The sequence below is a fragment of the Cherax quadricarinatus genome, chromosome 18 (genome assembly GCF_038502225.1).
Source record: "Cherax quadricarinatus isolate ZL_2023a chromosome 18, ASM3850222v1, whole genome shotgun sequence".
NCBI lineage: Eukaryota > Metazoa > Arthropoda > Malacostraca > Decapoda > Parastacidae > Cherax > Cherax quadricarinatus.
This window is the reverse complement of record NC_091309.1, coordinates 37,495,459-37,639,637: the sequence shown is the minus strand read 5'-3', so window position 1 is coordinate 37,639,637 and position 144,179 is coordinate 37,495,459. Positions and strand designations below refer to the sequence as shown.

General features: G+C 40.9%; 4 protein-coding genes across 7 annotated transcripts in view; all 4 read right to left on the bottom strand.

Annotated features, from left to right (window-relative positions):
• The window catches only part of LOC128689493 (microfibril-associated glycoprotein 4), a 32,492-nt gene extending 14,170 nt beyond the window's left edge, over positions 1 to 18,322 (bottom strand). The window contains exons 1-6 of the mRNA XM_053777852.2: positions 18,168 to 18,322; positions 12,190 to 12,321; positions 10,021 to 10,144; positions 8,229 to 8,331; positions 6,746 to 6,856; positions 116 to 187 (exon numbers count right to left, since the gene is read on the bottom strand). Coding sequence (XP_053633827.1) covers positions 116 to 187; positions 6,746 to 6,856; positions 8,229 to 8,331; positions 10,021 to 10,144; positions 12,190 to 12,306 — 527 coding nt within the window. The 5' untranslated portion in view covers positions 12,307 to 12,321; positions 18,168 to 18,322. The remainder of the gene's footprint in view (positions 1 to 115; positions 188 to 6,745; positions 6,857 to 8,228; positions 8,332 to 10,020; positions 10,145 to 12,189; positions 12,322 to 18,167) is intronic.
• A 14,389-nt stretch (positions 18,323 to 32,711) lies between these two features.
• LOC128689492 (fibrinogen-like protein A) lies at positions 32,712 to 47,481 on the bottom strand. Of its 2 annotated transcripts, none has more exons than XM_053777848.2 (9): positions 47,347 to 47,481; positions 43,199 to 43,316; positions 42,823 to 43,019; positions 39,874 to 39,930; positions 39,252 to 39,323; positions 38,747 to 38,913; positions 38,464 to 38,590; positions 36,058 to 36,167; positions 32,712 to 33,636 (listed from the first exon to the last, which is right to left on the bottom strand). In XM_053777848.2, exons 2-9 carry the CDS (start codon positions 43,286 to 43,288, stop codon positions 33,410 to 33,412), a joined length of 1,047 nt encoding a protein of 348 aa, XP_053633823.1. In that variant the 5' UTR covers positions 43,289 to 43,316; positions 47,347 to 47,481; the 3' UTR covers positions 32,712 to 33,409. The 2 variants fall into 2 exon arrangements, with proteins under 2 accessions (XP_053633823.1, XP_053633824.1); XM_053777849.2 differs by having other exon boundaries at positions 42,823 to 43,016.
• A 19,982-nt stretch (positions 47,482 to 67,463) lies between these two features.
• LOC128689279 (techylectin-5A-like) lies at positions 67,464 to 92,351 on the bottom strand. Of its 2 annotated transcripts, none has more exons than XM_053777410.2 (9): positions 92,226 to 92,351; positions 84,419 to 84,529; positions 84,142 to 84,272; positions 74,260 to 74,316; positions 73,606 to 73,677; positions 73,028 to 73,194; positions 72,738 to 72,864; positions 69,368 to 69,474; positions 67,464 to 68,513 (listed from the first exon to the last, which is right to left on the bottom strand). In XM_053777410.2, the coding sequence occupies exons 2-9, from the start codon at positions 84,506 to 84,508 to the stop codon at positions 68,299 to 68,301; spliced, it is 966 nt and encodes a 321-aa protein (XP_053633385.2). In that variant the 5' UTR covers positions 84,509 to 84,529; positions 92,226 to 92,351; the 3' UTR covers positions 67,464 to 68,298. The 2 variants fall into 2 exon arrangements, with proteins under 2 accessions (XP_053633385.2, XP_069942525.1); XM_070086424.1 differs by having other exon boundaries at positions 84,142 to 84,269.
• A 15,506-nt stretch (positions 92,352 to 107,857) lies between these two features.
• LOC128689490 (techylectin-5A-like) lies at positions 107,858 to 130,754 on the bottom strand. 2 transcript variants are annotated; one of them, XM_070086495.1, is made up of 9 exons: positions 130,686 to 130,754; positions 116,316 to 116,426; positions 116,038 to 116,168; positions 114,692 to 114,748; positions 114,022 to 114,093; positions 113,540 to 113,706; positions 113,250 to 113,376; positions 111,017 to 111,123; positions 107,858 to 108,861 (listed from the first exon to the last, which is right to left on the bottom strand). In XM_070086495.1, exons 2-9 carry the CDS (start codon positions 116,403 to 116,405, stop codon positions 108,617 to 108,619), a joined length of 996 nt encoding a protein of 331 aa, XP_069942596.1. In that variant the 5' UTR covers positions 116,406 to 116,426; positions 130,686 to 130,754; the 3' UTR covers positions 107,858 to 108,616. The 2 variants fall into 2 exon arrangements, with proteins under 2 accessions (XP_069942596.1, XP_053633822.1); XM_053777847.2 differs by having other exon boundaries at positions 108,472 to 108,861; positions 116,038 to 116,165.
• Between the last annotated feature and the right edge of the window lie 13,425 nt (positions 130,755 to 144,179).

The window sequence follows — 144,179 nt, the reverse complement described above, 5'->3', positions numbered from 1 at the left end:
CAAAAGGCATTGTCAGTTACTTACAAGTACATTTGCATAATGAATAATAATTTGTGCAACATGTGTATAGTTCTGTTATGTGATGAATTCAACTAAACATGAAGGAAGGACCTACTTGAAGGGGTAGATTTTGTAGACTCCGCTTGTAATGTAGCCGAGAAGCAAGTAGTCAGAGCAGTCTGTTGGCCTGAGGTAAACATTACTGATCAGAACATTGATAAGTGTGTGTGTGTGTGTGTGTGTGTGTGTGTGTGTGTGTGTGTGTGTGTGTAATACCTATTTGTGGTTGCAGGGGTCGAATCACAGCTCCTGGGCTCTGTATTTGTGTTAAAACATCATGTAATGCACACAAGGCAGCATTATGTTTAATTATTTATTTACCATCAGAATAAACTGTCGGTTCCCGGACATATTTAGTATCTCCTAAGAAGTCGTATAACTAGAAAAAATAATGATTTTTTTTAGTAGTTCTTCCAATTGTTTCTAAACTATTTTTTTCTTTTCAAGGGGGGGGGGAGTGTCCCCCTTGGTGTGGTGAAGGATTCTCGACACGAGGAATTAAAATTATTGTTCTTTTCCCCAGATCGAATGTAAAAACCCCTTCCCCCCCTCCAAATATTAAATACTAACACTGCCCATTCAGTGAATCCGAACCCATTTCCCGATTTGACAACAAATATGTGTTAACTTACCCCAGCTGATATTTCCCTCATTATTTGGGGATCTGTCAGACTTGTGAATTTCAACTACTCGGCAGAGGAAAAAGAGATTATCTGTCCCATTCTATTGAGGACCTCGGTGGTGGTGCTGTTGGCCGTGGGAATTTAATTATCTGGTGATGTACTGGTCATTTCTCTGGGGCCCCGGTGGGCAGCCACCTGTGTCCTTGGATGACGGAAGTATCCCTGGAGGCTGCCTGTCAGTTTCAGGAAGTGACTGTGTTTCTGGCTGCCCGCCTTTCTTGGTAGCTGAGCCTGGCTTGTTTGATTCGAGAGGTTCCTTCTTGGTGTACTGGTTTACTGGTATACCAGGTAAGGTAGTGGGTGGTTTCTACGCAGCACCAACGGAGGGAGATATACGGTTTCTTTTTATGTTTCTCTGAACTGTCATATTCTAACCCCCCCCTCCTTTCATAATAATAAAAAAAAGATAACCTAATCATGGACAGTCATAGTCATGTTTTGCCTCCCAGGTCCTTCACCCCAGCAGGCCCTGGACTTTCCTTTGAACCCGGTACGGCTTTAGGGCAACAGTTCATTGCCTGACTCCAGCGCCGCCATTCCGGCTGAGCTTTTTTATGCGTTTGACCTTCGCTCTATTTTGACCATGCTCCCGGCTTCTATCCCCCACAGCTACTCGTCAGTTTTCGGATAGTTCACACGTCACTGGATGGATTGGTTCTAGGCCATCGTCCGAACGACCTCAAGCATTTGATAATCCTAACGCCATTACTGACACTCTTCCTTTCTCCTTCCTTAAGTTAGACATATGCTATCTAGAAACGTCTTCTCCTCCAAACTGCATTTCAAAGACAATCTTAGAGGATATTCTTTTCTATTCAGCCATCGACGTCTACTGATTGCCTCACTGACCATGGCTTTAGCAAAGTTCTCATGCGGCATGTTAGTCAAAAATATCCTTCAATGCCCTCACGAGTGGGATGCGCATTATCTTGGTGAAGGATGCTGAGCAAGCTGACATGTTTCCTCTTTCCCTCTATTGACGATACCATTATCATAATATAAAAATATTCTTTTCTTACTTCTTGTAGTGGTACTATCCTTATTCCGCGTACTGTAGCCCAGCAGTTTATGCAGTGTGACCCAAACATTTAGAAGCAACTTGAGCTCCTTGGATGACGGAACTTATGTCCACCCTGCCCGAGGTCGGAGGCATTATCCAAGCATTATTGTCAAGCTAACCTTTGACTGCCGGGAGCTTTCAACCTCAGTTTATATAGCATATAGTAACACAGCACTTGCAAGTGCGGGAACTGCTCTACTCTTCTCCACAGTGCAGACAGTGCTGGCGCTTTGGCCATCCGGCTAAATATAGTAGATCCCCAACAGAATGCTCGGTCTATGGTGCAGGTGACCATAATCAATCTTGCTTCATATGTGGAAAGGCTCACCCTGCCCATTCCCGCCATTGTCGCTTTTCTTTACGAGAACACGAAATCCGTTGTCTCAAGGAAAAGGAGGGCATTTTTTTTATGCTATGGCAGTAATTTCGACCACGTATCCAAGAAAGACTTCAATGGCTCCCTACTCCTGCACCCTCAGGTTCCTGTTGTACTATTGCCACAGTTATCGCCTCTGTCATTCCTGACAATAATCCAAGGTCAGTTACTAGGATCGGCAAGTGTTTACTCAGCAAAGTTGCATTCGGTTCTCTCACATTACGTCAATGTCTGCCTAATCCTTAACATCTGTTTCGCACTCCCACTGTGTATTAGAGGCTATCAAAAATTCGACTCTCCTCATCCCATCGTTCTTCGTAAACAACTTTAGCTTTGCCACATTTCTAAAGAAAAATACGTCGTTTTTTTGCTGGAACACTAGACACATCGATGTTCGGGGCAACGAACAGTTAGACTCAGCCACTTGGCCAGCGTTTCATGACCTTTCAATTTTACATTGGGATATTCCTTTCTTGAACTGATCTCTCGATGCCTTCGATAACTCTGGCAGCAACTTGGACCACAGTAAATTATTTTTTTTGAAACCACTTTGAAGATTCTGGTTATCTTCTCACACCACTGTCATATTTGGGAGACTGCACCACTCAGGTTACATTGTCAGTTCACCATATCTTAATAGATTATCTAGTCTGTCAGCGAGCACGCAGAATTCTTTTCCGACTTTTCCACCACCTCAACAAACTCGAACTGACCTCCTCACCGAAAGTCTCACCTTCGATGTACACTCTCTTTGACTTTGTAACGGAAAGGAAATATAAACACATATGCAGTATAATGTGATCCTTTATTGACTACGTTTTGCCCACACAGTGGGCTTTTTCAAGACACAAACGTAGTCAATAAAGGATCACATTATACTGCATATGTGTTTATATTTCCATTGTGTCGGTATTTTATACCATTTATTTCCATTGACTTTGTAACGAAAACTAACCTATTGTTGCAACTTTGATATAGATTTTACTCTTGCACTGTTTACTATACCCACTAACTTCTACCCTTACTACTTCTTACACATTTCTCCTCTTGCTCATCACTGCCAAAAGCTTTGTATGACCATATCAGGTGAGCACTTACTTAAATTATTATTATTATTATTATTATTATTATTATTATTATTAAAGTATTCTTTAATAATAAATTGTATGTGCCTTAATATTCTACATTCAAGCAATTCAGGATCGACTTTATGCTAAAATTTTGCATTGAAAGTGATCAGGTTAGGTTGAAAATCTAAATATTTTCGAAATCATAAACAGAGTTTTAAAATAATGTCAATCAACATTGTGCAACCAAAAAAAATGCTCTCTGTTCTCAAATAAAATATTTGAATGCCGTGTGGCCCAAAACCTGCGGTTATTTGTAATGGCTTTTATGGTAAATGAGTTACAGAAAAATTAAACGAACCAACATTGATATATATTTATGGAATCAGAGCTTTCCGGATGCTGGCATTAAAACATCTGACACTGACAACACAACACAAGCGAAGAATATATTTTTCTTAAGGTTTATTCTAAAAGTATAGACATTCTGATAGTATTTTAATAATCGATTTCTCTCTCTCTCTCTCTCTCTCTCTCTCTCTCTCTCTCTCTCTCTCTCTCTCTCTCTCTCGCTCTCTCACACCATTGGGAGGACAGAGCATTTTCCATATGACAGTAAAAGCGATACTGTGACACTTTGGGCAGGACTTCCTGTGAGGCCGCTGACAGACTTTGATTTGACACCTGCACAACTTTTCGACATCTGACTGACAGCCAACAGCCGGATATTAAACGAGTGGTGGTACGAGTCTGCACAAATATTAATAGGAGGTATCTTGGTATTCCTGCCACAGTGGTGACTTACAAGCATCACCAGCACTGCTATATTTCCTCCACTAGTGACATCACTGCAACCACCACTATCACCACAACCATTAATACCATTACCATCACCACTACTATAAAAACTGTTACCACTAATACTGCTACCACCACCGCGTACACCAATACAATTACTACCGCTACTGGGTACGTGTCTATTATATGGTTACTGATGAATTAAGTTCCATCAGTAATCTTTTCACTTCGTTATTCGTCTTTCAGTTTAATAATTCCATCCTGCTTCTCCTCCCTTCAGTATCTGGTACTGGTTCTTGAACATTAATAAACACACTGTTGAATCTTCCACAGAGCTCACTGCATACCTTTCTCATTTCCCGAGCGTCCACTTAATTTTCTTAGTATCACCACATGTTACAAAAATGCGTCATATACTAAGTGAAGGTACCTCGAGAGAATACCAAAAAAGCCAACTTATTGATCCACCTGGAGTATCTCGCCTGATTTTGGTTTCGTAACAGTTTGTAAGATTATTTCTGTTCATTTATCCTGTAAATTATGTGGCCTCTCAATAGCGTTTTTTTTTGGATTTCAATTGGATGAATACCAACTAAATGATAGTTGAGATCTTTAATGGCAGAGATGTCTAGGTGTTAAATAAGGAGATAAACTCCTACACACATTTTGGAGTATGACTTGGTATACTTATATATCATAGTTATTCCGTACACAATAAGATACTGTATTACTCTTAACATGTACCGTATGGAACGTTGCTATGATGAGATGTACTCAAGTACAAGAGTAATGATGTGCATGTGTGTGTGTGTGTGTGTGTGTGTGTGTGTGTTTCTGTAAGTAATAATATATGCTCAGATTGACTTTACTTCGATTTAAAATGTGACTGACAACAACAAGCCCCTAAATTATCTAACTTCTCAACCATCAAGGCAAGCAAACAGCTTGCCTGAACAATATGACGACCCATTCGCCAAAGAGCAATAATGTTCGAAGCAGCAGTTAACAGCACAGCATCAGGCGAGGAATCAAGGAGACCAAAACGATCCTAAGTGTGGACCTTCAACAGATCCTTCACAAACGCGATGTAACTCCCATAATACTGAAACTAAGTTCAGCCATTCCAATTTCCAGACTATGCCAGTGCGTAGATGCCAGAACGAATGTAGATCGAGAGCTGAACTCGGGATCAAACTTAGAGTGACTCCACGACACACAAACTCTGAAAACGTCAAATATCACTAAGTCTAATGTTCTATGAACAAAGTTGCACAGAGCAACGAGATGTATGTCCCGGCTCACCAACAGAGACATAATCTACCAAAAAACAGTCTAAATGACACAAGCTGAGAAGAATACCAATTTCCCAGACAAAGCAACAGAAAGGATGTTGCCTCCATGAGCAACAGCTAGAGAGGGAAAGGCAAGGCTTGCAGATACGATGTCAGGTGACTTGTAGCAGCTTACCCCTGACACCAAGTGTGAAACAAGCTGGCAGATAGCAGCATTGGCAGCCAATCAAAACTCTTCAACAGCGAGCATAATGAGAGGTGTAGTTGTTACATCCTACCTATGTACATAGCTAATATAATAAATCAAATAATATAAAGCATGAAATTTTCATTTTAGTTATTAATATAAACAGCAATATAAAATTATATGAATAAACAGTATATACAATATTTACTGAGTTCTTTCTCTGAGGTCACAGTACCACATTATCCATTATTATTCTGATGTAACTGTGAAGTACCTGTGGCTGTCTACCCTTTGATCATTTTATTAATTTCAATTTTTTTTTTCAGTTTCTCACACGAGGGTAATAATTATGGATACATCTACAGGCTTCACTGTTCTCTTGCATAAATTTCAGTTATTTAATATTTTCCTGCGTTTATATTTATGGATTTTGTCTCCTTACATTAATGGTTGAATTATTATCGATTCTCGTACTGTTTCTTTGCTATTTTGTGCTTTTTTTTTTGTCATTTCCTTATATTTTAAAGCTCATTTGTCCAAAAAAAAAAATCCTACATTTTAGAACTGTATATGAGAACTGATGTTTGTCCAGAGTTGATTCGTAAGTTAAAAGGTGAGTGGTAGAGATAAATGCCTGAAAACAGGTATGTATGTGTCATAGTTGTAGATACAGTGTATCTTTAAACTAACACTAAGCCAGTGTTAGAGATGGTCTATATTGTGCCGCAGAACTGGTCTGTGAGTGCGGACTGGAGAGATTTTGTACCTTTTGACCTGTGGGAGGAAGTGTTGGAAAGATATTGTGCCTTATAACCGATTTTTGACTGAGAGATAGTGTCTTAAAACCTGTTTCTTTATGCACTCTTGGAAATATATTTCTCCTATAAATCGATTCCTTACCTTGCGTTGAGAGACACTGCCTTTAAAATGGTCATTGAGTTGTTCAGATGTGGAAGATTGAGACACTTATGCAACATATGAGGATCTTTATTAAGGAAACGTTTCGCCACACAGTGGCTTCTTTAGTCCAGTACAAAGCAGAGAGGGGTAAGGAGAGGAGGAGTTTTAGGTAATCAGTCCCTCAGCCTGGAAACTTTTCACCACTGTGTGGCGAAACGTTTCCTTAATAAAGATTCCCATATGTCGCATAAGTGTCCCAATCTTCAACTTGTCGGTTGTTAAACCATTTATCACTCGTTCAGATGTACAGATCTCTACTGACCTCGCAACAACAGCGTGATGGTATGACCTCTCGTATGAAGAGATTCCTCTGGCTGCCGGCTCTCTTAAGTATCCCAGGTGAATGGACGATGACTCCGGGGTGTGTATCACCCTGAAGAAGGTGGACACAAGTCAGGGTAATTGAACACACGATATGCTGTACTGCTGGTCCAGATGGAAGGTATCACAGGTCCAGTAGAAGAGAGAGAGAGAGAGAGAGAGAGAGAGCACATTTAACATACACTGAGATGAATCAAGCCCTTAGAGCCTTGAAAGTGAGTTAGTTAACCTTAAATTAACAGCCAGTTAATGTTTATATAAACTTACCGGCAACAGTTAGACTACATTAACAATCAAGGAAATTTTTAGATGTAGAGAAGAGAGATTGTGTATACGCTCGCTATCAGATACTCAATTAGGAGATACGCACATCTCTGTGTATATTTAATGGGATAAAGATTTCTATGTATATACACTGAGATATGTACACAGCTCTGTGTATATATACTGAGATATGTACACATACCTGTGGGTATACTGTGAGAAATACACACCGTTATGCATATACACTGATACACCACACACTTCTGTGTGTGGTGTATTAGTGTATATGCACATACCTCTGTGTATATACTGATACACACCTCTATAACTATACTGAGACACACACCTCGGTGCATATACTCCAACAGAAACATAAAAATGTGTATAACTGTATATACCTTGAGGTATATAAGCGCCTCTACGTACAAACACAGACGGATACATACATCTCTGCGTGTATACAATGAGATATCCACATAAATTTATGCTCACAAAGTGAGATGCTCACAATACACCGAGAAACATACCTCATTGTATATATACACTGAGTCAATTATTCCTGACACTACTAGTAAACTAGTAAAATACTAACCTGCTACAGACCCCACAAAGCGCTATTATACACTAGTATTTACTTTGAAATTGAAGTTTTTTTATAACTTCATAAAAAACATTTTTAGCTGTGAAATATTTTATATATTTATTTTAACTATAATTTTTTTTTGTGGATTTATTTGGCCTGAAGATGGCAACTGAAGTTAGTCGAGACATCTCAAAAAATACTCGTAACTATCCCACTGTTTGGAGAGGTATGTTCAGTGGACGCTTGGTTAAGTATTGTACTGTTATGAAACAGAGGGTTGAAACATTACCCGAAGACTCTTTTCCTGTGGGTTGTTTATTGTTCCAGCGACGATACTGTAGCTTTTGTTCATAATAAATTGTTGCAGTCACGATATTGTGACTTCCTCAGAATTGTTCCAATGTAAAATGAATACCTACTGTACTGAAAGGCTGATGTAGGAGACCTACTGTATTGAAGAGCTGGTGTTGGAGACCTACTGTATTGAAGAGCTTGTGTTGGAGACCTACTGTATTGAAGAGCTGGTGTTGGAGACCTACTGTATTAACCAGCTGGTGCTTGTGAGTTATCCACATACCCGCCCAGGCTGTGGATGTCCAGCTGGTGTAGGTCACGCTGCAGATGGTTGTTCCCCAGCAGCGTGTCCTGCTGTGCCCCCTGGCTGGCCTTCCTCTCCATCTCTGTTAGACCAGACAACAACAACTCTCGTTAACTGCGCTTCACTTCCTCAGAACTCTCAAGTGGTCCCATTTCTCCTTACAAAGAAAGCATTATTCTTTCATTATATTTATACAAGGGGCTAAACACGTATGGGTCATTTAACGCAACTGATGATGCAGGCTCGATCCTCCTGTCGGCAGTTACTATACGGAAATACTACCAGATGATGTCCCACATCAGAGTTTTGTTTTACAAGTGATATGAGAGGCATTCAGGTTTGAACCAGGGAAGGGGAAAATGTATCCAGTCCCTTGGTTGAAGAGCTTCTCATCCCTGGCGGGTCTCACTGGTAGAGCACAGGGCTCACAAGTGAAGGGATCTGGGTATGATTTCTCGGTGGAGTGACGTGTGGGGGGGGGAGTGTCACCTGACATCTGTTGCCAATGTTCACCTGGGAGTAGTCAGCAAGCCATCAGTCGACTGAGTGCTGCGTCCAAAGGGATACCAGTATACTTTAGGTAGGGCATCATCTTAGAGCGCGGACCGTAAGCCAAAGGGATGACAGTTTACTTTAAGTCGGACTGTATCCCAAAGAGATGGTAGTTTACGTAGGACTGTATCCCAAAGGGATGGCAGTTTACCTTAGACAGCGCCTCCTGACTCACGCACTCGGTAACACACGAAAGTTTTTAATTACGTAGAAGACAGTTCTCAACAGACAGCCTCAGTGTGGCCTTTCAAGTCAACTATTAATTTCCCCCATGTACATCCATTGTACAAAACTGAAAGACATGGTGATATACCTGAATCAGGGGTTGGATCCTTAAGGCTGATAGTTAACATTGGATAGCTGTGGGCATGTATGGTTACTGTGTATGGTAGCTGTGGGCATGTATGGTTACTGTGTATGGTAGCTGTGGGCATGTATGGTTACTGTGTATGGTAGCTGTGGGCATGTATGGTTGCTGTGTATGGTAGCTTTGGGCATGTATGGTTACTGTGTATGGTAGCTGTGGGCATGTATGGTTACTGTGTATGGTAGCTGTGGGCATGTATGGTTACTGTGTATGGTAGCTGTGGGCACGTATGGTTACTGTGTACGGTAGCTTTGGGCGTGTATGGTTACTGTGTATGGTAGCTGTGGGCACGTATGGTTACTGTGTATGGTAGCTGTGTATGGTTGCTGTGTATGGTAGCCTTGGGCATGTATGGTTACTGTGTATGGTAGCTGTGGGCATGTATGGTTACTGTGTATGGTAGCTGTGGGCATGTATGGTTACTGTGTATGGTAGCTGTGGGCACGTATGGTTACTGTGTACGGTAGCTGTGGGCGTGTATGGTTACTGTGTATGGTAGCTGTGGGCACGTATGGTTACTGTGTATGGTAGCTGTGGGCATGTATGTTTACTCTGTATAGTAGCTGTGGGCATTCATGGTTACTGTGGTCGTGTATGGTAGCTAGGTATGGTAGCTGGGCATGGTAGATGTGTATAGTAGCTAGGTATGATAGCTGAGTATGGTAGCTGTGGTCGAGTATGGTTGCTGTGTACAGAAGCCATGCATGGTAGCTGTGGTATATAAAACAGGTGTGTATAGTTGCTATGTTTACTCTATATGGAGGAGTGTATGATGTGTGTGGTAGCCGTAGGAGAGTATGATAGCCGTGTGTGGTAGATGTGTATGGCTGCTGTGGTTGACGGTGACCATACCTTCCAGCAGTGTAACATTGAGAGCCTGACAGGGTGGTAACTCAGGTTTGGGTTCACACAACGACCTGGCCACCTCTGTTAGCTGTCTCAGCAGCAGCACCTCAGTTCCAGCGCTCGATGGCACCTGCAAAGCCCAAGAGTTGGAATATAACATTCGCCAGGATAGCTAAGTGATTCTCTCTCTCTCTCTCTCTTTCTCTTTCTCTCTTTTTTCTTTCTTTTTCTCTTTCTTTCACACACACACACACACACACACACACACACACACATGTGGACATGTGGTCCAGTAACTGGCTTCTCGAATTCAATCCAGCCAAATGCAAAGTCATGAAGATTGGGGAGGGGCAAAGAAGACCGCAGACAGAGTATAGGCTAGGTGGACAAAGACTACAGACCTCACTCAGGGAGAAAGACCTTGGGGTGACCATAACACCGAACACATCACCGGAGGCACACATCAACCAAATAACCGCTGCAGCATACGGGCGCCTGGCAAACCTGAGAATAGCGTTCCGATACCTTAATAAGGAATCGTTCAAGACACTGTACACTGTGTATGTTAGGCCCATACTGGAGTATGCAGCACCAGTCTGGAACCCACACCTGGTCAAGCACGTCAAGAAGTTAGAGAAAGTACAAAGGTTTGCAACAAGGCTAGTCCCAGAGCTCAAGGGAATGTCGTACGAGGAAAGGTTAAGGGAAATCGGACTGACGACACTGGAGGACAGAAGGGTCAGGGGAGACATGATAACGACATACAAGATACTGCGGGGAATAGACAAGGTGGACAGAGATAGGATGTTCCAGAGAGGGGACACAGGGACAAGGGGTCACAACTGGAAGCTGAAGACTCAGACGATTCACAGGGACGTTAGGAAGTATTTCTTCAGTCATAGAGTTGTCAGCAAGTGGAATAGCCTAGCAAGTGAAGTAGTGGAGGCAGGAACCATACATAGTTTTAAGAAGAGGTATGACAAAGCTCAGGAAGCAGAGAGAGAGAGGATCCAGTAGCGATCAGTGAAGAGGCGGGGCCAGGAGCTGAGTCTCGACCCCTGCAACCACAATTAGGTGAGTACAATTAGGTGAGTACAATTAGGTGAGTACAATTAGGTGAGTACACACACACACACACACCGAGCACATCAACCAAATAACTGCTGAAGTATAGGGGCGCCTGGCAAACCTAAGAATAGCGTTTTGAATCTTAAGAATCGTTCAAGACACTGTACACTGTGTACGTCAGGCCCACATTGGAGTATGCAGTACCAGTATGAAACCCGCACCAGATTATCCACATCAAGAAATTAGAGAAAATGCAAAGGGGTGTCACTAGCACGTTAAGAGACCATACAATAAGTGTCAGGGGCCCGAGACTGTTCAACTGCCTCCCAGCACACATAAGGGGGATTACCAACAGACCCCTGGCAGTCTTCAAGCTGGCACTGGACAAGCACCTAAAGTCAGTTCCTGATCAGCCGGGCTGTGGCTCGTACGTTGGTTTGCGTGCAGCCAGCAGCAACAGCCTGGTTGATCAGGCGCTGATCCACCAGGAGGCCTGGTCACAGACCGGGCCGCGGGGGCGTTGACCCCCGAAACTCTCTCCAGGTAAACTCCAGGTAAACAAGACTAGTCCCGAAGCTAATGGGTATGAATTGACAGAGTGGCTAGGGATAGGATGTTTAAGAGGTGGGACACAGCAACAAGGAGTCACAGCCTGAAGTTGAAAAATCAGATGAGTCACAGGGATGTTAGGAAGTATTACTTCAGTCATAGAGTTGTCAAGAAGTGGAACAATCTGGAGAGTGATGTAGTGGAGACAGGATCAATATATTCCTTGAAGAAGAGGTGCGATGAAGCTCATGGAGCAGGGAAAGAGTGGACCTACCAACGACCAGCGAAGAGGCGGGGCCAGGAGCTATGAATCGACCCCTGCAACCACAAATAGGTGAGCGCGCGCGCACACACGCACACACACACGCACACACACACAGGAGCTTGGAGCCAGGAGCTTGGACTCGACCCCTGCAACCTCAACTAGGTGAGTACACACACACGCACACACACTTCCATATGTGTTACTAATTATCTGTATTTAGCTAAGTGAGTAAAGCTAATAAATTACGATATGAATTAATACTTGTTTATGGGCCCATAAGAGTGTATCCTTACTTCAGTGTCACCACGAATGAGAAGTGGGCGAGAGATGGGTTGTACTGCAGCAGTATCAGCAGTCACTGTTATCACCGCCAGCACCACAGTGTACACACACCCACGCTGCCTCCACATCCTCTCTCTGCTTGTCTGTCAGTGTCAACAAGAGGATTAATAGTTTACCAAGTGCTTGAGTGCGTTGGAAGGAACTTAACCGTGTTTTAGTGTGTGTTGGAAGGGTGTTAACCACAGCTGGAAAATGGGGATTATTGGTTTACATGTGATAACCGGGGAATATCTGTCAAATCGGCTTCAAACTATCATTGGTGGTGTATTTTGCTCAGTGTTGGATATGCAATACTATTAAGCTTTCAAAGTTCTATTTTCCTAATTCTACCAGACAACCTGGGACATTCGTTTCTATGTGATACCTTGTGAATGCCTCTTCTGATCGACATCAAACCTTCAATACTGATGTGTCTTACCTAGCAGTGGTGTTAATTTTATCATTTTTCTTCAACTCTCTTAGAAGAGTTGCTCCAGCAGACATCCTGCTGACAGTTTCTTAAACAGTAACGAAGAAATTCTTACTGTATGAGAATGTAAAACTTAATAAATGACTCGTTGTAAATGTTTATAGTAGACAAGTTTATTCTGGTGCTCCCAGTAAACAATTAAAAACATTTACACTACGAATTTTATGAGAAACAATTCTCCTTTAACAATTTTCTTCGTGAATTTGATTTGTTTAAAAGTTTTGTTTTATAAATGATCTAATTTAGGTTTTGTGTGTGTGAAAAATGGTGTGAGACACTTGTGTAGCATTTGGGAATCTTTATTTTGGAAACGTTTCGCCATGCAGTGGCTTCTTCAGTCTAATGCAGAGAAAGGTGGAAGATAAGTTTGAGGTAATCACTCCCTCAACCTGGAGCCGATGTGTTTAGTCTATCAGTCTTGACAAAAGTGCTCCATATTCTCGTAGGTATTTTTTTTGTTAACACATCGGCCGATTCCCACCAAGGCAGGGTGGCCGGGAAAAGAAAAACTTTCACCATCATTCACTCCATCACTGTCTTGCCAGAAGGGTACTTTACACTACAGTTATAAAACTGCAATATTAACACCCTTCCTTCAGAGTGCAGACACTGTACTTCCCATCTCTAGGACTCAAGTCCGGTCTGCCGGTTTCCCTGAATCCCTTCATGAATGTTACTTTCCTCACACTCCAACAGCACGTCAAGTATTAAAAACCATTTGTCTCCATTCACTCCTACCAAATACGCCCACGCATGCTTGCTGGAAGTCCAAACCCCTCGCACACAAAACCTCCTTTATCCCCTCCCTCCACCCTTTCCTAGGCCGATCTCTACCCCGCCTTCCCTCCGCTACAGATTTATACACTCTCGAAGTCATTCTGCTTCGTTCCTCTTTACATGTCCGAACCACCTCAACAACCCTTCCTCAGCCCTCTGGACAACAGTTTTGGGAATCCCACACATCCTTCTAATTTCCAAACTATGAATTCCCTGCATTATATTCACACCACACATTGCCCTCAGACATGACATCTCCACTGCCTCCAACCTTCTCCTCGCTGCAACATTCATCACCCATGCTTCACACCCATATAGGAGCATTGGTAAAACTATACTCTCATACATCCCCCTCTTTGCTTCCAAGGACAAAGTTCTTTGTCTCCACAGACTCCTAAGTGCACCGCTCACCCTTTTCCCCTCATCAATTCTATGATTCACCTCGTCTTTCATCGACCCATCTGCTGACACGTCCACTCCCAAATATCTGAATACATTCACCTCCTCCATACTCTCTCCCTCCAATCTGATATCCAATCTTTCATCACCTAATCTTTTTGTTATCCTCATAACCTTACTCGTTCCTGTATTCACTTTTAATTTTCTTCTTTTACACACCCTACCAAAGTCATCCACCAACCTCTTCTTCTCTTCTTCTCGTAGATGTCGCTTATATAGTGCTGACAGATGAGGTGGATCATTGGTAGGCTGAGTCACCAGCACAAGCATCTCATTTATTAACGTGTCTTTTTTTTTTTTTTTTTTTTTTTGCAACTATTTATACACATCCTGTCAAACATAGCAACATCTTGGCTTCTTGATGCAAGGATCTCTCAAAACTTGTCTAACCTATAGACACGACCTACGTTCACGAGTGGTCTCCACTGGTGACTCCTCCTATCACTGCTAAACCTCATCTGGTATCAGTATATAAGCCCCATCTACCCAAATGTTATACTTGTATCAAGATTGATGGACTGGACACATCGACTCTAGGCTAAGGGACTGATTTCCTCTTACGTCTCATCTTTCAACTTTCTCTTCATTAGACTGATGAAGCCACTGTGTGGCGAAACGTTTCCAGAATAAAGATTCCCATATGTTGCACTAGTGTCTCGTTTATCAACTTGTCGGTTTTCTAAATGATTTATGCACATATGTACGGTGTACTGTGTTATGTATATATGTTCTCAGTGTTAGACTGGGTTGGGCTCTGTTTCCTGGCCGTCTTAAGGGTGCTGTCCGACAGCTTCTGGGCCTTATGAGGGAGTTAAACCACAGGTGTTAGACTCCTTGAGTGAGTTAATCTAAAGTTCCTCCCCATCTTGAGAGGGTTAAGTTATTCATCCTAAGTTTCCTTAGTGTCTTGAGGTATTGTTCATGTACTATGAGGTTTTTGCCTATACTGAAGTAAAGAAGGCTAAAGAAATGGAATACAAGGGTGTCCCGTAGCTCGATCGCTAGCGCACTCACCTTACACACCGAGGTCCGGAGTTCGAATCTCCGGTACGGCTGGAAAACATTAGGGACGTGTTTCCATAAGACACCTGCTGTTCCTGTTCAACCATCAGTATAAAATGGGTACCTGGGTGTTAGTCGACTAGTGTGGGTCGCATCCTGGGACAAAACTGACCTAATTTGCTCGAAATACTCAGTATAGCAAGTAACTTTCTATATAGTATGTCACTGATGTCAGCTAGGCCTGCATACCTTGTACATGTACTTGTAGAAATAAAGATATTATATTATATTATTATAATATACAAGGATACCTTACTCTGATCACGCAGCAACTGAAACATCTCTAATTTAATTAACACTTGCAGTGTTAAAGTAAGATAGAGTAATGGGATACAAGGGATACCTTTCTCTGATCGCGCAGTGACTGAAACACCTCTACGTTAACTCTTGTAGTATTCTTCTGGTACAAGCATCTCATGAAAGTAGTTTGGTGGGTTGGGCATTAGAGATACAGTGAGATAAAACTCCAGCTGTGAAGGGTTCATGCACCCAAGCTGGTAGGTTCATTGGGTTTAAATTGTATCAGCTGCTCGAGGGGTATAAGGATGCATGTAATCTTTACACCATCTGTCAAAACTAATCCCTAAAACAGGAGATTAGACCCACCTCAGTGTATACACACTGGGAATTTTCTTTTATTCTTAATTTAGGTATTAAAGTATAATTGATTGGTGGCGTACATGTGGAAAAGGTTATTCACATAATGAATTTATTGCAAATTATATATTACAGAAGCCAGACACAGGTATGGCAGAATTGTAGATAGTGGAGTCAGAGTACACCTGTGGATTCCTTCACTCACTGGTCATCGGGTGCATGACAGAACAGCTAAAGTGACAAATGCATATGCCTTCAAGGAGGAATTGAATCACAATTTTGGTCTTTCAACTATTACGAGAACTTCAGATGGACTCCATTGACTAGAGACTGAGGAAGACTGGCGCTAGTAAGTCCATCTGTCATAGTTCTGTCATGCAGGAGGAGCCGCTTGGCTATGGTGTAGCCAAGAAGTAAGGCAGACTCTTGGATGTCACTACTGCTTGGCTTTGAATGGGTTACAGGCACCTCTGGGAGTTTGCACTACCAGCTGGTATAGATAAGGCTAAATATAAACTTTGTCACTACCTGCGTCATCAAGTGCTGGAATGCGTAAGAATTTATAATTTAGGAGACAACTCATTCACACATGTTCAAGAAATATGGTAATATTATATAGGCAGTGACGTATTACCAGGCATTCGACAAAAATACCCTGACTCTATCGTTTATAAATAACTCACAACTACTCCAACTCGCCTAAATTCAACCATACTGTGCTAAAATACTGGGTATTATAAACAGCTCGTAACCACATGTAAACAACATTCGAATTTTTCTTGTGGTTGAATTCATATCTGCATAAGCAAGTCATTACGATTGTAACTAGATCATAAACTTGTAAATAGTTCATTACCACTGTAAGTAAAAAAATCTGCAATTTTGCTAATTACATGCAATTTACTCACGTATCTCCTGCAGTTTAAACTGTTTTCTGCTTCTCTCTATCCATGGAATCAAACTCTTCCATCCATCCATCATGTTTAAGCAGCTCATTTACGTTACCTTCCTGCATAGCGTCATATACCTTACCTACCAATTTCAAAATTTCCTGCACCTGACTAGTGTGGGACAGCGTATAACATAATTCATCACACCAGACCATAATCTTTCTCAGCCTTCATTAACTGTTGATTGGTGCGCTTCATCCAGTAACAGTTTTACAAGTGTTAGTGAATCAGCAGTGTTAATAATAGTATGTCAGAACTCGGGCACACAAGTGTCCCAGTTCTCATCCATTGTTATGTAAAGTTTGTTCATTACCGTGCATGTAATATTTAAATGTATTGGTAACACCTCAAACCAATGGCTGTATCAGTGGTTTTGTATTCCTTGGATGACGTTCAACTGCATTTTTGGATTCAGAGACTTAGGGATAACAAGTTAGCTCTGGGGATCACCAAGAACCAGGAAACATTGAATTCAAGGATCTTTCTGGACAAGTATACACATCTTCTCTGCAAGAATAAATTTGTACTGGTACTGATTAACAAATTTGGCTTCACTCATCCATGGTGTCATGTTAGAATTCCAACTGACACTCAAAGCAGTTTTGAATTGTGACTTTAAACCATGAGGAGTGTAAACTAATAAGTCCCAGTGGCTTGCACCTAAGTCCACTGATGTTTAAGCATACAGACGCAGGCTGAAGGAATCCTTGGTTGCCTTGAACCCGGATGCAAATTTTTATTGCTTTCTTTTATAGGTTCTTGATGGTATTGTCTACCAAAACAACCTTGTCTCATGAGCATTAAATACTTGATTGCCGGTTTTACCCTTCCCTAAAATAATTTCCCCAAACATGGCGGGGAAATTCTCACTGGCCACGAGATCTGTTGATACACTCTTGCCACTGAATTTAATAATGTGCAGCCGATTACGCATGCATAGGGAAAGTGTGACCGCTGCTTGGATAAATACAATCACATGTTGCCGAATTAGGGCTATCGCATCTCATTATCCAAGGATCTACTGTAGTTCATTACTGTAATGTACTTGCTGTCATCACACCGAAGAGGGGGAATCACTCCCTATATTAATTATGTACCTCTGTGAGCTTTTGACTACTCCCACAGGATGGGTATGGGGTGCATAATTAACTACTTCTCATTGATATACTGAACTTACAGTAAACTCCCCAAGTGTTATGAGATAATTATTTCTGGAGTTAGAATGAAATGAAGTGCAGATGTTTACCTCGGAGGTACAGCTGTAGGACGCAGCTGTAGTGTAGGACACAGCTGTAGCAGTCACCGTAAGATTTTTCACGTTGAAGATGATAGGCAGGTCACAGTAACCCTCGAGTAGTCGAAATGATTTAAATCTGATAAAGCAACCAATCGCTGCCAACCAATTCACTTCCATTTCACTAAAAACACGAACCTAGACGAGGAACCCTGTGACGACGTTTCCGTCCGTCTTGAACCATTGTCAAGTCGTAACTTGTGACCTGACAGTGGTCCCAGGAAGGACCGAAAGGTTGTCACGAAGTTCCTCTCCCAAGTGCGGATTTTTGATGAATCGTTCCAACCATGTTATTGTGACTTTAAATTCTTTTCAACTCACCTGTGGCTAATAAATAGCTAAGAGCCGCGTTCAGGATGGTGGTGGTGATACACAGTGCGGGAGCGAGCGCAGTGATGTGCGGTAATGCACTGTGTGGAAGTAAGAACAGTAATGTGTGAATTTGTACTGTGTGTGTGTGTGTGTGTGTGTGTGTGGGAGGGGACAGATAGGGCCTCACAGGGTCATATTCTCTCTAGGCTGTTGGGATTCCCAATAGATAGTTACTGGCAATGATGCGACCTTGACGGACTGGGTTTTCCGCTTGTGTGTACGAAGAACGAGTGCTGCCGCATGACCTCAGTGATTGTACGTGACACTAGTGCATGTACGTGACATTACTGCATGTACGTGATACTAGGGCCTGCATATGACACTGGTGCATGTACGTGACATCACTGCATGAACGTGAGACTAGGGCCTGCACGTGACACTAGTGCCTGTACGTGACACTAATGTCTGTACGTGACACTAGTGCCTCTACGTGACACTAGGGCCTGCACGTGACACTAATGCCTTTTCATGACACTAATGCCTGTACATGATACTTGGCTCCTCATGACACTAGTGCCTCTACATATCACTAGTACCTGTGCATGACACTAGTACCTGTGCATGACACTAGTACCTGTGCATGACACTAGTACCTGTGCAATGCATATCTGTGAATTATTTACCGCTTTATATCTAGTAATGTTTAATGTTAGAAATATTATATACCCACGTCAAACCCGTCATAGTTGAGATGCTATCCTGACTTTCTCTTGTAATAACCAGCACATTTCTCTGTATTTAAATATTTTTAGATATATCTTTAAAATGTTGCCTGGATTTTTTTTTTAGGTATTCCCAAAGTGGGACCTTTTAGAGTTTACCTGATTTTTTTCTTTCTTTCTTCATTCTATTTTTGGATTTTATTTTGCTCTTAACTCGACGATCTCTCATCCAATAGGCTTCCATTTTTTAACATTTGTGTACGGTAACAGGACTTGTAGATGAATGGTTCAGAGAACCGACATGTTGATAAATTAGACACATGTGCAACTCTTGGGTATCTTGGGTATTCTATTCAAGATTGATGGACTGAACACATCGACTCAAGGTTGAGGGACTCATTACCTCATTCTCCTCCTGTTCTTCAAGTTTCTCCTACGTATGGACTGATGAAGCCACTGTGTGGCGAAACGTTTCCTCAATAAAGATACCCAAGAGTTGCACATGTGTCTAATTTATCAACGGTAACAGGACGAAATTCTAGGAATAATTAACATGTTCACGTGCCCTGTGAACACTGTTATTGAACACATTTGGATCACATTCAAAAATCCTCGGTGATGGAGCTTAATCGTTCATGTAAGATGCTAAAACATACGATGGTGGAGGCCGAGATCCCAGTGTGTTGGTGCAGAATTAATATTTTTCGCATTCAGTTTGAGATCTACACAACGTACTTTTGTTATTTTCTTTCCCCAAGGTTAGATCGTTGCATTTGTCTACCTTAAAGTGCGTCTGCCACTTCTCCGACTAACAGCATCAGCTTATCCAGGTCATCCTGTAGCTCTATAGTGTCCTCATCAGAATTTGTATGACGGGAAACTTGCTTATATTGCTGCTTATTCCCTTTGTTAATAGTGTATATTGTGACCCCTAGAGCACCCCTGCAACGCGTCCCCAGTATGATTTCTCCTCTTGTTTGCGAACACATCAACGCAGGGGAATAACACCCCATTGTAAAACCATACTGAGATTCACTGATCAACTTATAACTTCCAACGTGACTTTGGTCTGTGTCTGCAGTTATTAATTCCATTAACTTTTCTATCATAAATTTTTTTTGAAAGGGTTCTAAGAAGCAAGATCGCCAACCACCTAGATACCCATCAGTTACATAATCCAGGGTAACCTGGATTTAGAGCAGGTCGCTGCTGCCTGTCCCAGCTACTGGGAGATGCAACATTCTCCCAATGTAAAGCAGCGGCCCCACATGTACACAAAGAGACAACACAGTAAGTATCAGGGGCCCAAGACTGTTCAACTGCCTCCCAGCATACATAAGGGAAATTACCAATAGGCCCCTGGTTGTCTTCAAGAAGGCGCTGGACAGGCACTTAAAGTCAGCAGCTGACCAGCCTGGCTGTGATTTGTCAGTTTGCGTGCGGCTAGCAGTAACAGCCTGGTCGATCAGACCCTGATCCACCATGGGGCCTGATCTCAGACCGGGCCACGGGAGCGTTGACCCCCGAAACCCTCTCCAGTATACTCCAAGTATAATGTTAGGCTAATTCGTCTATAACTTGAAGCTAAGGATCGATCACCGGCTTTGTAAATGGGTATAACCTCCTGTGAGATACCCATTATTTGCGATTTGTTGAAGAGATTAGCTAATAGTTTGCTATATTCTTTTTTTCATTCCCTTAGAACCCTTGAAAACAGTTCAAAGTCCCTTGTTTTATAAGAACCCTCGTTTTATAAGAACCCTCGTTTTATAAGAACCCTCGTTTTATAAGAACCCTCGTTTTATAAGAACCCTCGTTTTATAAGAACCCTCGTTTTATAAAAACCCTCATTTTATAAGAACCCTTGTTTTATAAGAACCCTCATTTTATAAGAACCCTCGTTTTATAAGAACCCTCGTTTTATAAGAACCCTCGTTTTATAAGAACCCTCGTTTTATAAGAACCCTCGTTTTATAAGAACCCTCGTTTTATAAAAACCCTCATTTTATAAGAACCCTCATTTTATAAGAACCCTCATTTTATAAGAACCCTCATTTTATAAGAACCCTCGTTTTATAAGAACCCTCATTTTATAAGAACCCTCATTTTATAAGAACCCTCATTTTATAAGAACCCTCGTTTTATGAGAACCCTCGTTTTATAAGAACCCTCGTTTTATAAGAACCCTCGTTTTATAAAAACCCTCATTTTATAAGAACCCTCATTTTATAAGAACCCTCATTTTATAAGAACCCTCATTTTATAAGCACTCTCGTTTTATAAGAACCCTCATTTTATAAGAACCCTCGTTTTATAAGAACCCTCATTTTATAAGAACCCTCGTTTTATAAGAACCCTTGTTTTATAAGAACCCTCGTTTTATAAGAACCCTCGTTTTATAAGAACATTCGTTTTATAAGAACCCTCGTTTTATAAGAACATTCGTTTTATAAGAACCCTCGTTTTATAAGAACATTCGTTTTATAAGAACCCTCATTTTATAAGAACCCTCGTTTTATAAGAACCCTCGTTTTATAAGAACATTCGTTTTATAAGAACCCTCGTTTTATAAGAACCCTCGTTTTATAAGAACCCTCGTTTTATAAGAACCCTCGTTTTATAAGAACATTCGTTTTATAAGAACCCTCGTTTTATAAGAACCATATCACTAATTTCTCAGATCCTGCACAAAATATTTCTTCCCAGACTTATATAAATGTTAATGATTTCTGAGATTTCGGTTTTGTTCTCTTGTGTAAAAACAGAAACAGAAAGTGTTAATATTCATACTTCTTTGTCACAGTGACTTGACCTCAGCTACAGTGACTTGACCTCAGCTACAGTGACTTGACCTCAGCTACAGTGACTTGACCTCAGCTACAGTGACTTGACCTCAGCTACAGTGACTTGAGCTCAGCTACAGTGACTTGAGCTCAGCTACAGTGACTTGACCTCAGCCACAGTGACTTGACCTCAGCTACAGTGACTTGACCTCAGCTACAGTGACTTGACCTCAGCTACAGTGACTTGACCTCAGCCACAGTGACTTGACCTCAGCTACAGTGACTTGACCTCAGCTACAGTGACTTGACCTCAGCCACAGTGACTTGACCTCAGCTACAGTGACTTGACCTCAGCTACAGTGACTTGACCTCAGCTACAGTGACTTGAGCTCAGCTACAGTGACTTGACCTCAGCCACAGTGACTTGACCTCAGCTACAGTGACTTGACCTCAGCTACAGTGACTTGACCTCAGCTACAGTGACTTGACCTCAGCCACAGTGACTTGACCTCAGCTACAGTGACTTGACCTCAGCTACAGTGACTTGACCTCAGCCACAGTGACTTGACCTCAGCTACAGTGACTTGACCTCAGCCACAGTGACTTGACCTCAGCTACAGTGACTTGACCTCAGCTACAGTGACTTGACCTCAGCTACAGTGACTTGACCTCAGCTACAGTGACTTGACCTAAGCCACAGTGACTTGACCTCAGCTACAGTGACTTGACCTCAGCTACAGTGACTTGACCTCAGCTACAGTGACGACCTCAGCTACAGTGACTTAACCTCAGCCACAGTGACTTGACCTCAGCTACAGTGACTTGACCTCAGCCACAGTGACTTGACCTCAGCTACAGTGACTTGACCTCAGCTACAGTGACTTGACCTCAGCTACAGTGACGACCTCAGCTACAGTGACTTGACCTCAGCTACAGTGACTTGACCTCAGCTACAGTGACTTGACCTCAGCTACAGTGGCTTGACCTCATCTACAGTGACTTGACCTCAGCTACAGTGACTTGACCTCAGCTACAGTGACTTGACCTCAGCTACAGTGACTTGACCTCAGCTACACTTAAGTGGGCCTATTTTTTCGTGATCTTGTTTCTATATACAGGAGGGCCAGGTATATACAGGAGGGCCAGGTATATACAGGAGGGCCAGGTATATACAGGAGGGCCAGGTATATATAGGAAGGCCAGGTATATATAGAAGCGTCAGGTATATACAGCAGGGCCAGGTATATATAGAAGGGTCAGGTATATACAGGAGGGCCAGGTATATACAGGAGGGCCAGGTATATACAGGAGGGCCAGGTATATACAGGAGGGCCAGGTATATATAGGAGGGCCAGATATATACAGGAGGGCCAGGTATATACAGGAGGGCCAGGTATATACAGAAGGGCCAGGTATATATAGGAGGGCCAGGTATATACAGGAGGGCCAGGTATATACAGGAGGGCCAGGTATATACAGGAGGGCCAGGTATATACAGGAGGGCCAGGTATATATAGGAGGGCCAGGTATATATAGGAGGACCAGGTATATACAGGAGGGCCAGGTATGTACAGGAGGGTCAGGTATATACAGGAGGGCCAGGTATATATAGGAGGGCCAGGTATATACAGGAGGGCCAGGTATATACAGGAGGGCCAGGTATATACAGGAGGGCCAGGTATATACAGGAGGGCCAGGTATATACAGGAGGGCTAGGTATATACAGGAGGGCCAGGTATATACAGGAGGGCCAGGTATATACAGGAGGGCCAGATATATACAGGAGGGCCACGCATATACAGGAGGGCCACATACATACAGGAGAGCCCCTCACATACAGAAGGGCCCCTCATACAGGAGGGCCACACATATACAGGAGAGCCCCTCACATACAGAAGGGCCCCTCATACAGGAGGGCCACACACATATACAACATATATTTTCAGGTGCTCTACGTTTTCGTTGGCTACAAACTGAGACATTGATCATTATGTTCCACCTGGTTAATATAGTATTAATTGACAGCCAACAACAACGAGGAACACCGAAAATATTATGTTGTGTCGTCAGGTTACGACACTATGTTGTGTCGTCAGGTTACCACACTCCACACTATGTTGTGTCGTCAGGTTACCACACTCCACACTATGTTGTGTCGTCAGGTTACCACACTCCACACTATGTTGTGTCGTCAGGTTACCACACTTCACACTATGTTGTGTCGTCAGGTTACCACACTCCACACTATGTTGTGTCGTCAGGTTACCACACTCCACACTATGTTGTGTCGTCAGGTTACCACACTTCACACTATGTTGTGTCGTCAGGTTACCACACTATGTTGTGTCGTCAGGTTACCACACTCCACACTATGTTATGTCGTCAGGTTACCACACTTCACACTATGTTATGTCGTCAGGTTACCACACTTCACACTATGTTGTGTCGTCAGGTTACCACACTCCACACTATGTTGTGTCGTCAGGTTACCACACTCCACACCATGTTGTGTCGTCAGGTTACCACACTTCACACTATGTTATGTCGCCAGGTTACCACACTTCACACTATGTTATGTCGTCAGGTTACCACACTTCACACTATGTTATGTCGTCAGGTTACCACACTTCACACTATGTTGTGTCGTCAGGTTACCACACTCCACACTATGTTACGTCGTCAGGTTACCACACTCCACACTATGTTACGTCGTCAGGTTACCACACTTCACACCATGTTGTGTCGTCAGCTTACCACACTTCACACTATGTTGTGTCGTCAGGTTACCACACTCCACACTATGTTACGTCGTCAGGTTACCACACTCCACACCATGTTACGTCGTCAGGTTACCACACTCCACACCATGTTGTGTCGTCAGGTTACCACACTCCACACCATGTTGTGTCGTCAGGTTACCACACTATGTTGTGTCGTCAGGTTACCACACTTCACACTATGTTGTGTCGTCAGGTTACCACACTCCACACCATGTTGTGTCGTCAGGTTACCACACTCCACACCATGTTGTGTCGTCAGGTTACCACACTTCACACTATGTTGTGTCGTCAGGTTACCACACTTCACACTATGTTGTGTCGTCAGGTTACCACACTCCACACCATGTTGTGTCGTCATGTTACCACACTCCACACCATGTTGTGTCGTCAGGTTACCACACTTCACACTATGTTGTGTCGTCAGGTTACCACACTTCACACTATGTTGTGTCGTCAGGTTACCACACTCCACACCATGTTGTGTCGTCAGGTTACCACACTCCACACTATGTTGTGTCGTCAGGTTACCACACTCCACACCATGTTGTGTCGTCAGGTTACCACACTCCACACTATGTTGTGTCGTCATGTTACCACACTCCACACTATGTTGTGTCGTCAGGTTACCACACTTCACACTATGTTATGTCGTCAGGTTACCACACTCCACACCATGTTGTGTCGTCAGGTTACCACACTTCACACTATGTTATGTCGTCAGGTTACCACACTCCACACTATGTTGTGTCGTCAGGTTACCACACTCCACACCATGTTGTGTCGTCAGGTTACCACACTCCACACCATGTTATGTCGTCAGGTTACCACACTTCACACTATGTTGTGTCGTCAGGTTACCACACTTCACACTATGTTGTGTCGTCAGGTTACCACACTCCACACTATGTTGTGTCGTCAGGTTACCACACTTCACACTATGTTATGTCGTCAGGTTACCACACTCCACACTATGTTATGTCGTCAGGTTACCACACTCCACACTATGTTATGTCGTCAAGTTACCTCAGCTGATTTTAAAGTCCTGCCCTGTCTAAGGTACCTACTACACACCAAAATACCTCCCACAAGAGTCGACTAACACGCAGGTGCCTATTTACTACTAGGAGAACAGGAACAGCAGGTGCAAGGAAACATGCAAAACGTTTTCACCCATGCCGGGGATCAAACCACGAACACTAAGTGTGTGAGGTGAGTGTGCTGCCAACCGAGCCACGGTACTTCCATGTTGTGTGACTGCTGCCTCCGATCTTTTTATTAATACCTTGATTTTTTTATCATAGATTCGTGGCTTGCCAGAACGAAGTCAGGCAGGTTTTTTCTCTTGTGCGATTTATCACACTTAAAAATTAGCCATGAACTATTCTGTGAAGGATGGTGGGAGGTGGGTGTGAGGGAGGCTGGAGGTGAGTGATGGGCGTGAGTGAGGCTGGAGGTGGGTGGTGGGTGTGAGGGAGGCCGGAGGTGGGTGGTGGGTGTGAAGGAGGCTGGAGGTGGGTGGTGGGTGTTAGGGAGGCCGGAGGTGGGTGGTGGGTGTGAAGGAGGCTGGAGGTGGGTGGTGGGTGTTAGGGAGGCCGGAGGTGGGTGGTGGGTGTGAGGGAGGCTGGAGGTAGGTTTGAGGGAGGCTGGAGGTGAGTGATGGGAGTGAGGGAGGCCGGAGGTGGGTGGTGGGTGTGAGGGAGGCTGCTGGTAGGTGTGAGGGAGGCTGGAGGTGAGTGATGGGTGTGAAGGAGGCTGGAAGTAGGTGTGAGGGAGGCTGGAGGTGAGTGATGGGTGTGAGAGAGGCTGGAGGTGGGTGGTGGGTGTGAGGGAGGCTGGAGGTGGGTGGTGGGTGTGAGGGAGGCTGGAGGTGGGTGGTGGGTGTGAGGGAGGCTGGAGGTGAGTGGTGGACTGGTGTTGTCATAGCAATATTAGGGGATGAGGTTTTCAGGGGTGTGTGTTTGGTGGGCAGGGGCGGGTGAGCGGGCAGGGGCGGGTGAGTGGGCAGGGCGGGTGAGTGGGCAGGGGTGGGTGAGTGGGCAGGGGTGGTGAGCGGGCAGGGGTTTTTCGGTGGGTGTAGGGTGGGTTCAGCAGCACTCACCCACCACAGTACATGATACACTCACCACCATGTGAGATCATCTGGTGCACTGATTCTGGTGAAGGACTCTTGGTCCAAGGAATTTGAGCTACTTGCCTCTTCCTTGGATCAAACCTGATTACCTGCTATTCCCCAGGCACTGTTTGGCTTGCGTGGATTTAGTGTTCTCATAAATATATTTATATATAATTGATTCCTTTGACGTTTAGTGCTTTGTATAATGATAATTATAATAATAATCGATGTATCTATCAGTTGATGTAATTATCATATTCCTTAACTATTAATTAATATAAATTATTGATAAAAATTATCTAACACTTTTTGTATCGAGTGTCCTCACCTCACCTATTTGTGGTTGCTGGGGTCGAGTCACAGTTCCTAGCCCCTCCTCTTCACTGGTCACTATTAGGTTCGCTCTCTCTCCCTGCTCAGTGAGCTTTATCGCACCTCTTCTTAAAGCTGTGCATTGATCCTTCGTCCACTACATCACTCTCCAGATTTTTCCACTTCCTGACAACTCTATGACTATAGTAATACTTCCTAACATCCCTGTGACCCGTCTGAGTCTTCAGCTTCCAGTTGTGACCCCTTGTTGCTGTGTCAATTTCTCTCGGTATTTTATATGTCGTTATCATGTCTTCCCTATCCCTCCTGTCCTCCAGGTTGATCTCCCTTAACCTCTCCTCGTAGAACATACCTCTTAGCTCCGTGACTAGTATTGCTGCAAACCTCTGTACTTTGGTGTATATTGTCTTGATTGATTCCTTACTCAGGTGTCGAAACGCTATTCTTAGGTTTACCAGGCGCTCATGTGCTGTAGTAGTTATTTGGTTGATGTGAACTTCAGGAGGTGTGCTCGGTATGATACTCACCCCAAGATCATTTTCCTTGAGTGAGGTTTGCAGCCTTTGGCCTCCATCTCCGGTCTTCTTTCGCCTTCCCCAATCTTCCTGACTTTGCAATTGGTGGGGTTATACTCCTGGAGACAGTTGTTTGACCAGGCTTGCAGCCTGTCCAGATTCCTTTGTAGTCCTACCTCAGCCTTATCCGTTTGAATTCTCCACATTTGTTTCACATTGTCTGAATCTATTCATTCCGTCATGTCAATCACTTATACCAGAAACAGCACGGCCCTAGGACTGACCCATGTGGAACCCCGCCCGTCACATGCACTCACTCTGACACCTCCTCACATAACATCACTCCTTGTTTCCTTCCTGTGTGGACATATGGACTAGTGATGTACATTAATGATTATGGATTAAGTCACACCCACGTCAGTTTTAACTTCATGGAGGATGACATCAACTGTAGCAACAGTGTTACCCAGGGAAGAACACATTCGGCGATTTCGGTGTTGTTGGGGGATTTCATAGGCACGTTGTGTCTTCACTGTGCAATGTACAAAAGGAAGTAAGATCCACGCTGAGCGAAGCTTTGATACATTAAAAGCTTAAACTTTTTATGTGGATTTTCCCTGAGAACTGATACAGAGGTTTATTTAGTACTCTGAGTCAGAAATAATTGTTCTTGACTGAAGATCAAAGCCAAAGTGTTGAAGTTGCAGCAATTGTTTATTTCATAGCGATAACTGTTTTAGAGAAATGTGATATTGATGTGATACTACTTCATCAACAGTCTATGATTTGGGTCAAATTTTAAATAAAGTTTACTTTAGGTTTATGTGTAGAAATACCTCGATTAATAACTACATATCCCCAAAAATATATTTCATCCTAAAAAAAAAATCACGTATGTGTATTATTTAACTTTGCGTTTAATTTAAGCTAATTTATGTAGAATGTTATCTGCATTATTAAGGTGAGTTGATTATATATATATATATATATATATATATATATATATATATATATATATATATATATATATATATATATATATATATATATATATATATGTATCTATATATATATATATATATATATATATATATATATATATATATATATATATATATATATATATATATATATATATATATATATATATATCAATCTTAAAATAAGTGGGTACTTCGAAAAATTTCTAGTCGGTACAGCTGGGCTTTTTTTCAGCAATCTTCATACACAGTTATCATCCAAACATCTTAAGTGGAAAAATCTATTATTATTATTATTCTCAATTATGTGTAGCAGAACCTTGAAGGGAAAGTGCACATGAGCCAACTTAAAACGTCTATAGGGAACATTTCGCCTATACGACCCTGATCACTCTTATGGGACTGATTCAAGCTCCAATTTCATCCCGTTTCCCATTAAATATTTTAATTATTAGATCACGTATCATTTACTAAATTTTCATCGTAGAACTAGCAGTAGAATTTGGCAACACTCTACGGTGTGCTAGGTGCAGTCTTTCTTAGGCACAGGAAACACTCTAGACAAAACACTTATGATAATTTGCTTTATCTGCGAGCATAACTTGTACAGGTTCCTCTGTAATATCTCTCCGAGAATGAGTTAATCTGTATGCAGGGATGTAAATTAACTATTTCCTGGTTCTGGGGGAGTTCTGGGGCTAGCCAACTCTCTGGTACTGTGCATGATAGTGCTCAGTGACACAGTGCATGATGTTGCTCATTAACACGTTGGTTCATGGTGTTTACTGACACTGTACATGATGGAACTCTGACACTATGTCTGCTTGTGTTCATATCGTTTTGGAAGAGTGGGGGTGATTAAATCATGTGGGATATTGTAATACATTATATTCAGTAAAACAAATAGACCTCTTCCTGGTGAATGCATTTCTTTAGCGTATAATCGAAGAGTAACTTCGATCCTGTGCGCTCAGGTACGTCATTTATAGTGTACTGTGGTGGGGTGGGATATCTATTGTTGTGGCTGAAATGTCGGCTGCTAAATAAACCAGACGTGTGTTACCTCGGCGTTCTGAGTCTTCTTCAGCCACAATAGGGAATGGCTCGTTAAAGATTAAGAAGAGGTCTCGGACAAGAGTTTTGTGGAGGAACAGAGTTACTGCTATTAGAACTTACATTTCTAGGCGTCGTGATGGCGCTACCAAGGGATAGGATGGAACATTTCATTCCTTCAATGATTTCTTTAGTGCTTTAACTGAGTTTTGTGGGAGCTATTTTCTCTCTTGGTATTACAGAGCAGGAAGTGAAGAAAATTTTCTTGCTGCTGTCACTTGGCTCAGAAATATAAAACATGCTGGGTAATTTATGTGCACCAGATTTACCTCACACCAAGAATTATGACGGCTTGGTACTCATTAAAGGGTCATTACACTGTTAGGTCATCCTATTATCGCAGTCTCTTGGCTTTTCAACGAAACAGAAACAGTCTTTACATGAGTTGTACGCAGAGTTTCGCCAAAAGACTGTAATTTTGGTAACCAGTTGACCCTAGACTTAGAGATGAAGTTTTACAGATTTTGTAGGATCATAATGTAGTCAGTTATATGAATAAATAAGTGTTGAAGACTCGTGCCATCGGCTATCTTCGATATCAAATTTCTAGGGAACGTACTAGGCCTCTTAATAAGGTGGAATCAATTTTGAATTTTCCGTCTCCTAAGTCGGCAGGGAAGGGTCACAGACCTTTATAGGCATAGTTACATGTAACTAAATTTGGTTATCATTTCTCTAATATTATCACCATTGTATGATTTGCTGAAAAAAGTAGCAAGTTTAAACGGTGTTCCGTAGAAGAGAATGCTGTTCAGAGAACATATCATTTAATTGTTGCAATCAATCCTGTTGAGAAATTTTACAGGAAAGTGTCCTCTGAAATTTGAGGTTTATGATTTCCCCGTAGGCGTTGATGTGTACTTTTGGAGGAAGTTAATGGTCAAGAGAACTAAATTATTCACAGTAGGAAGCAGTAATAATTCTTATTAGAGAGAAAGTGTGTTGTTTGAACAGATCAGAAACAATATTCCACTGGATGCAAAGACCAGGTTGTAGAGTTTGGTTTTATTATTATCCCAATATCAGTATGATTTAATTTACAGATCTGACAAAGAAAATGTTATTACATATTCTTAAAGTAGATTTCTTGTTCGAGATAAACTGGTTTGAAGTACACCTCTGGAGTACATAACATTCGTGGAGTACTTGCTCTTCATGGGCATTTCTTTTCAAACCATCAGGCTGGTGACTAGTTAGGAGTCTTTTTTGACACGGTTATTGAATAATCTTAAATTTGGATGGTGTGGAAATAATGCAGCATTAGAGTTAAGTATCCATAATGATGTAATTTTGTACAGAAACAGAGTTGTAGTTTGTGCGGAGCTAAGTTCTAGAGTATTGAAACAGTTACATGTAGACGATAGTGGTATCAGTGCTATGAAAAAAGTCACGGAACTCGCTTTGGTACCCTAAAATGGACCAAGATATTAGTGAAGGCAGTAAGAATTGTCAAATTTATTTCAAGAATTGAAAACAACCTTCAGTGGAAATAAATGGTATAAAATACTGACACGATGGAAAAATAGACAGAAATGCAATAAAATTCGATCCTTTATTGACAACGTTTCGCCCACACAGTGGGCTTTATCAAATCACAGACAGATCTACCTGGGCAGAGTACATGAGAATTAAAACAAGGCACAATACCATGACTCGAACATAGAAGAGAGGAGATACGACGACGTTTCGGTCCGATTTGGACCGTTTACAAAGTCACACTAACGAAAAGGAGAGAAGGAAGGGGGTATATATAGGCAGGAGGTGGTAGTAGTAGTAGTAGTAGTAGACGGCGACTGTTAAAGTTGGAAGTAGGGAAGACAGTTTTAGCAGAAACTAAACTGTCTTCCTTACTTTCAACTTTAACAGTCGCCGTCTGGTTGAATTCTCCCTAATACACAACTTTCCTTGTATGAATCTTAGTCGTGGCTTCGTCTCTGTAGATGCCTTCCTTTCCCACTACATTGTAAAATCCTCCAAACTTCAGAACACCCGTGACTTAACCTGATTCCTCCTTTTTCTCCCTCTTCCCCTTACCTCCTTTTTTTTCTCCTTTTGGATGTCTTCTGCCTTGTGTATTTGTTCCTTCATTATTTATTTATTCCCCCCCCCCTCTGTGTTCTTGCTCTTGCCCTGCGTGAGCACCTAGCTCCCTTGCAGTGCTCCTCTTTCTCAGTATTTGACTGGCTCCTCCTCCTTCTTACTACCTTCCTCACTACTACTTCCTTCTACCTCCACTACTACTACTACTACTACTACTACTACTACTACTACTACTACTACTACTATTACTACTACTACTACCACTACTACCTTCTGCCTATATACACCTCTCCTTCTCTCCTTTTCGTTAGTGTGACTGTAAATGGTCCAAGTCGGACCGAAACGTCGTCGTAGCTCCTCTCTTCTACGTGCGGGTTATGTGTGTGCATGAGAATATATAGGATGGAGAGTCAAGTGGAGAATGCATTCTCCACGTGACTGTGTGGGTGTAGCGTAGTCAATAAGGAGTCGCATTATACTGCCTTTGTGTCTATTTTTACAACAACCTTCAGTACTGTCTTGGCTATTGTTGCATGCAAAGAGTACGAAACTTTTAATTGGCGCATGTACACACCCTCATTGAAAGGCTATCTCCCAACCAGCGAACCAGTACTAGGGTCGAACGATGGGGCCCCATCGTTCGATCACTACCAAGGTTCAGCCAATGAGAAGATGGTTCTGGCAATCGCAGAGATGTTGTGGGCACCAACCCGCCTGTCCACCCTTGTCATTTCCATACTAGAGCTGGTTGAGCACGGTTGTCCATTCTGTCTCCAGGCTGTGTCTTGTCCTTGCCTAAACCGTGTTGTACACATACATTTTCCAACTGTATATAGTGTACATATCTGTAAATATCCACATTACTCTTGGTGAGGGAAAATATATTTCAAAGTCATTCAACTGTGTTTGTTCTGCTCCTTGCTCCCCTTTACACCCAGGATAACAGGCCTTATTGTCCCTGGGTTGTAATAGCTATGGACAAGAAAACAGCGGTCTAGATTACATATCTATTATGCTCTTTCTGTTGGCAATAAATACCTTCTTGTTAGTGCAGATTCTCGGAATTTTTGGATTCTCATGTAACTACTATTATGATTACCGCAGAGTTGTTATGACCTCTGCATACTCGTGTTCATTCTAACTTAAAAGAATGAGGGGGGAATTAAAAACCAAGTAGGATGCTGCAAATACAATATATTCAGTAAAACAAATAGGTTGGCTTCAATACAACAGCTGCAGTAACCTTGATTTATAATTATTGAAAGTAAAACTGACAGTGAGAGAAACTGTTCTCTCTCAGCCGGGTTGTCCAGGTGTTGTGGGACCTAATGGATCGTGTTCCTTCTTCTGATTTGTTCTTTCACGTGCTGAAACTGGAACAAATCTTTGGTTCATACTCGAACAGTTATTTCGTGTTCATTTACCAGTTGTGAGTTAAAATGGAAAGATATTCCACACTTCTTCCCAGGAGAGAAAGATGTAGTGGTACTGCAGTTTGTGCTTCATAACTGTCACTCGTGGTCGTGCGTCACACTTGTGGTCATGCGTTACATTATTATGTTCAATATATACAAGTACATGTACAAGGTAAACAAATACATGAACAAGGTAAACAAATATATGAACAAGGTAAACAAATACATGAACAAGGTAAACAAATATATGAACAAGGTAAACAAATACATGAACAAGGTAAACAAATACATGAACAAGGTAAACAAATACATGAACAAGGTATACAGGCCTAGCTGACATCAATGACTCGTGGTCGTGCGTTACACACATGGTCGTGCATAAGTCACTCATGGTTGTGCATCACGCTCGTTGCTTGTGGTCACGTTTCACATGGTCATGTTTCACACTGCTCTCGTATCAGTTATAAGACGACTGACAGCTGTTGCAGTTCTTGGAGTTGATGTAGACAGTCTTGGAGGCAGTGTCGCAGACGGAGGGTCTGATCTTCACCTGCAGCTTGGTGACAATTGAAGTGGAGTAATAGCAAGTGTAGTTGAGGCCCTGGTTGTAAGATGACGTAGGGTTACCGTAGAGGCAGCCGCTATAGTACCACCAGCCGCCACCTATAGCTGATGAGCAGTTCCCTATGGATGAGATAGACAAATTCACAAGATTTTCCTACAAAATACAAAATATAAATAAAATGGGCCACTGTCTCAAAAAAAGTCATCCGAAGCACTCACAGAGGTCATTACTGCTGAATTAGGTATATTTTCTGGGCACAGTAAGAAGACGTATAACTGAGAGGAATGGAATTCTGTTAAACAGTCGACAGTGCAGTTTTAAATGAGGTCTTTGCTGAACAAATCACTGAGATTATTATTGCTAGATTATATATTACTAAATTTGAAAGGAGAAACTTTGGTTTTTTCTTTTGGGCCACCCCGCCTCGGTGGGATACGGCCGGTGTGTTGAAAGAAAGAAAGAAAGATTATATATATATATATATATATATATATATATATATATATATATATATATATATATATATATATCTATATATATATATATATATATATGTAATAGGTTGGTAGACAGCAACCACCCAGGGAGGTACTACCGTCCTGCCAAGTGAGTGTAAAACGAAAGCCTGTAATTGTTTAACATGATGGTAGGATTCCTGGTGTCTTTTGTCTGTTTCATAAACATGCAAGATTTCAGGTACGTCTTGCTACTTCTACTTACACTTAGGTCACACTACACATACATGTACAAACATATATATACACACTACTCTGGGTTTTCTTCTATTTTCTTTCAAGTTCTTATTCTTGTTTATTTCCTCTTATCTCCATGGGGAAGTGGAACAGAATTCTTCCTCCGTAAGCTATGCGTGTTGTAAGAGGCGACTAAAATGCCGGGAGCAAGGGGCTAGTAACCCCTTCTCCTGTATATTACTAAATATAAGAAGAGAAACTTTTGTTTTCCTTTTTGGGCCACCCTGCCTTGGTGGGATACGGCCGGTTTGTTGAAAAAAATATACATATATACAAATGTCGTGCTGAATAAATAAAGCTTGCAATTTGAGCTTAAATATCAACGCTCTTCTTGCCGAATAAGGCAAGCGAAAATTTGTGTATGCAATAATTTCGCAAAAATCATTGTGAACCTAACTAAAAAAATATATTTCATTGTGTTTGTTTATTATTAAATTATTGTAAACGTATCTAAAATATATTTAGCTGAATTAGGCTAAATTAAATTGCGCTTGTTATGAAAAGGTTGAGTTTTCTAAGGTTCTTTTGATCCAAAATTATTAATATTTTTACATTAACATATTTGAAAAAAATGTCTAAACGTATAAGAGAAAATTTTAGAAAGAACTACATTTTAAACGAGTTCTTGCTAACTGACCAATTTTACCTATTCGACACGACATATACACACACAACATGAGAGCAGAGGAATTGTTTTAGTTGTTATAAAATCGTTAACCACACTTCATTTTACATAAGTTGTACTTAACAGCGCAGAGAATATATTGAACGATTTCTAGGAGAGATCTGCAGAGGACAGCGACACTAGGAAACTGCTGCTCAGAACATGATGTATCTGTATATGTGTCTGTGTGTCTGCTGTTTCTCCATTCTTATGTTCTGTATGTTGTTATTACTGATAATACTACCAATATTTTATGAATCTGTAATGAATGATTCTAGTCTTCCTGGTCCTTCCGTTTTAACTCTGATCAACCCCAGATCTTATTCGTCTTATAAATACTGATTAGCATTGAACATCATGAAATGGTATCGTCAAGATTCTTTATTTTCTACCCTAAAGCTATATAAGAAATATGTTCTTGCTTAACTTTTTTCTGAAAAACGCTACCAATGCACTTCTTTTAACTATGATCAAATTATCTCTTCTGTCTCTACAAAAATCTCAGTCCCTTTTTAATACAAAAACTGAAGTACCTTAAACATTTAGTTTTTTCTCAGATTATCAGCAACAGATTTTGTCAGGCTGGTTCTTCTGGTGATCTTTCTTATCCCATTCAAGTTAATGGTAAATATTTTAGCATAAGTCTAGGGATTTCAACAGCTTTTGGCGTGCTATAGGACAAATATTCTACCTGTTGGTTACGCATTTAGTCTACAAACTCATTTCAAACTTCTCTATACAGTATTCATCTCTGTTTTTTTTTTATTGTAAATGGCTGAGGTTCCACTTATTTCTGTATTAACTGTGTTATGCGAGAACCTGCGCCGTACTCTGATCATTTCTCATTGTTTATTGTAAATGGCTGAGGTTCTACTTATTTCTGTATTAACTGTGTTATGCGAGAACCTGCGCCGTACTCTGATCATTTCTCATTGTTTGTTAATCATCTAAGCATTAGTGTATAACAACCTGCGCCGTACTCTGATCATTTCTCATTGTTTGTTAATCATCTAAGCATTAGTGTATAACAACCTGCGCCGTACTCTGATCATTTCTCATTGTTAATCATCTTAGCATTAGTGTATAACAAACGTTGTCTTCAGAAGCAAAGTTGATAATCTTACCAATGCTATTGACGTTATAATTGTCATAAGTAGTGAAGCCGTAATAGCCTAAGTGGAAACAGTTGCTGGACACAGTACCAGACGAGTGTCCATGTGAAGTCAACCTGTATCTGTAGTGAAGAAACAGTTAATATTGTAACTCCTGGAAGTAAATGGTATAAAATACCGACAAAATGGAAAAATAAGCACATAAGCAGTATAATGTGATCCTTTATTGACAATAGTTTCGCCCACGTTGTCAATAAAGGTTCATATTATGCTGCTTATGTGTTTATTTTTGCATTGTAACTCCTGTTAGTCAAAGTTTTGTCTTCACCAATGAATCATCGAAATCTGTATTAGTGATTATCTCTATTAATCGGGAAAGGCAAAACCCTGTGAACGTCATTCTGCGTCTAGGAAATGCGAGGTAATTAGGTTTCATCCATGCAAGGTAAACGTAGTTCCAATTCCTTGGATCAAGAATCTTGTCTGTATCAGTGAATTGGGTAAATTTATGCTTTTAGCAGACATTCACTTACCAAATAGTATACAATACCCACAATTATGAAGAATTAGACACGTGTGCAACATTTGGGTATCTTCATTGTAGATGTTTCGCCATCCAGTGGTTTTATCAGTACAATACAAGGACATAATGTGAAGCCTGGTAATCAGTCCCTCAGCCTAAGAGCAGGTGATGAGCACTGTGGTCTTGAAGACTCTTAAGTACAGGCAGGAAGATTGGTGCTTATATATTGGCAGTATATATTGGCAGTATATACTGCCAGTATATACACAAATAACTCTAACTTAGGACATTGAAACTTATGATAACGTTTCGGTCAGATTTAGACGATTAACAAATTACACAGTGACTGGATTATGCAGTTCATTTCTGATCTCCATACTAGTGAATGGATATAAATTCATTGGACAACAAAGAGAGAACAATGATAAAATTAATCCATTGCACAGTAATTCTTTCATACGAAGATAGACTGAGATCAAACCATACCACGAGTGGGGTTTGAACCAGCGGTCAGAGAGTCTCAAAACTCCAGACCGTCCCGTTAGCCACTGGAGTTCTGAGACTCTCTGACCGCGGGTTCAAACCGCACCCGTGGTATGGTTTGTTTGCAACCGTGTCATTACGATTTCGTGAGTCATACATTGAGATCCCTTAACATACATTCTCCTGCAGGACGTAGAATTGTGAGGAGACATGACTCAAGTATATAAGTGGAAGATACCTGGAGAATACCTGGAAGAGTGTCTCAGGTGTCAACGCCCCCGCGGTCCCGTCCATGACCAGGCCTCGGGCATAAGTAAGGGAGACATGAACAAGGTTTTAGAGATATCCTTCCAAGAAAGAACTCGAGATAATGAATTCAGATTGGATAACAGGGCTGTATGACCCTTGTGGGTTTAGCGCTTAGTTATGATTATAATAATGATCAAATTGGATAAGTTCAGGTTCAGTTAGTCAGTTCCAGTATATCTCTGACAGCTTCCTGCTCTTCCTTCTTCACTTCCTGGTGAAGCTGCTCCAGAGAAGACAGTGTTGGTTCCGTTCACAGAAAGCTAACAAGGAGTATCCTCACACCATACAGGTCAACTTGCTCCTCATACAAGTCAGCTCGCTGCTGATACAAGTCAGCTCGCTACTGATACAAGTCAGCTCGCTGCTGATACAAGTCAGTTCGCTGCTGATACAAGTCAGCTCGCTGCTGATACAAGTCAGCTCGCTACCGATACAAGTCAGCTCGCTACTGATACAAGTCAGCTCGCTATTGATACAAGTCAGCTCGCTGCTGATACAAGTCAGCTCGCTACTGATACAAGTCAGCTCGCTACTGATACAAGTCAGCTCGCTACTGATACAAGTCAGCTCGCTGCTGATACAAGTCAGCTCGCTACTGATACAGGTCAGCTCGCTACTGATACAGGTCAGAGCTCTACTGACACATATCACACAGCATCCATGTAAAAGGAAAACCATGGGCAGGATGACCTGCCAACTATGTGGCAGGATGACCTGCCAACCATGTGCCAGGTTGACCTGCCAACCATGTGCCAGGTTGACCTGCCAACCATGTGGCAGGTTGACCTGCCAACCATGTGCCAGGTTGACCTGCCAACCATGTGCCAGGTTGACCTGCCAACCACGTATCAGAATGGTGTGTCGTTCACCATGGTGGAAAAAGATGCTTCAGTTGCTGAAAATTTGATTCCTTTTCTTCTTGCCAGTTTCGTGATCCAAGGAACTAGAACTATCATTTTTTTCAGTCTGATCAAACCTGATTACCTGCCGTTCCTAAGGTGCTAAATCCCCCCTGTTGGTCTAGCATTTCCCCTTAAGATATATTACTACTAATTATTCAGATGTAAAGATTCCCAGCTGATGTAGTTTACTTTCCAGCTCACCTGCTTGCTTCGTTGTCAACTCTGACATTCGAGTAAGTGTAGTATTTATTTCCGCTAGTCTGGTATTCCAAGTCAAGACGGAAGGCGAAGTCTTGTCTCGCCGTCAGTTTGTACAGGAATTCGTTACCTGCAGTGTGAAGGACAACTCTTAAATAGTGATAAAGTTTACATTAAAAGTGTGTTTAGATATGTCTTTACTAGCATAATAGCGTGTAGTGTTTAAGGTATTAAACTATGTATTAACACGTTCACATCAGTCAGCATAGTATGAATACAATTTTACCTAGATAGTATTCCCCGCTGAGGTTACCAAAGCCCTCTTTGTACTCGGCCCACGTTCTGTTAAAGTTCTCCTGGGTAGTTTGCTTCTGGCGGTTCAAGAAGACGGTCCAGCCGCCTCCGTCTGTCTCCATGTCACACCACACTTTCACCGGCTGGCTGCAAGTGCATCTGTAGGAAAGGGGAATGTGAAAGATCACGTACATTATAGACTCGTATTATTATAGTGTTCAACTGGACTAACTCAAATGTTGAGGCTTAATTTAACAAGATCTAAGGAAAGGAACAACTAACTGTAATTAGTAGACACGAGTGAATGTGTGGTTTCTGGAGCTGGTGTTGCTGTCGAGTCGTCATCTAGCGAACATTAACGCTGAGTGTAGTGGTGTTGCTATTCCCAATACAAAGTTGCTACTGGTACTCGACTGATTGTTAACAGGAAATACTCTTACTGAATAACAGTTAATAATTCCTAGCAGAGAGAGTGGGAGTCTGGTGTGGCTACTCACGTGAAGGGGTAGACCTCATAGATGCCGCTTGTGGTGGAGCCACGAATCAGATGGTCAGCACAGTCTCTGGGCCTGCAACATATCATTTAGCTTAACGCATTTCAGTATACATACAATGTACACTCGTGTCATTATGTGGCCCGAGAAGGACCGGTGAACGGTGTTTAGTATGTTAGACACGAAGACAGGAGAAAGCCGGACGTCCAACGGGCAAGCCTAACAGCTCTTAATGTGGTGTGTGTGTGGGAGGAGGAGGGGGGAATTCTCACTTCGCTGCTTCATTCTCAGAGACGAGTGTGCAACAAAGGGTATCCTCGACACCATCATTCGTAACGGTTCTCGCACAAATGATATCAAATTTTCAAAACTCTAAGCCAAGTGTGTTGTGTCAGTTTGTGAGAAGCCATAATGTCCTAAACCGAGTATGAGAGAAGTTACTTGGGCCTTGAATATTACAGATTAGCAATGAAAAAATGCATTCTTAGGATTTTATTGTCTGTAAATATCATTCAGCACTTTGTCAGTTGCACTGAAAAATAGCAGAAGTATATATGTAAGTTATACCAAAAGTTCGTTAGAAATTAAATTGAACATTTTCTTCAGTTGTTTGTAACACACTAACCTAGCGGCGGAGGTTCCTGGCGAGGGTCTGACAGCACCTCCCTCCGTCTGATTTTTTCTGTGGAAACAAAAAAAAATTGATACCAGTGTATCTGCTTCTTTCCTGACTTACAACTTCGGGGTTTTGTTAGCTAAATTTAAAGTTAAACCAAAGCAGGAAAGTCATTAAGGCCGCATTTCACATATGTGCCAATAATCAAGAATACTTTAATCCTTGTGATAGGAATTAATGTAAATTCCTTGAGTATAATGAAGCTGGTATAGTGACACTGACAGGTTGTAGGTAAAATACAGGAACTGATCAAAAATTAACTAAGAGAAGGTTTTCTATGAGTGGCGGCTTCAGGCCTAATGTAGAGTAACTAGAATTAATGTAGGAATAATAATAATAGTCTATATTTTTACAAGTACATGTACATGGTATACAAACCCCTTGTTATGCAGAGCATTTTGGGCAAAGTAGGTAAATTTTGCACTCAGGATGCGACCCACACCATGGTGTCGTGAACATGGACAGAAGGTGTCTTAAGGAAACACACTGTGTTTCCTTAAGACACCTTATGGTAGGAGAGGTCAGATGAATATAGGTTAAAAGTGAGGTAACGTAAGAGAAGTGTTGATGGTAGCGTCTGCCCAGGGTGGCCGCAACACCTACAGTGTATAACTCCAAGTCTTGAATGTTTAAATAGTTTATTATCTTATATTCTGTAAGTATTTATGTTTATCTGATCCTTGATAAACTAGAGTGTTTGAAACTTAAACATTTTACTGATATGATGAGGCAAATATAAACTAGGTGTTAGGAATTAATTTATTATAAGTTTAGAGTTATATATATATATATATATATATATATATATATATATATATATATATATATATATATATATATATATTATAATATTTTATTAACACATCGGCCGTTTCCCACCAAGGCAGGGTGACCCGAAAAAGAAAAACTTTTATCATTCACTCCATCACTGTCTTGCCAGAGGCGCGCTTACACTACAGTTTATAAAACTGCAACATAAACACTCCTCCTTCAGAGTGCAGACACTGTACTTCCCACCTCCAGAACTCAAGTCCGGTCTGCCGGTTTCCCCGGAATCCCTTTATAAATGTTACCTTACTCACATTCCAACAGCACGTCAAGGTCTAAAAACCATTTGTCTCCATTCACTCCTATATAACACGCTCACGCATGCTTGCTGGAAGTCCAAGCCCCTCGCACATAAAACCTCATTTACCCCCTCCCTCCGACCTTTCCTAGGTCGACCCCTACCCCGCCTTCCCTCCACTACAGATTTATACACTCTCCAAATCCTTCTGTTGTGTTCCATACTCATTACATGTCCGAACCACCTCAGTAACCCCTCCTCAGCCCTCTGGAAAATAGTTTTGGTAATCCCGCACCTCTTCCTAATCTCCAAATCTTCCTAATCTCGTTACATTATATTTACACAACACATTGCCTTCAGACGTGACATCCTTCTCCTTGTTCCATCATTCATAACCTATGCTTCATACATTCACCTCAGAGCACCACTCACCTTTTTCCCCTCGTCATTTCTATGGCTCACCTCATCTTTCATAAACCCATCTGCTGACACGTCCACTCCCAAATATCTGACTACATTCACCTCCTCCATACTCCTTTCAATCTGATATCCAATCTTTCGCTACCTATTTTTTTTTTTTTTTGTTATTCTCATCACCTTTTTCCTACATTCACTTTTAATTTCCTTCTTTTACATACCCTATCAAACTCATCCACCAACCTCTGCAACTTCTCTTCAGAATCTACCAATAGCACAGTGTCATCAGCAAAAAGCAACTGTGACAACTCTCACTTTGTGTTAGATTCTTTATCTTTAAACCCCAGACCTCTTGCAAACACCCGAGTATTCACTTCTCTTTCAACCCCATCTATAAATATACTGAACAACCATTCTTAGGACTCTACTTGAGGTCGTATATGATCTTTAGCCCTGCTTTCCTCCAGGAAGAATACAGCTACGTACCCCAACACACATCAGTAACGATTCTAGACAAAAGGACGCTGTATTAATGTTGGTAGAAATGCCGGCAATATGTTAGAAAAGGACACAAGTGCAACTAATGTGACATTTCACTCTGGCAACGTTTCGCTCTCCGGGAGCTTTGTCAAGCCGTAACAACTTGACAAAGCTTAGGTGCATTTTATTGAGAAGACATTCTGTCCACTAGGAACATGAACTAATAACGTCCCTAGTGGACAAAATTTGTTATCAATACAATGCCATAAACTGCATATTGTACTTGAAAGCATATCCTACCATCGATATACTAGGAAAGGTGAGAAAGTTATCCATACAACCAGAAAAGGGACAGTCGCCAGAAACATTCTTAGTGTTGCTGGCCAGCCATGTTTCATTCATCTCTGTTTTGCCAAGAGTAAAGCCGGTATAGCCAACATCACACACGAGTACTTGGAAAACAAAGAGATACACACAAGAGAATTACACTGATGTATACACCTGTCATCCCATGTGGTGAAGTGCGTCAAACTTGACGTGGAGAAGACGTCTAGGTAACACACGTACGCATGTCAAAGGCGTGAGTCGAGCAACACCTGCATTATAAATGGAAACTCCCACAACCATCTTCTGAACTGCAAACCTCAAAAATGTAAAAATTAGCCGTCAAAGAAACTGACCAGCACAATAGATGTTGTTTAGAATCTGCTCTTATTGCAACTACCAATAACATCATAGCATTTTTATGATCTCAGTTCTCGCCAGACTCCTCTCCAGACCAGACACAGCCAGCACTTAACTCTACACCTACACGCTATACAAGACCTATGATCCACGGTATACACTCCATATACTTTGGTTCTCTGTATTGAATTGAAAAAGCCCTTGGCTAGCAGACATCACCTTCAGTGTCTTAATTCCTCCTTTTGACTTACTCATTATCCTTGGCCAGTTGGGCGTCCTGCTGGAAGGGTTGGGCGTCCTGCTGGAAGGATTGGACGTCTTGCTGGAAGGGCTGGGCGTCCTGCTGGAAGGGTTGGGCGTCCTGCTGGAAGGGTTGGGAGTCCTGCTGGAAGGGTTGGGCGTCCTGCTGGAAGGGTTGGGCGTCTTGCTGGAAGGGTTGGGCGTCCTGCTGGTAAGGTAAATCAACTTTAGTTGGGCGACCTGCTAGAAAATAACTTCATTTGGGCGACCTACTAAACCTGCAAGTAATCTCAGATGTTATCAGTTGGATTCTGGCATAATAACAAAAAATCACGACAATGTATTTCACGGCATAAATGCAGACAGTCTACATCTGCATGTACTTACCGCGGCTGCTTCGCCTGGCAAGTTGTTCAGATTAGTGGCGGTGGAGACGCCCAACACGCCCATCCACAAGCACGCCCACGTAATTCTCATCTCACTCTCCTAAGTCTCCGATATATTACTGAAGGAAAAGTGCATGTTTAGCATATTTTAAGTATGTATTTTTAAATATTTTTATTTAATCCCCTGGCTAATTTCTGCCTCATGGTGCTTGTCACATCTGCCGTCTCCCTGTGTTCAGAGACACTGGATTCATTTTTTGTGTGTGTGTAAATTGTATTGTCATTCAGAAATTATTTTGGAAAATAAATTCTCCATCAGTTACCTTTAATAATAGGTCTTTAAGATGTAACATTTCGCCATGGTGGCTGTTTTGCAACTATTTAAGATGTTCGCTACATTAAACTTCCATTTTGTGCATATCTGAATTACATTAGGAAGCAATGAACGAACAAAAACTCACAATACCGTTACTGGGACAATAGATAACTCTCACCAGAACGTCGTCATAAGTTTCTGTCTCCTATGTGCGAATTACTGGTATATAAGAAGCAATGCTCAAAATTACTAAACGCTGGTCACACACAAATTAAATTTCAATTCATTTTTGTTAACTTACATACTAGTGGATCCTGTTGCTGCCCGTTACTGCTCAAGACTAGTGCATCAATTTACTTGTTCCAGTCGTAATATTAGATATGTAGAAATATTTCCTAAATTTTAAAGCAAGAGTTTGTAAACACAGGGAATTATCAAACAGGAGCAATATTCCTCTGTCCAAACCACCTCAGTCAGCTATCAGAATTCATTCTGAATCTCATAATCATATACTGAGTCTATATTGTTAAACCACATATTTTTTTATATATTTAAGCATAATAGAGAGCATATTTATCCAACAACTTAATCCTAGACTCATAGATAATGATTCCTCAAGTAACTTATTGACTCTGAAGTAATTATACACTGGTCAACAACCAAAATACTTCCGAGACCAGAGTAGCAATTTCCAACTAATTTTAGGTCACTGATAATAAATATCATGGTTAAAATTGTTTGTTAGTTTTACTTTTCAATATAGACCTACGTGTCACAACAGGTTCCAACAGGCTTGTGGCAGTGTGTTTCTTACCACACTCACAGTCTCACTGACCTTCATTATTGTTCCAGCAGTCATAGAAGGTGGTTAGTGATGTACAAGTTTATATTTTGAGGTGAAAGGTTGGTAATTTTTTTAGCCAAACACATTTTAAACTTGTATACTGCCGCTACTGCTGCTTTTTATGTAAATGGGACAGCCGTGCAAGAGGTTCCCACTACATCAGGAGAGACTGGCCACCTCGTCAGTCATTGGAGCCTCGGATGAAAAATGTTCAACATCCACCTCATTGAACCAAAGAAGATTTTGCTACCACCACTACACATAAAACTGAGGCTTGTGAAAAATTTTGTAAAAGCTACGGACAAATCCGGTCAGAGATTTACGAATTTAACATCAAAATTCCCCTCACTGAGCGACACTAAGAGAGGGAGTCTTCAATGGTCCTCAGATTCGAGAGCTTCTTAATGATGGTGACTTAGAATCAGACCTTCATGGGGAGGAGAAAGCTGCTTGGGAAGCATTCAGGTTAGTGGCGAAGGAATTTCTCGGAAACAGAAAGGAAGGTAACTATGAAGAATTGGTGGAAAATCTCATCAAGGCTTACAAGAACATGGCATGTAACATGTCACTTAAAATCCACTTTTTGGACTCACATTTAGACTTTTTTCCAGCGAACTGTGAGGCAGTTAGTGACGAACATGGTGAAAAGTTTCACCAAGATATTTCAACCATGGAAAAATGGTACCTGGGCAAATTGGGCACAAGAATGCTTGCAGACTATTGCTGGACATCAAATATTACATGTCTCGTACCTTTAAAACTATAGCCAATAAGCATTTTTCAAGGTGATATTTGGATTTAAGACATGAAAACACATAAGAATTAAGTATCATTTAAGAAGCACACAACAATTGTTGGCTAGTGTTATAGTTTACCCTCTTTTGGTAAATTTAGTTTTCTGTATATTTTCAATGCAGCGTTTTGTCTCAGAGAGCAACAACCAGATTCAAGTATGACAGCATAATTTCTTTTACGTTTTTTAACATAGTATTTTTTTTTTAACATATATTTTTTTTTTATTTTTATATGTTTTCATAAAGTGTGGTCGTATTTTCTGTTATATACTATGGTTGTACATAACTGTTATTTTCCAGGATATGATGATAAATTGTCACAGAAATGTTGATTTATTACTTATTAAGTAATAAATCAATATTTCCTACCTGCCAAAATTATAATTCAAGCTAAATCCATTTTTCATATTATATAGTATGTCGTACGAATGGATAAAATTGGTCAATTAACAAGAACTCATTTACAATGAAGTCCTTTGTAAAATTTTCTCTTGTACGTGTAAAGATATATTTTTTTCATTTATGTTAATTTAAAAATTAATAATTTTGTACCAAAAGAACCTTAGAAAATTTACCTAACCTTATTATAACAAGCGCAATTTAATTTACCCTAATCCAACTAAATATATTTTAGATGAGTTTACATTAATTTAATAATAAACAAACACAATGAAATATATTTACTTCGTTAGGTTCAAAATGATTTTTGCGAAATTACTTCATGCACAGATTTTCTCTTGCCTCCTTATTCGGCAAGAAGAGCGTTGCTATTTAAGCCAAATTCTCAAGTTTTACCTATCCGGCACGACATGCAATATATATATATATACACATATATATATATATATATATATATATATATATATATATATATATATATATATATGTTGTGCCGAATATATATATATATATATATATATATATATATATATATATATATATATATATATATATATATATATATATATATATATATATGAGCAATGGAAATAAAACTCTACACTTCGACTCACAAGTGTAGTCCTCAGCAGCAGAAGGAAGAAGGGCAACAAATATACGAGTAACAAGTCAAGTGAAATGATAAATACATCACAGCATCTGGCCCAGAGGCCTGACGCGCTTCTGATAAAACTGATGGCTTCTTATATCTTATATATTTGCTACCCTTGTCAAGGTGCAAATTGGGGGAGAAGAAAATTAATTACCCTGTTATTTAATCTGTGGAGGAAGTGCCAGTATGTAGTCTGGGGAGGAAGTTCCGGTATTTAATCAGAGGAAGAGACACTGATGACAATGATAGATTAAATGTTCGCAATTCTCTTGTTACAAGAAAAAAAAAGATGTCTGAAAGAAGATAGGAACGATATAAGAATGTTTAACCCCCAAAGACTTTGCAAAAAACAAGGTGCTATAAAAACAATGATTGTGGTTTTTGGAGGCAAAAAGTGCAAACTAAATCAGTGATTCAACAGATGACGTGGAAGAGGGACTTTTCGGGGTGAATTCTGTGACAGTTTTGTGACCAAGTCATAGAACACTTACCCTGAGGGAACCTTCCCACGTCATGTGAAATCACAGAAAACACTGAAAAACTGTTCCATTTATTGAAGATCTCCATAACCTAGAACTTCTCACAGTATTAAAACTCAACGTACTTTTTTATGTTATAGCATTTTGAAGTGGTCAGGCAGACTTCCTGACCTTTGTGTATGCGCATCACCCATTGATATAGTTCAGTGGTATCTCCTCTCATTCTACATCCCTCAAGAGAGTGAAGGTTCAAGGTTCTCATTCTATTTTCATATGGGAGGTTCCTTATACAGTGGATCATCTTTATCATCCTTCTCTGTATGTTCTCCACTGAATTTATATCCCTTCTACAGTATGGCGACCAAAACTGAGGAGCATAATCTAAGTGAGGCCTTACTAGTTATGCAAAGAGCTGTAAAATAACTTCTAGAACATTATGAATAATCCAGCAACAACTTGGTTACAAACACACACATTCTTGAGCTTTGGAATGTACATTAGTACAGTGGTGGACCACCCCAAAGCTGCCACCAAATCCTTGTTGTTTGATCTCACCTTACAAAACAGTATTCTCATTTCGTGTACACCCTTAATTTTTCTGAAGTCTTGTGCAAGAGCCTGCTTCTCTACGTACATTTCATTGTGAGTTACCAGTGGAAGCTTACCTGAAGTTCTTCCTCCACGAGGGACTCAGAGAGTGTGTACTTGCAAGACACAAGTAGTAGCCGTGACAGGTTCTTATATACCCCAGCAAACTGTAATTAAGTTAGCTAGAGTGTGTGTTGATGACTACAGGTGTATATACTCCATGAAAAGCTCCTCATCAGTATCACTTCAAACGATCACTGCAGTACCCTTCCTGTTAATTAATTATGCAGTAATTAAAACATTATTTACCTTGGAATGTAAGTGTTCATTACCTTATATTTATTATGTAGTAAGTTGGCATACAGCAATCACCCAGGAAGGTACTACAGTACTGCCAACTGAGTGGAAAACGGAAACCTGTAATTGTTTTACACAATGGTAGGATTGTTGGTGTCTTTTCTTTCTGTTTCATAAATATACAAGAAAATAGGTACATCTTGCTACTTCTACTTACTCTTATGTCACACTACATGTACATGTAAATGAATAAGCATCCATCTGAGTTTTGTTCTTTTTTTTTTAGTTCTTGATCTTATCTATTTGGTTTCATTTCCCTGGGGAAGTGGAAAAGAATCTCCCCACCGGAAGTCATGCGGGGAACAAGGGGCTAGTAACCCCCTTCTCCTATATACATTACTAAATGTAAAAAGAAAAGCTTTATACTGGGAGACGAGCAGTATGTTAAAAAAATAATTATATTATAAAAAAAAACATGGGGTGTCAGAGAAAGGCTTTCTCAATAAAAAAAAAATATTTTTTAAAGAAAGTTTTTCATTACTTTAAATAACTGAACATAAGGATTTTATTGCCCAACACAAATTTGTATAAAAAATCAATATATATCGTACAAAAATTATAAAAAATGTATAGTATTCCCAGAAAGGAAAAAGTCAGTAGCGAGTGTCGAAATATTTTTTCTCTTCTTTCTGCAAAATTTTCGTGAGACTTGTACAGCTCAGTAGCGATACAAACCTTTCCTTGAACACGATACACCAGTGATGAAAGTTTGAATTCTATCAGAAGAAGCATTCTCAAATTGTCACAAAGAAACCAATATCACATGTTGGTCCACTGGCACAAAGTGGCACCTACAGGTGCCACTTTGCTGCCAGTGGACTATACCTTCTAGGTGGTGGACTATACCTTCGAGGTATAGTCCATCAGCTTGACTCAAGGGGTAGAGCCTTCGGCTCACTACATAAAGAGTTGGCGTTGCGTTCAAGACAAGTGAAAAACTTGGGCTTGTTTTCTGACACTTGTTGCCTGTGTTCACCTAGCAGTAAGTAGGTACCTGGGTGTTAGTCGACTATTGTGGATCACATCCTGGCTAAGAAGAACAAAGGTCCAAAATGTAAATAAGCTATGGTACTTGACTTTTCTGGGTAATCCTGCATGCACTAGACGGTAATGTTTTCACTTGTGATGTTCCTGAGGGAAGTTCCATAGCAGCAAGACTCTGGTGTTCTCGTTCTTATAAATTAAAGTTTTTGTGCACTTCAAGATTTCATGTAAACTCTTAGGTTCGAACTAGAAGCTTAAGGGTTTTAACAAACATTTTAAGCTTTTCCAAGAAATTTAAGGTTTTTACAAGCAGATGAGAGATAGATATATAATATAAATATCCCAAGCAGGAGAAATAATCAAACTAAGACTAAGTGCATATACAGGAAACATAGCTAACAACTTGAGTGTCGTGACATACCTGCCAGTGAGACACACGAGAATGCAAACTATTGATTGCTGTAACCCATTCTCGTACCACAAAAGACAATCATACATAGTTGAACGTTTTCTGGTTACACCATACTTGGGTTAATATCATTTAATAGGTTTATATAACGCAACTTAGAGAAAATAATTATTAGAACCATTTTGAAATTCTCGAGCCCTCAGTCCAGTTCACACTAGAAGTCGACAACACTCTTCCTTTCCTTGATGTTCTTCTCTGCAAAACTGACCATGAGCTTCGTTTTAAAGTCTATCGAAAACCTACCAACCAACACGATCTTCTCCACTTTTACTCTCACCATGACAACAAAATTAAACGTGGTGTAATTAGAGGCTTTTTCCTGCCCGCACTCAGAATCTGCAGCAGTGAGTTCCTTGAAGAAGAGTGTTCTCTTATTGAACAAGTATTTTCTAAACTTCATTATCCTCGTCACTTCATTAGAGACTACAGACGACGGGCATGAAACATCTTTAACACACCCAGAGAAGACTGCCGAGAAGAGATACATAGTCCTCCCCACCAACTCCATTGCCAAACACGTTTGCAACATCTTTTCCAATACCTCATTCCAGGTATCTACCTCCATATCCACCACCATCAAGGACATTCCCAGTAATAGAGAGGACAAGCTTCAATCCTCTGCAGGGGTATACACAATCCCTTGTAATGACTGCAGCAAATTATACGTGGACGAAACATACAGAGAACTCCAAACGCGTATTTCAGAACACCAGTACGCAGGCAGATTTGACGATCCAAGGAATGCCTGTGTTCAACACCGAAATTCCCACAACCATTTAATCAACTACAGAAACGCAAGACTTATCGCCAGAGAAGACAATACTCAATACCGAAGAATTCTGGAATCATAACTTATCTGTATATCAAACAACTTCAACCAGAACAACGGCTTCTATTACATAGCTGAATCCCTCGCCAAGAAACTTCTTCATCGCTATCCCACATAAGAACATAAGAATCTAGGAACACTGCAGAAGATCTACTCGTATACTTATCCAATCCCTTTTTAAAGTTACCCAAGGTTCTAGACTCTATCACCCTTCTCGGAAGACTGTCACATGCAGCATTCTCCACCTGCCGCCATCCTATAAATACTCGCGTACCTTTTACCAGGTAGATCTGTTAAAGTCCATTGATAAAGCCCACTGCGTGGGCGAAACGCTGTCATTAAAGGATCATATAATACTGATTAAGTGTTTATATTTCCATTATACCATATTACACCATTTATGTTATACCATTTTTTTCCAATGTAATAAGATATAGCCTGAGATGGGATGGAAAACAAAGAAGCACAGTTTTGGTTCTTGCAAACACATACAAACAGGGAAAAACTGATAGAGCAACACTAAAGCTCTCCCCGATTAACACTGAGGGCCTCGAATATTCCACTGTAAATAAACCATGATTGGCTAATAGAGCGTAATAATAACATTTTGCAGGTGTCTACAGACTAGGAGGGTCAGTAAAGTCAGCATGCAGTGGCAATGGGAAACTAATAAGGAGTGAAGTATTGGGATGAGGTGAAGAAAGGCGCGGAAGTTGACAATGTGGAGTGGCGGTGGATTGACCAGTGTCCATCATAATTGTCTCCTCGATAAGCGCGGAGATGGTTTCAATAGTCTCAGATGAGAGAGAAGTCGGAGAGAGCTTGGCAGTAGAGGGAAAACAGGTAGAGTAAAATGTGGAGAGACAACAGAAGACACCAAAGGTAGGGTTGGTGCTTTGGCAAGCAGAAATTTCTGGAGGGACAGGCGAGGGAGCAACTGCATGTGGGGATGGATGAACCTCCATAACAGTATCAGATGCATCTCCAGGTGAAGCTCGAAACTCGGAGAGAAGTACGTTTGTGAATATCATGTTTGGGGTTGAAGGAGATTTAGACGTAAATGAAAATGTAGATTTTGGAGAAGGGATATGTGGCGTCCATATAGGTTGGAGGGGGCGCGTAGACGTTGAAACATGTAAGTAGGAAGGTGAAGAAGTAGGGACAGTAAGAGATGATGAGGCTGGAAAATCAGAGCCCAGGACTGTAATAGGGTTGGACTCAGTTCCCTTCATGGGACAAATGGCCATAAATTTAGAAATTCGAACTGAACTCCCTATAGTGGATAGAGTAACTCAATATAAGGTCAATGAGCCCATATAAATGGAATTCTGATGGTTAGTTTTCAAGCAATTGCTAGTCAGTGAAACCCTAATTTATTATGGGCTGCCCATTTAAAGGAGTATAAATTTGGGTGTTGCAAACTTGCAAAGGTTAATAAAACAGCAAATAACTATTTTTTTAATTTATTATACAAACATACAATATAAAAAACATAAATGGAACTTGTATCCAAACCTTTTTTAGGTATTAGAAAAATATAAAAAGAAACCAAATTGCTACATTGACACATTGCAAAGGGATATAATTTTCAAGTCCCATATTCCTAAATTCCCTGAGAAAGAACATTCATTGTATATTAGTAATTGCTAGAATGGAAGGGTGTGAAGCAATTTTTATCCTTCTTTATGCATAGATTTACTTTGCATACGAAGCAAAAAAATGACGATGTGGTATAATTGTTCTTGTTCAACAGGCATCTCCTCGATCCTAATACTTTTCTTTTTCTTGACTACTTTTCCCTTTTTGTCTGGGGTTTCTTCCTCCTCATCATCACTTGACACCTCTGCATCCAGTGGCAAGTATTCATCACCACTTTCAAGCAATTCTGGGTCATCTACCTCCAGTTCTGAGTCACTTTCCTCCAAAACACAGACATTTTGACTTGGTGTTGGAGGGCTCACCATAAAACAATTTCTCATTGATCTGGAAGGACAATAAAAACGTTCTGTACACATCCAGACCACTACAAAATTCATATAAGCAATAGAAATATTTTTTATAAATATTTATTTACTGAAATTGAAAAGTGGCCCTAAAAGGGCACAACAAAATTTTTTGAGATCTCTTTTGTTGCACTATTTTCATTTGCATGGTACACTCATATTATGCTTCACACGGCCTTTATATATATATATATATATATATATATATATATATATATATATATATATATATATATATATATATATATATATATATTTTATTAACACACTGGCCGATTCCCACCAAGGCAGGGTGGCCCGAAAAAGAAAAACTTTCACCATCATTCACTCCATCACTGTCTTGCCAGAAGGGTGCTTTACACTACAGTTTTTACACTGCAACATTATCACCCCTCCTTCAGAGTGCAGGCACTGTACTTCCCATCTCCAGGACTCAAGTCCGGCCTGCCGGTTTTCGTGAATCCCTTCATAAATGTTACTTTGCTCACACTCCAACAGCACGTCAAGTATTAAAAACCATCCACTCCTATCAAACACGCTCACGCATGCCTGCTGGAAGTCCAAGCCCCTCGCACACAAAACCTCCTTTACCCCCTCCCTCCAACCTTTCCTAGGCCGACTCCTACCCCGCCTTCCTTCCACTACAGACTGATACACTCTTGAAGTCATTCTGTTTCACTCCATTCTCTCTACATGCCCAAACCACTTCAACAACCCTTTCTCAGCCCTCTGGACAACAGTTTTGGTAATCCTGCACCTCCTCCTAACTTCCGAACTACGAATTCTCTGCATTATATTCACACCACACATTGCCCTCAGACATGACATCTCCACTGCCTCCAGCCTTCTCCTAGTTGCAACATTCATCACCCATGCTTCACACCCATATAAGAGCGTTGGTAAAACTATACTCTCATACATTCCCCTCTTTGCCTCCAAGGACAGAGTTCTTTGTCTCCACAGACTCCTAAGTGCATCGCTCACCCTTTTCCCCTCATCAATTCTATGATTCACCTCATCTTTCATAGACCCATCTGCTGACACGTCCACTCCCAAATATCTGAATACATTCACCTCCTCCATACTCTCTCCCTCCAATTTGATATCCAATCTTTCATCGCCTAATCTTTTTATCCTCATAACCTTACTCTTTCCTGTATTCACTTTTAATTTTCTTTTGCATGCCCTACCAAATTCATCCACCAACCTCTGCAACTTCTCTTCAGAATCTCCCAAGAGCACAGTGTCATCAGCAAAGAGCAACTGTGACAACTCCCACTTTGTGTGATTCTGTATCTTTTAACTCCACGCCTCTTTCCAAGACCCTCTCATTTACTTCTCTTACAACCCCATCTATAAATATATTAAACAACCACAGTGACATCACACATCCTTGTCTAAGGCCTACTTTTATGAGGATAGTGAGGCTCAAGTTAGAGTATGTAGGAAAGAGGGAGATTATTTCCCAGTAAAAGTAGGCCTTTATATATCAAAATATGCCCAAACTATTCATTTACGCACTAGACATAACAATCAGTACTTACCGACATTGTAGAGGATAAAATCCAAGGGTATTTGAGTCTCACTAGATGAAAAAAAATGTTACTCTCGGTGACGCCTAGCCAGAAGTGTTTACATATTGGTCTCTCAACCAATGGGAAGCGAGAACAGGACAGCACCACTTAGGTGAAGCGACTCAGGGAAGGCTTGTGATTGGTCAGAAATAAGGAACGGGAATCTAGATGCGCGGCATGAGTAGGATGACACGCGCAGAAAAGCACATGCTCAGACACACAAATTCTGCAGTCTGCCCCATAAAGGGTTAACTGTGGAAGGTACACAGAGGCAATTGTGGAAGGTGGCACCACCCAGGTCTGATCTGGGTGGTTAGACCTGGGTGCTATGCCAAGTGACCCTGGTGGGTCGCTTGGCATAGCGCTTCCCCATCTCCGCCTTGGAGGCGTAGATGAGAATGCGTTATGACATAAGAAAAGCCCTCTTTCTCTTTCAGACAACGGATCTCTTTCTCTTAAGAAAATCGAGCAACGGCGAGAATAGGCAGGGTGTGCCTTTTTGCAGTTAAGGCAAGAAGAAGGGTGACTGCAGGATGAACTACTATGTTCAACTGCACCACAGACCGGGCATGCTGCCACTGCCCTGCAATATCTTGCCGGGTGGCCGATGTGCCAGCATTTTCTGCATTGTAGGGTTGATCATCTCCCGCCATTGTAGGTCTTGTCTTGCTACGTAAACAGATGGTGGCAGCTCACGGCTGCCAAAAGTAAGCCATGATATACTGCAAGGATAGCGCCTCTGCTCACGGCCAAGGAGTATGTGCCAACTTTAATAATCGGGAGATTCTGGAGCTCTAGTTGCTCCAGAATGTCTTCATTACACGCGAGAAAGTTACGTTTTACGATCGTATGTGGAGGCACAATAGATCCACAGCAAGAATTAAAGGAGTGTTTGAGAATCGGAACTGGTGTGTTATCAACGTAAACAAGTGAAAGATTGTGCCTGCTCTGTATTTTGTACTGTGAAAATGCGTGAGCCACTTTTAAGAACATGGAAGGAAAAGCTCTGCCTAAAATGGTGAAGGAGTGCCTTGCCTAGCAGAAGTTGGATGGAGCATAAAGAATTTTGTCCAAGAAAAACTTTGAATCACAGAGAGTAAGGGGAATAACTGCTTAGTTGTACATTTCTTAGAAGAGTGAGAGGAAACTGCGGTAGGGTATCGGTGACAGGCAAGGGTCCTTTGGACGGAAGGTTAGAGGCGGACCGTCGTGAGTCGTGTGTACGATCCGAAAGTCGATGCACTGTGTGTGGAAAAACCAGGATCATAGTCAAAGCCGCACGCAGATCAGAAGTGTCTAAAGGGTCAGTCAGAAGAGCAATAACAGAGGAGGGTAACGAAACGTTATCTGAAGAAGGTACCGGGATGGAGGAGATGTCCGAAGAATGGTCCAATGGCGTGACAGGGGTCTGTAAAGGGTGCTTCAGGAAAGGGCCTGGAAGGATGCAGGTTATGGGTAAGGGTCTCCATGACAAGTTTCCTCTTTTTTATTTATGTAAAAAAGGGGGAAATGCTGAGGGATAGCTCCCAGGAGGAATAAAAGGGATTGCATATCTCCCTCTGTGCCCAAGGGGGCTCTCAGTACAGCCAGCAGTGCAGATGCGTTATGGAACCCGTGCCATACTCTACACTTCATGCTGGTAAACCAGCAGTCCATCATAGCAACCTCACATCCACTGAGCCATCTCGGCAGATGAGAGAGAGGGTGGTCGGAAATCGGCCACAAGGTGTACCTCCTTAGGCCACTCTAAGCCACCCCTCAGAACTCCGCAGGAAAATAGGTACGTCCCCAGATGATCCAGATTCTACAGCAAACACTTCCACCAAGAACTTTAAAGGAATGGGATGGACAACGACACCCTCTCCCCAACCTTAGAGCTAGAATTTCAGAGGGGAAGATTCAAAAGGCCAAAAGCGGGAAAGGAAGGAGACGGGATGGGAAAGGACAGAGTTGGGATGGATGAGGTATGGAAGGGAGGAGTGGGGGTAATTAGGTTTAGTAGGAAGAAGACGAAGGTCAAATTCCTCAGACCAAAAGCCTCTTCATCACGCCAACGAGTCCTCCTTGAAGAGGCATATTTTAAAGATACAGAGAAATATAAAATAGTCTGGAAATTTGTTATTTTATAAAATGTTGAATTAGATGCTGTTTTAGTCTTGTCTGTAATCGGTTTTAACAGCAGCCTCTAATACAGTCCCTCGAACCTCAGATAGATACTTTCAGTAATGCGTGCCTATATGCTCTCCTACTCGTGCTCGTGCAGTGCTTTTCAAACGTGCTGCACGGAACCGATATCATTATAATAGGACCACAGAGCTACCCCTTAATTTTAAGCAGGCGAGGGTGTTTGCCCGACGTGACATTTGAGAAGTTAACCGCATTTGCTGGCAGGACTATGTTCCTACCGTCACTTTGACTTCCTCTATGGAAAAGTATGAAAACTAAGTAGCAAATACTCTCCAGACCATAGCAATTGGAAATCTTCTTGTCCGTATCTCTCCAGGGCTCCATCTATGCCCCTCATTTCTTTCCTCCAAGTCTCTCAGAGAGTTACTCTCTTTAAACTTTTCTAATAGCAGAGAAAAGTCTTATAATGTGCCTTTTACACTTGCCGATCGCCGGTAGCTGGATCTGATGGCATTCGTATTCGTATCCTTCAGTATTTACATCCGTCCTCTTACGTCTTTTTAATCTTATTTGGTAGCAAGGGGTTCTTCCCCATCTGATGAAAACTGTCGTTATTCTTTACTTTCGTAAACTAGGTACTTCGGGCCATGATGTCTCACACTATCGTCCCATTACTTACCAGTGCAGTTTGCAAGTTGATGGAGCGTCTAGTAAATAGACGTTTGGTGAGGCATTCAGAGACACATACAAGACCCTTCAAGCTTCACTGTGGCTTTCGTAAGAGCCCCCTCAAGGGAGGTTCCTTGATGCTGGTGAGGGGCTCTTGATCTAGTGAACTGGATCTGTTCTCCGGTTCCCTGAATTGAGCCTGAATACCTTCCATCCCCCCAATGTGCTGTAAAATCCTACGGGTTTACCGCTTCCCCATGATTATAATTATTATAATTTCGTAAGAGCAGTTCTATTATTGACCCCATACTCGGCTTAGATACCTATATTCGTAATGCCATTCCTAGTTACCACTTAGTTACGAAGTCTTTTTTGATCTTAAAAAGGCAGATAACATTACTCGGAGATACAACATCTTGGCTCAAACTCATTCCTTAGGCTTCCGAAGCAATCTACCACTTTCCCTTAAAAACTTCTTATTTGAAAGACATTTCCGTGTTTGGGTTAATAATTTGCTTTCCCCGGACTTTGTCCAAGCTGTTGGTGTCCCTCAGGAATGTGTCCTTATCGCCACTCTCTTTTTACTTGATATAAATGACCTGACCTCTGTTCTCCCATTTAATATTTGATCATTACTATATGTTGATGTTTATGCTATAGCTTGTGCAGGTGCTGACTGTGGTCTAGTAGCAGTCTCACTCCAGAATGCTATCGCCAGACATTCTGGTGTCTATGATACTCCGTTGTACCTGTATGGCTCCCTTATCCCGGAATGTGATAGGGTCAGATTTCTCGGCCTTCTGTTTGACCGCTGGCTGTCCTGGAAACCTCAAATTACCTCCCTGAAGCTGCTTGTCATAGCCGGCTGAACTTCCTTAAAACCCTCGCTCATCTTTTGTGGGGGGCGGGTCGTCGAAATCTCCTTCGACTACATTCAGCCCTAATTTGATAAAATATATTCTGGGGCCTCTCCCGCAACTTTTTCTAAACTCGATCCCATCCATCATCAGGGATTACGTTTATGTCTAGGTGCTTTTCGCTCCTTCCCTGTCGAGAGCATATATACAAAGACGAAAGTTTTATCTGAACGCTCGATGTGATGCCCATTGCCTACGTTATTTTGTCCACTCTCATGATTTCACAATCTTTCTACATACAAGACAACAACGGAAGTTAGTAGACGTCTATTATATGTTCGCCGCCTCTGTTTACTCTGTCTCTCTTCTCTTCGTCTTCACTTGCTCTTGACTTCTCTTCAGTTGCCCCTCTTCTGTATGCTCATGTAGCATCTAACTTTTCAATTTTCTCCTGGGAGGTTCCGACAGTTCGTGTCTATTCTTCCCCACTACCGTGCGCAAAAGCCCAATACCTACAGTTACTTGTCGCTCCCTTCTTCTTAACTGCTTCTGGTCTCATTCTCATGTCATTGCAGTTTACACTGATGGTTCTAAACCTTCTGATGGTATCGGGTTGCAGCAGTGTTCCCGGACAGTGTTCTGCGAGGTCACGAATTAGGCTCAACTAGCATTTTCATAGCTGAACTGTATACATCTGTCATAACGATTGTCCATATTGCGTCTAGGTCTACTTCAGTATTTGTGATAGTCTCGGACTCCTTTAGTACTTTGGAAGCTATCAAAAATTTAATTCACCTCATCCCCTAGTTCCTCGTATACAATTTTGGTTGCACCTCATTTCTAGCAAAACAAAGAAATCGTTCTCTGCTGGGTCCCTGGTCATGATGTTCAGGGTAACGAGCAGGCGGACCCTGATGCACAGTCAGCTGTCCATGACCTTACAATTTCACACAGGGGTATTCCATTCTCAGATTATGTTGCTGTAATCTCTAGCCACCTTCACAACCATTGACAACAACGTTGGTCTGAATTGATTCGTAACAAATTACGCTCTCTCAAGCCGAGTTTAGGATCCTGGTTTTCTTCTTGTCATCGACGTCGTGATTGGTAGACTACGCTTACCCATCTTCAAATCGGGCACACACGTTTCACTCACGGGTATCTCATAGAGAGACACCCAGTTCCACTTTGCGCGAATTGTCTGATTCCAAGTTCAGCTTGCCATACTCTGTTGGATTGCCCTGTCTATCACTGCAGAATTTACCTCCGACGTCGTCACCGTTCTAACACCCTTACTTTATCTTCCCTCCTCGCTGACGGCCTCACCTTTGACTCAGACTCCCTTGTTGACTTTTTGACAGTAACAGATTTGTTACACTCCCTTCGACACTCCTCAACGCCCTTACAAACTCCACCTCTGTTATACTCTCCACCCTTGCTAGTTTCAGATCAATTATATTAAACCGTGTGAACACCCTATCCTGCAGAGCTATATAACTCTTCCAGTTTTAGTGCTTAGTTTTCATAATAATAATAAAACTAATGTTAAAATAAGGAAAATATGTTCTATAAATGGAAACATTATGGTCTCTTATAAGAAATATGCTGTATGACTCTTGTAGGTTTAGCGCTTCTTTTTTATTATTATAATAATTATACGAAATATAGTGCCTAAGTTCATTTGAGAAATCCCTTTTTTTTTTTTTTTTTTTTTTTTTTTTTTTTTTTTTTTTTTTTTTTTTTTTTTTTTTTTTTTTTTTTTAGGGAAGGGGCATTCGACGTACATTTTGCTGTTGAGTCGTTATATCCTTTGCAGTAACAATGAGATCATGGAGATGTTCCCCTAGGGAATATATTCTCAAGTTTTCCAAAATATTTATCATTGCCACTTTCAAATCCAGAGGAAATTTTTAAGATGCTGTAGTTTCCACTTGGTGAAGATTTTGCTGTCATTTTTAACTTTTGTCTTTCAAATGAATGATTTGAAATCCATTAGTTGGTGTTAGGCAAAATCTTTCTTCTTAAGAGGAACCATTGATTTAGTCAGGGGAAAATTAATATGCTAGAATCATTTATCAACAAGCATACATCGTGCTGGTTCCTGAGAACGAGATAAACTTTGTGGAGAAATGTAAATTAACCAGTTCTTCGTTCTAGGGAAATTCTCTTAAAGATTAGATAATCCATCATCTGGTGAAGAAGACAAACTACCCAGCTCGTCAGTACTGTGTATGACTACATTCACTCTTCTGTATAAGAGCGAGGTGTGCAGTATGACTATGTTCACTCTACTGTATAAGGCTGATGTGTGCAGTATGACAATGTTCACTCTACTGTATAAGGCTGATGTGTGCAGTATGACAATGTTCACTGTACTGTATAAGGCTGATGTGTGCAGTATGACAATGTTCACTCTACTGTATAAGGATGATGTGTGCAGTATGACAATGTTCACTCTACTGTATAAGGCTGATGTGTGTAGTATGACAATGTTCACTCTACTGTATAAGGCTGATGTGTGTAGTATGACAATGTTCACTCTACTGTATAAGGCTGATGTGTGCAGTATGACTATGTTCACTCTACTGTATAAGGCTGATGTGTGCAGTATGACTATGTTCACTCTACTGTATAAGGCTGATGTGTGCAGTATGACAATGTTCACTCTACTGTATAAGGCTGATGTGTGCAGTATGACAATGTTCACTGTACTGTATAAGGCTGATGTGTGCAGTATGACAATGTTCACTCTACTGTATAAGGATGATGTGTGCAGTATGACAATGTTCACTCTACTGTATAAGGCTGATGTGTGTAGTATGACAATGTTCACTCTACTGTATAAGGCTGATGTGTGTAGTATGACAATGTTCACTCTACTGTATAAGGCTGATGTGTGCAGTATGACTATGTTCACTCTACTGTATAAGGCTGATGTGTGCAGTATGACTATGTTCACTCTACTGTATAAGGCTGATGTGTGCAGTATGACAATGTTCACTGTACTGTATAAGGCTGATGTGTGCAGTATGACAATGTTCACTCTACTGTATAAGGCTGATGTGTGCAGTATGACTATGTTCACTCTACTGTATAAGGCTGATGTGTGCAGTATGACTATGTTCACTCTACTGTATAAGGCTGATGTGTGCAGTATGACAATGTTCACTCTACTGTATAAGGCTGATGTGTGCAGTATGACAATGTTCACTGTACTGTATAAGGCTGATGTGTGCAGTATGACAATGTTCACTCTACTGTATAAGGATGATGTGTGCAGTATGACAATGTTCACTCTACTGTATAAGGCTGATGTGTGTAGTATGACAATGTTCACTCTACTGTATAAGGCTGATGTGTGTAGTATGACAATGTTCACTCTACTGTATAAGGCTGATGTGTGCAGTATGACTATGTTCACTCTACTGTATAAGGCTGATGTGTGCAGTATGACAATGTTCACTCTACTGTATAAGGCTGATGTGTGCAGTATGACAATGTTCACTCTACTGTATAAGGCTGATGTGTGCAGTATGACTATGTTCACTCTACTGTATAAGGCTGATGTGTGCAGTATGACAATGTTCACTCTACTGTATAAGGCTGATGTGTGCAGTATGACAATGTTCACTCTACTGTATAAGGCTGATGTGTGCAGTATGACAATGTTCACTCTACTGTATAAGGCTGATGTGTGTAGTATGACAATGTTCACTCTACTGTATAAGGCTGATGTGTGCAGTATGACAATGTTCACTCTACTGTATAAGGCTGATGTGTGCAGTATGACAATGTTCACTCTACTGTATAAGGCTGATGTGTGTAGTATGACAATGTTCACTCTACTGTATAAGGCTGATGTCTTCTGTAATTTGTGTGACAGTGTTCACTCTATTTTATAAGAGTTATGGGAATAAAAACAATAAGTATGATGCAATAAATTGTATTCAATAAAACACTATAATCAGATTTACTTAAAATAACTACAGCAAATTTAATTTTTATAATTTTATTTTATTATCACACTGGCCGATTCCCACCAAGGCAGGGTGGCCCACCAAGGCAGGGTGGCCCACCAAGGCAGGGTGGCCCGAAAAAGAAAAACTTTCACCATCATTCACTCCATCACTGTCTTGCCAGAAGGGTGCTTTACACTACAGTTTTTACACTGCAACATTATCACCCCTCCTTCAGAGTGCAGGCACTGTACTTCCCATCTCCAGGACTCAAGTCCGGCCTGCCGGTTTCCCTGAATCCCTTCATAAATGTTACTTTGCTCACACTCCAACAGCACGTCAAGTATTAAAAATCATTTGTCTCCATTCACTCCTATCAAACACGCTCACGCATGCCTGCTGGAAGTCCAAGCCCCTCGCACACAAAACCTCCTTTACCCCCTCCCTCCAACCTTTCCTAGGGCGACTCCTACCCCGCCTTCCTTCCACTACAGACTGATACACTCTTGAAGTCATTCTGTTTCTCTCCATTCTCTCTGCATGTCCGAACCACCTCAACAACCCTTCCTCAGCCTACGAATTCTCTGCATTATATTCACACCACACATTGCCCTCAGACATGACATCTCCACTGCCTCCACCCTTCTCCTCGCTGCAACATTCATCACCCATGCTTCACACCCATATAAGAGCGTTGGTAAAACTATACTCTCATACATTCCCCTCTTTGCCTCCAAGGACAAAGTTCTTTGTCTCCACAGACTCCTAAGTGCACCACTCACTCTTTTCCCCTCATCAATTCAACGATTCACCTCATATTTCATAGACCCATCCGCTGACACGTCCACTCCCAAATATCTGAATACATTCACCTCCTCCATACTCTCCCTCCAATCTGATATCCAATCTTTCATCACCTAATTTTTTTTTATAACTTGAATAAAATTATAGTGTCGTGACATACCTGCTAGTGAGACACAGGAGAATGCAAACTGTTGACTGCTGTAACACATTCTCGTACACCTTAATTGGGTTAAATATATGATTTTATAAGTTTATGTAACGCAACTTATTGGAACCACTTTGAAATTCTCCTTGGGTATCGTAAGAAAATTAATATTATAAAAGAAACAGAGGAAGAAGTGTAATCAGTACAGTTTAAAGAAAACTTGAATGGCTGCATGAAATATAATCTAAAATTTGACGGAATGTATAAATAATTTGGTAACCCCGTCATACAGGACTTGAAAAACTAATCCTGATCATTAAAGTTGACAAATACTCCCTGCCCATGGGAGGAGGCGCTATCCTTGCAGTATATCGTGGCTTACTTTTGACAGACGTGAACTGCCACCATCTGTTTACGTAGCAAGACAAAACCTACAATGGCGGGAGATGATCCCTACCCCGCAATATTATAGAAAATGCTGGCGTTTCGGCCACCCTGCAAGATATTGCAGATCAGTGGCAGAATGCCCGGTCTGTGGTGCAGCTGAACATAACAGGCCATCCTGCAGTCACCCTCCCTCTTGCCATAACTGCAAAAAGGCACACCCTGCCTATTCTCGCCGTTGCCCGATTTTCTTAAGAGAAAGAGATCTGTTGTCTTAAAGAGAAAGAGGGCTTCTCTCATGCCATAGCAGTTTCTCATCTCCGCCTCCAAGGAAGAATCTCCCTGCTCTCTTATTACAGGATCTCTAGATGGCCTCAGACCTCGGTGGTGCCTCCTTCCACAACTGCCTCTGTGTCCCTTCCGCAGTTAACTGGTCAATCCCCCGCCACTTCACATTCTCAACTTCCGCGCCTTTCTTCAAGTCATCCCAATACTTCACTCCTTATTAGTTTCCCATTGCCACTGCATGCTAACTTTACTGGCCCTCCTAGTCTGTAGACACCTGTAAAATGTTACTGTTACGCTCTGTTAGCCGATCATTGCTTATTTACAGTGGAGTATTCGAGGCCTGAGGGGTAATATGGGAGACCTTCAGGTGTTGCTCTTTCAGTTTTTCCCTGTTTATGTCTGTAAGAACCAAAACTGCGCTCCGCTGTTTTCCATCCCATCTCGGGCTATATCTTATTACATTCATCTGATCCTTTTCCCTATAGGACTTTTAATGAAAGTGCACTTCTTGTGCGCCACTGTATATCACATTCTCAGGTCTTTGTCCATACTTCTCTGCATTACAATGCAGCCCCTCAACTACTTAGACAAGTGGTAAACAGTCTCTTCTTTATATCTTTCTTCTTCTCGGCTATTATCTGTTCCGGAAGTGACATCTCTGATTTCTTTCATACCTTCTTCTCCTCTCTTATTAGGTGATTTTAATGGCCATCTCTCTCGTGGTAATCAGTTAGAGGTTCTTCTTACTTCTCTTTCGGTCCACTCAAACTCTCTTTTGCATAGATGTCTCAATCTGCGCCTCCTCAACTACACTCGACTTTATCTGTCAGTGATTCTAGACTTTCATGGCAGCGATCGTTTTCCTATCTTCTCATACGTATTCTCGACCTCCTCGTAGTTCACGTTGGCAGTTTGAACGGGCGAATTGGCCATTTACTCGCGTCAAACTGCTTTTAGTGAAAAACCTGCTCCTTTGTCATCATCATCTCAGCTATTACAACTATTTTTGTAATCAGTTTTAACAACAGCCTCGAATACAATCCTTCGAACCTCAGGTAGGCACCCTCAGTAATGCGTGCCTAGGTGCTTTCCTACTTGTGATCGTACAGAGCGTTTGAAAAGGGCTGCATGGGGCCTATATCGCTGTAATAGGACCACAGAGCAACTCCTAGATTTTAAGCGGGCGAAGGCGGTCTTCCGACGTGGCAATCAAGAAGCTAAACGCACTTGCTGCCAGTATTGTGTTTCTACCGTCACTTTGACTTCCTCTATGAGTGCAGTTTGGAAAAGTATGGAAACTGAGTGGAAAATACTCTCCAGACCCAGCTCTGGTTCTTAGGGTTGCCCTCTCGAAGTTGCCATAGCAATTGGAAATCATCTTGTCCGTATCTCTCGGGGGCTCCACCTATGCCCCTCATTTCTTTTCTTCAAGTCTGTCAGAGAGTTACTGTCTTTAAACTTTTCTTCTAGCAGAGAAGAGTCTTATAATGTACCTTTTACGCTTCGAGTACTGGAGTCAACACTTTCCGCTTGCCGATCGTCGGCAGCTGAACTTGATAGCGTACATATATGTATGCTTCAACATTTACATCTTTCAGCCCTTGCAATCTTCCTACGTCTTTTTAAACTTATTTGGTCGCAAGGGGTTCTTCCGCAGCTGTAGAAAAACTGCCGGTAATCTTCCTTTCGTAAACCAGGTACTTTGGGATATGACGCCTCATACAATCATCCCATTGCTCTTACCAGTGCAGTTTGCAAGTTGATGGAGCGTCTAGTAAATGGACGTTTGGTGAGGCATTTAGAGACGCACAATAGCCATTCCACGAGTCACTTTCGCCTCTTACTCCGCTTAGATACATATATTTGTAATGCCATTGCTAGTAACCACTCAGTTACGAAGTATTTTTTTATCTTAAAAAAGCATCTGACACAACCTGGAGATAAAACATCTTGACCCAGACTCATTCCTTAGGCTTCCGAGGCAATCTGCCACTTTTTCTTAAAAACTTATTTTCTAAGAGACATTTCCGTTTTCGGATAAATAATTTGCTTTCCCTGGACTTTGTCCAAGTTGAAGATGTCCTTCAAGAATGTGTCCTTAACGCTACTCTCTTTCTACTTGCTATAAATGACCTGACCTCTGTTCTCCCATCTAATATTTGATCATCATCTGATGTTGATGACTTTGCTATAGCTTGTGCAGGCGCTGACTGTGGCCTAGTAGCAGCCTCACTCCAGAATGCTATCGCCAGAGATTTTGGTGTGTCTGATACTCCATTGTACCTGTATGGCTCCCGTATCCCGGAATGTAATACGGTCATATTTCTCAGTCTTCTGTTTGATCGCCGGCTGTCCTGGAAACCTCACATTACCTCCATGACAGCTACTTGCCATAGCCGGCTGAACGTCTTAAAAGCCCTCGCTCATCTTTCGTGGGAGGAGGGCGGTGATCGAAATCTTCTCCTTTGGACGCAGATATTTTCCGCGGCCTCTCCTGCAACTTTTTCTAAACTTGATCCTATCCATCATCAGGGAATACGTTCATGTTTAGGTGCTTTTCGCTTGTCCCCTGTCGAGAGCCTATATGCAAAGGAGACAGTTTCTTCCTTGAACGATCGACGTGATGCCCGTTGCCTCCGTTATTTTGTCCGCTCTCTTGGCTTTCATGATCCTTCTACATACAGGATAGCAACGGACGTTAGTAGAAGTCTATTATTTGTTCGTCACTCCTGTTTACTCCATCTCTTTTCTCTTCGTCTTCACTCGCTCTTGACTTCTCTTCAGTTGCCACCTTTATATGTTCAGCTAGCATGTAACATTTCAGTTTACCCTTGGAGGTTCCGACAGTTCGTGTCTATTCTTCCCCACTGCCGTGCGCAAAAGCCTAAATACCTTCAGTTACTTTTCGCTCCGTTTTTTTTTTTATTAGCCACTTCTCGTCTCATTCTCATGTCGTTGCAGTTTACGCTGATGGTTTTAAATCCTCTGACGGTATCGGGTTTGCAGAAGTGTTCCCGGACAGTGTTCTGCCAGCATTTTCATAGCTGAACTGTATGCAACTGTCATAGCGATTATCCATATTGCGTCCAAGCCTACCTCAACATTTATTGTCGTCATGGACTCATCTAGTACTTTGGAAGCTACCAAAAAAAATTAATTCTCCTCATTCCCTTGTTCTTCGTATTCAACTTTGGTTGCACCACATTTCAAGCAAAACAAAGAAATCATTCTCTGCTGGGTCCCTGGTCATGATAATGTTCAGGGCAATGAGCAGGCGGACTCTGCTGCGCAATCAGCGGTCCATGACCTTACAATTTCATACAGAAGTATTCCATTCTCAGATTATTTTGCTGTAATCTCTAGCCACCTTCACAACGTTGAACAACATCGGTCTGAACTAATTTGTAACAAATTACGCTGTATCAAGCCGAGTTTAGGATCCTGGTCTTCTTATCATCAGTGTTGTGGTTGGGAGACTACGCTTTCCCATCTTCGCATCAGGCACACACGTCTCACTCACGGGTACCTCATAGAGAGATACCCAGTTCCACTTTGTGCGAATTGTCAGGTTCCAAGTTCAGCTTGCCATATTCTATTGGATTGCCCTGTCTATCACTGCAGAATTTACCTCCGACGTCGTCACCGTTCTAACACCCTTACTTTATCTTCCCTCCTCGCTGACGGCCTCACCTTTGACTCAGACTCCCTTGTTGACTTTTTGACAGTAACAGATTTGTTGCACTCCCTTTGACACTCCTCAACGCCCTTACAAACTCCACCTCTGTTATACTCTCCACCCTTGCTAGTTTCAGATCAATTATATTAAACCGTGTGAACACTCTATCCTGCAGAGCTATATAACTCTTCCAGGTTTAGTGCTTAGTTTTCATAATAATAATAAAACTAATGTTAAAATAAGGAAAATATGTTCTGTAAATGGAAACATTATGGTCTCTTATACGAAATATGCTGTATGACGCTTGTAGGTTTAGCGCTTCTTTTTTTTATTATAATAATTATGCGAAATATAATGCCAAAGTTCATTTGAGAATTTCCGTTTTTTTTTTTTTCTTGAGGCAAGAATATGTAATTTATATTTTGCTGATGAGTCGTTATATCATTTGAAATTACAATGGGATCATGAAGATGTTCCATTAGGGAATATATTCTAAAGTTTTTCAAGATATTTATCATTGCCACTTTCCAAACCAAAGAAAATTTTTAAGACGCGGTAGTTTCCAGTTGGTGCGGAAAATGCTGTCATTTTTAACTCTTCTCTTTCGAGAGAATGAATTAGAATCTTTGAAGATGATATGATGTGTAAAATAATTAATTATTCTCGGTTGTTTTTACTGAAACATTCAGAACTGACAATGGGAACTGACAGGTGTCTTTTCATTTAACTTTTTGAAATCCATTATTTGGTGTTAGGCAAAATCATTCTTCGTAAGAGGAACCATTGTTTTAGTCAGGTGAAAATTAATATGCTAAAATCATTTATCATCAAGCATATATCGTGCTGGTTCCTGAGAACGAGATAAACTTTGTGGAGAAATGTAAATTAACCAGTTCTTCGTTCTTTTGATTTTCTCTTAATCAAAGATTTTATAATCCATCATCTGAAGAAGACAAACTATCCAGCTCGTCAGTGCTATGTATGACTGTTCATTCTACTGCATAAGACTGAGGTGTGCAGTATGACTATGTTCACTCTATTGTATAAGAGTTGTTGGAATGAAAACAATAAGCATGATGCAATAAATTGTATTCAGTAAAACACTATAATCAGATTTACTTAAAATAACTACAACAAATTTAATATATGGTAAAAATAATAGAAAGAAAAGTTTTTATTATTCTACCAAAGTCAGCCGGGGGTTATGTGGTGCCTGACAAATCTTATTTTTTTGTTCTGGTTGACTCTTTCATGAGTTAAAAAGTGTAACACCTTTTTGGTTTGCAGCGTAGAAGTTATTTAGGAAATATTTGGTACTTGTGAGTTAATACAGAATGAGACAAGTAGGAAAAGGTGCGGTGGTACTGCTATTTGTGCCTCACACTCTCACAACTGTGCCTCACACTCTCACAACTGTGCCTCACACTCTCACAACTGTGCCTCACACTCTCACAACTGTGCCTCACACTCTCACAACTGTGCCTCACACTCTCACAACTGTGCCTCACACTTTATCTTGTTGTCGTATGCCACACTGTTGCCCGTGGTGGTTCACCTTGTTTTTTGTGATTGTCATTGTGCGTCACACTGTTGCTTGTGGGTATACGTCACTATCTTCTGCGTCACTCTGTTGTTTGTGGTCATTCTTGATTCGTCCCTCCGTACTGTGGTAATGCGACCCCACTGTTAATGATGATCGAGTATCAGACAGTCGTGCATCTTGGTTATGTGTCATTCTGTTGCTCTTGGTTATGCGTCACACTGTTGCTTGTAATCATACATGATGCGTCACACTGTCATTGATAGTTACAGTTGTCATATTGTTGCTGGTGGTCGTACATCAGAATGTCATTCACTGCTTCACACTGTGACTCGTGCATCAGAACAACTCTCGTGAATCATCATTATTATTTTGAGCCGCCACAGTTCTTGGAGTTGAGGTAGACACTCTTGAAGGCAGTGTCGCAGACCTTAGGTCTGATCTTCACCTGCACCTTGGTGACCATGGAGGTGGTATAATAGCAAGTGTAGTTGAAGCCCTGGTTGTAGGGTGACGTTGGGTTACCGTAGCGGCAGCTGCTGTGGTGCCACCAGCCGCCACCTCTAGCTACCGCACACTTTCCTGTGGATGAGATAATGACAAAGACGTAAGAGTCTTGCATAATTTCTATCTCTAGGAGGAAAAAAAAAAAGCTTGATTACTGGAAAAGGTCATCAGTGCTGGATCTGACATATCATCTGGGAATAGTAAGAACAAATCTCTTATTATTGCTGAAATGGAACCATATATCTCAAGTTCTTTTGTGTCTCCCTTTTCCACCTCTAATTTATGCTTTCATAAGTCATATTTTCCTGTGGTTTAAATAGTGTCATGAGGAATTAAAGTTGTGGAAAAAAAGTTTTGTACAAAAGGTTTCTACTAAGTATTAACGAACAGACAACTTTGTTTTTTTCCCCTTTTTAAATAACTTAACATTATAACATATTGTCAGTGAAGAGTCCATAATAATAAGGATAATAACAACCACGAGTATTACAAGTGTTCAGGAAGTTTTACTTCAATGAATTCGTTGAAAGGTTTCGGGCACAAATTTATTTTAACCTAATTTAATCCTTTTAAATTTTAGATTGTGTTCCACTGGTATCTCAGCCTATTGGATGCATGATAATGAATGAATTGTTCATCATTATAGAATGTGTGCTGATTCATTACACAAATTTAGCACAATGGTTTTAATAAAAAAAGTTTATATTAGGAATTTTGTATATTCATACACGCTAAAAAAGTGATCATTCTTTTATATACGGCTCTGATAGTTAATATTTTGTTTTTGCAATATTTTTTTACGTGACAGCAAGAATAATACTGTTGTATCAGGTCAGAGTGTGAATGGATGCTCCTGATTTGTTGTTCATGATAGGTTCATCTCTCTCCAAAATTTCAAGGAAATAAAATAGTTAAGTTGAACAACTTACCAGTGTTAATGTCGCCATAATTGTCGTAAGTGGTAAAGAAGGAATTCAGACTGAAGCAGTTGCTGGACGCTGTCCCAGACACGGGCCCCTGGACACTCACCCTGTATCTGTGGTGATGAACCAGACACTACTGTAACAACCAGCTCCTTATTTACACTGACGAATAATTTACCTCTGTCCCACAGAAAAATAGTAATGACACGATTGTCAACTACTCGGGGAACGGAAGGCTGGATCCTAGAGCAAGTGTTATCCACCGGACTCTACCAGTTTGGTACCATAGATAATATATCTTTATTTTTTGCAAGGACATGTACAAGGTATACAGGCCTAGCTGACATCAGTGACATACTAGTTTATATAAAGATGCTTGTTTTGTAGAGCATTTCGGGCAAATTAGGTTACCTTTGTCCCAGGATGCGACCCACACCAGTTGACTAACACCCAGGTAACAACTTTACTGACGGGTGAACATAGACAATCGGTGCAAAGAAACACAATGTTTCTACCATAGCTGGGAATCGAACCCGAACAATCGCCGTGTGAAGCGAGAGCTTTAGCCACCAGGCCACGGGGCAGTTAGTTGTACTAGTGACTTCCCATGAGTACTAACCCTCCAGTCAGTAAGTGTAGTTTACTTCTGTTACGGTAAAATAATCATATCTAAATTTTTAACCTAATATCACTACGCTTTGAGGTTAGTGAAGATTATTTATCCGAGTAAGTGAAGCTGCCTCTTTCTTCCCTGGATCAAACCTAATTACCTTCATTTCCCGGATGCTGTGTAACCTCAAAGTCCAGGGCTGCAAAAGAGATACAGAGGTGACTGTGGAAGGTGTAACCACAGGGAAGACTGCGGGAGTTGGGGCCCAGAGGTTGGGGGACCTCTTAGTAAATCGAGAATAAGAAATACACTGAAGTCTTCCCTGGAGGCGTAGATGAGAGACTGCCATGGCTTAAGTAAAGCCTTCTGTCTCTAGGTAACGGATTTTTTGTTCATTTAAGTATACTTGGCAACGACGACAATAAGATGGGTGGGCTTCATTACAATTAAGGCAAGAGGGAGGTAGACTACAAGACGTACCGGTATGGTCGTCAGCACCACAGACTGGACATTCTTCCATGGACCTGCAATATTTCATGGGTGGCCAAACTTGTAAACGGTGTCCCACGGTATAAACCGAGGACGGAAGCTCATGGCAATCAAAAGTTAAGGAAGCTACACTGCAGGGGTAGCGTCTCCGTCCACGGGCAGGTAATATACAAGTGTCTACCTTGAGAACTGGGAGGTCTTGGAGTTCAAACTGTTCCAGAATGTCGTCACCACATGTCTGGAAATTATGCTGAACAGTGGTATGAGGTAGAATGACGGTACCACTACAAGAACTGAGAGAATGTTGTTTTTGAATTGTTACAGCAATAATACTAAATATGGTGGTAAGGAGAGAAAGATCGTGAGTTTGGCTAGCATTTTGTACCCTGACGATGAGTGCACCACTCTTGAGAGCATGTAACGTAAGATTTCGATGAACATGGTGCAGGAGTGCCTTGTTGATACTATGATCATGAAAATAGTCTGAGGAAGATGTCGGCTGCAGAGTGAAAAACCTAGTCCATTGTGTACTATGATGCATAGTATGTAAAGGGAGCGATTATCGCATTGGTCTTTTATGAGTAGAGTGAGAGGTATTCGAAGCAGTGTTATCAAAACTGGTCGTGGTAGTTTAGATGCAGGACCGGAAGTGGTCTGTTTTGAGGAGGGTGGACGGTCTGAAAACTGTTGCACCAGGATGTATGGTCAAAGTCCGAAGGATGGTCTGGTAACATGACAGGGTCGTAAAAAGGAGCTGCTACAAAATGGGGCTCAGAAGAAGCAGTTTCATCGACTTGGGTCTCCATGGTTAGGTCTCTCTCTTCTTTTTTGTTTCTAAGAAAATAAAAGAAAAGAGAAAAGAAAAAAAGGGAAGGGAATGTGGATGAATAGCTCCTATTGGGAAAGGACTGTAAGTCCCCCCCCCCCCCATTCGAGCCCAAGAGGACCTCAGCACAACCGAAAGTGCAGATGCGGCACAGAACCCATGCCATACCCTACCCTTCATGCCAGTTAACCAACAATCTGGGAGAGCAACCTCACTACCGAGTCACCTCGGCGGACAAAAGAGAGGGTGGCCGGAAACCTGCCTCAAAGCATACCTCCTTCGGCCACCTCCTCCTGGAATCCAACAGGCAGCCACCAGAGACACATCAGTCACCTGAAAGACACCCGATAGACTGGAGAGGGATCGGGATCTCCAAGCGATCTAGTTTACACGGCAAACTACACTACCACCAAGGACGTCAATGGAATGGGATGGACCCCACAGCTCTTTCCCAGGACTAGGAAGTAGAATGCCTGAGGGAAAATTCCAAAAGGCTGAAAACAGGAGAGGGAAATGGATGAATGGGGAGAGGAGGATTGGGAAAGGAGGGATGGGAAGGATAGGATAGGGAAGGGGAGAATAGGACAGGGAAGGAGAGGATTGGGGAGTAATTAGGTTCGATTAGAGGAAGAAGACCGAAGGGATCAGGGGGTTCAATTCCTCAGACCAAGAGCCTCTTCACCACTGCAAGGCGCCCCCTTGAAGAGGAAAACCCTAAATAGTGATTCATCATATATAGATATTTAACAGTGTAAGAAATTTATGCTGCACTCTGAAGTATTCCTTTGCTTGCATTAAGTAGATGGGACTAGACTTAAGTACGGTTCCCCGTGGCCTGGTGGCTAAAGCTCTCTCTTCACACGGCGAGGTCAGGGTTAGATTCCCAGCGAGGATAGAAACACGCCCAGTTGTCTATGTTACCCATCAGTAAAATGGGTACCTGGGAGTTATTCGACTGGTGTGGGTCGCATCCTGGAACAAAACTGACTTAATTTGTCCGATATGCTCTGCATAACAAGCGACTTTCTATATAGTAATATGTCATTGATGTCAGCTAGGACTGTATACCTTGTACATTTACTTGTAGAAATAAAGACATTTTTAATTATAATTGTTAAATTATTATGTCATTTGGCGATGCCTTTCCCAGCCTTGCAGTGACAGCTACGCAAACAGTTCAACAACGGACACAGTTCATCAAGTACGTTGTATCTCACAGATGAGAACACATAATTCAAGAACGGACTGAGCTGTAGCTAAGTACAACAATGGTTTTCAATTGAAACAACCAGGTTCATTTCCTGGGCAGATAGCAACATATGAACAAGTCTCTACACCTGCTGTGTGTTCGAGCGATAAGGCCTGTTGTTGGTTACATCCAGAGATTTGCAGCATATCATAGATAGTATTGCATCTCAGTGATAACTCGTGCTGTTGACTTTCCATCTCACCTGTTTGCTTCGTTGGCAACTTTGACAATGGAGTAAGTGTTGTATTGAGAAATCCCAGTCTTGTATTTGAGGTCCAGACGAATTGCGTACTCTCGGCTGGCGATCAGTTTGTACAGAGCTTCGTTACCTACAATGTGAATAATAACTCTTTAATATTTCTCAGTTCTAAACATTAAATACTTTTAAACACGTCTTGACCAACAATAAAGGCACATGTTATTTAATGTAAAAATGGTCTTTTATTTATTGAAACATTCACACCAGATAATAAATTGTAAATAGAAGCGTACCTAGCCAATATTCCCTACTGGGGTCACCGAAGCCATCCTTGTACTCGGCCCACGTGCGGTTGAAGTTCATCTGTCTAAATTGCTTCTGACGCTTCAAGAACACAGTCCAACCACCTCCATCTGTCTCCATGTCACACCATACCCTCACGGGCCCGTTGCATGTGCACCTGTTATGGTGATACACATATAATTATCACCACATACACCTATGGTAGTAGTTAATGAACAGACTCAGGTAGTGAGACGACTTTCAACGAGCAGGTGATAAAGAATTAACTTGTACCAAAGAGTTGTGACTGCTGTGTCTTTGAGCAGGTGGTACACGTGATGGTCCTATTTCATTGAACATAAACAATGATTGTCCTGATACAGGTTTTCTCAAGAACATGGATACTCCTGGTCATTGAAGCTAAACGAGTCATCTGTGTGATTGAGACCCGTGTCAGGAGACACTTGTCCTATCTCCTGACGACTAAAATCATCAAAACACCCGTGGTTGTTATTAGATAATACTCACCTAATGAATGACAGTTAATGGTTACCACCAGAGAAAGTAAGAGTCCAGTCTGGCTACTCACGTGAAGGGGTAGATCTTGTATACGCCGCTGGTGGTGGAGCCACTAATTAAGTGGTCAGCACAGTCCCTAGGCCTGAAAAACAACATACAGCATTGCACCTTTGTACTCACAAAGAACATTCACTTTCATTACATGGTCCAGGACGGACTGACTGATCATGTAAACAGCATAGTACGTTAGGCAGGAGAAAATCAGGACGTCCCATGCGGTAACCTGACATCTGTTACTGTGATGTATATTAAGCACTTGTCACATTGTTGCCTCTCCCTCCTAGCCTACAGGTGTGCTATTCAGTATCTTCGACACCACTACCACATATAATGGCTCTAACACAAGTGTCATCACATCTGCTAAACTCCTTCATTTGATGTGCTCTTGTCCCTTACAACAGTGTGTAAAATAATATATGTTAAATGCAAAAACCTGGTTTTCTTCGAGAATTTTTAAAAGTTAAAGGTAACAATGAGAAAACATTTTTGGTAATTTACAGCTAATGGTGGTTAATTCATAAGTAAATTAAAAATGTAAATTATCTTCAAATATTTCATTATATACTCACAGCACGTGCAAAATGGCAAGCATCACACAGTGCAACGCGACAGAGGAGAAAGAAATAAAGAATACAAGTGGATTAAAATGTTTCAGTGTACTAACCGCCCAGCTGGGTTCACTGGCTTGTGTTTGTTGGATTTATCCGCCTCTGGTCTGTTCCTGGGGAAACAACGAAACTTTTGATAACAATGAGAGAAATCACTTCTCTGTTGACTTACAGATTCTTGAAACGAATAAATGAATCTTAAAATCATTATCCAATTCATCACTGCTTTTGTTGATTAGATTTAAAGCCCATCACTTTACAAAGGTTATTAATTGTTGACTTTTACCTGTAAATTAACATTCAAGAAGTCTTTTTCCTAAATATTGTTTTAGTGATTAAACTGTCAGTGGGAAATAATCGTCGGCAATCACTGTCGCACTGACAGAAATAACCACAGTCGTTATCGCCTCAGAAGTATTAACGTCAACTTTATCACGTTTCTTATTTACCTTCGGCCATCTTGATGTCAACTCTATTATGGCTTGTTTTTCGTAGGTTTATGTGACCTAACTCAATGTAAATTAAATATTTTTTTATTATTATCACACTGGCCGATTCCCACCAAGGCAGGGTGGCCCGAAAAAGAAAAACTTTCACCATCATTCACTCCATCACTGTCTTGCCAGAAGGGTGCTTTACACTACAGTTTTTAAACTGCAACATTAACACCCCTCCTTCAGAGTGCAGGCACTGTACTTCCCATCTCCAGGACTCAAGTCTGGCCTGCCGGTTTCCCTGAACCCCTTCATAAATGTTACTTTGCTCACACTCCAACAGCACGTCAAGTATTAAAAACCATTTGTCTCCATTCACTCCTATCAAACACGCTCACGCATGCCTGCTGGAAGTCCAAGCCCCTCGCACACAAAACCTCCTTTACCCCCTCCCTCCAACCTTTCCTAGGCCGACCCCTACCCCGCCTTCCTTCCACTACAGACTGATACACTCTTGAAGTTATTCTGTTTCGCTCCATTCTCTCCACATGTCTGAACCACCTCAACAACCCTTCCTCAGCCTTCTGGACAACAGTTTTGGTAATCCCGCACCTCCTCCTAACTTCCAAACTACGAATTCTCTGCATTATATTCACACCACACATTGCTCTCAGACATGACAACTCCACTGCCTCCAGCCTTCTCCTCGCTGCAACATTCATCACCCATGCTTCACACCCATATAAGAGCGTTGGTAAAACTATACTCTCATACATTCCCCTCTTTGCCTCCAAGGACAAAGTTCTTTGTCTCCACAGACTCCTAAGTGCACCACTCACCCTTTTCCCCTCATCAATTCTATGATTCACCTCATCTTTCATAGACCCATCCGCTGACATGTCCACTCCCAAATATCTGAATACATTCACCTCCTTCATACTCTCTCCCTCCAATCTGATATCCAATCTTTCATCACCTAATCTTTTTGTTATCCTCATAACCTTACTCTTTCCTGTATTCACTTTCAATTTTCTTCTTTTGCACACCCTACCAAATTCATCCACCAATCTCTGCAACTTCTCTTCAGAATTTCCCAAGAGCACAGTGTCATCAGCAAAGAGCAACTGTGACAACTCCCACTTTATGTGTGATTCTTTATCTTTTAACTCTACGCCTCTTGCCAAGACCCTCGCATTTACTTCTCTTACAACCCCATCTATAAATATATTAAACAACCACGGTGACATCACACATCCTTGTCTAAGCCCTACTTTTACTGGGAAATAATTTCCCTCTTTCCTACATACTCTAACTTGAGCCTCACTATCCTCGTAAAAACTCTTCACTGCTTTCAGTAACCTACCTCCTACACCATACACCTGCAACATCTGCCACATTGCCCCCCTATCCACCCTGTCATACGCCTTTTCCAAATCCATAAATGCCACAAAGACCTCTTTAGCCTTATCTAAATACTGTTCACTTATATGTTTCACTGTAAACACCTGGTCCACACACCCCCTACCTTTCCTAAAGCCTCCTTGTTCATCTGCTATCCTATTCTCCGTCTTACTCTTAATTCTTTCAATAATAACTCTACCATACACTTTACCAGGTATACTCAACAGACTTATCCCCCTATAATTTTTGCACTCTCTTTTATCCCCTTTGCCTTTATACAAAGGAACTATGCATGCTCTCTGCCAATCCCTAGGTACCTTACCCTCTTCCATACATTTATTAAATAATTGCACCAACCACTCCAAAACTATATCCCCACCTGCTTTTAACATTTCTATCTTTATTCCATCAATCCCGGCTGCCTTACCCCCTTTCATTTTACCTACTGCCTCACGAACTTCCCCCACACTCACAACTGGCTCTTCCTCACTCCTACAAGATGTTGTTCCTCCTTGCCCTATACACGAAATCACAGCTTCCCTATCTTCATCAACATTTAACAATTCCTCAAAATATTCCCTCCATCTTCCCAATACCTCTAACTCTCCATTTAATAACTCTCCTCTCCTATTTTTAACTGACAAATCCATTTGTTCTCTAGGCTTTCTTAACTTGTTAATCTCACTCCAAAACTTTTTCTTATTTTCAACAAAATTTGTTGATAACATCTCACCCACTCTCTCATTTCCTCTCTTTTTACATTGCTTCACCACTCTCTTAACCTCTCTCTTTTTCTCCATATACTCTTCCCTCCTTGCATCACTTCTACTTTGTAAAAACTTCTCATATGCTATCTTTTTCTCCCTTACTACTCTCTTCACATCATCATTCCACCAATCGCTCCTCTTCCCTCCCGCACCCACTTTCCTGTAACCACAAACTTCTGCTGAACACTCTAACACTACATTTTTAAACCTACCCCATACCTCTTCGACCCCATTGCCTATGCTCTCATTAGCCCATCTATCCTCCAATAGCTGTTTATATCTTACCCTAACTGCCTCCTCTTTTAGTTTATAAACCTTCACCTCTCTCTTCCCTGATGCTTCTATTCTCCTTGTATCCCATCTACCTTTTACTCTCAGTGTAGCTACAACTAGAAAGTGATCTGATATATCTGTGGCCCCTCTATAAACATGTACATCCTGAAGTCTACTCAACAGTCTTTTATCTACCAATACATAATCCAACAAACTACTGTCATTTCGCCCTACATCATATCTTGTATACTTATTTATCCTCTTTTTCTTAAAATATGTATTACCTATAACTAAACCCCTTTCTATACAAAGTTCAATCAAAGGGCTCCCATTATCATTTACACCTGGCACCCCAAACTTACCTACCACACCCTCTCTAAAAGTTTCTCCTACTATAGCATTCAGGTCCCCTACAACAATTACTCTCTCACTTGGTTCAAAGGCTCCTATACATTCACTTAACATCTCCCAAAATCTCTCTCTCTCCTCTGCATTCCTCTCTTCTCCAGGTGCATACACGCTTATTATGACCCACTTCTCGCATCCAACCTTTACTTTAATCCACATAATTCTTGCATTTACACATTCATATTCTCTTTTCTCCTTCCATAACTGATCATTCAACATTACTGCTACCCCTTCCTTTGCTCTAACTCTCTCAGATACTCCAGATTTAATCCCATTTATTTCCCCCCACCGAAACTCCCCTACCCCTTCAGCTTTATTTCGCTTAGGGCCAGGACATCCAACTTCTTTTCATTCATAACATCAGCAATCATCTGTTTCTTGCCATCCGCACTACATCCATGCACATTCAAGCATCCCAGTTTTATAAAGTTTTTCTTCTTCTCTTTTTTAGTAAATGTCTACAGGAGAAGGGGTTACTAGCCCATTGCTCCCGGCATTTTAGTCGCCTCATACGACACGCATGGCTTACGGAGGAAAGATTCTTTTCCACTTCCCCATGGACAATAGAGGAAAAAAAGAGGAACAAGAGCTATTTAGAAAAAGGAGAAAAACCTAGATGTATGTATATATATATATATATGCATGTGCGTGTCTGTGAAGTGTGACCAAAGTGTAAGTAGGAGTAGCAAGATATCCCTGTTATCTAGCGTGTTTATGAGACAGAAATAGAAACCAGCAATCCTACCATCATGCAAAACAGTTACAGGTTTCTGTTTCACAGTCATCTGGCAGGACGGTAGTACTTCCCTGGGTGGTTGCTGTCTACCAACCTACTACCTATAAATTAAATAAATCTTTATTAAAACATGCGAACTGCATTAAATTAAGAAACACGAAATGGTTGAGTTACACGTCAATAACTGATGAATTACAATAACATTGCGATGTAAAGGAAGACAGTTTTTCTCTACACAGCTAAATGTTGTCTCATTAAAATCTTGTTATGTAACGTGAGTCTTTAATTCACAATTTAGAAAAGGATTAACCAGATTTATATATGTCGTGTCGAATAGATAAAACTTGCGATTTTTGGCTTAAATAGCAACGCTCTTTTTGCTGAATAAGACAAGCTAAAATTTGAGTATGCAATAATTTCGCAAAAATCGTTCTGAAGCTAACGAAAAAGATATATTTATTATTAAATTATTGTAAACTTATCTAAAATATATTTAGTTGGATTAGGCTAAATTAAATTGCGCTTGTTATAATAAAGTTAAGTAAGTTTTCTAAGGTACTTTTGGTACAAAATTATTAATTTTTATATTAACGTAAATGAAAAAAAAAATATCTTTAAAAGTATATGAGAAAATTTTACAAAGGACTTAATTTTAAATGAGTTCTTGCTAATTGACGAGTTTTACCTATTCGGCACGACATAAACATTATATATATATATATATATATATATATATATATATATATATATATATATATATATATATATATATATATATATATATATATATATATATATGTGTGTGTCGTGCCGAATATGTAAAACTGGTCAATTAGCAAGAACTCATTTAAAATTAAGTAATTTTTTAAATTTTCTCTTACACGTTTAAAGATATATATTTTTTATTAATGTTAATGTAAAAATTTTTAATTTAGCACCAAAAGTATCTTAGAAAACTTACCTAACCTTATTATAAGAAGAATAATTTATTTTAGCCTAACCCAACTAAATATATTTTAGATTTGTTAACAATAATTTAATACTAAACAAACACAGTGAAATATATTTTTTTCGTTAGGTTCAGAATGATTTTGGCGAAATTATTGCATACACAAATTTTCACTTGTCCTATATGGCAAGATGAACGTTGCTATTTAAGCCAAGATCGCAAGTTCTGCCTATTCGGCACGACATATATATATATATATATATATATATATATATATATATATATATATATATATATATATATATATATATATATATATATATATATATATATATATAAACAAGTCGGCCGTCTCCCACCGAGGCAGGGTGACCCAAAAAGAAAGAAAATCCCCTAAAAGAAAATACTTTCATCATTCAACACTTTCACCTCACTCACACATAATCACTGTTTTTGCAGAGGTACTCAGAACACAACAGTTTAGAAGTATATACGTATAAAGATACGCAACATATCCCTCCAAACTGCTAATATCCCAAACCCGTCCTTTAGAGTGCAGGCATTGTACTTCCCATTTCCAGGACCGGTTTCCCTGAATCCCTTCACTAAATATTACCCTGCTCACACTCCAACAGCTCGTCAGGTCCCAAATACCATTCGTCTCCATTCACTCCTACCTAACACACTCACACACGCTTGCTGGAAGTCCAAGCCCCTCGCCCACAAAACATCCTTTACCCCTCCCTCCAACCTTTTCGAGGACCACCCTTACCCCGCCTTACTTCCCCTACAGATTTATACGCTCTCCATGTCATTCTACTTTGATCCATTCTCTCTAAATGACCAAATCACCTCAACAACCCCTCTTCAGCCCTCTGACTAATACTTTTATTAACTCCACACCTTCTCCTAATTTCCACACTCCGAATTTTCTGCATAATATTTACACCACACATTGCCCGTAGATAGGACATCTCCACCGCCTCCAACCGCCTTCTCGCTGCAACATTTACAACCCAAGCTTCACACCCATGTAAGAGTGTTGGTACTGCTATACTTTCATACATTCCCTTCTTTGCCTCCATAGAAAGCGTTTTTTGTCTCCACATATACCTCAATGCACCACACGCCATTTTTCCTTCATCAGTTCTATGATTAACCTCATCCTTCATAAATCCATCTGCTGACACGTCAGCTCCCAAATATCTGAAAACATTCACTTCTTCTATACTCCTCCCCAATTTGATATCAAATTTTTCTTTATCTAAATCATTTGATACCCTCATTACCTTACTCTTTTCTATGTTCACTTTCAAATTTCTATCTTTACACACACTCCCAAATTCGTCCACTAACCTTTGCAATTTTTTTTTAGAATCTCCCATAAGCACAGTATCATCAGCAAAAAGTAACTGTGTCAATTCCCATTTTGTATTTGATTCCCCATAATTTAATCCCACCCCTCTCCCGAACACCCTAGCATTTACTTCTTTTACAACCCCATCTATAAATATATTAAACAACCATGGTGACATTACACATCCCTGTCTAAGACCTACTTTTACCGGGAAGTAGTCTCCCTCTCTTCTACACACCCTAACCTGAGCCTCACTATCCTCATAAAAACTTTTTACAGCATTTAGTAACTTGCAACCTATTCCATATACTTGCAACATCTGCCACATTGCTCCTCTATCCACTCTATCATATGCCTTTTCTAAATCCATAAATGCAATAAAAACTTCCCTACCTTTATCTAAATACTGTTCACATATATGCTTCAATGTAAACACTTGATCTACACATCCCCTACCCACTCTGAAACCTTGCTCATCCGCAATCCTACATTCTGTCTTACCTCTAATTCTTTCAATAATAACCCTACCGTACACTTTTCCTGGTATACTCAGTAAACTTATTCCTCTATAATTTTTACAATCTCTTTTGTCCCCCTTCCCTTTACATAAAGGGACTATACATGCTCTCCGCCAATCCCTAGGTACCTTCCCCTCTTTCATACATTTATTCAACAAAAATACCAACCACTCCAACACTATATCTCCCGCTGCTTTAAACATTTCTGTCATGATCCCGTTAGTTCCAGCTGCTTATATCTGGAGAGTATATCTGGAGAGAGTTCCGGGGGTCAACGCCCCCGCGGCCCGGTCTGTGACCAGGCCTCCTTAGGTCAGTGTCCCAGGATGCGACCCACACCAGTCGACTAACACCCAGGTACCCATTTTACTGATGGGGAACATAGACAACAGGTGGAAAGAAACACGTCCAATGTTTCTACTCTGGCTGGGAATCGAACCCAGGCCCTCACCGTGTGAAGCGAGAGCGTTAACCACCAGGCCACCAGAGCTTTACCCCCTTTCATTCTACGTAATGCCTCACGCACCACCCCCACACTCACATCCTGCTCTTCTTCACACCTAAAAGATGGTATACCTCCCTGGACAGTGCATGAAATTACCGCCTCCCTTTCTTCGTCGACATTTAAAAGTTCCTCAAAATATTCTTGCCATCTACCCACATCCCCATCTCCCCATCTACTAACTCCCCCTACTCTGTTTTTAACTGACAAATCCATTCGTTCCCAAAAGATATTTCATGGTATTTCAGGTATCTTGCTGAATTCGAAAATGTCAGGAGGTTTTTCAAATTCGCTCTAGTTTCTGAGGCATAACGCGTGTATGTGTATATACATTGACAGTTTGTATATACAGATAGTTTAAGTAAATATTAGAATTTTATTTTTAAATTATTTAATATTTAGCGAAAGGAGTTCTATCAACACGAAAAAAAAAATCACAGATTTTGTAAAACAAGCTTATGTTGCTTATTTTGGAGTGGCTCTTGAAGAACAAGATAAGTCTTAGGCTCCCCATACGGTTGCAAAATCTGTATAGAAGGCTTTCGACAGTGGAAAAATAGAAAAGGAAAAGTTTAAGCTTCGGTGTGCCTATAGGTAACGCTGTATGGTGACTGTGAAGCGTTTCAGTCGATAGAGGAAAGTCAACAGAGAATATCTTGATTTGGAGTCGGCAAGGAGACCTGTGTCACACAGTGAAAACGCTCCCATACCAGTGTTTACAACACTGCCTGACCTTCAGTTGACAGATATTGAAGAAACTCAGGGTTTAGGATGTAACACAGGTGATAGAAGTGGAAGTGAATATTAAGTAAGTATTTTAACACCCCAGCAGTTCTCCCATGAACTCAATGATCTGATATGTGACATCAGTCTGTCAAAGAAACCATCTGAACTTTCAGCATCCAGACTAAAAGAAAAGAACTGTCTACAATTTCTTGTTGTAGAAAGTTTATCGAACAAGACAGGTTGAACTCCTTTCTTACTTCAACCAAGATGAACTTGTATACTGCAGTAACATCCCTGGACATCTTCGAATGGGACTTGAGTATCGACCAGAAAAATGGTGGCTGTTTATAGATAGCTCCATTAGAAGCTTGCAATGTGTCTTATAGCAAATTTGTAAACAGTAACCATATCTTCCAACTGCTCACTCAACAGAACTTAATACAAAAATATCAAAATGATATTGCAGAAGCTTTGCTACCATTAGCACAAGATGTCTATTTGTTTACGTAAAGATGGTAAACTTCTTGGTTGGGCAACAGGGGATATACAGAGTACCTTTGTTTCATCTTTATGTGGGACAGTAGAACGATGACAGATCATTGACAAAAGTGACATGGTCTTCAAGAGAGAACATGACTGTAGGTATTGCAAACATCATTAACAAGAAATTGGTTGACATGGATAATATTATTCTACCAATATTCCACATTAAGGGCTAATGAAGCAATTCGTTAAGGCCTTGGACAAAGATTGCACTTGCTTCAAATACATTTATAGATCGTTCCCTGGCTTAAGTATAGAAAAACTGGAAGTTCGAATCTTTGGTCCTCAAATTCGAAAGCTTATCAAGGATTCTAATTTCACAAAATGCATGAATGGTGTTGAAGTTTCTGCATGATGCAGTTATGTGTCAGCTGTCAAGAACTTCTTGGGTAATCACAAAGAAAACAATTATGAAGAACTGATGCGAAACATGCTGACAAGCTTAACAATTTAGCCATTAATATGAGCATAAAGGTTCACTTTCTCTATAGCCACCTAAACAGATTTCCACATAATCTTGGTGAGGTCAGTGAGGAACAAGGGAAGAGGTTCCATCAAGAAATAAACGTAATGGAGGAAACGTAAGAAGGCAGATGGGACACACTCATGATGAGAGACTATTGCTGGAGCCTCCGACTGTGCTGATGACCAACGCAAAAGAAAATCGTACAAACTTTTTCATATGCAGTAATTAGTGGTATCTGAATTATCTTACTATGTTAATCTTTTATTATGTAGAATGAAGCGCCAGCATGTATTACATGATTCGATTTTTGCATGATCTAAAAAATAATTTCAATTTGATTTGTAAGTTAGCCCCGCCTGATCAACATATTTCTCGCATTTTTTATGTTTTTCATTGGGATACCAAATTTACCAAAAACTATAGGCAGTCAAGCAAAATCGGTGACATATGTGGCATCAACACCACAAACTTACCCTAAACTCGGTGTAATATCACTGACCAGAAAATGAGTGATGACCATTGAGGTATCTAAATAATCTAAGAGCATTTCACTCAGTCTAGACTTTGAGAGTGTAATTGCTAAATTATTTCTTGTTTAATGGTTGGTATATACAAAGATGATAAACGAAAATACTAACAAGACGGTCGTATGCTAACAAGCGGTCGTATGTCCATTAGTTATTGTGCTATAATGTAAGGTGTCTGTTGCTAGGTTACAGTCGTTGACCTATGCGTTGCCATCCCCAGATTTACATAGTGCCAGGCACCAGAACTAACCCAAAAGTTCCTACTTCCTTTTGTTTTTCTTTCCTAAAATTCTACAACAAGAGGAGAGTGAGAATGCACGAAACATCTTACGGATTGAGGAAAGGATCAAATTGATATTCCTGAGCCAATCCCTCGTCTTCCATCTGTAAGGATTGCTGATCCGTATCCAGTCTGTCATCCTCCTGCAAGGGATGATCATCCATGGCTAGTTTCCCATCCTGCTGGTAAAGTTAATACCTTTACTTAGAATTATTGATGGTTACTTAGAGTATTCCTAGTGTAACACAACTGAATTAATGATGAAAATATAAATACATTTTATTTTCACTAAAGAGTTGTACAGAATCGTTGCAATAAATGTACTTACTATCTGGGCTTCCCTTGGCAAGTTGTGCAACTTAGTGGCGCTGGTGGCTGCCAACACGCCCACACACAAGCACGCCCACAATGCTCTCATCTTACTTTCCTCACACTTGCCCTGGGAACAAAATCGATATTTTTATATATAAATATATAATGACACCATCCTAAAAGTGCGTGTTCTTTTCACTTTATCATCTGGTTTGTTAAGTTCCTTGCTCCTCTATTTTACTTCCAGAGGTTCCTAACAACACTGTGGTATGTAGAGACCCAGAATGACATAACTCATCTGCAGAAATCCCCCAAAATACGCTATATTACCAATTAAGAAGACTTGTGTTACCATCACCTACCCCACTGCCAGGCGAAGTGAAACTTTTCAACATGGGCCCATTACCCATCGCCTACAATTCACCTGAAACCACTGTCAATGGCCAGGGGTCAGGGCAACGAAAGATCCAGTAACCAACCCAGGGTTCATAACATCACAGGTGAGAGAAGCATTACTACAAGTAACACGTCTCCTACTCCCAGCCAAAAGGACGCAACCCCTCACCATCCACCACCACAACAATCACCAAACAACAACAAACATGGCCGCCGCCACAAACATCCAAGATAATTCCTTCCATGGATTTGGGGATCCGAACATTAAAGACCCAGAAATAGCTGAAATCATCAGGATCCAGAGTAAAAAAATTAACATGTTAACTCGAGAAATACAGGAACTTAAAATGTCCAATGACATGTTACCCGGGAAGTTAAGGAACTACAAACATCCAACATACAGTACCTCGACAAGATCACAACTCTGGAACACAGATTAAAAACCAACATCAAGAATGAAAGCAAAAGTGGACTTACAACTTACAGATGTTATGAACAACTTCCAAGACCACTTCGAACAACAACAACTATTTGATTCAGTTGTAGTAATTAGCAATCCTCTCCCATCAACTATAACCCAGGAAACATGGTCTCAACATGTACCTGGTGATGATATAAAGGAGTGTTAAGTGATAGTTTATCAAACTGGGAAGAAATCAGTGATAGTAAAGTTCAACTCGAGCTCACAAAGAAATATTAACATCAAGAATATGAGTGCCTGACCAAAACAAAACTAATACTATAAAAGCTACAACAAGGCCAAAAAATCCTCCAGTGTTTTGCAAAGGATGGGAAAATTGCAGTTAAGAAGGAATCAACAGGAAGGAGATATTTTATTTCTACTGAACATGAACTTAAATAATTCGTAAGTGATGCTGACCTCACTGAGTCAGAACAAAATGCAGTTTTTACCCACTTTCCACGAGTATTGTTATTTTCATTTCTATTTTGTTAACCTGACAGCAGTTAATACTCTTATCAGACACCTCGAGACCACCATCTTGTTTGCCTAAAAGGGTACACAATATTTTTTTTTCTTTTGTATTTGTAACTATTTTTTACCGTCCTCTATTAGTATAGAACTATACTTTATTTTTAACTGTCTTTTGTGGACAGTCTATAATAGAGTTAGTGCAATACAATCCAAAGTTAGGTGCTACTTATTTTTTAGTGTATGAAGTCTATAACAGTATTAGTGTAACAATAGGTACTATTGATATATCTTGTCTTAATCGTTCATTATATTTCGTTATTACTATATCACTGTTTATTAGTATCTACAATCTACTGGAACAATATACACTTACGCCAATATTGTTCAGTAAACCCATTATTACAGATACTAATATTACCCTTTATTACCTTTCTGCAGCTCATAATCATTTGAATATTTACTAGTCAACCCTAAATGCTCGATGCTGAAGTCGACACTGAACTGAATCTATGTAATCTAAATCCCAGTCAACATTTAACTGAAAGTAACTGTCTTTACTACACAGCAACAGAAGCCAGTACTGTTCTCAGCAATGCCAGAAATATTACAATTTTGAATTACAATATTAGATCCCTAAGTAAACACTATGATGACATCCTGACATTAAAGACAACCTTCTCCTTTACTATTCTTACTGAAACCTGGCTTAAACAAGACACATCAGACATCTACTCATTACCAGGATACACAGCAATCCATAACTGCAGGCCAGAACAAATTGGGGGAGGTATTGCCATCTATTATTCTAATGAACCATCATGTAGCAGCACCATATATTTCAATGATGAATATGGTGAGTATATATTTGCAAACTTCTCTGTAAAAAAAAAATTAAAAAACCTTATAGCAATTGAGGCCATATACAGGCTGCCTTATACTAATATTCCAGCCTTTAGTGATAAACTAAGAACACTGATTACAGATACACAAATAAATAAGCGCCACCTACTACTAGCAGGAGACTTCAATACCAACCTTCACCTAATAGATGACCATGTAACTGACTTCATTAACAATATCAACAATAACACTACTCATACCAGCAATTACAAAACCAACAAAACTGAGACTAGTACAATTAAAACTGACCATATATTGACAAAACGCGCTAGCATCCCACCCCCCTTCCCTTAAAGCGGGGATAATCACGGACACTGCTACTAACCACTACCCAACTTTCCTCCTAACAAACATTTGTAAGCAACCAATGGAATATAATAAGTTCTCCTTTTGACTCCATGATGAGAGATCAATAAGTAACTTCACTGCAGAACTAACCTGAGTTGACTGGAACACAGAATTTTCCAATGCTCTTGGTATCAAAGAATGAGTAGACATGATTCTAGGCAAAATATATGGACTCATAATAAACATTGTCCCATAAAAACTAAGATATCACTGATAAAAGACTAAGTTGCCCATGGCTTACAAGCATCATCCTAAGATCCATCAATATGAAACATCAATATGAAAAACAATATAGAAGGGGCTTAATAACTAAAGAATTCATCAAACACTATACGTCAGTCCTCTCCAAATTAATCAGAAAGTCCAAGCAACTGTACTATTCTAATAGATTCACTGAAACGAGAGGAGATATAAAAACAAGACCTGGACAAGACCCCTCCCCCCGCTTGTCAAAGACCTAAACCCCCCTCCCCCCGCTTGTCAAAGACCTAAACCCCCCTCCCCCCGCTTGTCAAAGACCTAGACCTACTCACTATACAAAACATCTACTCGTACTACTTGTACAACCTACATTTACAGAATAATAAATACTAATATAAATCCTAACCTGAAGCGCTATCTTGACATTTGCAACAGGACCCATGGACACAATACTAGACACAAAAATCTCTTTGAGATTCCCTGTGTCAGGTTAAAGCTTTTCAAAAACTCAATGTACATAAAAGGAGCCAAAATTTGAAACTCTGCCAGAAATCTCCAGAACCACTGACTCATCCAGCATTTTTAAAACTACACTTAAAAAACACCTTATCTCCCTAACCAATCCCAGCCCATCATAAATAAATATGTAAAAACTATATGTGCATTTGCTCAATATCATGAACATAGGTAAAACATTGTAATCAATATTTACTTCCTCTCAATATCTGTAATCCTCTCAAGTGTTAATCATTCCATTGTTTTCACCTTATATATATATATATATATATATATATATATATATATATATATATATATATATATATATATATATATATATATATATATATATATATGTTGTGCCGAATATGTAAAATTGGTCATTTAGCAAGAACTCATTTAAAATTAAGTCCTTTCTGAAATTTTCTCTTATACGTTTAAAGATATATTTTTTTCATTAATGTTGATGTAAAAATTTATAATTTTGCTCCAAAAAAATCTTAGAAAACTTACCTAACCTTATTATAACAAGAACAATTTATTTTATCCTAACCCAACTAAATATATTTTAGATTTGTTTACAATAATTTAATACTAAACAAACACAGTGAAATATATTTTTTTCGTTAGGTTCAGAATGATTTTGGCGAAATTATTGCATACACAAATTTTCGCTTGTCCTATATGGCAAGATGAACGTTGCTATTTAAGCCAAGATCGCAAGTTCTGCCTATTCGGCACGACATATATATATATATATATATATATATATATATATATATATATATATATATATATATATATATATATATATATATATATATATATATATATATATATATATATATAATGTCGTGTCGAGTAGGCAAAAAATTCCTATTTTAGCTTAAATGGCAATGTTCTTCTTGCCGAATAAGGCAAGCGAAAATTTGTGTATGCAATAATTTTGCAAAAATCATTCTGAACCTAACAAGAAAAGTGTATTTCATGTTTATTATTAAATTATTCTAAACTTGTCTAAAATATATTTAGTTGGATTAGGTTAAATTATATTGCGCTTGTTATAATAAGGTTAGTTAAGTTTTCTGATTTTTTTTACAAAGTTATTAATTTTTACATTAACATATACGAAAAATATATCTTTAAACGTAAAAGAGAAAATTTTTGAAAGGACTTATGAAGGAAAAGCCCGTCATAAGTGGGCTTATGGTTATTCAAACTCGCAGGAACCATTAGCGTGTTACTGTCCGCACTCCCATCTAGCGGGCTGAGGCTAAACTTCAGTTTCTCTGGTCTGATTTTCTTTAATTTCTGTTGCTAGTAGTATTAACCTCACCTGGTGTCGGTTTAAATTTGGAGAATCACTTCACCTCCACCCTTCTGATCAGCTCTGCTTCTGGTCTGGTCAACCAGGGTAGACGCTAGTTAAATGGAGCAAGATCCCTGTCTACAAGACGTACTGGGACATTACGACTCCTCACCTCTGAAATCTGTGGTGCTACAACCAAGTAGTGACATGATTTTCAGAATATCGGACAAACAGGATAACCAACACCATTTCTTCAAAACATCAGACGACCATCCTGGGCATTAGATAGTCATGTACCAATATCATAGTGGCCCGGTGGCCTGGTGGCTAAAGCTCCCGCTTCACACACGGAGGGCCCGGGTTCGATTCCCGGCGGGTAGAAACATTCGACACGTTTCCTTACACCTGTTGTCCTGTTCACCTAGCAGCAAATAGGTACCTGGGTGTTAGTCGACTGGTGTGGGTCGCATCCTGGGGGACAAGATTAAGGACCCCAATGGAAATAAGTTAGACAGTCCTCGATGACGCACCGACTTTCTTGGGTTATCCTGGGTGGCTAACCCTCCGGGGTTAAAAATCCGAACGAAATCTTATCTTATCTCTCACATCCGCCAATATTTACTTTTATTTTTAGTTAAAATCCTTAGAAAATTATCTTCGTTATTATTCCCCAAGTCATTCATTTATTTTTCCATTCTTTTGTTCAGGTGGAAGGCGTTTCCCTGACAAACTTATATTAAACAAGTTCTTGCTAATTGACCAATTTTACCTATTCGGCACGACATATATTGCTATAAACTCGACATTTCGATTCCCAAGCGCAGTCTTCAGCAGCAGAAGGAAGGGCAACAAATATACGAGTGACAAGTCATGTGAAACGATAAATACATCACAGTATCTGGCCCAGAAGCCTGAAGCGCTTCTGATAACACTGATATTTTCATTTACCTTATGTATTTGCAACCCTTGTCAAGGCGCAAATTGGGGGAGGAGAATCTTAATTACACTGTTATTTAATCTGAGGAGAAAGTGCCAGTATTTAGTCTGGGGAGGGAATGCCGGAATGCAATCAGAGGAAGAGAAACTGAGGACAGCTGAACAAGCAACTGAGGACAGTGATAGATTAAATGTTCATAATTCTCTGATTACAAGTAAAAAGATGTCTGAAAGAGGGAAAGGAATGAAATAATATTTAACCCCAAAGAATCTGCAAAGAACATGTGGAAAATTACATTTATCTGAATGTATCATTATGTACATAACAGTAAATGAACAAAGATAATTATTATTTATCAGTTAGACAAGTAGGAATTTGGGACACCTAGGACGCAAAAAATGTCCCCCTTCGATACCTACCACTGTCATATCCACAAGTTGCTCTGGACCCATTAATTACAAATGAAATATACATCACCAGGAATTCTGGTAAATATATTAGTTTGTGGACTGTATTTTAAAATTAAAAAATGATTATATATATATATATATATATATATATATATATATACATAACAGAAGGAGAGTATCTTAAACTCACTCAACAATTTGACTGGAGATTAATGTGTCATGTACAGACCTCCCCTTTTGCCTACATTTATGAAAAATTTACTGGCCAGAATTTAATCATAAATTAGACAGCTTATCTGAGGTTCCTGGAGTTGTCCTGTCCTGTCGCCTGATACTCAAATTATGCAGGAATGCACATCCAACAATTTCGGCTCCTATTTGAGAGGTGTCAGCCCAATTTTAACCTCTAGAGCACGAAAATTCTTCCGATTTCACTAACTTTCTGTTGACCAGTTCAAACAGCAATGGCGAGTCTCTTCTGCGCAGGCGCAGCTTCCCATTTTCGATAACATAATTTTTATTAAATACAGTATGGCCATCTCTTTACATATAACTACTGTATTTCTGGAAAATATATACAGTATTTTCCACAGAACAAGACGATGTTATAAAAAGAATGAATATACTTTTAGAGGCAAAAAGTGAAAAACCAAATCATTGATTTGTGACCAAGTCATAGAACACTTAACCTGAGGGAACCTTTCCATCCCATGTGAAATCACAGAAAACACTGAAAAACTGTTCCATTTATTGAAGATCTTCATACCTAGAACTGTGCTTGTTAAATTGGTGCAAGTTTTTCTCTCTCTAATTTCTTACAGTATTGAATGAAACTAAACGTTCTTTTTCATATAGCATTTTCAAGGGGGCCAGGCAGACTGCCTGACCCCTACAAAATGCCAGGCATGGCAGTGGGCAAGGGGTCACTCTGCTGTGCCCGCACGACAGAACAAACAAAACCAATGGATAGGTCAGCATGTGACAAAGAATCATAAAAACAGGAATTGTGGAACACTACAGTAACGCTAGTATGGGCCAGTAGGCCCATACTAGTGTACTACTGTCCAGTATGGGCCAGTAGGCCCATACTGGACAGGCCAATCATTCCAATCATTCCCACCCACTTGTACAACATTTTACCAATCATTCCCACCCACTTGTACAACATTTTACCAAAGCTTCACAAGAATTAGCCTCAGTACCTTAAGTACTAATCAATCTCATTTTTAAAGCTACTCTACTCGACAGATTGTTCCACACATCGACAACTCTGTTGGAAAACAAGTACATACTTACGTCTTGTCTAAATCTAAATTTATCTAATTTTAAATCAGTTATTTCTGGTTTTCATTCGATTCAATATCTTCAGTGATTTATTAATATCACCTTTGTTTATGCCCATCATCCACCTATATACTTTGATATCTCCTCTTATTCTAAGTCTCTAGGAGTCTAGAGAGAGTGAAGGTTCAAGGTTCTCAGTCTATCTTCATATGGGAGGTTCCTTATACAGTGCATCAACTCTATCATCCTTCTCTGTATGTTCTCTACTAAATTTATAACCATTTCGTAGTATGACGACCAAAACTGAGCAGCATAATCTAAGTGAGGCCTTACTAGTGATGTACAGAGCTGTAAAATAACTTCTGGAACATTATGAATAATCCAGCAACAACTTGGTTACAAACACACACATTCTTGAATTTTGGAGTGTACATTAGTACAGTGGTGGACCACCCCAAAGCTGCCACCAAATCCTTGTTATTTGATCTCACCCTAGAAAACAGCATTCTCATTTCATACACACCATTAATTTTCTCAAGTCTTATGCAACAGCCTGCTTCTCTACGTATATTTCATTGTGAGTTACCAGTGGAAGTGTAAGCTTACCTGAAGTTCTTCCTCCACGAGGGACTCAGGAAGTAAATACTTGCAAGACACGAGTAGCCGTGACAGGTTCTTATATACCCCAGCAAACTGTAATTAAGTTAGCTAGAGTGTGTTGATGACTACAGGTGTATATACTCCATGAAAAGCTCCTCATCAGTATCACTTCAAACGATCATTGCAGTACCTTTTCTGTTAATTTAGCAGTAATTAAAACATTGGAATGTAAGTCTTCATTACCTTATATTTCATTACCTTATATTTTTTTATTAAAGTCGGTGCCGGATCTGCCGGACTATGGTTCGTACGTTGGACTATGTGCGACTAGCAATAACAGCCTGGTTGATTAGGTCCTGATTCACCTTGAGGCCTGGTCGTGGACCGGCCGCAAACACCCAGGAAGGTACTAAAGTACTGACAACTGAATGAGAAACGGAAACCTGTATTTATTTTACACAATGGTAGGATTGTTGGTGTCTTTTCTTTCTGTCTCATAAATATACAAGAAAATAGGTACATCTTGCTACTTCTACTTACTCTTAAGTCACACTACATGTACACGTATGAATAAGCATCCATCTGAGTTTTCTTCTGTTTTTTTAGTTCTTGGTCTTATCTAATTTCTTTCATCTCCCTGGGGAAGTGGAAAAGAATCTCCCTTCCGTAAATCACGCGTGTCGTAAGAGGCGACTAAAATGCCGGGAGCAAGGGGCTAGTAACCCCTTCTCCTGTATACATTACTAAATGTAAAAAGAAAAGCTTTATAAGGTTATCTTCTTGATCAAGTCACCTTGCCTCGGTGGGACACGACCAGCATGCTAAAAAAAAATTTATAATGTAAACAAAGCATGGCTGGGAGTATCTGAGAGAGACTTTCTCCATAAAAAAACATTTTTCAAAGAAAGTTTTTTATCACTTTTTAATAATTAAATATAAGGATTTTATTACTTAACACAAATTTATATAAAAAATCAATAGATATCGTACCAGAATTATGACAAATACATAGTATTCCCAGAACGGAAAAAGTCAGTAGCAAGTGTCGAAATATTTTCTCTCTTCTTTCAACGAAATTCATGAGACTTTTACAGCTCAGTAGCGATACAAAACTTTCCTTGAACACGATACACCAGTGCTGAAAGTTTGAATTCTATCAGAAGAGCCATTCTCAAATTGTCACAAAGAAACCAATATCATATGTTGGTTTACTAGCTGAAGTGGTAGAGGCCTTCGGTGTTCGCGTTCAGATCGAGTAGAAAACTTGGGTGTGTTTCCTTTCACTTGTTGCCTGTGTTCACCTAGCAGTAAGTAGGTACCCGGGTGTTAGTCTACTATTGTGGATCACATCCTGGCTAAGAAGAACAAAGGTCCAAAATGTAAATAAGCTATGGTACTTGACTTTTCTGGGTAATCCTGCATGCACTAGACTTGTGATGTTCCTGAGGGAAGTTCCGTAGCAACAAGACTCTGGTGTTCTCGTTCTTATAAATTAAAGTTTTTGTGCACTTCAAGATTTCACGTAAAATCTTTGGTTCGAGCTTGAAGCTTAGAGGTTTTAACTAGCATTTTAAGCTTTTACAAGAAATTTAAGGTTTTACAAGCAGTTGAGAGATCTACAATATAGATATCCTGAGCATGAGAAATAATCAAATAATAAAGCTATTGATTGCTGTAACACATTCTCGTACCACAATAGATAATCATACCCATTTAAACGTTGGTTACACCTTACTTGGGTTAAATATATGATTTAATAGGTTTTTGTAAAGCAACTTAAAGAAAATAATTATTACAACCATTTTGAAATTCTCGTTGGGTATCGTATGGAAATTAATAAGATGAGAATGAGTTGGATTCCAATAGAAACAGAGGAAGATGTGCAGAGTATCACTGTATGTTAAAGAGAACTTGAATGGCTGCATAAAATATAAACTAAAGTTTGACGGAATATATAAATAATTTGGTTGGTAACCCTGTTATACTGGACTTGAAAAACTAATGTTTCGTGTTATGTTATCAGACTCTTCCCCCAAATGTAGAAAGTAATTATTGTGCCCCCTGAAAGGGACATAGTGTATATAATGTGTATGATTATTAATATAATTTTATATTGCTGATATTTTCATTAATAGCTAAAATGATAATATCTTACTTTATACTATTATTTGACTTAGCTATGTCATTAGATAGGATGTAACATTTACACTTCATTGTGCTCACTGTTTGAGAGTTGTGATTGGTTGTCCGCTGTTGCAAACTGCCTTGCCGACTACCGCTCGCTTGTTTGTGCCAGGTGGTACCTCACACAGTTGCTGGAGTAGCACAGGCGAGTCACGTGATATCACCTGACGTGAGGCCTGTAGTCGAGAAATCGCTCCCTCTCCACAAATGGTCATCGCTCTACCAGCACCTCTCACTCTCCATCTCTCCAGAGATCTCTCTCTTCTCTGGCTGTCTGTTCGTTATTCAGACTCTGTTTTGGTAGAGTATGGTTTTTGTTGGTAAATGGAAACATACTTCTTGTAACTCTGTGTAACTCTGTGTAACACTGTTCACAGAGCATTGTTCAAACCTAGTGATTTTTGATGTTTTGCTGAGGTTGTATCATAATGACATTCTAAGTCAACCCAGGTCCAAATCCAAAGCTTCTGACCTACTTTGTGTGTCATCTACGCATCATCGTAGCCGAGGATTTGGTTATGCTGAACTTTGATTGAATATTAAGGGAGTTTTAGGACTTTAAGGAGGATCTGCTGATGGTCCCCAGTTAGGGTAGTTATTTTGTCTCGTTGTTCCTGATGTTGTGCTGCTGCTTGTTACATTATTACTGTTGGCGAATGATTCGTCAAGCAAGCTGTTTTGATTGCCTTGTTGGTCAAGAAGATAGATTATTGGAGGACGTTTAGTCAGTCACTGTTTAAGTGACTGAGACATAACGAACAACTTTGAGCACATACATTCTCACACACAAGCTTGTATATGATAGTACTAATTTTATAATTGATAACGTACCAAATGGTACTTGTGAGTCATATTGTTACGAAATGTGCAATTTAACTTTGCACTACAAGAGAAGTGTAGAAGCTCATATCCTAAATATCAAATTCATTAGCTTTTGTCCATCTATACAAATTTGTTAATAAACTTCTCAATTTTTATTTCGTTAGCTAGTATCCTATCGGTTGCAATCCTAAAGAACTATTAAATTTTTTCATAATTTTGAAGGATAACTGGACCAGAATATTTTCGAACTACTTGTTACGAAAACCAGAAACAGGCTGAATGCTAGAAAGGGAGACCTTCTAGTATTCTCTGGAGATGTCTATACTTTATAGATATCTTTTTTATAACAATCTTATTATACTTAGGAAACCACATTTTAAAGGTATCAAGCCCCGACGATATAATAATCCAGGAGAATTTCGTTTTCAGATTGGCTGAGGGAACCTAGGGTTTGAAAACTGCCTTGAGGTACTCCATTTTGACAATTTGACAGTCAGTGCTTCCTAATACCGGTGTATGTTAACATCCTTGATGATAGTTCACCAAAATGATGATGAATAAGGTGCATATACAACACTTAGGTATATTTAGTGTCGAAATATTTCGAGATGTTTATACGTTCGTAAAAAAGGTGACTATATGAACATAACGATATTTTGCAGACTGCATTCTTGATGGTTTACAGTATACAGTTGATTGTTAACAGAACCGATGAGTTGATGAATGCGACACATATAATACACTTTCGATCTTTATTGTTGAAACGTATCGCCTACGCAGCAGGCTTATCCCCTCGAATAAGGAAAATATGACACTGGTACTGTACACCATCAATTTTATACTGTAAACCATTTACAATATGGTCTCCAGAATATCTATGTCCAAACAGGCACCATTTTTGCATATAAACACCTCGGTTTGTTCTTGCTTAGTATTCCAGAGTCTTATAAGACCTTTGTATTTTTCCATACACATCCATATCTGTGCATTAGAAAAATAAGATGTTGAAGTATAAATTGCAGAATTAAGAATCATAACCGTAGATTAAAGAAAAAATCACAAATCAGCACTTGTATAATTGCTATAGAGCAATTATACAAGTAGCCCAAGCATAAAATAATGAAAATAAGATTAAATCAACATCTAAATCAACATTTCATAAAATAGTAAATTTCCCGACTAATTTATATTTGTCCGTGTCTTAAAAACTGGACTCCTTGGTGCGGTGAAGAGGCTTTTGGTCTGATGAATTTGACTTATCGGTCTTCTTCCGACCCAACCTAATTACCCCCACTTCCCCCATCCATTCATCATTCCTAACCCTCCTTTCCCTTCACTGTCCTTTCCCCAAAACCTTCCGTCCTCTCCCCTCTCCTTCCTTTCCCGCTTTTGGCCTTATGGGTCTTCCCCTCTGAAATTCTAGCTCTTAGGTTGGGTAGAGGGTGTAGTTGTCCGTCCCATTCTGGTGGTGGTGGTGTTTGCCGTGGAATCTGGATCGTCTGGGGACGTCCCGATTTCCCTCCAGACTTCCAAGGGATGGCTTAGTGGCCTTCAGGTGTGTCTCTGGAGGCTGCCTGTTGGTTGAGGGAGGTGGTGGCCTAAGAAAGTATGCCTTGTGGTGGATTTTCAGCCATTCTCTCTCTCTCTTGTCTGCCGAGATGGCTCGGTGGATGTGAGGTTGCTATGCTGCATTGCTGGTTTACCAGCATGAAGGGTAGAGTATGGGTTCTGTACCACACCTGAACTGCTGGCTGCACTAAGAGTCCCTTTGTGTGCAGAGGGGGATATGCAATCCTTTCATTCCTACTGGGATCTCTCCCTCAGCATTCCCTCACCCCCTCTTTTCCCCATTTTTACATAAATGGAAAAGGGGAAACTTATCATGGAGACCCATACACCATGATTTGCATCGTCCCCGTCCCTTTTCTGCAGTACCCCTTAAAAACTCCAGGCACACCTTTGGAGCAGTCTTCGGGTCACTCTTCTAACCCAGCATCTTTTTTCGGGTAACGTTTCGTTACCCTCCTCTGATATTGCTGTTTTGGAACATAAGAACATAAGAAAGGAGGAACACTGCAGGAGGCCTGTTGGCCCATACTAGGCAGGTCCTTTACAATTCATCCCACTAACAAAACATTTGCTCAACCCAATTTTCAATGCCACCCAAGAAATAAGCTCTGATGTGAAAGTCCCACTCAAATCCAACCCCTCCCACTCATGTACTTATCCAACCTAAATTTGAAACTACCCAAAGTCCTAGCCTCAATAACCCAACTAGGTAGACTGTTCCACTCATCAACTACCCTATTTCTAAACCAATACTTTCCTATGTCCTTTCTAAATCTAAACTTATCTAATTTAAATCCATTACTGCGGGTTCTCTCTTGGAGAGACATCCTCAAGACCTTATTAATATCCCCTTTATTAATACCTATCTTCGACTTATACACTTCGATCAGGTCTCCCCTCATTCTTCGTCTAACAGGTGAATGTAACTTAAGAGTCTTCAATCTTTCTTCATAAGGAAGATTTCTAATGCTATGTATTAATTTAGTCATCCTACGCTGAATGTTTTCTAACGAATTTATGTCCATTCTGTAATATGGAGACCAGAACTGAGCTGCATAATCTAGGTGAGGCCTTACTAATGATGTATAAAGCTGCAGTATGACCTCTGGACTTCTGTTGCTTACACTTCTTGATATAAATCCCAGTAATCTATTTGCCTTATTACGTACGCTTAGGCATTGCTGTCTTGGTTTAAGGTTGCTGCTCACCATAACCCCCAAGTCCTTTTCGCAATCTGTATGGCTAAGTTCTACATCATTTAATTTATAAGTACTAGGGTTATGGGCACTCCCAAGCTTCAGAACCTTGCATTTATCTACATTGAACTGCATCTGCCACTTTTCTGACCAAGAATAGAGTTTGTTTAAATCCTCCTGAAGTTCCATAACATCTACGTTTGAATCAATTATCCTACCTATCTTTGTGTCATCGGCGAATTTGCTCATATCACTAGTAATTCCCTCATCAAGATCATTGATATATATTATAAACAACAACGGGTCCAAAACTGATCCCTGTGGAACGCCACTTGTTACAGATCCCCACTTGGATTTAACCCCATTTATGGACACTCTCTGCTTCCTGTCAGTGAGCCATGACTCGATCCACGAGAGCACTTTTCCCCCAATGCCATGAGCTGCCACTTTCTTTAACAGTCTATGGTGAGGAACTCTATCAAAAGCCTTACTAAAATCTAAGTAAATAATATCAAATTCTTTATTGTGGTCAACAGCCTCAAAAGCTTTACTGAAGAAAGTTAATAAATTAGTTAGACAAGACCGGCCTCTTGTGAATCCATGCTGAGTATCATTAATCAAGCTATGCTTATCGAGATGGCTTCTTATAATCTCAGCTATAATTGACTCTAGTAATTTGCCTACAATTGAGGTCAGGCTTATTGGGGGGTAATTTGACGGTAACGACTTGTCCCCTGTTTTAAAAATAGGAATTACATTAGCCATCTTCCACATATCAGACACTACACCTGTTTGAAGAGATAAATTAAAAATATTAGTTAATGGTTCACAGAGTTCCATTTTGCATTCCTTAAGAACCCTTGAAAAAACCTCATCAGTACCCGGCGACTTATTTTGCTTCAGTCTATCTGCTTCACAACCATTTCACTAGTGACTGTGATGTTACATAATTTATCTTCTTCTAGCCCACTATAAAAATTAATTACTGGAATATTGTTAGTGTCTTCCTGTGTAAAAACTGAGAGAAAATAATTATTAAAAATCGAGCACATGTTTTATTAGTTACTGGAGAAGCGAAAGCACAAGGAGGGTAGAACCTGAGTTGGTATTAGTGAGAGAGGAAAGAAGACAGGGTAAGATCTAGTAAAGAAGTCGAGGAGCTTATCTTGAATACTGGGCCATCTGTAATTACCAAATCCTGACATTATTCCTTAGCACACATTATCATTGCCATTACTTCCATTCATATTTGTGAAATATACGAAGACGAGTGTAATAATCTACATGTATTTAGGGTGTGATTTTAATACCATGTATGGGAGTTACCTGGAGGAGCTTCCGGAGGTCACAGCCCCTGCGGCCCGTTCCTATACCAGGTCTCCTATTTGCTGGTCTGATCGATCATGTGTTAACGTCCGACGCTTTCAGCATAACGTATACCCCACACACTGGCTGATCAGCACTGATTTGAGGAACTTAAAGGGTTCTCTTTTGACGGCAGCCAGGGGTCTGTTGGTGATCCCTCTTATGCATGAATGGAGGTGTTGAAGAGTCGTGGTCCTTTTACACTTATTAAATTCTCTCTCAAGGTACTCACTGCTTCCCTGCTTTTCATCGTAGGAATTTTGCATCATCTGCCAAGCCTGTTTTGACTGACTCTTTAAGACACTTCTTATATGCGTGTGGCTTTGACTATCATCCTGCCTTCTCCATATACAGTGCGTCGACTTCGAATTGTACACACGACTCAGGAGGGTCCGCCTCTAACCTTTCGTCCAAAGGACCCCGACATGTCACCGATGACCCTACCGCAGTTTCCTCCCACTCTTCTAAGGAACGCCCAACTAAGCAATTCCTCCCCTTACTCTCTGTGATTCAAAGTCCTTCTTGGACAAAATTCTTTAGGCTCCATCCGACTTCAGCTACTGATTAATTTTCCAACTACAGCAACAGCAAGGCACTCTTACACCATGTTAAGCAGAAATTTTCCTTCCATGTTCTTAAGAGTGGCACACGCGTTGTCACAGTACAAAATGCAGAGTAGGCACATAATCTTCCACTTCAAGACGTTGACAATACATCAGTTACCATTCGCAAACACATTTTCCTTAATTCTTGCTGTGCTTCCACATACGATCACACAACGCGACTTTCTCGCATGTAATGAAGACATTCTGGAGCATCTCGAGCTCCAGAATCTCCCGATCATTAAAGCTGACACACACTCCCTGCCCACGGGCGGAGGCCCTATCCTTGCGATATAATGTGGCTTACTTTTGACTGCTGTGAACTGCCACCATCTGTTTACATAGCGGGACAAGGCCTACAAAGGTGGGAGGTGATCCCTACCCTGCAACAGTAGAAAATACTGGCGCTTCTACCACCCGGCAAGATATTGCAGGTCAGTAACAGAATGCCCGGTCTGTGGTGTAGTTGAGCATAGCAGTCCATCCTGTAGTCACTCTCCCTTTTCCCTTAACTGCAAAAAGGCGCACCCTGCCTATTCTCGCAGTTGTCCGATTTTCTTAAGAGAAAGAGAGATCTGTTGTCTTAAAGAGAAAGAGGGCTTCCCTTATGTCATGGCAGTTTCCCATCTCCGCCTCCAAGGAAGACTCCAATGACTCTCTTATTCCAGGGTAGCTAGATTGCCTCAGCCCTCGGTGGTGCCTCCTTCCACAAATGCCTCTGTGTACCTTCCGCAGTTAACTGTGTGTCCAACCCTTTTACAGTCCTGGGGCTCTGAGTTTCCAGCTTCATCATCTCTAACTGTCACTATTTCTTCACCTTCCTACTCACATGTTTCAACGTCTATGCGCCCCTTCCAATCTAAATCGACACCAAATATCCCATCTTCTCCAAAGTCTACATCTTCATTGAAGTCTGCATCTTCTTCAACCCCAAACAATATGATATTCCCAAATGTATTTCTCTCCAAATCTCGATCTTCATCTGGAGATGCATCTGATACTTTTGTGAAGATTCATCCATCCCCACGTATCGCTGATCCCTCGCCTGTCCCTCCAGAAGCTTCCGCTTGCCAAAGCAACTCTTACCTATCTTTGGTATCTTACGTTGTCTCTCCACTTTTTACCCTAACTACATATTTTCCCTCTGCTGCCAAGCTCTCTCCGACTTCTCTCTCATCTGAGACTATTGAAACCAACTAAATGTTTATCAAGGAGACAACATTTATGATGGACACTGGTCCCTCCCCCGCCACTTCACATTCTCAACTTCCGCGCCTTTCTTAACGTCATCCCAATACTTCACTCCTTATTAGTTTCCCATTACCACCACATGCTGACTACTGACACTCCTAGTCTGTAGACACCTGCAAATGTTACTGTTAACGGTCTATTAGCTGACCATGGCTTATTTACACTGGAATATTCGAGTCCTGGGGAGTAATCGGGGAGAGCTTCAGGTGTTGCACTTTCAGTTTTTCCCTGTTTATGTCTGTAAGAACCAAAATTGCGCTCCGCTGTTTTCCATCCCATCTCGGGCTATATCTTATTACATTCATCGGATCCTTTTCCAGTAAGGATTTTTATGAAAGTTCACTTCATGTGTGCCACTGTATATCACATTCTCAGGTCCTTGTCCATGCTTCTCTGCATTACACTGCAGCCCCGCATCTACTTAAGCAAGTGGTAAACAGTCTGTTCTTTATATCTTTCTCCTAGGCCATTATCTGTTCCGGAAGTGGCATCTCTGATTTCTTTCGTACCTTCTTCTTTCTTATTAGGTGATTTTAATGATCATCATTTCTTCTGGGAAGGGCCTCACTGTGACTCTCGTGGTGTTCACTTAGACGCTCTTCTCACTACTCACTCAAACTCTCTCTTGCATACATCTCTCAATTTGCACCTCCTCAATTGCACTCGACTTTGTCAGTGCTTCTAGATTTACATGGCAGCGATCATTTTTCTATCTTCCCATACATATTCTCGACCTCCTCATAGTCCGTGTTGGCAGTTTGAACGGGTAAATTGGGACATTTACTCGCGTCGCCCTTCGTTTCATTCCTCCAAGTCTGTCAGAGAGTTACTCTCTTTAAACTTTTCTTCTAGCAGTAAAAAGTCTTATAATGTGCCTTTTACGTTTCTAGAACTGGAGTCAACGCTTTACGCTTGCTGATTGTCGGCAGCTGGACCTGATGGCATTTGTATTTGTATCCTTCAGCATTTACATCCATACTCTTACGTCTTTTTAATCTTATTTGGTCGCAAGGGGTTCTTCCCAGCTGTAGAAAATTGTCGTTATTCTTCACTCTCGTAAACCAGGTTCTTCGGGCCATGATGCCTCACACTATCGTCCCATTGCTCTTACCAGTGCAGTTTTCAGGTTGATGGAGCATCTAGTTAATACACATTTGGTGAGGTATTTAGAGACACGCAATAGCAGGTGGGTTTCTTGATGCTGGTGAGGGGCTCTTGAGCTAGGAAATTGGATCTGTGCTCCAGTTCCCCGAATTGAGCCCGAATACCTTCCATCCCCTCGACTTGCACTGTATAATCCTATGGGTTTTGCGCTTCCCCTTGATTATAATTATTATAATTTCATAAGGGCTGTTCCACTATTGACCCCTTACTCCACTTAGATACTTATATTTGTAATGCCATTGTTAGTAACCACTCAGTTACGAAGTATTTTTTGATCTTGAAAAGGCATGACACTACTTGAAGATAAGACATCTTGGCTCAAGCTCATGCCTTAGGTTTCCAAGGCAATCTGCCACTTTTCTTTAAAAGCTTCTTATCTGAGAAACATTTCCATGTTTGGGTTAATAATTTGCTTCACCCGGACTTTGTCCAAGCTGATGGTGTCCCTCAGGAATGTGTCCTTAGCACCACTCTCTTTTTACTTGCTATAAATGACCCGACCTCTGTTCTCCCATCTAATATTTGATCATCACCTTATGTTGGTGACTTTGCTATAGCTTGTGCTGACAGTGGTCTAGTGGCAACCTCTCTCCAGAATGCTGTCGCCAGACATTCTGGTGTCTCTGATACTCCATTGTACCTGTATGACTCTCTTATCCCGGAATGTGTCAGATTTCTCGGCCTTCTGTTTGATCGCCGGCTGTCCTGGAAACCTCACATTACCTCCCTGAAAGCTATTTGCCATAGCCGGCTGAACCTCCTTAAAACTCTCGCTCATCTTTCCTGATGGGCAGATCATCGAAATCTCCATCGACTACATTCAGCTTAATTTTATCGAAACTAAATTATAGTGACCAGATATATTCTGGGGCCTCTCCCACAACTCTTTCTAAACTTCATCCCATCCATCATCGTTTATGTCTAGATGCTTTACACTCCTCCCTGCCTCTGTTATTTTGTCCACTCTCATGACTTTCACGATCCTTCTACATACAGGACTGAAATGGACGTTAGTAGATGTACATTATTTGTTTGCCGCCTCTGTTTACTCCGTCCATCTTCTCTTCTTCACTCTTGACTTCTCTTCTGTTGCTCTCCTATACACAGTGGAACCTTGGCTTACGAGTTTAATCCATTCCGTGACGTTGCTCTTATCCCCATCTTCTCGTATGCTGAGTCAGTTTTCCTCATTTAAATTAATTGAAATGCCATTAATCCGTTCCAGTGGAATTCCTGCTTTCAGGAGGCAGGAATATGCTTGTGAAGGCTTACTCAGCCCTGTAACAACTGCAGTCAGTATTACTAAGGCTGGCTCCTCCTCAGGAAAATTAATGCATAGAAAAAGAACAAAAACTGACAAACATAAACACTTTATTATTTAGAAAATATAAAATATAAAACACTTAAATATGAAATATTGATCCTACATTAAAGAAAATGAAAAATGAAAAATATAAATGATATCTGAATTCAACGCTAATATATATATAAAACTTGGGTGTCTGGTGTTGGTGACACTGTGTGTTGTTGAAATCGTAGCCGTTGCTGATGATGTGGGGGGGGGGTCGCAGGTGTTGGTGACAACCCACTGGCTCGTTCTTCACAGAGTCTATAGCCGTAAAATAATCTATCCAGATAACAGGAAAGCAGGTTCTTTGCCGCTGCAATGATGAGGGGTTACGTCCTGCAACTTCATACAAGTGCACAGGTAAGTAGATAAAACATGGGACGTCTCAGGACGTTAGTCCGTCTCTTTCAATTCTACTCGTTGGTTGGCAGGTGACCCATTCTGTCATTCCAAACTGGAAAGAGAGACAGGTTACCCACTGCTTAAGAAATCACTCTCCATGATAAGTACAATACCTAAAAGATGTGGTGATTATTAAGACATTTAACATAGAGCAAGACTGAAAGGACTAAGTTTATTATTGGTCAAAAGTGAAGCTTTCAACCAATAAGTCCACTAGAATATGAGCAGGCATGTACTTATAGTAGTGATGGGAGCTGTGAGTCGAGTGATTACTGTTTGGCCGAAGCCCCACACGTCACCTTTCGGGGGGGGGGGGGGAAAGAGGGAGGGGAAGGGATAGCGGGAACTAGACTGACCCTACCTTAACAAGCAGCCGGCAATCAAACTATCACTTTCGGGGAGGGGGAAAAAAGGGGGGAAATAGCGGGAGCTGGACTTACTCCACCTTAACAAGTAGCCGGCAATGAAACTATTGTTACTGTATACTCCCTCGCTACTCCTATCTATTGAACTTCTCCCTCACAATGCCAATACGTATTAACTCTATCGCAATTAATCTAATATGACACAATACAAAATGTAAATAAAATAGAAACCCAATAAATATTTAATGAATAAAATGTCATGTGACAAGTGGTGGCGGTCATTCCCTACCTCAAAATGCCGCCTTGTTGTGCGTCAGCGGGGGAGACCTAGGGCCATCCCCTGACACTCCCGACACCACCATCCCAGCTTACGTGTTCAGTTCCACTTCTCTCCTACAAGCTAGCTGTGTTGGCGAATTTTTTTGATCTGTTAATTGTCATATCTTGTATCTGCCAAGCAATCATGACACCTAGTAGGCATACCAGTGTTGCTGAATGACTTACTGACTTGACTGAATCCTGGAGTATACCTGGAGAGAGTTGTGGGGGTCAACGCCCCTGCTGCCCAGTCTATGACCAGACCTCATGGTGGATCAGGGCCTGACCAACCAGGCTGTTACTGCTGGCTGCACGTAATCCAAAGTACAAATCACTTACTTGACTGACTGATTTGATTGACTTACTGACTGGCTTACTGACTTGACTGACTGATTGACTTACTGACTTGACTGACTGACTTACTGACTTGACTGACTTACTGACTTGACTAACTCGTTTACTGACTTGACTTACTGACTTGACTTACTGGCTTGACTGACTTATTGACTTGACTAACTGACTTTTACTTGACTGACTGACTTACAAACTTAACTGACTTACTGACTTGACTGACAGAATGACTTGGCTGACTTACTGAATGACTTAAAGTATGACTTTCTCTCTGAAGAGGACCCTGAAACGGTGTTTAGAGTAACATATGCCTTACCCTCAGTTATATAATGTCCTGCTGGGTAATATAGAACAGAAATCCATTACAGAATTTATGCTTATTCCAGTACAACCATCGACTTCAGTACCAGAACCTCTACCATCCACCTCAGCACCCACAATTTAAGGTAAGAAATACTATTATTTCTGTTGCAGTTATTGTCTTAAGCAGTAAAAACAACATAATACATCAAGACATTGAATTACAATGGAGGTCTAAAAATAATTGTTTGAGGGGGAAGCTCGCATCCTGAATTTTTGCTCGTATCCAGAAACAAAAAATCGACCAAGCAACTGCTCGTATCCTGGAGCACTCATAAGCCGAGGTTACACTGTATATTCATCTAGCATCTAACTTTTCAATTTTCCCTTTGAGGTTCCGATAGTTCGTGTCTATTCTTCCCCACTGCCGTGCGCGAAAGTTCAAATACCTACAGTTACTTCTCACTACCTTTTTCTTAACCACTTCTGGTCTCATTCTCATGCTGTTGCAGTTTACACTGATGGTTTTAAATCTTCTGACAGTATCAGGTTTGCAGCAGTGTTCCTGCACAGTGTTCTGTGAGGTCATGTATTAGACTCAGTTAGCATTTTCATAGCTGAACTGTATGCATCTCTCTTAGCTATTGTCCTCAGTGCGTCCAAGCCTACCTCAACATTTGTGGTAGTCTTGGATTCCTCTAGTACTTTGGAAGCTATCAAAAAAAATTAATTCGCCTCATCCCCTAGTTGTTCGTATACAACTTTGGTTGCACCGCATTTCTAGGAAAACAAAGAAATCGTTCTCTGCTGGGTCCCTGGTCATGTTAATGTTCAGGGAAACGAGCAGGCGGACTCTGCTGCGCAGTCAGTGGTCTATGTCCTTACAATTTCATACAGAAGTATTCCATTCTTAGATTATTTTGCTGTAATCTCTAGCCACCTGCACGGCCGTTGACAACAACGCTGGTCTGAACTGATTCACGACAAATTACGCTCTATCAGGCCGGGTTGAGGATCCTAATCTTATCATCAATGTCGTGGTTCGGAGAATACGCTTTCCAATCTTCACATTGGGCACACGTCTTACTCATGGGTATCTCATGGAGAGGCGCCCAGTTCCACTTTGTGCGAATTGTTAGGCTCCAATTTCAGTTTGCCACATTCTATTGGACTGTCTTTTCTATCAGCCAGCACGCAGATTTTACCTCCGACGTTGTCACCGCTCTAACACCCTTTATCTTCCCTCCTCGCTGACGGACTCACCTTTGACTCAGACTCCCTCTTTAACTTTTTGATAGCAACCGATTTATTACACAGCCTTTCATTATACTTCCTTTAGCACTCCTCACAGCCCTTACAAACTCTTCCTCTGTTATACTCTCCGCCCTGCTAATTTCAGATCAATTATATTAAAACGTGTGCACACCTTATCCTGCAGAGCTGTATGACTCTTGCAGGTTTAGCGCCTAGTTTTTATAATAATAATAAAACTAATAATTAAATAAGATAAATGTTCTTTAAATGGAAACATTATTCTGTATGACCCTGGTAGGATTAGATTTTCTTTTTTATTATAAAAATAATTATACGAATTATAATGCCTAAGTTCATTTGAGAGGTCCTTTTTTTTCTTTTTTTGAGAAAAGGACATTTGATTTACATTTTGCTGATGAGTCGCTGTGTCATTTGAAATTACAATGGGATCAAAATGATGGTCCATTAGGGAATATATTCTCAAGTTTTTCAAGATATTTATCATTGCCATTTTCCAAAGCAAAATAAATTTTTAAGATGTGGCAGTTTCCAGTTGGTGCAGAAATTTCTGTCATTTTTATCTTTTCTCTTTCAAAAGAATTATTTAGAACCTTTGAAGATAATTTGATGTGTAAAATAATTAATCTCAGTTGTTTTTACTGAAACATTCAGAACTGACAATGGGAACTGGCAGGTGTCTTTTCATTTAACTTTTTGAAATCCATTATTTGGTGTTAGGCAAAATCTTTCTTCTTAAGAGGAACCATTGATTTAGTCAGGGGAAAATTAATATGCTAGAATCATTTATCAACAAGCATATATCGTGCTGGTTCCTGAGAACGAGATAAACTTTGTGGAGAAATGTAAATTAACCAGTTCTTCGTTCTAGGGAAATTCTCTTAAAGATTAGATAATCCATCATCTGGTGAAGAAGACAAACTACCCAGCTCGTCAGTACTGTGTATGACTACATTCACTCTTCTGTATAAGAGCGAGGTGTGTAGTATGACTACATTCACTCTTCTGTATAAGAGCGAGGTGTGTAGTATGACTATATTCACTCTGTTTTATAAGAATGATTTCTTCAGTACTTTTATGGCATTGTTCACTCTATTGTATAAGAGTAATGGGAATTAAAACAATAAGAATGATGCAATAAATTGTATTTAGTAAAACACTAAAATCAGACATACAACTACAGTAAATTTAATATATATTTATTGTATAAATAATAGTAAGAAAGTTTTTTATTTTTCTACCAAAGTCAGCCGCGGGTTGTGTGGTGTCTGGCAGGTTATATTTCTTGTTCTAATTGACTCTTTCACGAGTTAAAATTTTTTTACGCATTTTTGGTTTGCACCGAAGTAGTTGTTTAGATGTTTGCTACTTGTGAGTTATCACAGAATGAGACAAGTAGAATACGGTACGGTGGTACTGGTGTTTGTGCCTCACACTCTCATACTTGTGCCTCACACTATCATACTTGTGCCTCACACTTGTGCCTCAAACTCTTACACTCGTGCCTCACACTTTATCTTGTGGTCGTATGCCACACTATGGCTTGTGGTTGCCATTCTGCGTCACATTATTGCTCGTGGTGGTGCGTCGCGTTGTTGCTCGTGATGGTGCGTCACATTGGTGCTCGTGGTGGTGCATCTCACTGTTGCTTGTGGTCGTGCGTGATGCGTCACACTGTCTTGTGGCAGTGTGTCACACTATTAACCATGATCGAGTAGCAGACCGTCGTGCATATTGGTAACTGTGTCTCACTGTCGCTTCTGGTTACGCGTCACATTGTTGGTCTTGGTTATGCGTTACACTGTCATTCATAGTTGCAATTATGTCATATTGTTGCTAGTGTCGTACATCAAAATGTAATTCACTATGTCACAGTGTGGCTCGTGCATCACAACAACTCTCGTGAATCATCATTATTATTGTGACAGCCGCCACAGTTCTTGGAGTTGAGGTAGACAGTTTTGAAAGCATTGTCGCAGACGGTGGGTCTGATCTTCACCTGCACCTTGGTGACCACGGAGGTGGTGGAATAGCATGTGTAGTTGAGGCCCTGGTTGTAGGGTGACGTTGGGTTACCGTAGCGGCAGCCGCTGTTGTGCCACCAGCCGCCACCTCTAACTGCTGCACAGTTTCCTGTGGATAAGATAATGACGAAGACGTAAGAGTCTTGCATAATTTCTCTCTCAATGAAGAAAATTAAACTTGATCATTCGGAAGGGATCTCAGTGCTGGATCTGACATGTTATCTGGGGATATAATAATAAATCTCTTATTAATGCTGAAGTGGAAGCATACATCTCAAACTCTTTTAGATCTCCCTTGTCCACCTCTAAATTATGCTTTCATAAGTCATATTTCCTTGTGGTTTAATAGTGGTATAATGCATTAAGAGTGATGGGGGAAAAAGATGCCTTATATTCGTAACCATACTCTACATATTTCTCTCATAAATAATGCAGAGTCCACTTTTCGTACATCTAAGAACATTTATAAAGAACAGTGGTCATCTATCATTCTTCACATCCATAACTTACCCTTCGGTCTTTTGCAAAAAAAAAAAAAAAAAAAAAAAAAAAAAAAAAAAAAAAAACAATCCCTACCAATTTTCTTTCCCTTCCTTGTCTAAATTCAAATGTCTTTAAAGTTGCTTTATACGCCGATGTTGATGGAATGTTCTTAAGATCCTGCGTATTAACTCCTCTGTTCCTTTATTGCTTATCCATTAAGATCATTCCTTCTGCAGTGATTCACTCTGTCTCTGAGAAAGGCGATTAAGTCAGTTGAATTACTATTACTTATATCATCTCAGAACTACTTCGGTTATTGGAGAGCAATGAGTAGTAATGTTCTTTGATCATTAGAATGAATATTGTGAAGTCAGTTCTTGTAGTGTTGTTTCTTACTTCAGATTTAGGTCAACTTGGCCTCCAGATTATGGTGAATCTTTCGTCATAACTCTGGACATCTGTAAGACTTTTAACTCCCATCATCCATTAACACTTTGTTGTATGTTAGCTAATTGTCAGCTTCCTTCATAAGACCCATTTCTGTTATTTTACAAGGTTAAAACCTTTACTCTCTCTACCCGTAAAGTATTATGTTTCCTATTTCATCCTTATTATTCGTAAATATTTCCACAATATATCCAATGCTCTCCAAACTCAAGCACTCGATTACACTTTGTTCTTTCTCTGATCTGCTGCAGTAAATTAAATTTCTGTCGTTTACAAGATTTACTTTTAAAATTCTTACTGCAAATTATAATCGTCTATCAGTACCTGGGATACTTCTCATTTTTATTGAAAACCCTCATATTTCGGCATTTATAAAATTTATTTCCTAGTTCTGTCCTCAGAAGGCTTCACTACAGGTTCAGATACTCTTGATTTGTCCACAAGAGGCTTCACTACAGGTTCAGATACTCTTGATCTGTCCATAGGAGGCTTCACTACAGGTTCAGATACTCTTGATCTGTCCACAGGAGGCTTCACTACAGGTTCAGATACTCTTGATCTGTCCACAGGAGGCTTCACTACAGGTTCAGATACTTTTGATCTCCTGTTCTCAAGTGACTTAATTCAGGTTCACATACCCTTGATCTCCAGTCATCATAAGGCATTTCTACAAGTACGGATACTTTGGATATCCAGTCCTCCAGACGTCTACGTGCAGTTATATTATGATCAATAGCTGGGGCTTTTTTGTGATATTAAAGAGCAGGCATTTTTGTTTTCCCTATTCTACCAAATTGTCAGCGAAGAGTCCATAATCAAGAGAATAGTAACAACCAGGAGTATTAAAAGTGTTCAGGAAATTTTTTACCGTGAATGAATTTGTTGTAAAGATTTCAGGCAAAAATTTATCTTGACCAATTTAATCCTTTTGAATTTTAGATTGTATTTCACTGGTCTCAGCCTATTGGATGTATAATAATGAATGTATTATTGCTCATTATTTTAAAATGTCTGCTTATCTACTTATAATATTCATTAAACGAGATTTTTAGCAGAATAATTTTAATGTAAATAAAGTTTATACATTTAGCAATTCTGTAAATTCATAAATGTTGAAAGATGACTAAGTGAATGATCAGTTTTTTACTGATCATTCTTATATCATACGGGTTTTTACATTTTATATTTTTGCAATTTTTTTACAAGATGATAGCTAGAATAATACAGTTGTATTAAGTTACAGTGTGAATGGATGGTTCTTATTTGTCATTCATGACACGTTCATCTTTTTCCTAAATTTCAAGGAAACCAAATAGTTCAATTGACCAACTTACCAGTGTTAATGTCGCCATAATTGTCGTAAGTAGTGAAGACGCTGTTAAGACTGAAGCAGTTGCTGGACGCTGTCCCAGACACGGGCCCCTGGACACTCGCCCTGTATCTGTGGTGATGAACCAAACACTACTGTAACAGTCAACTCTTATTTACACTGACGAATAATTTACCTCTGTTCCACAATAGCTAGTACTGAAACTAGCAGCTCAGTGCGTTATACATCGAACCAAACACCCGGTATGGTACAGTAGATAAGGTCTGTCGTATTAGTGACTTCCCATTGGTACAAACACTCCCGTCCCCAAGTTGTTTACCTCTGTTACAGTAAAATGACTATATCTTTGATCAAACTGCTGACCAACATAAAGACAATCACTTACATGATGTTTACAGTTTCCTGTATTAATTAAACATATACAGTCTCTGCATATGCACATAGCAATACATGGTAATAGGCATCCAAGAAGGGCACTTTAAGTGGCCCGAATTTGATTTCTCCATCAAATTATTTTCATTCATAACTTAAGAAAGCCTCATCAGACAGGATTCAAATTTTCAAGGTTGCTGTACTGTAGCTAGGAAAATTTGTTAGCACTTATTGGCCTTCTAGTGAATGTTACATACACACCTTCCTGATTTTGTGGTCGTGAGATTACTGATCATCTTCACACTTAGAACACAAGTGTATCCTGCTTAGAATAATGTTTATGTTCTTACTGAAAGGTTTAACTTCATATTTCTCAATTTTATCTAATTATAGGAATATTCCACTTTAGAACGATTTAAATCTTGTAGATGAAAATTGCTTATTTTCTTACAATAATAAACTTGAAATCGTTGCATTTTGAGCAATAACTGAAGAGTGTCCCATCTAATATACTTTAATTTGCCAATTTTAGTATAATTGTTTTTCATTCTATAACTGGGGAATAATTTTTCTGAGTGACTTCAAACCCCATAAAATGTTGTACTTTAAAATTATATTTTTTTATATTGTTATTGAGTTGCAACGGGACCATTTTTATAGTTTTATTGAAGAATTTGTCTAAATTAAAAAAAAATTCAAACTAAATTTTCTGGACTACATAATGTGATTGGCATCAACGTTCAGTGTTGGACTAAGTGCAAGCATTGCAATGATATTGAATTAGGCAAGTGCCGATTTGCAACATATTACATAAATTCCTCAGCTGTTCTTATTTAGCTCATATCTCACCGTCCTTACTATACCTTTGTTGTACTCTCCTCCCTCGCTAGTCTACCCTAGTCCCTAGCACGCCCTAGCACGCCCTAGCACGCCCTACCCTGCAGTGCTGTTTTCTTCCTGATACAGTCTTCTTTTCCGAAGTTTTCGTTTATAACTTTAGAACGCCTCATCATATCGGCTTCAAACTCTCAACTCTCCTACTTAGGTGAGGGTTGGAACTATTATTGTAGTGTGTAAGGTGCAAGTTTTTTTTCAGTTTTAATACTGTATATTTTTTCTGTAAAACAACTTAAGTATAACTTCAGGTATACTTAAGTGTACGTCCAAATCGTTAAGTTACTAATATTGTTAATAAACTTGCAATTCTTAGTCTATGCAGTAATACGCGTTAATGCAACTTCTGGTCAGCTTCAAACTTCAAGCTCTTGTGTGTTTTTTAAAAGGAACTTTTGCATTGTTTTTGGGATGTGTAAGTTTAAATTTCTTAAATTTATTGAATAAAATAGTTTGCAGGCAATAAATAAGGAATGATTTTTCTAATAGACTTCAAACCCTAAACAGTCGTTCATCATGTTTAGATATTTAACAGTGTAAGAAATTTATTCTGCACTCTGAACTATTCCTTTTTATTTCACTGAGTAGCCTAGGGGCTAGTTTTATGTCATTTGACGATGCCTTTCTTAGACCCGCTGTGACAGTTATCATGCAGTTCAACAAGGGACACAATCCAGCAGTTACATTGTATCTTGTAGATGAGAACACATAATACAAGAACGAAGTGACCTGTAGTTCATTACAACAATGATTCTCAACTGAAACAACCAGATTCATTTCCTGAGCAGAGAGGAACATATGAACAAGTCTCTCTACACCTGCTACCCCTGTTAGCCTAGTGCTAAATAGGTGTTCGAATGGTAACGACGCTGTGGGTCACATCAAGTGAAGGGTGGGAGGGGGTGGTGGTAGCATATCATAGATAGTATTGCATCTCAGTGATAACTCGTGCTATTGACTTTCCATCTCACCTGTTTGCTTCGTTGGCAACTTTGACAATGGAGTAAGTGTAGTATTGAGAAATCCCAGTCTTGTATTCGAGGTCCAGACGAATTGCGTACTCTCGGCTGGCGATCAGTTTGTACAGAGCTTCGTTACCTACAATGTGAATAATAACCCTTTAATATTGCTCAGTTCTACACAGTAAGTACTTTTAAACACGTTTTGACCGACAAAAAATGTACTTGCTATTTAATGTAAAAATGGTCTCTTATTTATTAAAACATTCACACTAGATATAAAAGTGTAAATAGAAGCGTACCTAGCCAATATTCCCTACTGGGGTCACCGAAGCCATCCTTGTACTCAGCCCACGTGCGGTTGAAGTTCACTTGTCTAGATTGGTTCTGACGCTTCAAGAACACAGTCCAACCACCTCCATCTGTCTCCATGTCACACCATACCCGCACGGGCCCGTTGCATGTGCACCTGTTGTAGTGATACACTCGTAATTGTCACCACATGCACCTGTGGTAGTTACTGAACAGACTCAGGTAGTGAGACGACTTTCAACAAGTAGGTGATAAAGAATTAACTTTTACAAAGAGCTGTGACTGCTGTGTCTTGAAGCAGGATCATCCCTATGATCAAGACCCGTATCAGAAGACTTTTGTCTTGTCTCATGACGAATATAAACAACAAAACACTACTGGTGTTTGTATGGTTGCTAACAAGTAACCTACCTTCAGTAGGTTAGTTAACGGTTCCTACTAAAGAAAGTAAGAGTCCGGTCTGGCTACTCACGTGAAGGGGTAGATCTCGTATATTCCGCTGGTGGTGGATCCCCCAATCAAGTGGTCAGCACAGTCCCTAGGCCTGAAAAACAACGTACTGCAGTACACCAGTACACAACAACATCATTCATTTTCATTACGTGGTCCAAGACACACTGGTCATGTAAACGACATACACGAATGATGTATAGTATGTTAGTCACGAAGCCAGGTGAAAGGCAGGGCGTCCCTTGCGGCAGCCTGTCAACTGTTAATGTGATGTGTATGCGGCACTAGTCAAATCGTTGCCCCTCCCTCCTCGCCGACAGGTGTACTACAAAGGTATCCTCGACACCACTGTCACATATGATGGCTCTACCATAAGTGTCAACACATCTGCTAAACGCCTGCATTTAATGTCTCTTTGTGTCTTATTATGCTGTTTCAAAAAGTAAATGTCAAGTGCAAGAGCTTGGTTTTCCTCGAGCTTTTTTAAAAGCTAAAGGTAACAATGAGAAAACATTTTTGTTAATTTACGTCTTATGACGGGTAATTCATTAGTAAATTAAATGGTAAATTATCTTCAAATACTTAAATACATATTCACAGTACGTGCAAAATGGCAAGCATCACACAGTGCATCTCGACAAAGGAGAAAAAACAGAGAATCCAGGTGGATTAAAGTGTTTCAGTGTACTAACCGCCCAGCTGAGTTCACTGGCTTGTGTCTGGAGGTATTATCCGCCTCTTGTCTGTTCCTGGGGAGAAAAAACTGTTGATAACAATGAGAGGAATCACTTCTCTCTTGACTTACAGATTCTCGGAACGATAAAATGAATCTTGAAATCGTTATCGTCCAACTCATTAGTGATTTTCTTAGTCGGATTGAAAGCTCATCGATTACACAAGGGCTTTTACCTAATGTTAAATTTAAATGAGTCTTTAATCACTAAAACAATAGTTAGAGAAAACTGTCAGAAACAATTGTCAACTGTTCTCTCACTGAGAGAAATAATGTCTACTATTCTCTCACTGAGAGAAATAATGTCAACTATTTTCTCACTAAGAGAAATATCACTTCTCTCACTGAGAGAAATAACCTCACTCATTCTCGCCTCAGAAGTATTAACGTCAAATTTATCACGTTTCCTAGCCAACCTCGGCCACCTTGATGTCAACCCTATTACGGCTTGTTTTTATTTGTGGTTAAATATATGTTTTTGTATGTCCAATTACCTTAATCTAACTTAAAGAAAATGCTAACTGTGAAAAATTAGGAAACGTGAAATGGTTGACGATGATTTAAACTTCAATAACTGACGTTTTAAAATAAGAATGTGATGTACTGATAGTCATCCAGTAGTAACAGCCTTGTTGATCAGACCCTGATCCACCATGAGGCCTGGTCTCAGACCGAGTCGGGGGGGCGTTGACCCCCGAAACCCTCTCCAGGTAAACTCTAGGTACTGGAACAGCGTTTTGCTCTACACACAGCTAAATGTTGTCCCATTAAAAGCTTATTCTGCAGCGAGTGTCTTTAATTCGTAACTTAGAATAGGGGTAGCCAGATTTAACAAGACGTAATGTTCTTTTCCCAATGTTCTTTTAGTGTCCAGTTCACATGAGCTGCCAACCAACATTCACTGATGATAGATAATCTTAGAGCCTTTGACCCTGGACTTTGACCCTGGACTTTGACCCTGGACTTTGACCCTGGACTTTGAGAGTGTAAATGTGACACACTGAACTAAACATGCCCTCAAACTTATTACAACTTGTTATTTATTGTTTAATGGTTTGTAAATACAAGAATGATACACATAAATATTGCTAACAAAAACTGAGGCAATAATATAAAAAAATAATATTTTTTTGTAATAGCTGTCGCATGTTTATCATTTAATGTGTTGTAATGTAAGGTTTCTCTTGTTACGTCAGAATAATGTTAGACTTTGATCTACGCCCTGAAAGAAAATGAAACGTAATCTGGTCCTCTTAAAATTTTACAACAATAAGAGAGACAGACGGGATACACAAAAGTTCTTACAGGTTGAGAAAAGAATCATCCAGATTTTGCTGAGCCAGTTCTTCGTCTTCCCTTTGTAAGAGAAGCTGATGCTTATCCAGTAGGTCGTCCTCCTGCAGGGGATAGTCATCCATGGCTAGTTTCCCATCCTGCTGGTAAATTTAATAGATTTCAGTCAGAATTATTGATGGTTATCTAGTGCATTCCTAATGTAACACAACTAAATTAACGATGATGAAAATGCAAATATTTTTTTTCATTACAGAGTTGTACAGAATCACTGCACTAAGTGCACTTACTATCGGTGCCTCCCTTTGCAAGTTGTGCAACTTGGTGGCGCTTGTGGCTGTCAACACGCCCACACACAAACACGTCCACAATGCTCTCATCTTGCTCTCCTCACACTCGCCCTAGAAACAAACCGAAGATTTTTTATTATATATTTAGACCATTTTAAGTGTGTGTTTTTTTTTCATTTTATCATCTGGTTAGTTTCTGCGTTGCCAAAGTTTTGAGATTATATATATATATATATATATATATATATATATATATATATATATATATATATATATATATATATATATATATATATATATATATATAAGGTGGGCTAGGTGTCGACCTAGGGAAGGTTGGAGGGAGGGGGTAAAGGAGGTTTTGTGTGCGAGGGGCTTGGACTTCCAGCAAGCATGCGTGAGCGTATTAGATACGAGCGAATGCAGACAAATGATTTTTAAGACTTGACGTGCTGTTGGAGTGCGAGCAAGGTAAAATTTATAAAGGGATTCAGGGAAACCGTCAGGCCGGACATGAGTCCTGGAGGTGGGAAATACAATGCCGGCACTCTGTTGCCGTTTTATAACTGTAGTGTAAGCGTACCTCTGGCAAGACAGTGATGGAGTGAATGATGAAAGTTTTTCTTTTTTCGGGCCACCCTGCCTTGGTGGGAAACGGCCGATATGATTATATATATATATATATATATATATATATATATATATATATATATATATATATATATATATATATATATATTAAAAACACAATAGGAAGTAGAACATCGTTAATAATATGCCCGAGCCTACATTTCAAATACTTCATCCAGCTCCACAGTGGTGAAAGTGGAAGCTGTCCGCTCTGTGGTGAGTTTTTCACCCAGCTCTCTGAAGAACTTTAGAGGACACTTGCTCCATGTTCCAAGAGTCTCCGAACCTACTGGGATGAAGCTATAGCAAGGGGGCAGGTCTACATATTTGTGGGTCTTCTGGGTCTCCCTGTAACTAACGGCTCTGCCCCCTCCGGCTTCAGAGTATGGCAAGTAGGTATCCGCCAACGTGGTGGCAGAGGTGTAGTCCCAGGCAATTTGCTTACTATCCTTCTAGGATAGCATAGTGACTCCATCGGGAAGCTTTTTACTTCCGTTTTTTGATTCACCTCATCTTTCATAGACCCATCTGCTGACACGTCCACTTCTAAATATCAAAGTAAATTCACCTCCTCCATACTCTCTCCCTCCAATCTGATATCTAATATTTCGTCACCTAATTTTTATGTTATCCTCATCACCTTACTTTTTCCTTTATTCACTTTTAATTTTCTTCTTTTACACACCCTATCAAATTCATCCACCAACCTCTGTAACTTCTCTTTAGAATCTCCCAGAAGTACAGCAAAAAGCAACTGTGACAACTCCCACTCTGTGATATATTCTTTATCTTTTAACCACACTCCTCTTGCCAACACCCGAGCATTCACTTCTCTTACAACCCCATCTATAAATACGTTGAAACAACCATGGAGACATCACACATCCTTGTTTAAGGCCTACTCTCACTGCGAAATAATCTCCCAGTCTCCTTCATACTCTAACTTGATCCTCACTATCCTCGTAAAAACTCTTCACTGTTTTCAGTAACCTACCTCCTATTTCATACATTTGCAGCTTTTGCCACATTGCTTCCTTATCCACCCTGTCATACGCCTTTTCCAAATCGCACTCTCTTAACCTCTCTTTTTCTCTCCATATACTCCTCCGTGCTGTGTGCTTGGTTCTTGTAGGATCGCTTGCTCCGTGGTAAGGACTTCCGTACATTGTGCTGTCTCTGGAGACGGCACAAGGTTCGTAGGGTTGAGTCCTGGCCTGCCGCAGTTTGGTAAATGATTTAAAATCACTTGTTTCGTGATTTCATTGATATATATATATATATATATATATATATATATATATATATATATATATATATATATATATATATATATATATATAATGTTGTGCCGAATAGGTAAACATAACATAAGAACATAAGAAAGGAGGAACGCTGCAGGAGGCCTGCTGGCCCATACTAGGCAGGTCCTTTACAATTCATCCCACTAACAAAACATTTGCCCAACCCAATTTTCAATGCCACCCAAGAAATAAGCTCTGATGTGAAAGTCCCACTCAAATCCAACCCCTCCCACTCATGTACTTATCCAACCTAGATTTGAAATTACCCAAAGTCCCAGCCTCAATAACCCAACTAGGTAGACTGTTCCACTCATCAACTACCCTATTTCCAAACCAATACTTTCCTATGTCCTTTCTAAATCTAAACTTATCTAATTTAAATCCATTACTGCGGGTTCTCTCTTGGAGAGACATCCTCAAGACCTTATTAATATCCCCTTTATTAATACCTATCTTCCACTTATACACTTCGATCAGGTCTCCCCTCATTCTTCGCCTAACAAGTGAATGTAACTTAAGAGTCTTCAATCTTTCTTCATAAGGAAGATTTCTAATGCTATGTATTAATTTAGTCATCCTACGCTGAATGTTTTCTAACGAATTTATGTCCATTTTGTAATACGGAGACCAGAACTGAGCTGCATAATCTAGGTGAGGCCTTACTAATGATGTATAAAACTGCAGTATGACCTCTGGACTTCTGTTGCTTACACTTCTTGATATTAATCCCAGTAATCTATTTGCCTTATTACGTACGCTTAGGCATTGCTGTCTTGGTTTAAGGTTGCTGCTCACCATAACCCCCAAGTCCTTTTCGCAATCTGTATGGCTAAGTTCTACATCATTTAACTTATAAGTACTAGGGTTATGGGCACTCCCGAGCTTCAGAACCTTGCATTTATCTACATTGAACTGCATCTGCCACTTTTCTGACCAAGAATAGAGTTTGTTTAAATCCTCCTGAAGTTCCATAACATCTACGTTTGAATCAATTATCCTACCTATCTTTGTGTCATCGGCGAATTTGCTCATATCACTAGTAATTCCCTCATCAAGATCATTGATATATATTATAAACAACAACGGGCCCAAGACTGATCCCTGTGGAACGCCACTTGTTACAGATCCCCACTCGGACTTAACCCCATTTATGGACACTCCCTGCTTCCTGTCAGTGAGCCATGACTCGATCCACGAGAGCACTTTTCCCCCAATGCCATGAGCTGCCACTTTCTTTAACAGTCTATGGTGCGGAACTCTATCAAAAGCCTTACTAAAATCTAAGTAAATAATATCAAATTCTTTATTGTGGTCAACAGCCTCAAAAGCTTTACTGAAGAAAGTTAATAAATTAGTTAGACAAGACCGGCCTCTTGTGAATCCATGCTGGGTATCATTAATCAAGCTATGCTTATCGAGATGGCTTCTTATAATCTCAGCTATAATTGACTCTAGTAATTTGCCTACAATTGAGGTCAGGCTTATTGGGCGGTAATTTGACGGTAACGACTTGTCCCCTGTTTTAAAAATAGGAATTACATTAGCCATCTTCCACATATCAGACACTACACCTGTTTGAAGAGATAAATTAAAAATATTAGTTAATGGTTCACAGAGTTCCATTTTGCATTCCTTAAGAACCCTTGAAAAAACCTCATCAGGGCCCGGCGACTTATTTTGCTTCAGTCTGTCTATCTGCTTCACAACCATCTCACTAGTGACTGTGATGTTACATAATTTATCTTCTAGCCCACTGTAAAAATTAATTACTGTAATATTGTTAGTGTCTTCCTGTGTAAAAACTGAGAGAAAATAATTATTTAAAATCAAGCACACTTAATTCTCTTTGTCAGTAAGGTGCCCATAGTTATTTTTAAGGGGACCTATCTTATCTCTAACTTTTGTTCTATAGACCTGGAAAAAACTTTTTGGGTTAGTTTTAGAATCCCTAGCAACTTTAATTTCATAGTCCCTTTTAGCTTTTCTTATCCCCTTTTTAATGTCCCTCTTAATGTCAATATACTGATTCATAAGATGACCCTCACCTCTTTTGATACGCCTATAAATTCCTTTCTTATGCCCTAGTAGATATTTGAGCCTATTATTCATCCATTTTGGGTCATTTCTATTTGATCTAATTTCTTTATATGGGATAAACGCTCTTTGAGCAGCATGTATAGTGTTCAGAAAACTGTCATATTGATAGCTCTCTTCGTTACCCCAGTCATCAGATGATAAGTGTTCTCTAAGCCCATCGTAATCTGCTAAGCGAAAATCTGGGACTGTTACTGAGTTATCGCTGCTATCGTACTTCCATTCAATGCTAAATGTAATTGATTTGTGGTCGCTAGCACCCAGTTCCTCTGAAATTTCTAAATTATTAACAAGGGATTCATTGTTTGCCATAACTAAGTCAAGCAGGTTATTTCCCCTTGTAGGTTCTGTCACAAACTGCTTCAAAAAACAATCCTGAAATACTTCTAAGAAGTCGTATGATTCTAAATTCCCAGCCAAGAAATTCCAATCAACATGACTAAAGTTAAAGTCTCCTAGAATTACTACATTATCGTGCCTTGTGGCCTTAACAATTTCCTCCCATAGTAGTCTCCCTTGGTCCCTATCTAAGTTTGGGGGACGGTATATCACTCCTAAAATCAGTTTTTCATGCCCCTCTGAAAATTCTATCCAAACAGACTCTGTATGTGTTACTTCAGACTTAATACCCGTTTTTATGCAACAGTTCAAGCGATCTCGGACATACAATGCCACCCCACTCCCCTTCCCAATACTTCTATCTTCTTGGAACAATTTAAAACCCTGAATATGACATTCCGCAGGCATGTCCCGACTTTTTGAATTAAACCACGTCTCAGTTAAGGCAAATACATCAATGTTACCTGCACTAGCAACTAATCTCAACTCGTCCATCTTATTCCTAGCACTACGGCAATTAGCATAATAAACATTGAAAGACTCTCCTTTCTCTTTACCCTTGCTGCTCATTTCTATTTTTCTACTAAACCTATTATTGTCCTTATCACCCAAGGTCCCTGGCTTTTCAATATCTACCTCGTTCTTATTATTACTAGTTTCCCTAGAACTCGTAATATTACTACACTGGGACTTCACTGTTTTCCTGCCAAAACCCATACCACTAACTACTCCTAGTTTAAAGTCCTAACTGATCCCTCCACTGCAGTTGCCAGTGCTCCCACCCCACACCTAGATAAGTGAACCCCATCCCTCGCATACATGTCATTTCTGCCATAGAAGAGGTCCCAGTTGCCAATGAATGTTACCGCATTTTCCTTACAGTATTTGTCCAGCCAGCAATTGACACCAATTGCCCTGGACAACCATTTATTTCCAACTCCCCTCCTTGGCAAAATACCACATATGAGAGGGTTCCCACCCTTCCTCCTAATTATCTCTATTGCTGACCTATACCTGCTAATCAGGTCTTCACTCCTACGTCTGCCAACATCGTTGCCTCCAGCACTGAGACAGATAATAGGATTGCTCCCATTACCTCTCATGATGTCATCCAGACAGCTAACAATATCCTCCATCCCAGCCCCAGGAAAGCAAACTCTCTGTCTCCTACTCCTGTCCTTCAAGCAGAACGCCCTATCCATATACCTAACTTGGCTATCCCCAACAACAACAATATTCCTACCTTCCTTGGTGTCGTTCGTCGTGACGTTCCCGGTAGTCGACTCACATTCGTCGGGTAGCACTGAGAATGTATTAGATGTTTCCACAACAGTTTCCACGGCAGTCTCTTTCTTCTTCATCGTTTCTACCTTTCCATTCGTCTTCTTGATCGTCAACTTCTTTCCCTGCTGTCCAGCCACTGACCAGTTTCCCTTCTTGACCTGAGGACTCAAAACAGGAGGACTACTACGAATCTTTTTGTTTTCCTCGGTCAGTCGCCGAATTTCCATATTCGTCATCCTCAATTCTTCCTTAAGCTGTTGGTAAAGTTGCTCGATGGAGGGCATCTTGCTTCCATTCTAGAGAGCGCGCAAACAGGTCTTCACAGAGCCAAGTACACGTCAACACTGCGCAAAAGCCAACTCAATCATTTAAAATTAAGTCCTTTCTAAAATTTTCTCTTATACGTTTAAACATGCATTTTTTCATTTATGTTTACGTTAAAATTAATAATTTTGTACCAAAGGAATCTTAGAAAACTTACCTAACCTTATTACAGCAAGCGCAATTTAGTTTAGCCTAATCCAACTAAATATCTTTTAGATAAGTTTGCAATAATTTAATAATAAGCATAATGAAATATATTATTTTTCGTTAAGTTCAGAATGATTTTTGCGAAATTATTGCAAACGTAAATTTTCGCTTGCCTTATTCGGCAAGAAGACCGTTGCTATTTAATCGAATATCGCAAGTTTTACCTATTCGGCATCATGCACACGCACACACACACACACACACACACACACACACACACACACACACACACACACACACACACAGGGGGGTGGAGGAGTGGCATTGCTGATCAAAAATCGCTGGAATTTTGATGAGCTGGAGAGAGGAGACAGCGGAGAAGAAAGTGATTACATAGCGGGAACGCTTCACTCTGGAGGTCCCAAGGTGGTGATAGCAGTGATGTATAACCCACCACAGAACAGCAGGAGGCCAAGGCAAGAGTACGACGAGAGCACTAGAGCGATGGTTGACACACTGGCTAGAGTGGCCAGAAGAGCTCATGCGTGCAGGGCAAAGCTCCTGATCATGGGTGACTTTAACCACAAGGAGATCGATTGGGAGAACTTGGACCTGCATGGGGGCCAAGATACATGGAGGGCTAAGATGATGGAGGTGGTACTGGAAAACTTCATGTACCAACACGTAAGGGACACTACAAGAGAGAGAGGAGAGGATGAACCAGCAAGGCTAGACTTAGTATTCACCTTGAGTAGTGCAGATATTGAGGACATCACATATGAAAGACCCCTTGGGGCCAGTGACCATGTGGTTTTAAGCTTCGAATACACAGTAGAGCTACAAGTGGAGGGAGAAGCAGGAAGGCCAGGACGAATGAAGCCAAACTACAAGAAAGGGGACTACACAGGAATGAGGAACTTCCTGAACGGGGTTCAGTGGGACAGAGAATTGGCAGGGAAGCAAGTTATTGAGAAGATGGAATATGTAGCAACAAAATGCAAGGAGGCTGAGGAGAGGTTTGTACCCAAGGGTAACAGGAATAATGAAAAAGCCAGGATGAGCCCATGGTTTACCCAAAGGTGCAGGGAGGCAAAAACCAAGTGTGCTAGGGAATGGAAGAAATATAGCAGGCAAAGGACCCAGGAGAATAAGGAGAGCAGTCGTAGAGCCAGAAACGAATATGCACAGATAAGAAGGGAGGCCCAACGTCAATATGAAAACGACATAGCAGCAAAAGCCAAATCTGACCCGAAGCTGTTATACAGCCACATCAGGAAGAAAACAACCGTTAAGGACCAGGTAATCAGGCTAAGGAAGGAAGGAGGTGAGACAACAAAAAATGACCGTGAAGTATGTGAGGAACTCAACAAGAGATTCAAAGAAGTGTTCACAGAGGAGACAGAAGGGGCTCCAGAAAGACGGAGAGGTGGGGTACACCACCATGTGCTGGACACAGTACACACAACCGAGGAAGAAGTGAAGAGGCTTCTGAGTGAGCTAGATACCTCAAAGGCAATGGGGCCAGATAACATCTCTTCATAGGTCCTGAGAGAGGGAGCAGAGGCGCTATGTGTACCCCTAACAACAATATTCAATACATCTATCGAAACAGGGAGATTGCCTGAGGCATGGAAGACAGCAAATGTGGTCCCAATCTTTAAAAAAGGAGACAGACATGAAGCATTAAACTACAGACCAGTGTCACTGACATGTATAGCATGCAAAATCATGGAAAAGATTGTCAGGAGAAGAATGGTGGAACATCTAGAAAGGAATGATCTCATCACCAGCAGCCAACATGGTTTCAGAGATGGGAAATCCTGTGTCACAAACCTACTGGAGTTCTATGACATGGTGACAGCAGTAAGACAAGAGAGAGAGGGGTGGGTGGATTGCATTTTCTTGGACTGCAAGAAGGCTTTTGACACAGTACCACACAAGAGATTAGTGCAAAAACTGGAGGACCAAGCAGGGATAACAGGGAAGGCACTGCAATGGATCAGGGAATACTTGTCAGGAAGACAGCAGCGAGTCATGGTACGTGGCGAGGTGTCAGAGTGGGCACCTGTGACCAGCGGGGTCCCACAGGGGTCAGTCCTAGGACCAGTGCTGTTTCTAGTATTTGTGAACGACATGACGGAAGGAATAGACTCTGAGGTGTCCCTGTTTGCAGATGACGTGAAGTTGATGAGAAGAATTCACTCGATCGAAGACCAGGCAGAACTACAAAGGGATCTGGACAGGCTGCAGACCTGGTCCAGCAATTGGCTCCTGGAGTTCAATCCCACCAAGTGCAAAGTCATGAAGATTGGGGAAGGGCAAAGAAGACCGCAGACGGAGTACAGTCTAGGGGGCCAGAGACTACAAACCTCACTCAAGGAAAAAGATCTTGGGGTGAGTATAACACCAGGCACATCTACTGAAGCGCACATCAGTCAAATAACTGCTGCAGCATATGGGCGCCTAGCAAACCTCAGAACAGCATTCCGACATCTTAATAAGGAATCGTTCAGGACCCTGTACACCGTGTACGTTAGGCCCATATTGGAGTATGCGGCACCAGTTTGGAACCCACACCTAGCCAAGCACGTAAAGAAACTAGAGAAAGTGCAAAGGTTTGCAACAAGACTAGTCCCAGAGCTAAGAGGTATGTCCTATGAGGAGAGGTTAAGGGAAATCAACCTGACGACACTGGAGGACAGGAGAGATAGGGGGGACAAAAAAATACTGAGAGGAATTGACAAGGTGGACAAAGACAGGATGTTCCAGAGATTGGACACAGTAACAAGGGGACACAGTTGGAAGTTGAAGACACAGATGAATCACAGGGATGTTAGGAAGTATTTCTTCAGCCACAGAGTAGTCAGTAAGTGGAATAGTTTGGGAAGCGATGTAGTGGAGGCAGGATCCATACATAGCTTTAAGCAGAGGTATGATAAAGCTCACGGTTCAGAGAGAGTGACCTAGTAGCGATCAGTGAAGAGGCGGGGCCAGGAGCTCGGACTCGACCCCCGCAACCTCAACTAGGTGAGTACAACTAGGTGAGTACACACACGCACACACGCACACACACGCACACACACGCACACACGCACACACACGCACACACGCACACACACGCACACACGCGCACACACGCACACATACATTGTATATATATATATATATATATATATATATATATATATATATATATATATATATATATATATATATATATAATGTATTTTTGTATGCATCCATATACAAATGTATAATTTTGCATATGTATTTGTATGAATATCGTTTTGTGTATCCATTGTATGCATGAATACATGTGTATATACGTTCTTGTCTGTATGTATATAATATGTATATGTATACATGTATGAACTGGTGTATATAAGTATATGAGTATGTTTGCATGAATGTCTGTATATATGTGTATGTATATTTGCATTTGTATATTTGCGAGTTATGAAATGCAAAAATCTAAATGGTTTGCAACAGATTAGAATCGTTCTTCTTTATTCATTGAAAGGAATTCAGTTCCATGATTTATTTAAAAAAATAGTTAATAAGGACTTCTGCAGCCTAATAAGACAAAATATGCTTCCCGGAAAGCACACCAGCACTAAAGTATAAAATCAATCAGAATAGGCTTTCTCCAGTTATCACTCGGATCCCAAAAAGAATAAAAAGGTCACAGTAGCCTGGCTGAACAATCTGCCAAAAACAGACACAAAAACAGACTTGGGACCCAAGTATTGCCATGAGGTTTTTCTCTGGTGTGAATTGTCGGAGAACAAATTCCCAGGATTCCAGGTTTCTCAACGTTTGAACCCAAGCAGCAGAGGGTTTTGGAACTTAATAGAATCATTCCGGTATGCTGGAAATGGTTTCTAAAACTTTGGTGATGGGACTACTGCATATAACAAATGTTCCAAGAATCTGACTCTAGTTACTGTATACTTGCATTAGAAATTTGAAGCCGATCGTTTTCCGATTGAAGCCGATTGTTTTCCATCTTTCAGGGGTACCTGAAGTATGGAAAACAAAGAAATACTTCCAGATCGTCAGACGAATCACGTACAGACAGTTAAAGACCAAAATTAAGTAGATGAAAGTAACGAAGCTCAAAACTTGAAGCTTTCATACCTGTATAAAAATAAATGCCTTAATACAATCTTTTCACACACACACACACACACACACACACACACACACACACTAGTAGCGACCAGTGAAGAGGCGGGGCCAGGAGCTTGGACTCGACCCCTGAAACCTCAACTAGGTGAGTACACACACACACACACAGGCAGGCAGGAATTGTACAGAAAGTACTACAATGGATCAAAAAATACCTCAAAGGAAGGAAACAATGAGTGTTGGTAGGTGATGAAGTGTCAGAGTGGGTGCATGTGTCGAGTGGGGTTCCACAAGTGTGAGTTCTAGGTCCAGTATATGAGAATGGTATGACGGAGGGAATAGATTCAGAGGTGTCCCTGTTCGCTGATGATATAAAACTAATGAGAATACAAGCGCCCCCGCGGCCCGGTCTGTGACCAGGCCTCCTTAGGTCAGTGTCCCAGGATGCGACCCACACCGGTCGACTAACACCCAGGTACCCATTTTACTGATGGGGAACATAGACAACAGGTGGAAAGAAACACGTCCAATGTTTCTACTCTGGCTGGGAATCGAACCCAGGCCCTCACCGTGTGAAGCGAGAGCGTTAACCACCAGGCCACCAGGGGTTTAACCCTACCAAGTGCAGAGTCACGTAGCTTGGATAAGGACAAAGAAGACCGCAGACGGGGTACAGGTTAGGGGGTCAAAGGCTTCAAACCTCACTTAAGGAAAAGGGACTTGGGATGAGCATTATACCGAGCACGTCCCCTGAGGCACACATCAGCCAAATAACAGCTGCCTAGCAAACCTGAGAATAGCCTTTCGACATCTCAGTAAGGAGTCAATCACGGCACTGTACACCGTGCACGTCAGACCCATATTGAAGTATGCAGCACCAGTATGGAATCCACTCCTGGTCAAACACATCAAGAAATTGGAGATAATGCAAAAGTTTCCAACAAGACTAATCCCGCCCCTCAAGAAAGATTCCTTGACGCTGGTGAGGGGCTCTTGATCAAGGGAACTGGATATGTGCTACAGTTCCCTGAATTGAGCGTGAATGCCTTCCATTACCCCCCCCCCCACATTCGCTGTATAATTCTACGGGTTTAGCACTTCCCCCCTTGAGTATAATAACATATGGAGAGGTTAAGGGAACTCAACCTGATGAAATTAGTGGATAAGAAGGATAGTGGAGATATGACAACAACAAATAAAATGCTGAGAGGAATTGACAAGGTGGACAGGGCTAGAACGTTTCAGAAATGGGACACAGGAACAAGGGGACACAACTGGAAGTTGAAAACTCACATAAGTCATTGTGACGTTAAGTCAATATTTCTTCAGCCTTAGACTTGTCAGGAAGTGGAACAATCTGTAGAGAGAAGTAGTGGAGGCAGGATCCATACATAGCTTTAACATGAGGTATGATAAAGTTCTTGGAGTGGGCGGGAAGTGACGTAGTAGCGACTAACGAAGAAGCGGGGCCAGGATCTGTGACTCAGCCCCTTCAACCACATACAGGCGAGTACATATAGGTGAGCACAGGAGCTAAGATTCGACCTCTGCAGCCACAAATTGGTGAGTATATACACACACACATTCAGTCGACCTCCTCTCTAACCAGTTTTGAAAATGTCTACCCCCTTAAAAATTCAAAATTACTCTTTAATGACTATTTCTGACATATAGGTGAGTAAAAACAGGAAGAGCGTCTGTCTGGCGGTCAGTAGACGGAGGATCAAGTCTCCACCATGTTTTGCCGTGAATGATCCATTTGGGTTTAGCGCTTAGCATTAATTTTAAAAAAGTTACCATTTCTGTACTTGAATAACAATTTAATGGCTTTCTGTGACCGTCATCAAGAGAATGAGTATGCTGCTTCTGGCGGCTTCATGGAACATGCCACTCTTGAGCATCAGAATATTATGATCATTAGTAAACAACAGGAATCATCTCCTGTGGAAGACAGACTCGAAAAAAAATTCTTGTATATTTCAACGTCTACCTGAGGTTCTCATCAGCCGAATACAAAGTTAAAAAAGAGAGTATTTTATAAAGTGGGAGGTCAATAAACATCAGTGGTTGGTGGTCCGTGTAGGAGGGATGTAGCATAGCTGGAATTTCATAGGTCAGTGTGGCACGGAGCCTCTTGGGGACCTGTGTCAGTTCCATGGTGCAGGAATTTCTAATTAAGCCCGGAGCTGAGATGTACCTTAATGCAGACTTAATTATCATATCATGTTTCAACATCTGAAATCTTGAAGTTGAGTTTGGTTGATTAGTGCAACTTGTAGTGTTTTCCTTTGTGTTAGAAGAGTGCGGAACTTTCTTGAGAAAATCAGAGTGGTGGTTTGTATTCTGTTACCCTACTGTCTCAATTACTGCTCTGTCCCGTGTGAACTAACACTTGCTACAGTTTTTGTGGTGACAGGATTCTTGCAGTTATTAGAGAACCTTCCACAGGATTCTTGTAGTTATTAGAGAACCTTTCACAGGATTTTTGCAGTTACTAGAGAACCTTCCACAGGATTCTTGCAGTTATTAGAGAACTTTCTGCTAATTTTATTCTGAGAAGTGAAGTGATACATTGGATTTTTCTAGATACTGCGATCCCCAGATGAAATGGAATTACTAGCTTAGTTGGTCGAAGTCTTAACTTGTTCATCTGTGTCAACCTTCAGGTATTTCTTATTATATTTACTGAGCTCCAGTTCGATAAACTAATGTTGGTATCCCAACTTAAAGAACTGTTCCCAGGTGGTTTCTTTCTCTTAGTCAAATAATAATAATAAATCTTTATTTATTACAAGTACATATACAAGGTATACAGGCCTAGCTGACATCATTGACATACTACTATATAGAAAGCCTCTTACGCAGAACGTTTCGGGCAAATTAGGTCAGTTTTGTCCCGGGATGCGACCCACACCAGTCGACTAGCACCCTGGTACCCATTTTCCTGATGGTTGAACATGGACAACCGGTGTAAGGAAACACGTCCAATGTTTCCACCCCTTAGCCGGGAATCGAACCCGAACCCTAGACGTGTGAAGCGAGAGCTTTTGCCACCAGGCCACGGGGCACCGTGGGGCTGCAGGAGGGGCTGCATATTTTCACCGCTCTTAAGAGAATAAAAACAATTTTTCTTAATTTTAGACGAGAGGTGACTAAAGAAATGTATATAATGTGTCGTGTGTGTGTGTGTGTGTGTGTGTGTGTGTGTGTGTGTGTGTGTGTGTGTGTGTGTGTGTGTGCGTGTGTGTGTGTGTGTGTGTTGGTTTCCTATGGACGGTGAGAAGGCATCTCAGTTTTTAGGAATATCTGTAAGAAAGGTATTTCACTTACCTGCTCTTACTCAATTTTTAAATTTATTTGAGGGGGACCAAATGATTTAGTATTAAAAAAAATACACTATTTCTTGTCCCCTGTTGTAAATTCGTCATATTTGAAGTTATAGCAAATTGTATTTCAAGGTCTGACCTCGAATGATTGTTTCCCGAGAAGCTCCCGGTACAAGTTTGACAACACTGGGGTCACCCCCAGTGTCTCTGTCCTACTGTATCCAGTTTTCTGTCAGAGTTTTCATCAGTTAATTTTAATAAAAAAAAGTGAAAGAAATTCTCATAAAAATCTGAAAAATCGACCTTTTTTTTACCAAATTTTTACTAATTTTAACAAAAATGTGTGGTAGAATGATGTATTATTACTTTTTTTATTTATAAAAAGTACTAAATTTTCAAATAATTTAAAAGTGTTGCAAGGTTTCACTAACATGTTCTTGCATCACTAACATGTTGTATCACTAACATGTATCACTAACATGTTCTTGTATCCAGCAGCAACAAGAAGCGTTGAAACCTAAGCCAGCTACGATTTTTTCTCATTTCTGTTTTTCTTGGGTTTTGGGTGAATCCGGGCCTCAGTAGCAGCTGTGACTACATTATGAATCACATGTACAGCGGCCTTTAATAAATATTTGCAATTAAAATCAATTACTAGACGACATTACTGGCGCTGTAAGGCTTCCCTGATCTAGCTTTTTCCCCTGAAAAAGCATGTTGTGAACCAGTACATACAGATTATTGGGATTAGAAAAAACGAATGAGGGTCAGTTGTGAGAGTCATCCGCAAAGCTTACCTGAAGTGTCTTCCTCGAGGGACTCTGGGTGTGAACGCTGGCAAGTTACCCTCTTGACTGACAGTGACATTGACAGATTGCTCTTATATAGCCCAGCTGTCTCTAATTAAATGAGTGAAACTGTTTGGTGATCGCATCGGGAGTGTGGATCATGAAAAGAACTTCATCAGTACTACTTGAAAAAGTATTTTGAATATAAATGGTTTTTATTCATGGACCAGGCAATAAAATACATTATTTTGTTCGTAAAGTGACCTTTTACGACGGTATAAATCTGTAAAACCTTCTCCCCTAGAAAAGGGTCCCTTGATGTGACGACGGAGTTTTTTTATTCGAGGAATCAGAGCTCTTATTTCATTCCTCAGATGAAATCTAACCTCTCCAACCTTTACTCTGCCCATTTGGCCTCATTAGTGTGAAAATTTTCCCCTTTGTGAAATAGGACTATAAGCCCTTTTCTAATGTACCTAGAGTGGGGGTCTTGTTACTAGACACCATGGATGATGAACCATCTTAGGGCATGTAAAGTGACTCTCCGTTGAGACATCCGGAAGCCATCTGAGAGTGTCTCTGATGTCAGAAGTGTTACCAAACATTCCCCGTGGTTCCAGGAATGGCAGCTGAATACAACTCATAATTTTCAATCCAGTTCACCATAGCCATTATTAGCTGTACCGTTAGATTGTACAATTAGAGATCTTAAGTAATCAGGTGTTTGTTGCTATGCTTAGGCTCCGGAGATGCAACCCTGAAGATGCGTACCATATAAGCTTAAAGGTAATTACCAGCGAACAACAGCACTGCGTGTCGCAGGTGAAGTGACCATGGTTCCAGGTGGATATGTGGTTCTCAGAGCTGCCCCCATTTTTTTTTACCATAGGATAAACGAGAAAATGACTCATTCTTCTGAATCCCAAATGGCTACGACTCCCTTTACATACACCGACATGAACATGGATACTCCTCACAATCCAGATTCGTTTTCAGGCTAGTCAGCTAGTCAGACGACAGAATGGCCTACGGCCATCTTCCAAAATATCTATACCAAAAACTTGTGATCCTGTATGGCAACTAACATAACTAACTCTTAAGGCAACCCACCACTTGGAAACCTTTTCCACTTGACCTCCATGAACCAAGACATCTCTTTCCACACATTAAACAAGGAGAGATGTGTATCATTGAAATGAATACTGCCATCCTGGCTGAGAAGCTGTTGCACCTACAAGCTACTAGCAGTATTGCAGTTAGGACACACGTACACTCTTTCTCATCTCAAGGTACGAGGTCATTGTTATCCCAGACACATTCCAAAGAGTGCGAAGAATATTCCCCTGACATCCAAGTACATCTTGAACTCTCACATCTTCCAATCGTCCTGAAGAAGATACCCAAGTAACAAAGCTAAATTAGCGTTCCATTGCCATGAACTTTCCTACCTCATATAACACAGCAGATCATTTGGCAGTGTGAGAAGTGAATACTACAACAATGCTGAGAGTGGTGAGCCTATGGCAGCCTAGAAAAGTTTTGTGGATCACAATAATTCTCGCTATGTGGAGTAGTAGTTCATAACAATCGTCTTGCTCTTCATCTTGCATTAGTTGCACTGAAACACGCTCCTCATATTTTCGTTGATACCAAGTTTACCCATGAGAAAGTGAGATACAATAGAGAAACAAGGCTTATCATACAATCAAGCTGTGACTCATGTAGGCAGCCGAAGAAAGATACCTTGTAACTCCAGAGACACTCGACCCTCCAACACCGAGTGACGCCCCACTTCTCACCACCGATTTACTTACATCTACCTCCTCTGTTACTTTCACTACATCCTGAAATTCGCAGCCATTACTGCAGTATTTACACCACAACCTTTAAGACCTAAAATGCTCCACACTCCGAGAAGTCTGCTGTGTCACCATTCCGAAAAGTATTTCTTCCTTGAACGGACAATCCTTGACTTCGATTTCTGCACCTAGAAGCGTCATAGAAATACATGTACTCTGTCCACTCCTCTCCTGCCCGCAGATGTACCGAGTCAGTCTTACCTTTGAAAACCTGTAAATCCCTTAAGAAACGAGATTCCCCATGGTTCCCTCTTCCCTTTGCTGCCATCAATGTATATACTTTATCTCTTCTTTTCTCCTTCATCTTCCACATCACACTGTCCCCAGCAGGCAGATCCAGAAATAAACCTTATTACAGCTAACAGTAAACAAGGAAAACTCCACAAGGCAATCATCCAAAGCATAATTTCCCGAACATATCACACAAACTACTTTCCCACTCAGGTAGTATTTCTTAATGATATTACGCATTTTCAAATTTTTATTGGTATTTAACTTAATCACAATACAGCCAGTGTCTTCTTAAACAAGTGGTACGCATAAGCTCTATATCTTCCTCCTTCTCTCCTCTTATCTTTATCTGATATGCAAAACTTCTTATCGACCATAGTACATCACTTCTTTTATTAGTTCATTTTAATTTTCCTCATCCGCTCTTGTGTTTGTAGTACTGTGCTCGTGGAGATCAGTTACTCCCTCTCCCTTTCCTTCTCCCTCTCCCTTTCCTCTCCCTCTCCCTCTCCCTCTCCCTCTCCCTCTCCTTCTCTCTCTCCTTCTCCGTATCTTCAACACCAGTGATTCTAAACCCTTTATCCGTACTCTCTCGGTACTAATATATCTATTTGCTCATCTTCCATGTAGTTAGAATTTGATTGATCTTTTGAGAGTGATCACTTCCTTATTTTTCGTTACCTCTCGCTCTTAATCAGCTGACCTCGCTGAGACTTGTGGTGACTTGAAGACTCACATTACAAACTTCACACATGTTAAAAGAACCTTCTAGTTGTCTTATAGACAAGTTATTGCATCGCTTCGTCACCGTAACTGTCTATCTGCAGCTACGCTCTTCCCCTCTTCCCAGACCTTAGATAATTATTACGAGAAATGTGTCCGCTGGTGGTCTCCCGACTGTATTCACTCAGCTCGTTGATAATGTGCTGTGGACACCAGTACAGGACGCTTTCTAGTTTATAAACGAACATGACGTCGATTTATACAGATTGCCAAACAAACTTGTTTGGGTGCTTATGTATTCACCATAGACAATAAAAAGGCACAATGGAACACACTGACTCCCTTCCCTTCGCGCTTCTGTGAGACTAGTTAATGATCCCAGTCGGACCGAAACGTCGTCATAAGTTCCAGTCTCCTATGTCCGGGTTATCTGTCTAGTCACTGTAAATGCCACTACCTCTTTAACCAGAGTCTGACCTACCTCTGCCACCGCTCTTACTAATACTGACAAAAAAGTATGAGATTCTTTCGAGTGTTCATAAGTTCCTTCGGGTTTCCCAAGGACTACACGGGGGAGTGTCCCACTGGACTGCACATCTCATACTGAAGATGAGTACATCATCCAACAAATCAGATTTACCTTTCTTGCCCGAAATTACATATACCTGCAACGAACTCCATTCTTCTCTTCCTCTAACACTTTTATTCACATTCTCATTCTACAGCCCCAAGTCCCCATGCACACACACACACAAACACACATACACACAAACCAATGGGATTCTGAGGCGCTGGAGGGAGGAGACAGAGGAGAAGCAAGGGACTACATAATAGGAACACTTCACATAGGGGGTCCCAAGGTGGTGATTGCAGTGATGTATAACCTACCACAAATTAGCAGGAGCCCAAGATAAGAATATAATAAGAGTAACAGAGAGATGGTTGACACACTGGCTGCAGTGGCCGGAATGGCCCATGTGAACAGGGCAAAGCTAATAGTTGTGGGTAACTTCAGTCACAAAGAAATCTACTAGGAAGGCCTGGAGAAACATGGGAGCCCAGAAACGTGGAGGGCCAAGATGCTGGAGGTGGTACTGGAAAACTTCCTACATCAACACATTAGGGACACTACCAGAGAGAGGGGAGAGGATGATCCAGCAAGACTGGACCTAGTATTCACCTAGAGAAGTGCAGATACTGAGGACATCACATATGAAAGGTCCCTCCGAGCTAGTGATCATGTGGTTCTAAGCTTCGAATACATAGTAGAGTTACAAGTGAAGAGGGAAGCAGGAAGAGCAGGACGAATGATGCCAGACTATAAAAGAGGGGACTACACAGGCATGAGGAATTTACTGCATGAGGTTCAGTGGGACAGAGAACTGGCAGGGAAATCAGTAAATGGGATGGTGGAGTATGTGACAACACTATACAAGGAAGTGGAGGAGAGATTTGTACCCAAGGGCAACAGAAATAATGAGAAGGCCAGGACGAGCCCTTGGTTCACTCAAAGGTGTAGAGAGGCTAAAACAAAGTGTGGTAGAGAATGGAAGAAGTATAGAAGGCAAAGGACCCAGGAGAGTAGTCGAAGAGCAAGAAATAAATGTGCACAGGAAAGGAGGGAGGCCCATCGACAATACGAAAATGACTTAGCAACGAAAGCCAAGTCTGACCCGAAGCTGTTGTACAGTCACATCAGAAAGAAACAACAATCAAATACCAGGTAATCAGGCTGAGGAAGGAAGGACAGGAGTTTACAAGAAACGACCTTGATGTGAGGAGCTCAACATGAGATTCAAAGAAGTATTCACAGTGGAGAGAGAAAGGACTCCAGAAGGACGTAGAGGTGGGGTACACCAAATGTTGGACACGATACATACAACCAAGGAGGAGGTGAAGAGGCTGCTAAGCAAACTAGATATCTCAAAGGTGATGGGGCTGGATAACATCTCTTAGTGGGTCCTGAGAGAAGGAACAGAGGCGTTCTGTGTACCACTAGCAACAATCTTTAAAGCATCTATCAAAACAGGGCGACTACCGGAGGTATGTAACACAACAAATGTAGTCCCAATTTTTAAAAAAAGGAGACAGACACACAACATTAAACTACAGACCAGTGTCACTGACATGTATGCAAAGTCATGGAGAAGATTATCAGGAGAAGAGTGGTGGAGCACCTAGAAAGGAATAAGCTTATAAAAGACAACCAGCACGGATTCAGAGACGGGAAATCCTGTGTCACAAACATACTGGGGTTCTATGACAAGATGAGTAAGACAAGCAGTAAGACAAGAGAGAGAGAGGGGTTGGTAGATTGCGTTTTCTTGGACTATACGAAGGCCAGGCAGGTATAACAGGGAAGGCACTGCAATGAATCAGAGAATACCTGACGGGAAGGCATCAGCAAATCATGGTACGTGATAAGGTGTCAGAGTGGGGGCATGTGACGAGCTGGATTCCACACGGGTCAGTCCTAGGACCGGTGCTGTTTCCGGTATATGTGAATGACATGATGGAAGGAATATACTTAGAAGTGTCTCAGTTTCAGACTATGTGAAGCTAATGAGGAGAATTCATTCGAAGGAGAATAAGGCAGGACTTCAGAGGGCTTTGGACAATCTGCAGGCCTAGTCCAGCAACTGGCTCCTGGGGTTCAACCTCACCAAGTGTAAAGTCATGAAGATCGAGGAAGGACAAAGAAGACCGCAGACAGAATACAGACTAGGGGAGCCAAAGACTACAAATATCACTCAAAGAAAAAGGATCTTGGGGTGTGTATAATACCAAGTACATCTGTGGCTCACATCAACTAAATAACTACTGCAGCATATGGGCGACTAGCAATCCTAAGAATAGTATTCCGACATCTCAGTAAGAAGTCGTTCCGGACCCTGTACACCGTGTGCGTCAGGCCCATACTGGAGTATGCAGCACCACTGTGAAACCCACACTTGACCAAGCACATCAGAAAATTAGAGAAAGTGCAAAGGTTTGCAACGAGACTAGTCCCGGAGCTAAGGGGCATGTCCTACGAGAAGAGGTTAAGAGAACTCGACCTGATGACACTACAGGACAGGAGGGACAGGGGTAGATATGATAACAATATATAAAATACTGAGAGGAATTGATAAGGTGGACAGAGACAGGATGTTCCAGAGATGGGACACAGCATCAAGGGGTCACAATTGGAAGTTGAAGACTCTGATGAGTCACAGGGATATAAGGAAGTATTTCTTCAGTCATGAAGTTGTTCCGAAGTGGAATAGTCTGGAAAGTGAGGTAGTGGAGGCAGGTACCATACATAGCTTTAAGAAGAGGTATGATAAAGCTCATGGAGCAGGGAGAGAGTGGACCTAGTGGCGACCAGTGAAGAGGTTGGACCAGGAGCTATGACTCGACCCCTGCAACCACAATTATGTGAGTACACACACAACAGAGCAATGATCGACACACTTGCCGAGGTGGCCAGGAGAGCACACATGGGGGGAGCAAAGTTACTAGTTATGGGTGATTTCAATCACAAGGAGATTGACTGGGAAAACCTGGAGCCCCATGGGGGTCCCGAAACATGGAGAGCCAAGATGATGGATGTGGTACTGGAAAACCTCATGCATCAACATGTTAGAGACACTACCAGAGAGAGAGGAGAGGATGAACCAGCAATGCTGGACCTTGTATTCACCTTGAGTAGTTCGGACATCGAGGGTATCATATATGAAAGGCCCCTGGGAGCTAGTGATCATGTGGTTCTGTGCTTCGACTACATAGTTGAGCTCCAAGTGGAGAGAGTAGCAGGAATAGGCTGGGAAAAACCAAACTGCAAAAGGGAGAACTACTCAGGCATGAGGAACTTCCTTCAAGACATTCAGTGGGAGAGGGAACTGACAGGAAAACCAGTACAAGAAATGATGGACTATGTGGCAACAAAATGCAAGGAGGCAGAGGAGAGGTTTGTTCCCAAGGGAAACAGAAATAATGGGAAGAACAGAACGAGTCCTTGGTTCACCCAAAGGTGTAGGGAGGCAAAAACTAGGTGCACTAGAGAATGGAAAAGGTACAGAAGACAGAGAACTCAGGAAAATAAAGAAATTAGCCGAAGAGCCAGAAACGAATATGCACAGATAAGAAGGGAGGCTCAGAGACAATATGAAAATGACATAGCATCAAAAGTAAAGACTGACCCGAAGCTGTTTTACAGCCACATCAGGAGGAAAACAACAGTCAAGGACCAGGTAATCAGACTGAGGAAGGGTGATGGGGAATTCACAAGAAACGACCAAGAGGTATGTCAGGAGCTCAACACAAGATTTAAAGAGGTATTTACAATGGAAACCAGTAGGACTCCAGGAAATCAGAACAGGGGGGTACACCAGCAAGTGCTGGATGAGGTACATATAACCAAGGAGGAGGTGAAGAAGCTGCTATGCGAACTTGACACCTCAAAGGCGGTGGGACCAGACAACATCTCTCCATGGGTCCTTAAAGAGGGAGCAGAGATATTGTGTGAGCCATTAACAAAGATCTTCACATCATTTGAAACTGGGCAACTCCCTGAGGTATGGAAAATGGCAAATGTAGTCCCAGTTTTTAAAAAGGGAGACAGACATGAGGCACTAAACTACAGACCTGTATCACTAACGTGTATAGTATGCAAGGTCATGGAGAAGATCATCAGGAGGAGAGTGGTGGAGCACCTGGAAAGAAACAAGTGTATAATTGACAACCAGCACGGTTTCAGGGAAAGAAAATCCTGTGTCACAAACCTACTAGAGCTTTATGACAAGGTGACAGAAGTAAGACAAGAGAGAGAGGGGTGGATCGACTGCATATTTTTGGACTGCAAGAAGGCCTTCGACACAGTTCCTCACAAGAGGTTACTACTAAAGCTAGAGGATCAGGCACACATAACAGGAAAGGCACTGCAATGGATCAGAGAATACCTGACAGGGGGGCAACAACGAGTCATGGTACGCGACGAGGTGTCAGAGTGGGCGCCTGTGACAAGCGGGGCTGCACAGGACATAACGGAAGGGATAGACTCAGAAGTGTCCTTGTTTGCAGATGATGCGAAGTTAATGAGAAGAATCAAATCGGATGAGGATCAGGCAGGACTACAAAGAGACTTGGACAGGCTACAAGCCTGATCCAGCAATTGGCTCCTTGAATTTAACCCTGCCAAATGCAAAGTCATGAAGATTGGGGAAGGGCAAAGAAGACCGCAGACACAATATAGTTTAGATGGCCAAAGACTGCAAACCTCATTCAAGGAAAAAGATCTGGGGGTGAGTATAACACCGAGCATATCTCCTGAGGCTCACATCAACCAGATAACTGCTGCAGCATACGGGCGCCTGGCAAACCTACGGATAGCGTTCCGATACCTCAGTAAGGATTCGTTTAAGACTCTGTATACCATTTACGTCAGGCCCATACTGGAGTATGCAGCACCAGTTTGGAATCCACACCTAGTCAAGCACGTCAAGAAATTAGAATAAGTGCAAAGGTTTGCAACAAGACTAGTCCCAGAGCTACGGGGATTGTCCTACGAAGAAAGGTTGAGGGAAATCGGCCTGACGACACTGGAGGACAGGAGGGTCAGGGGAGACATGATAACGACATATAAAATACTGCGCGGAATAGACAAGGTGGACAAAGACGGGATGTTCCAGAGATGGGACACAGACACAAGAGGTCACAATTGGAAGTTGAAGACTCAGATGAATCAAAGGGATGTTAGGAAGTATTTCTTCAGTCATAGAGCAGTCAGGCCGTGGAATAGCCTAGAAAGTGACGTAGTGGAGGCGGGAACCATACATAGTTTTAAGGCGAGGTATGATAGAGCTCATGGGGCAGGGAGAGAGAGGACCTAGTAGCAATCAGCGAAGAGGCGGGGCCAGGAGCTATGACTCGACCCCTGCAACCGCAAATAGGTGAGTACAAATAGGTGAGCACACACACACACACACACACACACACACACACACACACATTGCTGTATCACTAGCAAAAGTTTACAACTTTTTGTAAATAACAGTGATATATAATCTTCTTAAAAGGCATAAACTAGAGCTCCAAAAAGAGGCTGTTTTACAGGTTCAGATTAATATTCTCTCGCCTCGCCATACTGTCTTACTATATTAATATAGCTCATCATCACCATCATCATCTTAATTTTTTTCATAGAAGCAGAGGTTGAGTTTCCACGTGATTTCCTTCCTTGAACTTCTTACAATTACAAGAAATTCAGTGGAATACTCTTTTCAAGCCTCCAGCCCCATTCGCATGGGTTCACGTCATGCCCAAACCACTGATGGATCTGAAAGAAAACTCTGTAGGACTGCTGAGCAGTAGCTGCTGTTGTGGGAGGTGGTGTGGACGAATCAAAGTTTAACTGGAGTTGTTTGGTCGTTTTTGGTTGTATAAATATCGATATTCAAGGATTGTTTTCATGATAATCCATACAGTGTCAGAATAAATACCTCACAGACGTTACCTGTCATTCTTAACTGCATTAGTCTGTTTGAATGTTTTCAGCTTTACCCTCAACTGCTCATTTATTTTTTCCAAAAACCCTTTTCGGAAAATACTGCGTGTTGTATCGCATCCAGTCATTGAATGTATGAAAAAAAAAAAAACTTCTTTTGTGTTCTTGTGACTCTCTCGTTGCTTGGATATTTTATATACATTTTCCCCTTTGCTTCCTGTTTGTGGGCTGATGAGCCAAAGCTCATGTTCAGCAGAAGAAAGTGATGTAACATGAGAAGGTCCGTGTCTGGACTGACCACGATGATAGGATGACAGGCTTATTGTACAACAACCTTTGTGATTAAGACATCGGTATCTCTTCAAGGGGGGTCTCCGTGCCGCTGGCAAAGAGGCCATTGGTCTGAGGAATTGGACCCTTCGGTCCTCTTCTTCCGACCGAACCTAATTACCCCGGAATCTTCCTCTTCCCTGTCCCATCCTCCCCATCCCTCCTTTCCCGTTCCTCTTGCTCCTCCTCTCCATATCCCTCCCTCTTTCCCTTTTCTGTTTTCAGCCTTTAGGGTTCTTCCCTCAAGCATTCTAGTTTCCTAGGTTGGAGGAAGAGTACCGGGGTCCATCCCATTCCGTTGAGGTCCTTGGTGGTAGTGTAGTTTGCTGTGGAATCTGGATAGCCTGGAAATCCCGATCTCTCCCCGGTCTACTTGGGAGAGGCTTTGAGTGGAGGCTGGCTTGTTGGGTTCCAGGAGGTGGCTCACGAAGTAGGTATGATTTGTGGCAGGTATCCGATCTCCCTCTCTTTTGTCCGCTGAGGTGGTTCGGTAGATGTGAGATTGTTATCCCGGATTTCTGGTTTCCTTGCATGAAGGGTAGAGTATGGCATGGGTTTCATGCCGCATCTGCACTACAGGCTGCGCTGAGGTCCTCTTGGGCGTGGAGGGGCATTTACGGTCCTTCATTCTTGCTAGGATCTACCACTATATGTTCCCCACTTTTTTTTTCATTTCTTTTTTTCTAAAAACAAAAAGAAAAGAGACACCTAACCATGGAGTTCCAAATCCAAGTAACTCCTCCTCCTGGACCCCTTCCTGTAACAGCACTCTCTTACGACCCTGCCTTGTTATCGGACCATCTTTCGGACCTCTCTAATGCTCCTGTATCTTCTTCGGGTGACATTGTAGCACGCTCTTGATACCGAGGATTGGCCTGATTCCTTTGACACATCCGACCTCTGCACGTCTTTGACCATGCTTCCAGCATCTCTCTATACTGTGCGATGATTTTCAGATCGTCCTCCCGCCTCAAATCGGACTACCTCCAGTTCCACATCTAAACTAACACGACCTTCCTCTGATGACACTGCTCTGAGTTCCTCTCAAGCTACTCAGAAAAGACCAGCATGACAATCGCTTCCTTTACATCACAGTACACAAAGGATTAAGTTTTTACTCTGCAGCCGACATCTTTCTCAGACTATCTTTCTGATCATAGTATCGGCAAGAAGCTCCTATGCCATGTTGGTCGAAATATGTCGTTTCATGCTCTCAAGAGCGATGCACGCATCGTCAGGGTACAAAATGCTAGCCAAACTCACGATCTTTCTCTCCTTACCTCCACAGATGCTATTCATGTAACAATTCAAAAACTCCATTCTCTCAATTCTTGTAGTGGTACCATCGTTCTACATCATGCCATTATTCAGCGTGATTTCCAAACTTGTGGTGGCGACATTCTGGAGCAACTCAAGCTCCAAGACCTAATTCTCAAAATGGACACATATGTATTACCTGCCTGTGGGCGGAGATACTTTCCCTGCAATGTAGCTCGCTTAACTTTTGACTGTCGTGAGCTCCCTTCCTCGGTTTATATTGAGGGACACTGGTTACAAGTCCGAAAGGTGATTCCTACTCCACAACAGTTTAGAAATTGCTGGTATTTTGGCCATTCAGTGAAATATTGCAGGTCCATGGCAGAATGCCCAATCTGGGGTGCCGCCGACTATAAAAATACATCTTGAAGTCTACCTCCCTCTTGCCTCACTTGTAATGAAGCTCTCCCATTCTATTCTCGTCGCTGCCAAGTTTACTTAAATGAACTAGAAATCCATTATCTCAGAGACAGGAGTCTTTACTTACGCCATAGCAGTCTCTCATCTACGCCTCCAAGAGAGACTTCCCTGTATTTCTCATTCTCGTGTTACTAAGAGGCCCCCATCCTCTGGGGTCCAAGTTACCGCAGTCTCCCCAGTGGTCACACATTCCACAGTTACCTCTGTATCTAAATGTTTTGCAGTCCTGGACTCCGAGGTCCCGATCTCGTTACCTCATCCTGTTCTCAAATTTTCATCTTCTTGCTAGCAAGTTTCTATGTCTACGAAACTTCGCACACCAGCACCTACCCTTCGCTCCTTTACTTCTCCAAAGCCCCAGATATCCCCAAAGTGTAAATCTCCTCTAACTTCTCTTTCACTAATCCTCCCTCCTCGTACAGTCCCTTCTCTCCTGTCTCCTCCCAAGTTTCTTCCTCTTCTGTCCCCTCCCAGGTTTCTTCCTCTCCTGTCCCATCCCTAGCTGCTTCCCAAATTAGCTCTAACCTTCTGTCCCCCACTGCTTTGGTAACTTCTATCGTCGCCCCGATCGTCACTCACTCTTCCCTTTCTATCTCTGATGTCGTTCAACATATAACTTTCTCGTGCTCCTGAGGAGACTAAACCATTGATGGACTCTGATCCACCTCCCGCCGCTTCTCTTCATTCTTCTACTCCATCTGCACAACTCTTTTCTTCACAGCGTTCCAATCCTTTGCTGCTTACTCGTTTTCCGCTGCCTCTACATATGGACTTTACTAACCCTTCTAGTCCCTAGATACATATTGCTTCATATTTCCTGTATCCTTCTCTTCGCAAATCATGCCTTATTTGGAATGAATTATCCGAGTCCTCAGGACTCGGATAATCCACATTACGCTCTGCTGTCATCCATCCCGTCTCGGGCTATGATTTATTATATTCATCCTTTTTTTCGATGGAACTTTTAATGAAAATGCACTTCTTATATTAACCGGTATACCATACCATCAGATCTTTGTTCATACTTCACTGTATTACAGTGCAGAATGCATCTGCATGAATGGAGGGTGAAACATTGCCAGATTACAATGTCACATTAGTTTCACTTGTGACCTTTTACTTTACAGTCTGCTCTTTGTACCTCTTTCCTTCTTGGGCATTATCTATCACAGATATCGTGTTTCTGGTTTCTTCATTACCGCCACCACTTCTGTTATTAGATGATTTTAATGCTCACCCTTTCCTCTGAGGAAGGAGGGTCTCACTGTGACTCTCGCGGCATACAGTTAGAGCCTCTTCACTTCCCTTCCATGTTTTAAATACGGGTACTCCCACCCATCTTGACCCCTCACACTCAGTCTCTCTCTTGCATTGATCTCTCAGTTTGCGCTTCATCAACTGCACTAGACTTTACCTGGTCTGAACTCCCAGATTTTCATGACAGAAATCATTTTCCAATCCTCCTTCCCATTTATATTTTCTACCTCCTCGAAGCCCACACTGGCAATTTGACCGAGTGAATTGGGACCTGTACTCACATCAAACTGCCTATACTGAGGACCCTTCTTTGTCCTCCAGTGATGAGCCGTTACACCTATTTTCGACCTCAGTTTTAACCGCGGCTTGACATTCTATTCCCCAAATCTAGGGCAGGCATTCTCAGCAATGTGTTACTTGGTGGTCTCCTGCTTGTGCTCGTGCGGTACGTTTGAAACGCGCTCCATGGGGCAGATATCGTTACAATAGAACACAGAGCGACTCTGATTTTAAGCAGACGAGAACGGTCGCCCGCCCTGTCATCCGCGAAGCTAAATGCACTTGTTGGTGGGATTATGTTTCTACAGTCACTTCGGCTTCCTCTATGAGTGTAATCTGGAAAAAGGTACGGAAACTGAGTAGTAAATACTCCAGACCTAGCGCCTGTTCTTCGGGTTACCGGTGTCACAATAGCAAACCCTCTTGAAGTTGCCACTGAAACTGGTAATCATATAGTCCCTCGTTTCTTTCCTCAAAGTCTGCCAGAGAGTTAGAACCCACAAAGTTTTCTTCTAGTAGAGAAGAGCCTTATAATGTGCCTTTTACACTTCTGGAAATAGTGTCATCACTTTCCGCTTGCCGATCACCGATAGCTGGGCCGGA

What these genes read in the sequence shown, in the direction of transcription:
- LOC128689492 (XM_053777848.2), bottom strand. Translation starts at nt 43,288, where the DNA reads ATGAGAATTACGTGGGCGTGCTTGTGGATGGGCGTGTTGGGCGTCTCC. An exon ending in CAACTGGCCAAGGATAATGA is followed by an intron (nt 39,931 to 42,822) that starts GTAAGTCAAAAG and finishes TTGTTTCCACAG; the next exon opens with AAAAAATCAGACGGAGGGAG. An exon ending in TATGAGGTCTACCCCTTCAC is followed by an intron (nt 38,914 to 39,251) that starts GTGAGTAGCCAC and finishes CCTTTCCTACAG; the next exon opens with ATGCACTTGCAGCCAGCCGG.
- LOC128689279 (XM_053777410.2), bottom strand. Translation starts at nt 84,508, where the DNA reads ATGAGAGCATTGTGGGCGTGCTTGTGTGTGGGCGTGTTGGCAGCCACC. An exon ending in TTTGATCCTTTCCTCAATCC is followed by an intron (nt 74,317 to 84,141) that starts GTAAGATGTTTC and finishes TTGTTTCCCCAG; the next exon opens with GAACAGACCAGAGGCGGATA. An exon ending in TTATGGCGACATTAACACTG is followed by an intron (nt 68,514 to 69,367) that starts GTAAGTTGTTCA and finishes TCTCATCCACAG; the next exon opens with GAAAGTGTGCGGTAGCTAGA.
- LOC128689490 (XM_070086495.1), bottom strand. Translation starts at nt 116,405, where the DNA reads ATGAGAGCATTGTGGACGTGTTTGTGTGTGGGCGTGTTGACAGCCACA. An exon ending in TACGAGATCTACCCCTTCAC is followed by an intron (nt 113,707 to 114,021) that starts GTGAGTAGCCAG and finishes TCACTACAACAG; the next exon opens with GTGCACATGCAACGGGCCCG. An exon ending in TTATGGCGACATTAACACTG is followed by an intron (nt 108,862 to 111,016) that starts GTAAGTTGGTCA and finishes TCTTATCCACAG; the next exon opens with GAAACTGTGCAGCAGTTAGA.